We start from the raw sequence: 129829 nt of genomic DNA on the forward strand, positions 1-129829 counted from the left end.
TTACTTTAAAAAATATATGGGAGGTGGATGGGGCTAGCAGAACAATATAAAAATGCCATTTTCATATCATGGTTCTTCAAGTGGAAAAGTTTACCCATGACTTTATGCAAATGAGCATAAAGTTCCAAAGAAACCTTCAGAAGAATTGATTATTCTGCTTTTTTTTTTTTTTTTTTTTTTTTTGAGCCTAGGAAGCTGCTGGGGGCAGCATGACACCTGTGAAAACCAGACTAGATGTGTTTGAGACAACAGGAAGTAGTGACCAGCCAGAGCTTGCAGAGCTTGCCCTGACCTGGTTACAAATCTGGTTATAAAAGAAAGCAGCTGGAAAGAAATTTGCATGTCCAATAGGTTTCACTATTAAAGTTTACACAATGTGGAGTAGTCAGCCAAGCTGGCAGGCTACCCAGGTCACATGATTACGTAGAGACATGAAACTTGATTATGTGTTCGAGCAAGTTTTACTTCTCCCTGGTGCAAGGGTGTTTGCCAGCAGCCTGCACTCTCAGAAGTCAGACTCCAGTGACTGGGGCCCCTGAGATCAAACGTTTACCATGCTACTCTCTAAGAGGTCCAGAGGCTGCTGACGTTACCACTGGACGTGACCACTGGACGGTTATTTGTGGCTTTTATCATTAACAGAAAGAATGGACAAGCTTAACAAAATTACTGTCCCTGCCAGTCAAAAGTTGAGGTAAGATTTTCCCCATCCAATACTTCTTCTTTTCCTTCTCCTTCTTCTTCTGCTTTTTTTCCCTGATGATCTTACTGCATCTCAGAAAAACTGAAATCCTGGAATACTTTGCTGGTTTTAAGGCAGGAGTGGCGACTGCTTTAGTGAAGTGGATAGAATTTTTAAAGAAGTATGTAGGAACAAGCAGACTTATTCTAGCTGTGATTTTGCCAGTGATAAAATGTAAAGCTCTGGAGAGAAAATGAAAAGAAATGCCAGCGGTTTAGATTCTGCAAAAGGTCAGCCTTCAATCTGAATACAGCAAGCTTTTGCTGAGGAAAAGTCTAATCTAAGCCTCAACAATTTCATTGTGAATTGCTGTGCAATGTTAAGGATTGTTATAATCATTTGTATTCATTACATTGCTGCTACCTCCTACTTATTTTGTGGGCCTATTTTTGTGGGTTTGGGGGAGATTCAATCTGTTTTTCTTGTGTCCTCATGTCAGTGTAATAATTATCTATGAAAATTCACTTAGAAAGAATAAACCAGAAATGACCAAGGGCAAGAATCAAGAAACGTCTTTGATCTATGGGAAAGATAACTTCCTAAATTTTGATTTTGAAAGTCTTTTTTAAATTTCATTGTAAGAGCACCATGGGTTTTTTGGTGACAGAAACTTTTAAATGTTCAATGACTATTTTATTTATTTTAGAAAGAGAGGAAGAGAGAGAGAGAGAGACAGAGACAGAGATAGGAATTTCAATCTGTTCCTGTATGTGCCCTGACTGGGGATCAAACCAGCAACCTCTGTGCTTCCAGAGGATGCTCTAACCAACTGAGCCATTTGGCCAGGGCTCTCAATGACTATTTTATATTCCAACTACACCCTGAACTTCAATTTTTTACGGGTACGGTGACATGTGTAGCACGTATGTTATCACAAATACCAAGGAGCTAGAGAACTAGAGCTTTTGAGACCAAAGTTAAGAGAAGTTAGTCTGGGATTAACAGAAGGACAGCCCTTTACAGGTAGAATGTGAGTCTTCTACCTGGTCGGAGCTCGCTAAGTGACAGCTGGAAATGGACTGCTGATCTGGACACAGTAGGCAGCATTGCCCAAGGTCAGCCATTTTGAGAGCATGTTGTTGAGTGTTTCTGTGTGATCTGCACGGATGGGGGACAAGGAGGTACCTCAGTCTAACCCTTGGTCTCAAGTTTTCACACTCTCTTAGGAGGGGGGCAGGTAAAACAATGGAAGCAGTAAGTGACTAAATGAATATAAGAAAGGAATTAGAGCAACTGGAGAAGGTTTCAGGGAGAAGATGCAGGCTTCAAGAGTTAGGCTTTGAAAATATCTTCTATTCAGTTGGTTGCCTCTTTGTTGGCGGTCTCTTTGGCTGTGCAGAAGCTTTTTAGTTTGATACACAGATCACATATCATAGACTTGTATACACTTGAAACCTATATCAACAAATGTCACCCAGTAAATTTAATTTAAAAAATTTAAAAAGAAAATAAAAAGAGTGAGGCTTTGAGAGGTAAGTGAGATAAAAGTAGAGGAAAAGTATTGTGTGCTGGGAGGGAGGAAATACAGAAGCTGACACTTGGGGCTGGACTTGGGGCTGGTCCATTTGTGGGATGATGAGAGTTTTCTGTCCTGCAGAGACTACAGAGTAGGGCCTGTGGGACCAGAAGTTCCTGATAAAGTAGGATGCGTGGGCTGGGGCCAGATTACAAGGAACTGTGAAGGCTCCAACCACGGAGTTGGAGAATGCGCTACACTGTTAGAGATGTCACGTCAGCAAGCATATAGGAGGTTGTCAAGACGGACTGGAGGGGTAGGAAAACTGGAAGCAGGAATGCCCAATATGTGGGGGAAATTAAATAACCCACGCATCTAGCGTTATAGGCCTAGATCTGGGGCTCAGCAGTAAGAAGGAAAGGTGAAGGAGAGGTAGGAAGACATGCCAAAGAAACTAACAAGGAATGCAGAGCAGGGCTTCCCTCGTGTGAGCAGGAGGATTGTAAAGGTCCTGACTTTTCAGAGATATTCCATAACCTAAGCTACACTAGGTCTTAAAACCTCTTTCAGAAACTTCAGTTGGGAATTTAAATAAACAAAAAGAGTAGGACTTAAATCACTTGATGACCCCTCCCTCTGAAATAAAGTCCAGCTTGAGCACGGAGCAGTCGACAGGCAATATACAAACATAGATTATGGGGTAGAAAACCAAAATTACACTGTGGGTAATCATACACTACACTCATCTGCTTACGCAGAAATAACTTTTTTTTTTTCCACTTGGCTACTCAGTTGTCTTTACAGAATTGACCTGTTTTAGTAAAATGTGCACCGTCAACATGGAACTTTTCAAAGAAAGGACATTGTAAGCACAATGGACTTGAAGCACCATCTTAATTTTTTTTTTCTGTAGTTAAGTAGGATAGTGAGAAATAAGTAAATGAAATACTTGATCCCCATGGTTTATATCCTCTGTCCTGACTGGTTAACACCAATTCAAAAAGTTGCCTAACTGTGCAATTATTTGGCACCAGATGACAATATGAGTGAAGAGCTGTGTTACATTATTAAGTTTATCAAAGTTTATATGAGACTTTGTTTAAATTCTTAGCTACAAAAATAGAAAGATAGTGAGTGTCTATGAAGGATGGCTGAAAGGGATGCCCCTGATCTTGGGGGTATACTCCCAAAAACTAGAGGCAGAAGGATTAACAGGAAGGGAGGAAAAGCAGAATCAGCCAAGGAAAGGAAGGCAGGCAGGATTGGAAGGAAACAAGGGATTCTCAAAATGAAAGAGAAAAAGAAGCTCCCAGATGAACACCTTTGGAGAGAAATATTCACCCTGAGACTGCTGCTGCGGAAGGACTGAGGAAGGCAAGGTGGCTAAGTCACATATGACCCCAGAAATGCATAGACACAGGTTTTCTTAGTTTCTCCCACTGACACACTATGTAAAGTAGTTTTCTCGGTTAGTAGGAATTCAGAAACTCTCAGGATCTTTCAGTGAATTTTTATCAATGATTTTTCCTGAATTTTATAAGATAATTATATCATCAGAAACCCAGCGAAGACCTGGGTTCTCAATCTTTTCACCGTGAACATTCTCATGACCATAAAAAGGTTAAAATTCTAGATAAACATTTCAAAACTTCCAATCTTGATCACATTGACTATATTCTTTTCAAGTTAATGGAACTAACTTTAAAAGGAAATTTTATAGCCCTGGCTGGGTAGCTCAGTTGGCTGGAGTGTCATCCAGTCATGCTGAGGTTGTGGGTTCCAACCCCCCCATCAGGGCGCAGGCAAGAGTCAACCAGTGATAGCATGAATGGGTGGGACAAAGAATTGATATTTCATTCTTTGTCTGTCTCTCTCCCTCTCTCTCTCTAAATCAATAAAATTTTAAAGAGTTTTTAAGAAAAAGAAATTTTATATTTTTATATTTTTTATAACCTCTCAGAGACTCATCACCTATGCTTGCATATTTTTCTTTCTTGTAGCTCCCCAAAACACATATTCGCTTATTTTTACAAATGCAAAGGGTTTTTGACCTGAGTATGGTTAAGCCAAGTCTCCCCAATCTTTATTTTATTAATTAAAGAGTGTGGTATTTTTCAGTCACACTAACATATGTGTAACTTTAGGAACATTTATTTAATCTCCTTGGTCCTAGTTTCTGTTCTTCAGCTGGTAAGACAGAGAAAATAACAGTATCAATCTCATAGGGCTGTTGAAAGGATTAAATAAATTATTTTGTGAATACTGACACATACTGATCCTGGCACATAGTAATTATTGGATTTAAAAATGGGAGTTACTATTATCAATATTAGTATTCTTATTAATTCCATAAGTGTGCAATTGACTTTCTGAAAATAAACATGGGACTTTACATTGATCCTTGTTAAGTTTCATGTTAGTTTCAGTTCTTCCTTCTGGCTATTTTTGGTTATTTTACCTGTTGATTCTGACACCTGTGGCATTAATCTTTGCATGGACTGTAGATGTGACAAGCATCCTTTCTCTGCCTTAATCTAAGTAGATAATAAAACTGTTGATCATAACAGAGCCCTGTCGTAGGTATCTGGGTCTTAATGTTAGGACTTTCACTTGAAGATCTTATTTAACAGATTCTTGGGTATGATTTCTTGGGTTCTGGAATTCTCAATTGGAGTTTCCAGTTATTTGACTTAGCAATTTCAATTCTTCAGAAACAATTTCACCTTCTTTTCACCTTTCTGCCACTAGCGCTCTTTCTGGTCTTCCTTGTTTCTCTCAACAGGCTCATCATCAGTCCGAAGTCTGATTCATCCCTCCCTCTGCACCTCACTACCTACCACACCCTGTAATCTTTCTTTTACGATGTTTCCATATATATACTGTATGCCCTGTCTTTCCTCTTCTACCACAACTCCTGGATAGAATCTCATCTCCCCTATGTCCACCATCTAAGAAATGAGAAGTTTGGACAGACAATTCCTAAAGTTCCTCTCAACTCTGATGCTGAGTGATCCTCAAGGCAGGGAGACCATACTTAACCATATGTTAACACTATTATTTTATCCCATGACCCTCAGGAAATATTTTATGATTTAATTATCTATGTGTTTGAGGCAAAGTTTCCAAAATATTTTCAAACATTTTTCTTATTATTTTGAAAGCTGCTCATCTCTGAACACTTGGGTCAGAGAATGATTCTAGACAGAATCCAGATGACTTATCTAGAAGGTAGCTCTGATGTATCTACAAGGACAATGCAACTGGAGCTCAAAAGGGCTGGACTCCAATCGCCAGTTGCTAGCTATGGGTCCTGAGAAAGTGTCAGGTCTGAGTTCGGAGGCAAGGGACACAAGGCTGAGAGGGGCCAGGAGCTAAAGAAGATGCGAGGAGCCATAGATGATAAGACACGCTTTATTGAGTGGCAGCAACAACAGCAATACGGAGCAGCAGCAGCAGCAGCCATCCCAGGCAGCAAGCAGGCGCTGACCCCGCATTTAGGCTTTTATGGCTAATCAGACAATAGTGGCCCTTAGCCAATAACCGTGTCCTTGATTACACAAGATACTTACATTAAGTCAGTGCTCAAGGTCCTGTGTCTTTGGTTACATCAGGCGTTATGGCTACACAGCCAAAAAACAAGTGAGCATGCAAGCCTAACTATTTTCCCAACAGAAGGTCACTCAACTTCTCTATGCCTCAGTTTCTCCAACTGTCAAATAATAGTAGAGATGCTTTCCTCACAGGCTTGTTGTGAATACCAAGTAAGATAACATAGGTTGAAGTGCATTGAATAATATTTGTCCGTGGTCACTATAGCAAGTAAGTACAAAGTTAATAACACTACTTCAACCCACCCATCATGAGTAACTTCTTGCTGTCTTACTTCCTACTCTTGGTAATAGATCCAATGCCCTTTAAAAGTGGCAAGCAGAACAGGAAACTGTCCAGGGGATCATGGTGGATAGAGCAACTCTTGAATACACGTGTCTGGGGCATCTCTCCTCTAGTTCTTTCTAAGCTTCGGTTGCAGACCAGTGCTGATGTGGGAGGGTGTAAAGCAGGGGTCCTCAAACTTTTTATACAGGGGGCTAGTTCACTGTCCCTCAGACCGTTGGAGGGCCGGACTATAAAAAACAACTATGAACAAATCCCTATGCACACTGCACATATCTTATTTTAAAGTAAAAAAACAAAACAGGAACAAATCCAATATTTAAAATAAAGAACAAGTAAATTTAAATCAACAAACTGACCAGTATTTCAATGGGAACTATGCTCCTCTCACTGACCACCAATGAAAGAGGTGCCCCTTCCGGAAGTGCGGCGGGGGCCGGATAAATGGCCTCAGGGGGCCGCATGTGGCCCGCGGGCCATAGTTTGGGGACCCCTGGTGTAAAGGAAGCCCAGTATCTAATGGTAGAGATAAGATAGGCTTTCCAGGGAGTATGGCTTTCCATTCCCTTCATACTACATTGTCTGAGAATCTGCTCAGCTGGGCCATTTTGTGTCACATTGATGGATGGAATACTCAGGCAAAGCCTCTTTGCCCTTGTGGACAAACTACATGATTAGAAATTTGCTTAGTATGTGTGGATTTCAGGATCATCAGCCGAGAAAATTTAGAACACTCTTTCTCACCCACGGCTGCACCAGCAAAACCCTAAACCAGAGTCCACCTATTCATGGCACGCCCTCTCCTGAATCCAATGATCACCTAGGTGCCATGTCTGAACAACTTCTTCCTTTTCATGCAACCGGTCTCCTAATGGGCTATGACACAGTTCATTAAGTTTCCAAAAACTGAGCCACAATTACCTTCCAGCCCTGCCTCCTGGATCACTGGATTGGAGGAGACTGGGCCGGTACCAAGTGCTTCAGGCACACACTTACAGACAATCTCTTTCTTTTTCCCCCACAGGTGACTAACCTCTTCTGTTCTGTGCACAATTTATTAGTTTCGTTCATTTTCAAAGAGAATCTAGCTATTGCCCTTGTGCAATGACATCAAGGACTCTAGGCTTGTTAAAGAATATAGTTAAGAAAAATAAATGAGAGGAAAAAAATGACAGCTGTTATAGGGAAATCAAAACACTGGATGGCTTTCTTTGGCTTTTTAATAAACCCCAGAGAAATATCCTTCCCCTGCGGTCCCCGAAGACATAGCTGCATCATTTAGACCAGTGGTTCTCTACCAGGGACAATTTTGCCCTGGAGGGAACACTTGATTGATACAGTTGGGGGTGGGGTGTTATAGATGCCAGAGGTGCTTCTAAACATCCTACTTGTGCAAAGAAATCCTCACAGCAAAGGACTGTCTGGCCCAAAATGTCAATAGCGCTACTGTTGAAAAACTCAGATTCAGACCAAGAAGTACATATTCATTTATATGTGTTTATAGTGATAATATGTATTTAAAGTTTAGAATATAATATATATAACTTTATTTTTTTTAATTTTTTTTTACTTTTTTTATTAATTTTTAGAGAGGCGAGAGAATGAGAGAGAGAGAGAGAGAGAGAGAAGGGGAAGGGAGGAGCAGGAAGCATTAACTCCCATATGCGCCTTGACCAGGCAAGCCCAGGGTTTTGAACCGGCGACCTCAGCATTTCCAGGTTGACGCTTTATCCACTGCACCACTACAGGTCAGGCCTATATATAACTTTTTAAATGATGTGACCTTTACTCACTGGACTGGTTTTCCTCTGTCTGGGATGGTTTGAGTAAGGGGTTGCCAAGGGAAGGGGCTAAAATAGTACATTAGTCTGTATTTCAATGAGTTGTTTGTTTTTTTTGTGTGTGTGTCCAACAAAACTAGATTCCATAAACTACATACACCACTGAGATATGTTTCTCTCTCCTGGGTAGAGAAATGGGAGCAGAAAACTTTTCCAGACATAAAGTCATCTTGGAATAGTGTCTTTCTACCTCTGTAAGTGGACTTGGCGAACCTTAAGGGGAAACCTTTAAAGTTGGGATAAAAAAGCAAATTAAGTGATAACATAGCTATTAAGAAGTCCAAGGGCTGCCTGACCAGGCGGTGGTGCAGTGGATAGAGCTTCGGACTTGGGTGCAGAGGACCTAGGTTCGAGACCCCGAGGTCGCCAGCTTGAGCGCTGGCTCATCTGGTTTGAGCAAAGCTCACCAGCTTGAACCCAAGGTCGCTGGCTCGAGCAAGGGGTTACTCAGTCTGCTGAAGGCCTGCAGTCAAGGCACATATGAGAAAGCAATCAATGAACAACTAAAATGACGCAACAAAAAACTGATTGATGCTTCTCATCTCTCTTTGTTCCTGTCTGTCTGTCCCTATCTATCACTCTCTCTGATTCTCTGTCTCTGTAAAAAAAAAAAAAAAAGAAAAAGAAGAAGAAGTCCAAGAGTTTATGTATCTGACCCAATGGCCAAATTCTGGACAGAGGTGGATATGCTGTTCTTGTCCTGAAGCAGCTCGTGTTGCCCTGAGGTCCATGGGCAGACACCACCTAATAAAAGACAAATTAAAGGGTGGAGGCGAGATGACACGTGTTTGTCCATCCATTAATGTCTTCTTAGTCACATATAAAGATTCTGCGGCTCTGCTATGAAGCACGGATTTGGAATAACTCTTCCATCAGCTGGGATAGTGTCTGTTGCGGAATGCACGCTTTCTTGCCTTGACCAGTGATGTATATTTTGTGAAACTGATAGATGGGTTTTGAGGGTGCAACTTAAAAAAGAGCTTATCCCAGTTCTATTATAGAGCAATCTCCTCCCACATCACCCCCTATCCCCTCGCCCCATGACTTTTTAAATTGGTATTGATCTTATCCTGATGTCAGAAAACAGTTTGCCTGATCCTCCTTTGCCATTGGGAATGCTGAGAGGGTATATATGTGAGGGATCCAGGCTGGCACAGGCTGCTTTCTGACATAAGTCAGATGCTCAAGGCTCCTGGCTGATCCTAGATTCTGCCTCAAAGGTAAAGGGTCTGCAGTGCTCTTGCCAACTAGGAAAATGGCCTTGCCAAGGAAAATTTCAGGTCCATATATAGACAGCTGAAGCCTGTCTGCTCCCAAAGAGCTCCTCCCACAGACCCCTGCTCTCCTGGTCTGACCCACCTTCTCTTACCTGTCCTGCCTCACCTCCTACCTGTCCTGCCTCACCTCCTTTCTAAAAGGACCAGCTACACCTGCAGGCTTATTTGTAACTCGGATGTTACAACCCATTTTATGTTCTATGTCAGGGGTCGGGAAACTTTTTGGCTGAGAGAGCCATGAACGCCACATATTTTAAAATGTAATTCCATGAGAGCCATACAACGACCCGTGTACTTTACGCATTATCCAATAAAAATTGGTGTTGTCCCGGAGGACAGCTGTGATTGGCTCCAGCCACCTGCAACCGTGAACATAAGCAGTAGGAAATAAATGGATTGTAATACATGAGAATGTTTTATATTTTTAACGTTATTACTTTTTTCATTAAAGATTTGTTTGCGAACCAGATGCAGCCATCAAAAGAGCCACATCTGGCTCGCGAGCCATAGGTGCCCGACCCCTGTTCTATGTCCTCAAACAACATTTTCCCTCAGTCTAGCGTGGTTGTTTCAGTGCTCATTTCAAAAGCAAGGCAAGGAAGCCAGCTTCGGGGGCATGCTATGCCTCCTTGGTGTGTCATGCTTCCCCATTAGCTGCTTTCCTGAGAAGGGAACTTATAACCCCGGAGTATCCCTCCTCCCCCAGGCTAGCTGAGGCCCCAGCCCGATCCCATCAGGATCTCATCATTTCCCACAGCGTGGGAAACACACATAGAGGCCAGTGAGCATCCCAGGAGTGCGGCCAGGCACTCACACATGCCCCATGCTCCCAGAGCTCCACACTTGGTTGGATGCTCTGCTATCGCAGTCTTGAAATTCGGAATAATTTTCAACAAGGTCCCCTGCATTTTCATAGTATACTGGGCCCTAGAAATTATGTAGTCAAGGCTAGAACAGGTTCCACGAGCCACGTGGTTGAGTCTGATCCCCCTGCAATGTGTAGGGACACACACGTCAGTGGAGAAGCCCCACCCAGCTCATAGAGTTTTACCTGCTGAGGGCTGAGAGGTTATCTCTTCTCAGGTCAGAGAGCCAAGGTCCAGGCAGGTGAAGCTGCCTGTTCAAGCTCACACCAGCAGAAGCCGTTTTAGGACTGCACCTCAAAGTTTGCCTGCCAGGACGGGTAGGCCACGCCCTCTTTGGTTTTCCCCTTGGTTATTTACTGGCCAATAAGACATTCCAGCTTAGTCTGTGTTCTAAATTTTTCCTCAACTTTTCAATTAAAAGGCAATAAATGTACTAGTCAGAATCCCCAGCGAAGCCCTACAGGACCACGCTGTCCGTATTTCAGGCTTCTACATGTTTCCGAGCCCAAACTTGGACTCTCTGCTTATGCAGATGTGTTCTGTAGCCCACTGATACACATTTTTTTTTTCTTTTCCTTTTTTTTGTATTTTTTCTGAAGCTGGAAACGGGGAGAGACAGTCAGATAGACTCCTGCATGCGCCCGACCGGGATCCACCCGGCACGCCCACCAGGGGCGACGCTCTGCCCACCAGGGGGCGATGCTCTGCCCCTCCGGGGCGTCGCTCTGCCGCGACCAGAGCCACTCTAGCGCCTGGGGCAGAGGCCAAGGAGCCATCCCCAGCGCCCGGGCCATCTTTGCTCCAGTGGAGCCTTGGCTGCGGGGGGGGGGGTAGGGAAGAGAGACAGAGAGGAAGGAGGGGGGGGTGGAGAAGCAAATGGGCGCTTCTCCTATGTGCCCTGGCCGGGAATCGAACCCGGGTCCCCCGCATGCCAGGCCGACGCTCTACCGCTGAGCCAACCGGCCAGGGCCTGATACACATTTTTAAGGAATGGTCTCACTGATCAATACTAAATTTAAGCCTCTTCTAGGTACCTTATTATGTTGAGACTAAGCACCTCTGCGGTTGCCTTCTCTTTCTTACCTCTTCTTTCTAAAAACATTTTAAAATTGAACTTATTGGGGTGACACTGGTTCACAAGACTGTGCAGGTTTCCGGTGTCAACTCAGTAAAACGTCGTCTGCACACTGCACCGTGCATTCGTCGTCCCAAGGAAAGTCTCTTTTCGCCCCCATCTCACCCCCTTTGCCCACCTCCACCTGCCCTCTCCCCCCTTTCCTTCCGGATAACACCACACTGCTGTCTGTATCTATGTGTTACATATATATGTTGGGTTTTGTTTTTGTTTTTGTTTTTGCTTAATCCTTTCACCTTCTTTCATCCAGTCCCCACTCTGGTAGCTGTCTGATCAGTGATTCACTACTTCATTCATTCATCCCTCATTCCTTCCTTTCTTCAGTCAAGAGCCATTTACTGAGCATTTATTTGCTCTGGCACTGATCTGGCCACTGCCCTTGAGGAATGCAAGGTCCATCTGGGCTTGGATACTTGCCCTGCATTTACTAGCTTATGGTCTTTGAAAAGGTTTCTTAATCTTTTTTAGCCTCAGCTTTATCAACTGAAAAATGGGAATGGTAATATCCACCAGAATAAGGTGTTGTAATGGTCACCGTGGAGAGAAAGTGCTCAGTGAATATCCCCAGCTGCAAAGACATTTAATCAAGTCCCAATAAAGAATTTTTGGGAAAGCGATCTCATGAATGCAGTATTTCAAAATTGCACTAAGCTGCATAAGAATGGGCTTTAGGCCTGGAATACTTTCTTACCAAGAGATAGGGGGTACATACAGGCTGTGTCGGGCTTATCGCCTGGTTTGGGAATCTCCCAGTATCCAGAAGTCTTCCTGTTCCTTCATTCAGCTTAAGCATGTGTGCCAGTGACCCTCAAGCATATGACTACCTTTCAGGTCAGGATCCTGCTGGTGCAAGAAAGAGGGGCGCCTGCAGGCCGGGGAGCCGCAGACAGCGGGGCTGGGGTTAGCCACAGGGACCACTGCACACTGCCGAAGCTGATTCTGCTTCATCTGTTCTCTATGTGAGTAAGGCATTGTTCCATCCAAATAATAAAATAAAGAATGCTCCCACAACAGTTCATGTAATCTGAAGATGAATGACAATTATCAAGACCAGAGTCTCATGTGTAGACTGAGTGTGCAGGATCAATATGGTAGAATTTAAGAAGTGCTTCAGAGGTGTTTATCCTACACTGAAAGGAATATGAACTTTGGAATCAGGCAGACCTAAGTTTGGATACTTGCCCTGCCCTTACTAGCTCATGCTCTCTGAAAAGGTCACATAATCTTTTTTAGTCTCAGAATGATCAACTGGAAAAATGGAAATGATAACGAATACACACCGTAATAGAGTGTTGTAACAGTCACTGTGTTGACTAGAGAGAAAGAACTCAGTAAATGTCCCCCAAGACTCCAGGAGGAAATTTGCTGATGCCCCAAATTGTGTCATTAGAGAGGCGTCCACATGGGAGAAGGCAGTGTCTCCTGTTGATTCTTGGTTCAAAATTAAGCACTAACTGTAATATGCTCAGGCACTGAGTCACTATCTGTCACTAACACCCAGGCAGGAATCATTGATCTCAGCCAGCTCAGACCAGGGGACAGAGAGCTGTGCTCCTCTGTCTCCCACACACAGACGTGGCTCAATCAACAGCTGTTAGTTGAAAGAATGGAACATTGTTCAGGAAAGTGGTGATAAGAAAGAAGGAAAGGTCAGCAGAGGGAGCCACACCTAAGAAAAGGAATTCCCAGGGGAAGGTCATGACTAGGGGTGCCTGGACTAGAGGACCCCTGAATAGAGTTGAATTCAAAATTCGAAGAAATATCTTCCCATGTTTAATTCATTGTTGTTGTTTACTGATAACTTGACCTGATTCAAGTGCAAAAAAGTGGCAGAAGGGAGAATAATCTTTCAAGTATACAGCGTATTAATGTCCATATTCAATACTGAACAGGAAGGAAGCAGTCATTTTATTTTCGTGCAAATATACTGGAGAATCAAATACAAGCGTGAGGAATAATACACTTCCAAAAATGAAGATGGAAAATGTAATACTAAATCATTGGAAAACTGAACCTTCTACATATATGTGATCGTTTTGCTTTTTAAATGGTCTCTATAGCCTGTTTAGGGTCTAAGTTCTCTTTTTATAAAGAAAGACTTTTGATTTCATACCGTCTCCATGTTCAAAGATCAGCACATTTGCCAAATCAATCCCAGATGAATTTTGAAGACAACCTCTATTTTTAATATAAATTTATATTTATTGATTAATTTTAGAGTGTGCGAGAGAGATATTTGTTGTTACACTTATTTATGCATTCATTGGTTGATTCTTGTATGTGCCTAAACCCAGATTGAACCCACAACCTTGCTGTATTAGGATCACTCTCTAACCAACTACGTTATCCGGCCAAGGCTGAAGACAACCCCTTAACATAATTAAAACAAAAGATATTCACGTAAATACCTCAAAAGTTAACTGGAAAAAAATTTTGCTTCAAAATTGCTAAAGACTGGTTTATGTGTATGAGGGCTTCCTTGGGGTGAAGTGTCCTGTAACAGCACAGTGGCGTTGTGACTGCTAAATGCCCCCGAGTTGTACACTTTGAAATGGTGAATTTTATGTTATGTGCATTTTACCACAAAAAAAAAGATAATAAAATTATTTTCTATATTTACCGTAAAATAATATAGTTGGGGAACCCATGACCATATTCCTTTTTGACCAATTAGATATTGTTTAGAAGTTTTTATACATATATTATTGATGAACATTTCTGAACAGATTTTAAGAATTACAATGCTTCTCTCCACTTCAATCCCTAAAATCCTATTTCCCAATATCCTTTTACTCAGAGTCCAGTGAAAATGAGCTTAGTTGAGTCAATATTTTTCCTTTTATATTTTTCTTCTTTTCCAAGTGAGAGCAAGGGAGATAGACATACTCCCATGTGGGCCCGGACTGGAATCCACCCAGTGATCCCAGTCTGGGGATGCTGCTCTGCCCATTTGGGGCCAATGCTCATAACTAATTTTAGCACCTGAGGTAGAGGCTCCATGGAACCATCCTCAGTGCCTGGGGTCGATGTGCTTGAACCAATCGAGCCATGGAGGCAGGAGGAGAAGAGAAAAAGAGATGAGAGAGAGAGAAGGGGGAGGGAGAGAGGAAGAGAAGCAGATGGTCACTTCTCCTGTGTGCTCTGACTAGGAATCAAACTCAGGAATCCACACGCCATGCCTGCGCTCTACTACTGAACCAACCAGCCAGGGCAATGTTTTTCAACATATGGGAAATATAGTACCATTCCTCAAATAGCATTCCATACTCTACACTCCCTGAAAATACTTTAGCTGTGCAAATGGATGCCCAGATGAGTGGATGACAATTTTATAATATACCATGTAGAACCAGCTAAGACTCATTTTTCTTCCTTAGGGTTATTTTTTAAAGAACATGCTCAGTCTTAAAACACATTCGTTTTTAGAAGTACATAGGATTACATTTTCAGAATTTTCTGTTATTAGAATTATTTGTCACTTGTTATTACAAATTTGAGAATCATCAGTTTCATATGATAATGTGTCCCCTTTTCCCAAGCCCCTTCCTGCTGTGTGAGCGAGTAAGAGCAAGAACCAGAAAGGTTTTCTCAAAGGGAGGAGGAAAGAAAGTGCCCCAGCCCCTCAAGACCCAAGGCTCTTGACCATAAAATCAGGGATGGGTGAAGCCATGACAATTTCTGCCATGTCAAGTGGCTAATCTTCTAAGAAAATTTTAAAGTAAATATAGCATAGTTTCCTTGTCATCAGTCTCACAGTGGCATGTCCCAAGCCTAACTGCCTCTAATAAGGTAAAGTGTGCCATGAATTTTTTTTTTAAGGATTCAGGGTTTTAGTAGGATTATCCCTACTCATAATTGTGCCAAGTCAGCTCAGTTCCTGTCTACTTATAACCCAGATCAGCAGTTCTGACATGCCAAAGACTACCACAGAATATTTGCAAATCACAGTAGAGGGAAAGAAAGAAATGGTAGAATGTCTGGGAAAACCTGCAAACTACTTTCTCTAGTGAATAGGTGGTTAGTAAGACAACCCAGGCCGTGAGATGCTCACGTGTCAAGTGCACGACTTGCTGTCACTCCAGGATAGGTAGGTGGTCTTGGTGACTAGTGTGCCAAGAAAAGAAACACAGGGCCCTGGCCGGTTCGCTCAGCGGTAGAGCGTCGGCCTGGCGTGCGGGGGACCCTGGTTCGATTCCCGGCCGAGGCACATAGGAGAGGCGCCCATTTGCTTCTCCACACCCCCCCTCCTTCCTCTCTGTCTCTCTCTTCCCCTCCCGCAGCCAAGGCTCCATTGGAGCAAAGATGGCCTGGGCACTGGGGATGGCTCCTTGGCCTTTGCCTGGGGCGCTAGAGTGGCTCTGGTCGCGGCGGAGCGACGCCCCAGAGGGGCAGAGCATCGCCCCCTGGTGGGCAGAGCGTAGCCCCTGGTGGGCATGCCGGGTGGATCCCGGGCGCATGCGGGAGTCTGTCCTACTGTCTCTCCCCATTTCCAGCTTCAGAAAAAAAAAAAAAGAAAGAAAGAAAAGACACACAGGGCTTTGGTGCTCAGGTCTCCTGCCAGATGAGTTCAGCCACTCCATTTCTGAGCATGTCCTGGACGCCAGAGAGCCCATGCCACATTCCTATCTGCCACCTGCATGTCATAACTTCTCTCTCCCTTCTTTTGCCATCTGTCCTTTCTCTTCTTTCTCTGCCCCTCCCTAAAAATGACAACAGGCCTCTAAGATTCCATGCTTTCCTCCAGCAACAAACTTGACCTTGGGGACCAGGAGCAGGGCAGTGGTGGGGCATGTGTGTTTCCAGTAGAAACTACTTGGCCAGTTAAGGGTCTGGATACCTTCTGCAGGGTCAGAGAATAGGTGCCCGAAGAGGCACATGGTGAAGCTGGTCACCTGCCCTAGTGAGGGGCCAAGTTGAAACAAGTTAGCAGGTGACACCCAGGTGCGGCTGAGAGCACAGGTTCTGGGGTTAGAACGTACCGTTTTGCATCCCATCTCTGTTGTTTGCTAGCTGAAAGACTTGGGGAAAGTCAACTTCCCAGAGCAAAATTTTTTCATCGCCCTGGCTGGTTGGCTCAGCAGTAGAGCGTCGGCCTGGCATGCCGGGGACCTGGGTTCGATTCCCGGCCAGGGCACATAGGAGAAGCGCCCATTTGCTTCTCCACCCCACCCCCTCCTTCCTCTCTGTCTCTCTCTTCCCCTCCCACAGCCAAGGCTCCATTGGAGCAAAGATGGCCCGGGCGCTGGGGATGGCTCCTTGGCCTCTGCCCCAGGCACTAGAGTGGCTCTGGTTGCGGCAGAGCGACACCCCGGAGGGGCAGAGCATCGCCCCCTGGTGGGTGGAGCGTCGCCCCTGGTGGGCGTGCCGGGTGGATCCCGGTCGGGCGCATGCGGGAGTCTGTCTGACTGTCTCTCCCCGTTTCCAGCTTCAGAAAAATACAAAAAAAAAAAAATTTTTTTTTTCATCTATAGAACTGGGATAATCACAGCACTGTGAATACGCAGGGTGTATGTTGAATGAACACACTCCTGAACTGTAAAAATAGCTAAGACTATTTTTCTGAAGCTGGAAACGGGGAGACACACCCTTGCCATGGAAAAGCTGATCCCAGACTCCAGCCATGTGTGGAAAGGGAAAAAACAGGGTGTGATGGAAAAAGCTGGGGGAGTCCTCAGCTAGTTCATCTTGGGGCAGTGACAAAATTTCCCTGCAGTGTGATTTCCTTCTTCACAAAAGGAAGTTGACCCAGGATATTCCTTAAGTCTGTTGCACTGCTAAATTTCTCTGACTGCCTTAATGACAGGCAATATCAGGAGTCAGGATTTCAAAGAAGACAAGCACCTTGACCTCCGGGCTTCCGTACCTGCATCTGTGAATGGCATTGGGGGTGCTAACTCAGCTTTGGGAGGTTTTCTCTGGTTATCATACCATGGCAGGAGCTATCAAAACTTCTGTGCCAGCTCCCCTGTGGACGCACTGCTACTTAATCTGCACAACTAAATATAACATCAATAAAGCCACAAGGAGGCCATGCTGGAGGAAGTGGGGAATGAGGAAGCTGGACCAGAGCCAGAGGGGGCTATGACATGGGCCAAGGAGGAAAGCTGGTGAAGGGACAAGTTCTGCTGCATGCAACTAACAGCCTAGTCGCTAAAAAGTGGCATTCTTTTTCAAAATGACAGATAGTAGCTGTAGCATCCACCGGGTATGAGAACAAACGAAGGAGACTTTCAGGAGTTAAGATGTTACTTTATTGGCCAGTTTAACCTGCGCAGGGGCGAACTCCCAAGATGTTCGGAGACACCGTGCCCACAAGGAGCTGCAAATGGAAGCCGCACTTGGAGCTTACAGCCAGGCCCTTATATATCCTAAGTGAGCAAGTATAGTACAGAAGCAGATGTGGCAGTTTAGCTATTGGCTAGGGAGGTCACATGCAGCATAGCAACAGGGGCAGGCATAGCAACAGGGGCCGGTTTTAGCTTAGTGGCAAATTTCAAACCTAAACTTCTGATAAGGGTCTCTGACCTTCTTTGTTCCCAGCCTCACAGGAGCCATATCAGCACTTAACTGTTCCTTCAATAGTTACACTCTTTGCAGCACTCCCTGTTCCTTCAATAGTTACACTCTTTGGCAGCCCCAGTACTCCCTGAATCTAACAGTAGCCAGAGACTTCAGCTTTGGACAGAACTTAGCCAAAAGGAAACTATTTTGTGTGAAACACCCAGTCTCTGTCTATCTCTGTCCTCTGGTTCCACATAGGTCAGAAGGTTGCGTCATGCCACGTGGTGGCTAAGGGACCTCTTTCTTGCATTACCAGAGGGTGGATTTGCATTAAGGTTAGCTCTGGGTCCCACATGTGCCTTGCTCAGTGTGCTTTCATTGAATACCGAGGGAAGGAATAATGCAAATATATGTCCTGTGTAAAACAAATAATAACATTAGACTTTATGGGGGAGCCCCAAAATCAGTAAATCAAGATAAATAATAGAAAAAAAAAGAGATAAATAATATTTAGTATAATATTTTTAATCAAAATTAATACAAAAGAAATCCCTGATGAACAAAATATTGACATTTTAAATGAAGACAGGACCATTATTGCTACTATATTTTGCCCCAGATCCCAATATGGCGGGCACAGCACTGAGTCCCGGAAAGGTTCTCTTTAAGAGCTGTTGGCCTCGCAGCCATCAACTCTTCCTTCTGCCGAGACAAGTGCTGAGAAGACACCCGTAATATTATCCCAGTGCTTTTGGCATCCCACTGCCATGGCTTGGGCCCTTATACTGATCTCCCATCCAGCAGTGTCCCCGTGGCCAGGCCTCCCCCCTCCTCCATTCTGTCCCCTAACCAGGACACAACTCTGAACAAAGGTCTCTAAGGGCTTCGCCATTGCCGGCAAACCCTGTTTCCTGGGCCTGACACGGCCCTTGACTCCTCGCACCCCAAGCTTAATTTTTAACAATACCTCTCCCTCCAACACCCCCAATTTTTGCCACTCAGCTTCTCACTAGATCCCAACATCCCAGACAACTTCACCTCTGAGCCTTTGCACTGCTGTTCCGCTTCCAGGCTGCTGTTCCTCATGCTTTTGACTCATGAATTTCTATTTTGCATGAGGATTCAGCTCCCAAGTCTTTTCATCTTAAAAGCTTAAGTCTGTCACCCTCTTCTCAAGTCCTCCCAGCTCTCTGATCTTCCCCCTTCCCAGCAAAGAATTATGAGTAGTTTTCACTTGTTACCTCTCTATATCATGAATTTTTAAAAATTAGCTTGTATAACTTTCATAAACTAAATAAACAAGATGTTTTTAGCTGAGAACCCAGAAAACCAGTGTAAGATAGAAAACACAAAAAAATGTCGCTGAGTGACGATGGGACTTGCGCCGGGTGCGCAGCCAGGAAGCAGCAGAGATTGGAATCTGCGCTTCATTGCAGTGCCCTTTCCTGAGGGGACCCCCTTAGGAAATGATCAGGAAGGGGGAAGGAATGACATGAGCTGGGCCTCCGGCTGGGGAGACAGAATGGGAATAATTGAGGGTTTATAGCAGGGGGTTAGTTACGTCTCGCAGGGTCTTCAAACTTTTTATAAAAACCGCCCACTTTTGCAGTGCTGGTCAACCTGGTCCCTACCGCGCAACCAAACAGCGCTGTGATTGGCCCACCATGAAAGCTGGATCGCCCACTAGTGGGCGGTAGGGACCAGGTTGACCAGCACTGCAAAAGTGGGCGGTTTTTATAAAAAGTTTGACGACCCCTCTACAGTGTTTGATTGGGTCCAGATTGTGAGGGTCTTTGAATGTCATGCTAATGAGTTTGTAGTTTATCCTGCAAGAAACATCAAAGACTACTCACAAGCAGAATGACATAATGAAAGGGACGGTTTAAGAAAATAAATTTGGGGAAGGGGAGAGACTGAAGGTAGGGAGATAAAATGAGAGGCCACTGGCATAGTGAATTGTCCATGAGGCCACAATGGCTGCTGCTGAAGGAATGGACAGGAGGGGACAGAGACAAGGAAGATTCATATAAAGAGGAATTCACTAGTGGGAGATTAAAAGTCAAAGAAAGGCCCTGGCTGGTTGGCTCAGCGGTAGAGCGTCGGCCTGGCGTGCGGGGCACCCGGGTTCGATTCCCGGCCAGGGCACATAGGAGAAGCGCCCATTTGCTTCTCCACCTCCCCCCTTCCTCTCTGTCTCTCTCTTCCCCTCTGGCCCGGGCGCTGGGGATGGCTCCTTGGCCTCTGCCCCAGGCGCTAGAGTGGCTCTGGTCGCGGCAGAGCGACGCCCCGGATGGGCAGAGCATCGCCCCCTGGTGGGCAGAGCGTTGCCCCTGGTGGGCGTGCCGGGTGGATCCCGGTCAGGCGCATGCGGGAGTCTGTCTGACTGTCTCTCCCCGTTTCCAGCTTCAGAAAAATACAAAAATAAATAAATAAATAAAATAAATAAAAGTCAAAGAAAAATAAGAAATTCCAAGTCTGAAGATCCAAGACACCAGATTACAAGCTCCATTTTTTTTCCCTATCAGACATTTACATTTTTCTGTAACAGGAGGATGGTGGGACAGTGAACTCCACCTGGGCCGCAAGGTGCCGAGAAAACAGCTGCCCTTGGATATTTTTGGCCAACTCATCAAAAAACAATCCAAGCAGTATTTTATAATACCTTTCCAACATTTTTATTGAATACAGGAGATAATTTAAAAGATGGTGTCATCTGCAAGAAGTATAGTTTTAAAAGTTTAGTTAAATATTAAAATTTAATAACAAAAATAAAATGTACTATAAAAATGATGAGCAGCATCTTAAAAAGAAAGCTAGAGTCAATAGTATGAGGTCATGCAAACGTTCGAAAAAGGAGGAAGTCAGCTAAAGCATCAGCAGATCTAGTGATGATCAATACATTTTAAAAACCCATTCATAGCACATAGTACTTAAGAGACTAGATGTTTTCTTTGCCTCGATATACACTAAAGAAAATATTAGAGAGATTTCCACTCCAATTTGATCTTACAAACAGGTAAGTTGGAGATACCGAGCCTGTTGTGAGAAGATGTTCTAAGGGTACCAGCCACGCAGATGGAGACTCACAGGCAGTCACCGGTCAGTTCTAGCAGTTTAGGATGAAACCGACAAAAAGTCAGGCTTGATTTGGTAGACACTGGGGAGCTGCTGGCGGCTTTTAAAGAGGAAGTGCCCTACTGAAAACTAGGTTTTAAAGACATCAGCCGAAGAGGGCCCTGACAAACCTGCAGAGCGTGGACCAGAGAGGCACACGGCCAGGCACAGCGTTTTCCTGGTGTGAAGGGACAGGTGTTGCCTGAATCTTAGCAGCGAGAGGAGGGCCAACCCTACAGATACGAAAAGGATGAAACTCCCAAACTGGACCTGAGGTTGAGATGTGGGGATGAAAAAGAAGGAAGGAGATCTCTGCTCTTCTTGTTTGCAGAGTTGCTTTCATCCGAGACCTTCTTTAATCTATCCCTAAATCCTGATGAAACAGGGGTTTTCGTACTGTAATAACTGAGTATGGTGCCAGATGGGTGCTGGAACTCCCGGGAGAACGGTCTGTAAAGTGTGTGACTGTCTAACCACTCAGCTGTGCATCCGAAACTAATACAGAACAATACTGAATGGAAAAAGAAAAAAGAACTGTGCCCCAAATAATCATAACTTTAAGGCTTTTGTTTTAAATATAGAAACAAAAAATAAACAGGGATTTTTCTCTGATTAACATTAAAGACAGTGAGAAAAATATGCTAAACCGAGCTTTTTTTGCGGTCCTCTGTGAATTCCCTAAGGAGTTAAAAGGAAACAAGATGTTTTCTGATCTTTTTATCTTTTTTTTTTTTTTTACTAAACATTAAAAACTGTACTTCTTGCAGATGACACAACCTTTTAAATTATTTTCTGTGTTTAATGAAAATATTGGAAAGGTATATTACAAAATATTTCTTGGATTGTTCTTTGGCGATCTGGCCAAAAATATCCAAGTGCAGCTGCTTTCTCGGCACGTGGCGGCCCTGGCGGAGCTCAGCGTCCCACCATCCTCCCTCCTGGACCTGTCTGCCCGCTCCCGATCGCACACTTGGGGCTGTTCTCTGCCTACAGACCATCTTCTGAACGGCAGCCAGCACCTACGGGTTCCTATCCAACCTGGGTGCTCTTAGCCAGTGGGTCTTCCCTGGGGGATCTACAAAGAACTATTCTGATAACACTGCCAGTGGTTCTCAACCTTGGCCATACGCTGGAATCACCTGGAAGCCACTGATCTGGGAGGTGATGAGGCTATGAGGATTATTTAAAGCTCCTTGAGTGATTCTAATGTACGGCCAAAGTCAAGACCACTTCTCCAGCCCAACTTTTCTTCCAAAAAGGAAAAGTCACTGCCCACTGATGCAAGCTCTCAATTTCAATTCCAAAAATCCTCACGGGGGAAGGCTAGGCTCCCGAGGTCAGAGTCCCTGCAGTGTGCCAGGCCTAGGAACAGAAGGTTGGCAGACTAGATGTATCTCTGGGTCCGACTTGTATTGCTCTGTGCATAGGTGAAGGGAAAAGCTGGTCAGCACTCACAAATGATTCCTCTTGCTCTTTTTCCCTGTTGGAAGCAGACATCACACCATTGACTAAAACTCCTGTGTGTCAGGTGCACCTTTTCTGGGGACAGCGTCTGCCTAAGCCTTTGGCATCCAGAGGCGGATTTAACTGCAGGTGCACCGGGCACGTGCCCTGGACCCTGAATTCTGAAGGGCCCCACAAAACCTCAACTTTACACTTTTTTCTAATGTAAGGGGCCCAATATTTTCTTCTGTGTCCAGGGCTTCAACTGACCTTAATCTGCCTCTGTTGGCATCCCATTATGAAGTAAGGAATATGCTTTGCCACTAAAGATATTTCAGGCAATAAAAGGCAGGTGGGAAGATACTCTGGAGGTTGGCAAGCCGTCTCTTCTGCTCCTTGCCATCAAGCCTGGCTTAGAAGGAGATAAACCTGCCCCGATTCTTTTTAAAAAAAGGTTCTCAGCCTTCCGTGTGCATAAGCCACCAGTCCCCAGAAGTTTGTTAAAATGCAGATTGTGGGGCCCCATCTGGGATTTTTATTCCATTGATATGGTTTAGGGCCCAGCAATCAGAATTTTTTATTTTTAATTTAATTTTACATTTTGGCAAGCACATCATTTTTACTTGTATTAAACAAAGTGTTGATTACAATGCTCTCTTCTTACACTTGAATACAGATGACTACATGGAAGAATTTGTTAGTACTAATTCCTAGTGCACACTAAGAACCCAAAAACTATGTTTTATTTGCAAATGGCATTACTGTAGGTTAGTGGTCAAAATGCCACTCCATGTTGGGGCTCATAAATGCCCATAGTTTAATGCAGAACTGAAGTCAGTAGACCATTCCCACAGGTCGGTGCCAGTTAGCCATGCCAGGTTGGGGAGAGTTCTCAGCCAACTCTCCCCACCACCACCATCCCCCTCCAACCCCCCAAATCCAGTAACAACAACAACAAAACCACAACCAACCCCAACCCTTGGAGCATTTTCTGGCCTGGAGGGAATCCACCCAGGTGGCAATGTCTTCCCTCACGTCTCCAGCAGGCAGCGCTGATTTGCTTTTTGTTCCTGATCAGATCCAGTCCCCAGGGTCTTAGAAAGGCCATTAACTTGGACTGAGAATGCCAGCAGGGGCAGGCACTTTAAATCTATCACCTGTCATTTTCACACCAACCACTGTCTTTATTTTACAGATGGTGAAGGTAGTCTTCAGATCATACTGTAGAAAACAGTTTCAGAGGGTGGGCTGGGTGTGAAGGCCCAGGAGGGAGCCTGAGGTTGTCTGTCCTCTCCTGTCCCTCAGGCCAAACCCCCCTGACCCAAGGCTTCTAGAAGCGAGACATTCAGTTCTCATTCTCAGCACCATTTGCTTCTCCAGGTCTCCTCAGGTCTGACCTGGTCTCCTCTCTCCTCCCTCAAGCTCAGGGTCCTGACGGTCCAGCACTTTCTGTCATGCCCACCTGGATCAGGGGGTCAAAGGTCAAAGGTGTCTCAGTTGCAGATAGACCAGATGGCCATAAAATTGTAATAACATTGTGTGGTATCGAGTGGGTACCAGACTTATCAGAGTGGTCACATCACAAGGTTAATTAATCACTATGTTGCACACCTGAAACTAATATAATATTGTATATCGATTGTAACTGAAAACAAATCTTTAAAAAAATTTTAGGCCTGACCTGTGGTGGCGCAGTGGATGGGGTGTCGACCTGGAGATGCTGAGGTCGCAGGTTCGAAACCCTGGGCTTGCCTGGTCAAGGCACAGATGGGAGTTGATGCTTCCAGCTCCTCCCCCCTGTCTCTCTCTGTCTCTCCTCTCTAAAATGAATAAATAAAAATAAAAAAAATTTTTTTTTAATTTTAATTATGCCCACCTAAAAATAAAAGACCTTTCAAAATGAAAAAAAAAAGAAAGAAAAAGAAAGGACTAGTTGACTAATCAGACAAAGCCTAAGGGTGGTTGGTGCTCACTTATGAAAATGTTCAAGATGTAAGTGGAAAATGCAGATTACAAAATGTCAAGTATGAGCTTAAATGTGTGAAATCTATACATGTCATTCATGTGTAGTAAAAAATGGCAAGGTTTCAATTAAGTGGTGTAAAGCCAATGGCCAAGGCCACCATCACAGCAGCCCAGCCCATGCAGGTTCGCACTAGATTCGGACAGTCGGTAAAGAAACTATGGAGCCAAAAACTGATAGGCCATTTTCTTTAATTCTAGCTTGCACCCGGGGGGCAAGTAAAAACACAGACTGGGCTCCAAAACCCACTCACATTCAGTACTCACAAAGCCACTGACTTATCCGAGTTTCCTAGAATCAAAGGTTTCTAGCTCACCAGCCTTATTCTCCTCAGTTCCCCATCTCCTTCCTTCTCCCTGCATAAACTGCACACAAACTGGCATCTCACTCAGCACTCCGCCATCTTGGCTGCTTCTCCTGGCCACATGGCCTCTTTCTGCTGCTCTCTGCTCTGCTCCCTCTGCTCTCTCATGCTAATCATCCCAGGAACCAAGAGCAAGCTCTCATTCTGCCCCCATTTTATAGTGTAGATTCCAAACCTTTAATCTAATATACAAAATAGGGAAGTCTCTAATACAAAGACACTTCTCTGAGGCATGATTGGATTGTACCACCCCACATCAAAACGGGTAGGAAAGGCTTAATCCCAAAACCGAGCCCCAGGCTACAAGGATTCTCAACACACATTAATATCACCTGGGCAACGGCCTCACGTGGGCAGCGGCGTTTTTAACAAAGTGAGCATAATATATTTTATCTGCCCAACAAGTGGTAATGGGGGAGACTGATATCTTAACTATTATTTCTAAATTCTGATACAATGAACATCTCTTACATGTAGGCCCCATGACAGTATCATACAAAAACACTTCACTTATTCATCCCTCCCTCCTCCCTCCTCTGCCAAGCACTGTCTTTTTACTGTCTCCATAGCTTCCCTTTTTCCAGATTCTAGTTGGAATCATACAATATGTAGCCTCTTCATTTTGGGTCCTTTCACTTAGCATAAATTATATTTTAATCAGAAATAAAGTTATAAAATTTAAAACTGTACAGCCTATAGTACCAGCCACTACTTACTTGCCGCTCAAAAAATAAGAAAAGAAAGAAAAATGAAAAGAAAAAGGAAGAAAGCAAGAAAGAAAAGAACAAGAACAAGGAAAAGGTCACTGTCATCTTTTGCCGTTCAGATCACAGAACTCTATGCCACTTTTACAGATTTCTTGCCCTGGGATTTGGGGAATCCTGGGCTGCTCACATATCCCACAGCTTCACTCTGGCTCTCCACCACCTGAGAACTTAGTAGAAATGCAAATTCTTTGAGCCCCACACCTCTACCCAACCGGAAACTCTGGGGGGGGGGGGGGGTAATGAAACTCTGTTTCAAAAGCCCTCCCGGTGATTCGGATGCAGTTTAGTGTGAGAACCACTGACCTCTCAGATTCTAAAGGAAGCCACTTCTTTGCAGGCAAAAAACTGCTAGTAACTTTCAAATGATGATTTTTTTCCTCTCTAGGTACATAGTAGGATCTAAATTTGTTGAGATCCAGGCTTGACCAAGGTCACACTACTGTAGTATGCTGTTAAATAACTAAGCTTATTGACATTAATTGAAAAAAAATTTAAAGCAACAACCAGAGAGACAATATAAACTTGGATTTGGTTTAGACAAGTAATAACAATTATAATTACTTATAATGACCTGCCCACCATTTTTAAATACTGAAATGCTATACTGCTTAAAAATTATATATTAATATTATTTTAAAGCATTGGATAAGCTTTGTTCTTCATTTTATTTTGCTACATGAACATGGCGGTTTCTTCACAACTTAAAAAAATTAGAACATTATGATCCTATTATCTTTCTCCCAACCATTGAAGGCTATCTCTTAAAGAGCGAATCAAAGTGGAGCTGTTTTATGTCTAAACTATTTTCACACCATTTATCACAGTAAAACAACTGATGTTTAAATCTAGAGCAACCTCTCCCGGAACAGTCCAGTTACGTATTCCTTTGTTATTGCGTCTGGTAAGTTGTAACTGAGAACAAAGCCTCCAAAATGGAGCAGACACTACCGGGAGCAGGGGAGCTGTGCATCACCTCGTATATGGATGGCTGATCAAATCAGCCGAGAGCATCACCTCTTCTTGGTTTAGGGCAGTGGTCCCCAACCTTTTTTGGGCCACGGACCGGTTTAAATGTCAGAAAATATTTTCACGGACCGGCCTTTAAGGTGGGACAGATAAATGCACAAAATAAAATTATGCAACCGGCGTCAAAACTGTGGTATTTTTAAATATAATTGTCAAACTTACGAGACAAGCGTCAAGAGTGAGTCTTAGACGGATATAACAGAGGGAATCTGGTCATTTTTAAAAAATAAAACATCATTCAGACTTAAATTTAAATAAAACGGAAATAATGTAAGTTATTTATTCTTTCTCTGTGGACCGGTACCAAACGGCCCACGGACTGGTACCGGTCTGCGGCCCGGGGGTTGGGGACCACTGGTTGAGGGAACACTGCGTTTGACCAGGTAACAGGTTTGGCACCTATAAAGAGTAGTCATTGGACATCAGGATTTGTGTGAATGAGGTGCAGAAAGATGAGAAAAAATTTATACGTAAAACGTATAGTTGATAAAACACTTTAACAATTTACTATAATTATACTAAATGTAATAAGATAATAAAAATTAAAGCCAAGAAGCATCAAATACCAAGTTGAGCAAATGAAAAAATCACATCAAACTCACTGGTAACAATTTACATGTTTATCTACATCTACAGCAAAGTGTCTTATACAGATCAGCCTTTGTCCCATTCTGGACAGACTTGTGATAAAATCCTTCACCCTGGCTCATTCCTCCCCTCAACCTGGTTAAGCATTAACTTAGGCTAAAGACACTCCATTCCGTGACAGCTTACAAACACAGTTGCCCTCTGATCTCCATCTGAAATGATGAAATTTCCTCGCAATCAACCCATTTCAAATTCTCTCTCTCTCTCTCAATCTCTCTTTCTCTCCACTCCCAGACCTCCTGTTTTTAATTCATTCTTGTTGGGTAAATGAGTTTGTAAAATTTGTGTTTTTTGAGTTTGCTCACTTTTATTGTTAAAAATGGCTCTGGACAGCGCCAGGTATGTGACCTGTGAAATTACTAATTACTTTCCTGCTTGGGAAGGGCCATTGTCTTGCTAATGTATGCTGAAGAAGAGGTTTGGCACCAGAAAAGTTTTTAAAAGAGAGAAGGAGAAGGAGAAGAAGAAGGAAGCCATTTTGGCAGAGTGAGAGCAGAGAGAAGGAGATGGGGAATAGAGGTGACGGCTTTTGTGAGCTCCGCTGAGACTGGTGAGGCCTCTGATTCCAGGAAAACCTGGAGAAGATTCTCCTGGTTGTGGAACCGGAGAATGTGTCAGGGGCTTTGGGAGCCCTGTGTGTTTGTTTGCTCATCAGCCAATGCGAGACTTGAATAAAGGAATGGCTCACCACTTTTTTTTGCTACACTGTTTCTTTATCATCTGCCTGAGTCTAATGAGAACCTGCATGTGAATAGCCGCAGCAGCAATGGCGGCAACTATTGGCCATACAACCCTCATTCCTAGATCTCAGAGATTCATTATAGCAATTAAGGAAAAGGAGAAAGAGTTTGACACAGCATATATACGAACAAATTCTAGAATATTACAGGGTCCTGAGGCAACTGAAGGGTCCAGCATGGGGGACCCTCTGTGTGTCTCTGATGGGTGAGGTGGTCCCTTTTCTCTTGCTCCACCCTTTTCTCTGCTGTTGAGTCTGGTGTTTTGCTGAGTTCACACTTATAGAATCAGTTTGCTCACCCTCCCTGACTGGGGATGTAAAGTATGGTCATATTTCCTTAGTTGCCCAGATAACAACCTGTCACCAACCCCTCCCCACATGCCAAGTTAGGCCCCTCAATGGGTCCCCCAATTATGTAGACAATTCCCCAAGATGCAGCCTTAAAAATGTCCTGAAAGAAGTTTTTCTTTCTTTCTACTCTGCTCTCCAGCTTGTCCCTTCTCTGTGTTCCACTCCTTGTGGCCAATGGAATGCACCCTTCCACACAGCCCAGCTGAAGCCAGGCTGCAGCTACGGACAGGACACTACTGAAGATTCAGGGACAGTGAAGAGAAATGATCTCATTGAGAATGGCTTCTCAGAGCAGAGGCTCAGACCCAGCGTCAAGTTCAGGGCCATCACACCTCCTCCCTCCCGTTCCCCGTCTCCCCACCATTCCTCAGGTTTGGCTGTGCTTTTCAGGACTCTAGCTCCTAACAGTCATTTGACCTAGAAGGAGGAAGAGCTTCCTAAAGTCCCAAGTTCCCATTCCTTGTTTGAGACTCCCCCTCTTCCAAAATGATAAAGAGTAGGAATGTCTATCCCCTACGTCTCAGCCTATAGCCTCGGTGCTCAATGGCCCCCAGTGAGCAACTACTGCAGAACATCAGCACAGGTGGGTTATTTGGCCTTAAACTAACACTTAGTGGAGGATGCCAACAGGCCGGGCCAGGCAGAGTCTCTCTGACAAGCTGTCCTCTCCCGCTCTGAACTCCATCCACACCGAAAAGCTCTGTAACACATACGTTCTAAATCTTTACAGAGCTGAGAATATCCCTCCCCGATTCCCCCCCAGTTGACAGGAATTCACAGCGGAGCTTAGCACCACTATTCATATTACCTAACAGAAGGCCTAGCTTTCAGAATCAGAGAAATCTGCGCTCACAATTATGACCAATCAGTTTTCTCCAGGTACAATGGCTGTGTACAAGCTTCACGTTTGTTAAATCAAGGGCCCAAACAAATCATTTGCTCAGGACAAAAGAAGGGCTTGCCTGAGAAGTGAATTTAAATATCCTACTCTTTCAGGGCAGAATCATGTGAAAATATATGTGTGTGTGTGTGTGTGTGTGTGTGTGCAAATATATATCCCATATATATAGTCAGCAAATTATTAGGTAGAAAACAAAGCATGGCCCTATTTGCCAACCCTGTTAACATTTTCTCTATAGTCAGGGAGGGGCAAGAGTAGGTTTATAGTTGTTTATATGAAAAATACAATAATTAATAAATAATAATACAAGAATAAACTGTTTTTGTGTACTCACAACTGTAAACCTACTTTGCCCTACCTTGTATGTATGTAAAACAGATAATAAAAAGGGCATCCTAAGACATGTTATGAAGATTCAAATAATATAGAAAATTTTTCACTGTAAAATAAGTCTCTTTTTTATAAAGGAGAAGCTCGCTCCCTTCCCCCAAGCCACTGATCCCCACAAGGGTGCCTAGCTACAAGGACCAGTCGAGGCTGAAATCCAGTTGTCCTTTTGCCAAGCTGGGCACCCTGCTACCGAGCAGTGTCCACCCAGAAAAAAAGGGGGCACCTTTTTCTAATTTGTGCCAATGCACTCTGTTGGCTTGGAAAACATTTTAATGACTTCTTGAGTATCTTTCCAAAAAGTTAAGTACACACCAGCACATATGCATGTATATGTACTTCTCTCCCCACAAAAAGCTACACTATTCAAAGTTGCCCTTCCTTCTTTTTATAATATTCATTAACTCATTTTAGAGAGGGGGGAGAGAGAGTGAGAAAGACAGGGGAGAGAGGGAGAGAGAAAGAGAGGGAGAAGCAGGAAGCATCAACTCCCATATGTGCCTTGACCAGGCAAGCCCAGGGTTTCGAACCGGCGACTTCAGTGTTTCCAGGTCGACACTTGATCCACTGTGCCACCACAGGTCAGGCCTTCCTTATTTTTCTTTCTCCTACTTTTCTATTTTTGTTCAACTTAATAATATCTCTTGGGGCTTTTTTTTACATAAGCAATACAGATGTTTTTGGTTGTTTTTTTTTTTAAAGGGTCTGTGGTATTTCATTGTATAGCTTTATCAAAGTTTATTTAACTAGTTCCCTTTTTGTGATTGATGGGTGTTTAGGTTGTTTCCATGTTCTTAGCAGGGAGGAAGAAAAGCTTTGAGTTATTACATATAATACTTATATGTATATAATGTAGATATCTATATAATGGTATAGTTTTATGACCATGTTCATTAGGCAATTCCTAGCCGTGGAATTTCTGGCTCAAAAGGCATGGAGGTTTCAAATTTTGACAAATATCGATTGTAACAATTTATATTCCCAAGAATGTCTATATCCTCGTACCCTCATTAACCCTGGGTATTATCAAATGTGTTAAGTTTTACCTATTTCATTTGTTATTTAAGATTTTTTTAAGTATAAGTGATGTTAAATATCTTTTCATTGGTCTGCTGGCCACTTACATATTTTTCCTTTTAGCTATGTGTTCACATCCTTTGCTAATTTTCCTATTAAATTGCTAATCTTTTGTTCACTGAGTTGTAAGATCTCCCTCTCAACCAAAAATTGTTGTTGTTGTTGTTGTTATTATTTTTAATTAATTAAACTAAAATCAATACAATTATTATTATGTGTTGCAGATACATCCTCAGGCATGCTATTTATCTTTTGATTTTGTACATACTACTTTTTGTTCCTCAGAAGTTTCAAAATATCTGTGCTGTCCGATTCACTAGTCATTTTCTTTATGGATTCTCTGTACATGCAACTTTTAAATGACAGTTTTTCCAGATTCTACTTAGTCAAGTTAACAAAACGCATCTTGGGCCTGATTTCAGCCTACACTGTGTGTTTCAAGGTAGCCCCACCCCTGCAATATGTGTGCTCAAAGGACAGCACGTGCTGGACAGAGAGGTATCTGATAAGCTCAGAGGGCTTTGGCCTCACATGTCTCATCGGCACGGACAGCTATGGGAATCGGAATTCCTCTTCATAGACTCCCGAGACTGGCCCAGACGTCCAACAGATGGGGACATGGCCCAACGACTACACTCCTTGTAGAATCATAGAATCAGTCACCCTCTCCTTTTATTAAAGTAGCAGATGGTCACCGTGGCCGGTTGGCTCAGCGGTAGAGCGTCGGCCTAGCGTGCGGAGGACCCTGGTTCGATTCCCGGCCAGGGCACACAGGAGAAGCGCCCATTTGCTTCTCCATCCCTCCGCCGCGCTTTCCTCTCTGTCTCTCTCTTCCCCTCCCGCAGCCAAGGCTCCATTGGAGCAAAGATGGCCGGGCGCTGGGGATGGCTCTGTGGCCTCTGCCTCAGGCGCTAGAGTGGCTCTGGTCACAACATGGCGACACCCAGGATGGGCAGAGCATCGCCCCCTGGTGGGCAGAGCGTCGCCCCTGGTGGGCGTGCCGGGTGGATCCCAGTCGGGCGCATGCGGGAGTCTGTCTGACTGTCTCTCCCTGTTTCCAGCTTCAGAAAAATGAATGAAAAAAAAAAATGTAGCAGATGGTCAACTTAATTAAATGTAATTAATTCAACTAAAATCAATACAATTCATACTATTTGGGGGGGATTATTGTAGGGTTCTCTCTCTCTCTCTCTCTCCCTAGCTTCCTCTCTCTCTCTCCTTCTTTCTCTCCCCCTCCCCAGAATGATAGAAGACATTTTAAAAATTAAAAGCAACCTAGTTATTAATATTTTATGTTTAATTTTGTTTCTTACAGGCAACTTCAAAAGATGGTCCATGATATTAAGAACAATGAAGGTGGAATAATGAACAAAATAAAAAAGTAAGTTAGATTCCAATGCACTATGCGAGCACTCCCATGAATAGCTTCTTGTGCCAGCCAGCCTTTGCTGGGGGGAGGACACAGGGTTGTGCTACCCGAGTGAGGAGCTGCAGCCTCTCTAGCATGTAACCCTTTCTTAGCCGTGGCTAGAGCCCACGGTGCGCAGAGCCACACTCAGGAAACGTGGTGAGTGAATGGGGTGGTTCGCGGGGCACCCTGCTTTTCCCTCTCACTGTTCACAAGGTGAGCGATGCCATCGGAGGTGCTGAGCAAAGGCCAAAACGACGTTTACTGAAGCAGGAAAATCAGTTTCCGAAACCATTTAGCTCAGGGCACAGTTGGAGAAACCCGAAACAGATACAAGAACACATCCCCGGCTTCCCTAGGATGCCATACCTGATCCCATAGTTTACTTTTTGAATTATTACCTTAAATGGTGTTTTCAGTCGGCACTTGGAGAGGGAAAGCTAGAATTCTAAATCTTCCTGCACACCAAAAGCTCTTAAGCTTTTTTAAAAAGAGAACGAAAATTGTACATGAAATTGTCCATACTTGCATTTGACACTCAAAATCTAAATCAAGAGGAAAGGGGAAATGTTAGTCTGTTAAGTTTTCTTTTCTCCCACTGGGTGGATCCCAGTTGGGGCGCATGTGGGAGTCTGTCTTACTATCTCCCTCCCACCCCCCGCACTTAAATAAAAGTTATTATTGTTCTTTCAAAAAAGTAATACAGTTTCACCAGGGGAGAAAAATCAAAGAGTTCAGAGTTGTATGAAGTCAAAATCTCTCCCTTTTCATATCCTCACTTTAACCCACTCCCCAGAAATGGGCACTGTCATGTGCAGGCTTGGTATAGAAATCTATATGTATAAGTTTGTACCCACACACATACATATACTGACATAGATATAACATGCATACATTTTCATCATGAGTGGCATCATACTACATAAACCATTCTACCAACTTGCTATGTTTGGTAATTATACTTAATGCTCTATCATGGACATCTTCCATTATTGGTATGTGAAAAAAACCCATATTCCCTTTTAAACAGCTGATTAATAGTCTGTATAAATGTGTTATTGTTCATTTAACCAACTATATACTGTTGGACATTTTTAAAGGGAGCGGGGGGAGTTTAAACTGGCACAACATTTTTGGAGGGCAATTTGATAATATCAATTTAGATAAAATCAAAATTTTGTGTGCATTTCTTTCAGTTCAATTGTCACAAGTAATATTTCAGTAAATATCTTTTGGAGATTTTGAGTAATACAGAAAGCTAACTTCTTGAAATGAAATTTCTGGGTGGAAGGATTTGTATGTACCCTTAAAGTTTTTATTGATATTGCTTTCCAAAAAATTTGTACCACCAATAGTATGTGAAAGTACATTTCCTATGCCTTCAGAAGAGATACTCTTAAAAGTAAGCAATCACATTTTGTGGTCTTTCAGACTATAGAACATAAATGAGCCTCAATATGTATAAGTGATCCTCATCAAATAATTAAAATGATCTTCTGCTTATGGGGCAATAGTCATCTCATAGAGGAGGAGAATTCGTCTTCATATTCGGTCCTGTGACTGGGAGAGATGTGTGACTGTTTTCATTTATTATCTCAGAATTTCATCGAATGAGAGAATCCTGCTAGTCATTGTTTTAACCACTAACAATTCTAGATTATCCCACAGTTGCCAGTTTTACTACATACCAGTTTTCTTAATAGTAGGAAGCCTCTATATGAAATGTCTATTCCATGGTCAGTCATACTTACAGCAGCCATGAGGTTCAAATTTTTCCAGATGATTTCTATTGCATTATCCCCATTGTCTCCAAATACACTTTTACTTGACAAACCATGTTTCTGCTCAGCTTGGAAAATATGGCCGCCATTGTCATTCCCCTGGGTGAAGCCAATGGCCCTTTGGTTCTAAGTGACATGCAGTTCTTTGCTCTCACTGGTAGCCAGGCAACAGGTGCCACCTCGAAAGGAGGAAACACGGTTGAACACACTGGTTTCCTAACACAAGACTGACAGGGTGTCACTGATCCATGGCCGAATGAGAACATGAGGGCCTTAGAGTGGTGGGGGTTGTGTGCAGCTGCTGGCTGCTAAGTGAGGCCCACACCACGCCTTTTATTCCTGGTGAGTGTTCAGAGACCAGCAGTCCTTCCTGAGTCTGTCCCATATTCTAAGATGATGACCTTCATACAATTGGAGAGTATTAAAACACCCTTTCTTTTCTTTTATGCAATGATTATGAAAATAAGTAATAGTTGGTTTGTGCTGTTTGAAATTTTACTGGCCCATAGATAGACCTGGCACCAGATCCAGTTTTGTCTTCGTTTTTCTTCCCTACAACACGTTTGGTAGTCTCTCCCCAGACCTCATCTAGGTCTAACGATCACATCTTCCAGCACACCCTGCTGGCTTTCTATGAGAACTGAATGAAGTAGTAGATATGAGAGCCTTTAGGAAAACACAAAGCAGAATTTTCATGGAAATACAAATATTGTAATTTTTGCATTATTACAATTCCAATTTATAAGACTTGTTTTTTTATAATCAAACGTGAATTTATGAAATGCTTTTCCCCCCCAAGAATGAAATATATTCTGTATGTAATGATTACAGTATAAGCTACTTCTACAGGATGTGATATTTTAGTAAATAAAGTCTACTGGATATAGAGGTTTTATTTATACATTTAATTTTTTAATTAAATAAATGACTCTTTAAATACTATGGATAGTTTATTAAAAATAGTAATTTATATAAACCTTACCTATTTCATATAATGGAAAGGAAGGGGTTGCTAGTACTTATAAAAAGACTAAAAATTAGGATATGTTTTTAAAATGTAATTTTAATGTTTTCTTTTAATGAGTGGGGAAGGATTGTGAATATATGTATAAAAATACTATTGTAGTTTTGAAAGTGCTTGAAACAGGTCAACTTCTAAATAAGTGAAATATCACAACCCCAACTTAGAAAGACTCACTGCTCAGTTATTTGTTAGTGTTTTAATCGCACAAAAATAATTCAGCTCAACCTCCAGCTAAAGTGTTCACTATAACTAAGTTTTCCTAGTAAAACATTTATTAAATTACAGTACATCTTCCCTTACCTGCCTATCAACCAATCAACACTTATCTTCCTTAAACCTCTGGACTCAGTATTCACTACTACTCTGCCCTCTCAAAGTCCCTCCTCTGCTTGGCTTTGTCAAGTCACAGCTGCATTGTGCACTGGCGACACAGAGAGCGGTGAAAAACCTCTGATTAACAGCTTTGCTACATTTTCAATATGTTTAGTCTTTTAATGTGATGGGTCCAAAGAAGCCATTATTCTATGAGTTATCTATTATCTCTCTCTATCTGCTTATATTTATATTATGGGCCTTGACTACAGTTGTCCCACCCACTGACTGTTTGTCTAATGGTTGTTACCTACAGGCTGAAAGTCAAAGCACCTCCCAGTGTTCCTCGAAGGGACTATGCCTCCGGTAAGAGTATTTCTAAAATACTTGGATTCTTGACCAATGTAGTGGTTCTCTTTGTGTCTGAAAAGGGAACTGTGTTCTACTTACCTGAAAACAAAGAGTCTCTGTTTTAATTTTAAGAATGACTAAATTCCATCCATCCATCCGTCCGTCCATCCACCACTCATCTATTTATTAAATATTTATGAAGCACCGTCCATGTGCCAGGTACAGGGTCTTAGGTAGAAACACAGTGCTACACAAGACAGATAGAGCTCCACACTCACAGAATTTATAAAAGGGGAGATAGGTGATGTTAAAAGCAATTACAATTCAGTGTCATGGGGAAGCACAAAGTTCTACAGCAGCACAGGCCTTCCCCAAGTTACAAACGAGATGATAGGTTCTGTAGGTTTGAAAATGTTTAAGTATCGTATATTTATATGCAGAGAGAGGTAAAAATAAATACTGTGTTAAGACAAACATCTATCTAAGTTGCATTTACTAGGTAAGTGTACCTGTTCTAACTTACATATAAAGTCAACTTAAGAACAAACCTGCAGAGCCCATCTTGTTCACAACCTGGGGACTGCCTGTATCTAATCTAAGCAGAGGTGGCGGACGGGGGGGAGCTGGAGAAGGGAAGGCTTCCTGGATGAAGAACCGTGGATATTTGAAAGGAGGTGAATCGTGGGAGTAAATTATCGATGGCACATGGTCACTTAATCCTCTCCAAGTTTAGCCCTACAACCCCATTCCAACTAGAATCAACTTTGCCAGGGGAGAATAGTTAGTCTTGAAATAGGTCGTTTTTATGGCAGTGGTGAGCAAAGTAAATTAGCCAACATACTCTCCTTTTCTGGAAGGAATGAATGCCTTGGGAGGATAGGTTTAAAATGTTTCTAATGGCTTAAATGTAAATATTTCTCGGACACGGACAGATCTATACAGCCCTTAGTACAAATAAATAAACAAACAAACTCATTTTTCTTTCCAACTTCTAAAAAAGAAAAGAAATCAGAGCATGCTATACATGTTAAGTACCCAAAGGTTTGATGGGAAAATGATAAACTCATAGAGTGTCAGATTTAAAAGGAGCCCAAGAGGTTATATAGGCTGACATCCAATACAATGCTTACACCTACCCACCACCATGTACCACAGACAAGGCCCACTTTCTGCTCTGACATCTCCTGCGACGAGCTCCCACACCTGTCTGGTCCAGTCAGGCTCAGGCAGCCCCGGTGGGACGTAGATATGATCCATTTCCTTGTGGCTTCCATAGTCTGTCCTGATGGGCACACAGTACCGGTCTTTAAATATTAAAGAAAGTAGAACAGTTGTTCTGTGTAACTTCAGGGATAGAATTAAGAGTTAGGTCGTTTGAACATTTCCTCCTCTAGAATAAACATCTCCAGGTGCTTCAGCTGTTCTGCACATACTGAGATTCACTCAACCAACATTACGCGAACGTGTCCTCTGTGATCCTCACTGAGCTAGATGTGAAGAGGGGAACAAAATACAGTGTCTGACCTTAAGGTGCTCAATGTCTAGTGGGGAGTCAGGTAATAAACCGGAATGCCAACAGGTCATTATAAATTACCAAACATGCTCCCTGCTCCTGTTGTGAAGGGAAATGGCAGATGCCGTGACAGGAATTCACTATGGGGCAGGGGAACAATTAGGCAGCTGGGGAAGGTCTTACTAAGGAGACATTTCAAGTGAGTCCTGGGGGATGAGCAGAAACATTTGTCGTTTCTGTAGGTGAACCAACAGCATTGGAGATGCTGAACACAACTAGTAGAAGCTCAGGGGCAGTTCTTGGAAACCTGAGGAGACTGACACATGGACATCAGGACGGATGTTCCCTGATGATCCCCTCACACGCACTGTCTTCTCGCTCAGGCCCCTCCCTTTCCTGTGTCTTTTACTTGGGCAAAAGACAGGTAGCATTCATCGCTATTCATTCTTTTGCCTAACCCGCACACACCAGGGATGATGGTTGATTCCTCCTCTTCCTTCCCTCGCTACAAAAGTTAATCTCCAAAGCCTATTCATTCTAGCTTTTAAGTGTCTCTCAAGTGTTTGTCCCTCTCACTTCACATAGCTAGAGCTCAGACCCCTCTCGTCAGACTGCTTGTCCTCGTACAGAAACCCCTGGGCGGTCTCCTTAATTCCTGACTCTATGTGCTCCTCTCAACCTCCACCAGAGAGTTCTTCTTAAATACCTTTGCCTAAATATTCTCCTGGCTTTACATCATCAACAGGAGGAACCGCAAATGACTGAGCCCGCATACAAGGCCCTTCCGTGTCTAGCTGCATGGCTGTGGAACCCTGGGCAGCACACTCTTCTCCCCGTACCCGCCTCTCACAGGGGCTGAAACAGGGGCCGTCAGGTTCCTGCCCGTGCTAGGACTCCACACTCACAGAAACAAGGCTGCAGAGCTGGGCCCGGTGACAAAGCAAGCTTCTTCTAACCCAGGGGTCCCCAAACTTTTTACACAGGGGGCCAGTTCACTGTCCCTCAGACCATTGGAGGACTGGACTATAAAAAAAAACTATGAACAAATCCCTATGCACATTGCACATATCTTATTTTAAAGTAAAAAAACAAAACGGGAACAAATACAATATTTAAAATAAAGAACAAGTAAATTTAAATTAACAAACTGACCAGTATTTCAATGGGAACTATGCTTCTCTCACTGACCACCAATGAAAGAGGTGCCCCTTCCGGAAGTGCGGTGGGGGCCGGATAAATGGCCTCAGGGGGCCGCATGCGGCTTGCGGGGGCCGTAGTTTGGGGACCCCTGTTCTAACCTTCCCTGCTTTAGGAAGTTGCATCTTCCAGTTTGTACTTAATCTCTTGGGTCTCAGCTGGGTCTCCCAAGTCATTACTACTTAAAAGGCGACCCCTAGTGTGCAGTATCAACATTACCTGAGAGTTGTTAGAAATGCATGTAGAATCTCTACCCCACCCTAGAACTAAGGGATCAGAATTTGTCTCCTCCTCCTCCTCCTCCTCCTCCTCCTCCTCCTCCTCCTCCTCCTCCTCCTCCTCCTCCTCCTTCTCCTTCTCCTTCTCCTTCTCCTTCTCCTTCTTTTTGAGAGGGAGAGAGAGAGACAGGAACACTGAGCTGCTCCTGTATGTGCCCTGACCGGGCATCGAACAGGCAACCTCCGTACTCCAGAACGATGCTCCAGAGATAACCGTCCAGGGCTTAACTTTTACTGATTCTTAGAGAGACAGAGAGAGGAAGGAAGAGAGAGCTCTGGGAGAGAAAAAGGATTTGTTGTTCCACTCAGTCATGCATTTTCTGGGTTGCTTCCCGTGTGTGCCCTGACCGGGGATCGAGCCCACAACCTTGCTTTTTTGGGACAACGCTCTTAACCAACTGAGCTAACAGGCCAGGGCCAGAATTTGCAGAAGTAGAGCTGCAGGGGATTTGAGTGTATATTAAATTTGAGACACCCTGCTATAAACCACCAACTCTGCCCTTACTGCTGTTCCTGAACTGAGAGACAAACTCATTGCAGTTCCAGGATCTCAGAAATTCACCAAACCAATAGGGCTTTGCCTGCTCTCCTGTGCCCAGAAAAGGTCCTCCGGCAAAACCACATCACTGCCTGCAGTTAGTGCCTCCCTGCCACTCCCCTCCCCACCCCAACCCTTGTCCCAGAAGCATTTCCTTCCAGCTGCTTCCTCTGAGACTTGGGGACCCTGAGCAGTTGCAGGTCCAGTGCCTCAGAAACCAGACCGGACAGCTCCTCTTGAACCCAGGGAGTCTGAAAGGTCCTCAAAGGTGCCAGGGCCTGGAGACCTTAGCCCAGCAGACCTCCGGAGCCCCAGAGGCCAGTCAAGAGCCCCCCGGAGGCCTGTGCAGAACTGTCCACCCAAAAACTCCTGAAACAGCCCACCTGGCTCCCCCGGATGCTGGAATTCTGTCCTTTCCCAGTCACAGAAGCGAATAACCAAGCAAGCGTGTTGATCTTGGAGGTGTTGACCCACAGAAAGTGGAGGCTGGAAAGGACCAGCGCCCCGCAGCGGGCAGCAGAAGAGTCACCACAGTCCCGCCTCTCCTAGAGAGTAGAAGGACGAAGCTTGAATTATACCAGGAAGAGGGGCCTGGACCTCCTACAGACGCAGGTCAGGCCAGGGTGGAGCCTGCTGCTTTCAGTTCAGACTTGTCAATCGTGCTTTGTCTCCAAGGAGGGACCACTGCCTGCAGGGACCTCGTGGTTCACTGAGCAGAATGACTTACGCTGAAGCAGCTGGTATTCAGGAAGGGAAGATGTTCAAAATACGTTGTGTTTATTCTGTTCTGGGCATTAATCTAAGCTCTTTACAGACATTAGCTTATTTACTCTCCCATTCGCACCATTATATAGAAATGACTACCTGGGTTTCCCAGATGAAGAAAACACATCTCAGGAACACGAAGTACCGGGCCCACGGTTACCGCAGCCGCTGCAAGAAGCCCACGCCAGGCTTGCATTCCATTCTTCCTCCCTTTGACCCAAGCTGAGATGCTTATACTGCTCTGGGGAATTTCTCACTGTTCTGAAGGTCCAGAGTCTCTGACAGCGACACCAGAACCCGCTTTCCAGTTTGTGCACTTTCATAGTTGAACAGCCTCCTCTGTCTTTGAAGTCTGAGGTCTGGCTCCGGAGGAGAAGAGACCAGTCATGGTGACCGGAGTCTGCTGGGGTCATTGCAGAAGCTCCGCCGGTCACTGTAAACAGCCCTGAGAGGTCAGAACTCCTGGATGCCTGGGCTCTGGTCCCCAGGGGCCGGTGTGATGTCCCCAGGAGGCCCACCTTCCCCTCCCACCACTGATGTCCCCCAGGCAGGAGAGCAGAGCAGTGGTGGACAGAGGACGTTACCTGCACAGGGGTTCTTGGGTAAATGTCCACCACGGAAATATAAGAGGTGCATATGCATAACAGCCCTCTGTCCACAAAAGCAGTAAAGTATAACTCTGCTTTTGTCCACCGCCCCGTGTCCCTAGTGAAGCAGCATTCACTTTGCTCTCCATCCCATAAGTACTCTCACTGGCGGTACCAACAAAGCCCAGGTGGGGAGAGCTGGTTCCGCATCAGTCCTGCCTCATGAAACTGAGAACAAAAGAAGGCAACTTTGACTCAGAGGTCCTGAGAGCCGAGAAAGTCAAGCTATTCACGTTAGGGATAACAGGCACCAGAGAGGCCGAGTGATGAGCCAAGATCACACAGCCCGGTGATGGCTAAGCCAGGACTCTGTCCCCCACCTATGCACACCCACCCCCCTATTAATAGGGCACTGGGCAGGGATGAATAACTACACCGGAAGGGAATTTCTAAGGTATATTTCCCTTAGCCAGGCTGGAGCTGGGCCTTGGACTCGGTCCCCCACACTAAGTCCCATTCCTCTCGCTCCTCAGGGAACACCTAGTGAGACTGTCCACCCACGGCCTCCCCTGCAGCCTCTGGAGTTCTGCTTTCTGTCCCTCCCCTGAATCTGTCCCCACCACCGCAGCTGGTCCCCCTGACTTCCTTCTTTCCTCCCCGCATCCCACTGCGGTCTCCCCATTGGTCCCTCTCCCACCACCAGCCCTGAAGGAGGAGAAATGGGGGAGGGGGGGCAGGGTGGAAGCAGAGCCACCCCGAGGCGTGTCAGACACAGAGCTGTGGAGCGCACCCCTCGGAGCCCATGGCCGGATGCCGCCAGCACTGATGACCCAGACCGAAAGGGATTTCACTGCCTTGTCTTCACCCCTTCAGTCAGGATCACTTTGCAGAGCCCTCTGCTGTCCTGCCAGCCGTCCCCTCCGCTCCCCAGGACCCTTGATGGCAGCCTTGGCTGAGCTCCTCACACACCACCCTCGCCATGAGCTCCTCACACACCACCCTCACCATGAGCTCCTCACACACCACCCTCGCCATGAACTCCTCACACACCACCCTCACCATGAGCTCCTCACACACCACCCTCGCCATGAGCTCCTCACACACCACCCTCACCATGAGCTCCTCACACACCACCCTCGCCATGAGCTCCTCACACACCACCCTCACCATGAGCTCCTCACACACCACCCTCGCCATGAACTCCTCACACACCACCACCCTCACCATGAGCTCCTCACACACCACCCTCACCATGAGCTCCTCACACACCACCCTCACCATGAGCTCCTCACACACCACCCTCACCATGAGCTCCTCACACACCACCCTCACCATGAGCTCCTCACACACCACCCTCACCATGAGCTCCTCACACACCACCCTCGCCATGAGCTCCTCACACACCACCCTCGCCATGAGCTCCTCACACACCACCCTCGCCATGAGCTCCTCACACACCACCCTCGCCATGAGCTCCTCACACACCACCCTCGCCATGAGCTCCTCACACACCACCACCCTCGCCATGAGCTCCTCACACACCACCCTCGCCATGAGCTCCTCACACACCACCCTCGCCATGAACTCCTCACACACCACCCTCGCCATGAGCTCCTCACACACCACCCTCGCCATGAGCTCCTCACACACCACCCTCGCCATGAGCTCCTCACACACCACCCTCGCCATGAGCTCCTCACACACCACCCTCGCCATGAGCTCCTCACACACCACCACCCTCGCCATGAGCTCCTCACACACCACCCTCGCCATGAGCTCCTCACACACCACCCTCACCATGAACTCCTCACACACCACCCTCACCATGAGCTCCTCACACACCACCCTCGCCATGAGCTCCTCACACACCACCCTCGCCATGAGCTCCTCACACACCACCCTCACCATGAGCTCCTCACACACCACCCTCGCCATGAGCTCCTCACACACCACCCTCACCATGAGCTCCTCACACACCACCCTCACCATGAGCTCCTCACACACCACCCTCACCATGAGCTCCTCACACACCACCCTCACCATGAGCTCCTCACACACCACCCTCGCCAGCCTCTCCGTCTCCAGCTTGTCCCTGGGACCACAGTGTCCACTGCAGCTGGAACATCTCCTCGGCTGGCGATGACCCAGCTTTGTTTTCCCTTTGGGCATATCCTGTGACTCTCTGACACGTCTGCGCCTTCTGCCTGCCCCCTCCCATCCCTCAGCTGAGCCCTGCTCCGCGGCTGACACCGCCTGTCTTACAGCCCGGAGGGCACACCCTCCTTCATCTTCACTCGCTTGCCCAAGTCCCACTGGACCTTCGGGGACCAGTTCGACTCCATCTTTGACATTAAGCCTCATGCAACCTCTCTGCCCTCACCGAACGCACCCTTCTCGAACGCTCCCAGCACCAGGCCGTGATTCCAGGTGCTGGAGAACTTATCAAGGACTTTTACATCGCCCTGCTGTCTGATACACAATTGTTCTCCTAGACACGAGGTCTTTTATTACCGTTGTTCAGGGTGGCTTGGTCAGGAGACCTTGAAATTTGGGGTTCTTTTGGCCTGAGATGGGATCCTGGTTTTTTCCCTTAAGCACTGTGTGAACCAGGACAGGTCTGTAACTTCCCCAAGCCCCAGATAAGATTACCCATCCTTCACGTTATTGTGAGAATTAAGGAGAAAGTCAGTTAATAGTAATAACTATCACTCGCTGGGCCCTTACTCTGTCAGGTACTCTTCTAAGCACTTGCTATCTGTTTTCATTTTCATTCTCTCAAAACGCTATGATACGGGTACTATTATTAGTGTCCATTTTAACGATGAGAAACCTGAGGCCCAGAGGTTAAGCAATTTGCCAAAGGTCACTCTGCTAGCAAATGGCAGGATCAGGATTTTAAGCAAAACAACCTGACCCTGCATGTCTTGGCCTGGAGCAGACGCTGAGATGGGGGCCACCGTCATGTGTGGCCATTGTCATGTGTCTCACCATGTCGGGTGCTGCAGCCTCAGGCTTGGGAGGGGCATGCGAATTGCAAAGGCTGGGCCAAGCAAGGGGAGGAGTCCCTCTACTGTGTGGCATGAAATTATGACACAGTCAGTTGAGCATATGACCCAAACCAGGTACCTGACACACAGTAGAAAAAGCTTCCTCCAACAAGGAGGCCCAACCAGCATCTCAGCTTCCTGACAGGAGCATTAAATCCCACACCCAAAATTAAACCAGCTGGTCCGTATTAAACTAGAATTTACCCTCCTGAGAATTTCAACCACTACAAGAGGCTTTCTTGGATTCATGTCATGGTTGCCATTAGAGTGACATAGAATCGGTATTGTTTCTGTGGGTTTGAGAATTGTCAATGCCCCAGAGATCACTAAGTAACATTAATACAGCATTTACTGCTTATCAGGCTTCGCAAAGCACTGCACAGGTACAATGTCACCTGACTCTCATAAAAACATAAGGCAGGCACTATTCTTATCCTTGTTTTACAGGTGAGGAAATTGAGCTTTAAACCCAATGATTATAGGCCCGATAATCTTCCTACAAGGTCAGGGTGCCTAACTCTTGTACAACAGCATGAACTTTCTGATGAACCAGCACCGGTCCACGGACCGATGGTTGAAAACCACTGCTTTCAATAATTAAAGCGCTGGTCTACCGCCAAGTAGGTAGCAAAAACCAGAGCCGGGATCAGAACCCAGGGAGTCTGGTTCTACACCCATGACCTGCACACTGTCAGAGGCTCCCTGAGAGACTGGAAAACCACCCACTACTTTCGACCTAGGGCTCTGTCTTGTCACGCTTTTCAGTGCGGACTACGGGCTGCAAGGTTGTGACTGTCAGTCTGGTTGCTCATGGAGCCAGAAGGTGGTTGTAGCTGCGGGAGGGTGGGGCATCATCAAATAACCTCTACCACATGATGCTTTTGTCTCTCTACTGTCCCCATGTGCCATGATGCCTGGATCGGGCCATTCCTGTTTCTCCCAGGTTTCGCCTGAATGCTCAGTGGAGGGCCAGGTGGCTCACACGAGATTTCAGCGGCAGGAGCCGACAGACAGCCAGACCTCCAATCTAGCCCCCACATTAGCTAGTCATGTGCCTTCAGACAGATTTTGCAACTTCTCTTAGCCTCCGTTTCCTCAACTGTGAAACAGAAATCATAATGGCACCTACCACATAGTACTATGTTGATGATAAATGAAGAAATACATTTCTAACACTTAGCCTAGCACCCAGCACATAAGAAGTGTTCACTAAATAGCATCTACTATTATAATCCTGAGTTTAATTCATTCAAACTCATTTATTGGTTCAGACCTTTATTAGTGCGTAGATTACAAATGCAAAATGCCATCCAGATGCAAAGATAAATTAAACAGGTCCTGCTTTTCAGTACAGAGTGACACAAAGTAATTGTAGCACAGGGCGGAAGGAAGCACACGTGCCTGCGAGGTGTCAGCAGCACTGAGAGGGTCTGGAGGGAAGAGTGACGGGCTGTGAGCAGAGGGACTGGGGGGACTTCCTGGAGGAGGAGGTGAGATGGGGGTTTCCACGGAAGGGGGAAGATGAGCTGAGGGAACAGCATGAGCAGAGCACAGAGCTATCCAAAGTGCAACACGGGAGGAACACACCGTCAGTATTGCTGGAGGTGAACACGGAAGACCGCTGCAAGAGAATTCAATGGAGGGACGGGAAGGGGGGCCCTGGAATGTGCTGATAGAGTCTTGACTCTATTCCGTAGAGAGTCCCTGATGATTCTTGAGGAGAGGAAAGGCATGATCCAAGCTTGAAGAAAATAACTAGAAACAGTAGGAAGGATGATTGGAGAGGAAAGGTAACGGAGACAGGAAAACTAGTTAGATGGCTACTGTGAGTGCTTTCACCAATTACTGATCATAAAGTGACTCACTGAGAAGAGGCTCAGCAAATAGAGTTGACAAAGGTAGGGCAGTGTGTTTTATAAAGGCATTTTATAGAGGTTTCTATTTTAAAGGTTGAAACAAAAACATCTTGTCACCTTAAGTATTGATTTTTAATTTTCCCCAAACTGAAGTGCCAGGTATTGGCATAATGGGAAGAGGACTTATTCACCTATTCTGGTATAGTTTCTGGGAAAATCCCAATGGTTGCAATACATTACAATTTTTTATAAGTCAACCCAAAAAATAATAAGAATTATTTTTTTGTTGCTGTCCAAGTTTGGCCCATTATTTGGCTTGTAAAAAGGAAGTTCCTTCTTAGTGCTTACCACGTTTTTGCCAAGACAGGGCGCCATTGTTTTAAATTTGGTGACTTTGGTCCAAAGACCTTCCCGCCCCCATTTCACCTTTGTAATTCCTTTCCTTGTTCCTCTGTGGAACCCAGTGGTCCGCTGTGGCAGGGGGTAGAAATGGCTATAAATGGTTCTGTTGAGGTTCTGCGGGATCAGGGACCACCCATGGGGCCCTCTAGCAGTGGCTGCTCAGCATGACGGGAGGGCAGCTGGGACTCTATGGTGCAGTCACTGGAGCCACTCTACCATCGGGACCTGTGTCTGGTTGATCACCTACATAGAAGAGTAAATTGCATTTAACCTCTAAAGTCAGTTTATGTTCTCATACTCTAAATGTGTTTAGGTGAACAGGGGGTCAAATATTCTCTTCGGTTGTCATCATCCAGACCTATTTTATCCTTAAAGAGCAAAAACTTTGTAAGACCTGTCACATCCATTTTTATACCCCTTCAGAGCCTAAGATGGTGCCTGCCCCCTGGAGCTCAAAGACAGCAAGGCAGCGTGGCATTGGGGTTCAGAGCATGCACTTGGAAGTCCGCCTGCAGGGTTCAACTCCTGGCTCTACCGTTTATTATCTGACCTTGAGCAGATAAGAGGAATAATAAGTCAGATAAGGGTCTGACTTATTTCTCTAGGACTCAGTTTCCTCCTAAGGTTTTTAAGAGCTAATGAGTACAGATCTCTAATAACATTGCCACATTGCCCGGCATGTAAGAAAGCACTGGATACAAATTTCTTAATAGAAAGTCAAAGTGAGAACCAGAGAGAATTTTAGAAGTTATCTCCTTATTTTACAAACCTGGGAACTGAGGCCCAGAGTAGTCTGTTCTTGCCCATTCTCCAACTGGTTAGGAAGCGAGCCTGGATTAGAATTTGCGTCGGTCTGACTTTGTGTCCACTGCTCTTCCTGCTACACCATCCACATATTGATTCAAAGAAATCCTTAGAAGCAACACAGTATGGATCGCAGGTTCCTGCTGGGTTACTCTAAGGTCTCTAAAATGTCCCTTGACAAAGACAGACATGGGTCAGATGCACCAGTTCTCTGCCCCAGTGAGAACTCTCTTAATGCTTTGAGAAATGACATTAACAACAACAATAAAAAAAGGATTCAAAAACGAATGCACGTCAGATGACTGTAATAACTGTTCAAGGTCAAGTAAAGGGGCCTAGGAAGGCCAAGGGCAGGAAGGCAGCCGCAAGGTGGTACGGGCAAGGGGAGCCGGTCCGCTGAGATTGATACCTGTGCGTTCTGCTTCCTACACGCCATTGCAGAGAACCCGGCTGACGAAGAGGAGCAGTGGTCGGATGACTTTGTAAGTATTTGCTCCTGGGGCTAGCGGGGTACCATTTCTACCAGGGCCTGCGGGAGGCTGTTGTAAGGGTTTGTTTCTGAATTACACCCTGGTGGTCAGCTCCACATCCCAGAGGGGAGATGGCCCAGCTAGAAGGGCTACCTACAGACAAGGCAGCAATAACCTCAAAATGGGATTTGAATTAGCACCATGCCAGGCTGAGAGCTTTATATGCATTAGCCCACCTACTCTCCACTACAGCCCTCTGGGTAGACATTCTCATCCCCACGTTTGGCTGGTATTCAGAGTACTCACCAGCACAGCTGGAGCAGATATTAAAGGCGCTCCTCTCTGGGAGCACGACCACACCTTTCCCATCCTCCTTCTCTTCACCCCACGGAGGTGCATCTCCTAAACTCTTATAACCAGGGCACTTGCAACTAGGGGAGCAGTGGGCAGCGCCAGCTCATCCCGGGCTAACCCCCTGAACCTGATCCCCAGGGCCCTTTTCTCTGAGTCTCCAGTGAGCTGACAGCAACCCCGCCTAGGCTCGCTTCTTTCCCATACCGTTTCCAAGCCGAAGCAGCCCCAGCTCGTCTCTCTCCTGCTGCTTCACCTGTCCAAGGTCCTTCCTTGTTTCACTGTCCCCAACTTTAATAAACATACTCTCAAAAACAAAAAAAACAAAAAAAAACACAACCAGATGTTAACATGTTTAAACAGCTCCATGTCTGTCTCTGTGCTGAAGTCCCCAGTGCCTGTCACCTCCTGGCCCCCGCACAGGAGCTTTAAACAAAACAACCACCAGAGAGCAAGTCCTGGCACAGCGGGGAGCCTTGGGACAGTCCTTAGGGCCATAGGCAGTGTCTGGGCCTTAGTGTTAAACATTTTTAATATCAGCCCTGCCCATTTTACAGATAAAGAAACCAAGACACGGAGAGTTTAACTTGCAGTTCCGAAATTCACACTCAGAATTCGTGACTGCATAAAAAAAGCCTGACTCAGACCCAGGCTTTGACACTCCAAGGTACTTGCTGGGACTGAGAAGACGTTAGCGGAGCATCCGAGGCCACAGAAAGACAGAGGGTGGCCTGGTCACAATGACGCCGGGGGGTGGGAGGGTCAGAATGAACTATAAACTTCTTCGAGGTGTCTTTACAACTCACTACACCCCAGCTGCCAGTTTTCTCTTAGGCTGAGTCTTACCTTCACAATAATTATTCCTCATGTAGCAAATTCATGGAGAACATTAGCCTGCTCCAATCTATGAATTTTATATCTGGAAAGGATCCAAGAGGGTCTCCACACAACAGCATGCCAAATAAGGAAACCAAAGCCAAGAGAATGACAATGACTTGCCCGCTGTCACTCAGTTACTCAGGGGCTCACAATGAGAACCCAAGACTCTTATGCAGTGCCCAAGAACTGAGCCTGAACTCCATGCTGTGTAGAGAGAGCACAAGTTTACTCTGAGTATCAGGAGACAGGAGTTCCTCCCATTTCAACCGCAGAGAAATGATTTTTTAAAAGAGAAGACCAAATGGTCTCTGTATACAGGTGACTGGGCGGTGGAGGTATTTCCCGGAGCCCAGCCCCCACTGAGCCCTCTGAAGTACCGCAACTGCGCCCCCTGCTGGCCTCACGCACGGAGGCACGTCTTAAATCAAGTTAAGCTGGTCCACATAAATGAGGGAAGCCAAGGAAATTTAGCTTACTTGCTAGATAAAAAGAGCACACATTTAGGACTTAGAAAACACAAAATAAAGTCACCCTGGAGAGGAGGAAATAACTGTGTCTCAAAGTTAACCAACCAAAATCAAGGTACCAGCTCTAATAAGGATTGAGAAAACTTTCACTCACAACTATTTTTACCTTATTGGTTTCCATTGCACATAGAATGAAACCCAGAGGCGTTGCTAACACCTCCCGGCCTGGTGAAATCTGGCCCCTGTGGACTCGTCCAGCCTACCCCCCCCCCCCCAACCCCTTTCAGCAGGGCCTTGCCTACCACACAGCCCAGGTGCACAGACCTGCCTGCAGTTCCTACAGCATGCCAAGGTCCTGTCTACCTCAGCGATTTCACACTCATGGTCCTTGGGCCATGAGAAAGAAGACGGCAAAAGAGGAGAAAACAAAGAGCCATTCTTCCATTCTCCCTCGCTTGGCCAGGGGCTCCTTGTCCTTCAGGCTTGGTTTAAATGTCTGCTCAGAAAGGCCTCCCCATCCAAGGTAGAATCACCCCTCCCACTGCGGACTCGGGACCCTGCTTATTCCCTTAGGTGCGTCTATCACTAGTGATCAGTAATAGCTGTTTAATCCATTTGATCATCCACTTATTACTCATTACTCACTACTTGTGGGCCATTGGGTTCCCTTGCTAGAATACAATTGCTATGAGAGCAGACGGCGTGCTCGGAGTCAAGCATGCTGCCTGACACGTAGCGGGTATTCAATAATTGATCATTGGTTAAATGAATAAATTACACAATTTGAAATCTTATTATACAGTCCCTTCTTCAAAGTTCCCATCAGATTGTCTAACACATTGCACTTGTTAAGTATTAAATAAATGATTAAATTTTGTTTGCCAGAATTTTAGAATAATTTGAGGGATTTCTTTTTAAATCTCACAAGTTTGAACACATTTCTTTTTTATTCTCTTGATAAAAAGGCATTCAGTGCATTCCAATGTATTTGAAGCAGGAAGGGCTCACCGTATGTTTCCCACAGTACATTTTCCAAGTGAAGGGCCAGCGCAGCACTTCTGCTGACAGCCCATCCCCTGGTCCTCCGTCCTTTCGGAGCCAGGGCAGCAGCTCAATTCATTCATTCGTTCCGCAGCTGTGCTGTGAGCACCTCCAATCTCAGGTCCTGTGCTGGTCCCAGATACACAGTCTCAGTCCTGCTCTCACAGGGGTTACCATCTGGCAGGCAGCCCGTGTCAGAGGGGCAGCTGACACGGAGTCACTCCTCCTCTACCTCTCTGCCACCTCTGCCACTGTGGCACTCCCATTCAGGTTGTTGAGCCTGAGAGACTGCAAGGATCCCAGCGTTCTCCCCAGGAGACACACCGCTCCTTAGCCCTGGGGCAGTTAAGTCTCAGATGTCCCATCCCTGCTCCATAAAAACGGAAACAAAGTGAGATGCCCAAACCATCTCCCCCTCAGGCACATGTCTGGGTGCCTGCGGGTTCTTCCACTTTCCAGATGTGATTAAAGCAACAAAGTCTCAGCGCTGTCCTGATGTCCCCCGGAGAGGCTGCCGCAGCAGTGCCTGGATGCAGCGGGCTCCACCCACATTACGCTGGACGAGGCCCGGCTCTTGCTTGGTTAAGCCCCCATCCCCACCCCCCGCTGCCCCTGTCACTCTCACTTCGCCTCCTGCTCCTCCACCTGAGAAGAGTCACTGATTTCTCCAGAACACAGTTGCAGACTCAAATTACTCAATTTTTCTGTGCCTCAGTTTCCTCAACTATAAAATGGGATTAAAAAAACTATCTCATGATTGTGGGGAGCAGTAACTGAGGTATAGGTGCATAGAAATGTCAGTTATAAGAATAATATTAGTGGCCCTGGCCGGTTGGCTCAGTGGTAGAGCGTCGGCCTGGCGTGCAGAAGTCCCGGGTTCGATTCCCGGCCAGGGCACACAGGAGAAGCGCCCATCTGCTTCTCCACCCCTCCCCCTCTCCTTCCTCTCTGTCTCTCTCTTCCCCTCCCGCAGCCGAGGCTCCATTGGAGCAAAGATGGCCCGGGCGCTGGGGATGGCTCCTTGGCCTCTGCCCCAGGTGCTAGAGTGGCTCTGGTCTGGGCAGGGCGACGCCCTGGAGGGGCAGAGCATCGCCCCCTGGTGGGCGTGCCGGGTGGATCCCGGTTGGGCGCATGCGGGAGTCTGACTGTCTCTCCCCGTTTCCAGCTTCAGAAAAATACAAAAAAAAAGAAAAAAAGAATAATATTAGTACTAACATTATTCTACTCAGCCTAAGTTCATGGTCATGTTCAGGAAGAATTATGGAGCCCCTCATCACCATTGCTGAGATTAGGGAATGGGAAAATCCCCCTACAGGAATTTTCTTATCTCACCCCGTCCATCTTCCCTCCTGCTCTAGGACAGCACCCACCTGGGGCTCCTGCCTCTTTTTATTCTCTCTCCCGGTACTCCTCCAGCCACCTCAGGGGACATTCTCCCTCTGCCTCTTTCCTCATTCCTTATCCCACTCTTCACCCTATTCCTCTTCTCTCGCCATCTTCCTACAGACTGAGGAGAAATCATAGACCTCACTTATGTATTCATTCATTCATTCATCCATTCCAAACATACTGAGCTCCTCTCATGTGCCAGCCCTGTTACAGACCCTGAGTATAGAGCCGTGAAGGATACATTGCACCTGTATCACGTACAATGGCATCAGTGTTATGTGATTCCAAGTAAAAGAGACAGGCCCAAGGGCAGATGCGTCATCCATTCATTGGAAAATCACGCATGGATCACACCTTGTGTCAGGCAGCGTGAGGGAGTAGGGGCAATGGACACAGGTCAGAGGACCTCTTCGCTCCTGAACCAAATATTCTGTCCATATGAATAGGTGCATGCATAAACTATCTCTGAATAAAATGCTCAAGAAGCCAGTGATTCTGTTTGCCTCTGGGGAAAGGAACTGAGTGGCCGGGAAGGAAACTTCATTACATCCTTCTGAACTGTTTGAACTTTAGAACATGTCAATGTATTTTTCAATATTAACTTGAATAAAATTTATATTTAATAAAAGAAAAAGTGTGGACTCTGAGTCCATTTGAAGCCTAGCCACTCTGGTTTAACAGCTCAATTTTTTGTTTGTTTGTTTTAATTTTAACTTTATCTCCTCAAAGGTATTTATGTGTTCCTTTGTGTTCCCTTCCCCTCTCTTGATTAAACTTAACTTTTCCTCAACTGTAAACATTCACGATAAATAAAACCTATCGGTTATTCTCTTGTTCTGTCTTCTTCAAATATATAAGGTCTACCGGAAAGTTCTGTCCGTTTCTATCACAAGTTTCGACACGTAAGCACGTGTTTATTTGGCGCATGGGTGCCTCTCTATTTTTATCACTTCATGTATACATACTGACGTAGCAAATTAACTAAAACAAAGTTGATTCACATTAGTCTTATGTGTGAAGCGATAGCGTACCCATGGCTACTGATAAAGTTCATTTACGCCACTGTAATTTTTATGAATTTCAACAAGAAACATGTCTGTCACATCCACCATATTCCCCGGACTTAGCACCCTCCAAATATCACTTGTTTTTGTCCTTACAAAATTTTTTGAAGGGCAAAAAATTCAAAAATGAAGAAGTTATCAAACAAGCACTGGTTCAATTTTTCGCATCAAAAGATAAAACAGTTTTCAAAAATGGGATATACAAATTGCCCTCATGCTGGCAAGAAATCATTAATAATAATGGCAATTATATTATTTAATAAAGTTTACTGATGGTAAGAAAATTTGTATTTTGTTTTATTCCAAAAACGGACAGAACTTTCCGGTAGACCTTTTTCCTCTCCGACTGTCCTTTGCCCACATATATTATAGTTTCAGCCACCCTACGGGTTAAATGGCCCCCCACAGCGTCACCACTGAGCTGCCTAACCTTGGTGAGCCAGTCTGTCCAAGCCTGGCTTCCTCGTCCGGACACTGGGGGGAAGCTCCGGCCCTCAAGCCGGACACTGAGCACGCTGTTTACACTTTCAGGACAGCGACTATGAAAACCCAGATGAGCACTCTGACTCAGAGATGTATGTGCTGCCGGCCGAGGAGACGGGGGATGACAGTTATGAGCCACCGCCCGTCGAGCAGGAGACGAGGACAGTTCACCCAGCCCTGCCCTTCACGAGGGGTGAATACATAGGTGAGGATGGCCCCAGACCCTGGGTGTTCAGCGGAGAGGTGGGGACAGGCTGAGGTTGGCAGGGAACCTCCCATTCGCACCATCTCTAACTGGGTCATCTGGTCACTAGAAGGTACTAGAGCCCAGCTGGCAAACTTGCCCATTTTGGGGGAGGGGGTTGTTCTTAAATCAGGAATATTGGAAACAGGCAAAAGTTAAATGAGCACGTCCTGGTGGCTGCTCCCAACTCCCGAGAGTCTGAGAAATCAACCCTGAGATTAGTCCTTACTTCCATTCCGGCTTCCTGTGCACAAGGTTCTGAATTTCTGGAGATGTCTACACAGACAGAACAAGAATGACCGTCAAGGTTCCCGGTTTCTGCTAATACCCCCTCCTTCTTCCACGCCCACCCCCATACCGGCAAGTCTAGATGGTGGACTTTCAACTGGGGGTGGGATTGCGGAGCTTTAAGCCTGGAATTAGCCTATAGGTTAAATGGACATGGCTCAAATCTGTTCTCCAGACCCAAGTATGGCTTTTAATGTTCCCCAAGAAGAAGCTGGTGTTCCAGTCTTAGGAGGGGTGTCTGTCAGTGATAATCACCACACTCTCCTATTTCTACAGTGTCCTTACCTGTGAAGGGTTCTTTCTCCATTATCACTGCCATTAACTGCCTCCTAAGTGCCCCCAGGCACTGCTGTTTCATCCACAATCTGAAGCACCCACTATGTGCTGGAACAGGGCTGAGCACTGAGCATCAGCAGCAAGCAAGACAGACTTACTCTCAGACTTCTTTTTTTTTTTTTTTACAGAGGCAGAGATAGACAGGGACAGACAGACAGGAACGGAGAGAGATGAGAAGCATCAATCATTAGTTTCTCGTTGCGCGTTGCGACACCTTAGTTGTTCATTGATTGCTTTCTCATATGTGCCTTGACCGTGGGCCTTCAGCAGACCGAGTAACCCCTTGCTGGAGCCAGCGACCTTGGGCCCAAGCCGGTGAGCTTTTTGCTCAAACCAGATGAGCCCGTGCTCAAGCTGGCGACCTTGGGGTCTCGAACCTGGATCCTTCCGCATCCCAGTCTGATGCTCTATCCACTGCGCCACCGCCTGGTCAGGCACTCTCAGACTTCTTAGTTTATAATCCAGTGCTTTCCAGCTGTGGCCCACTTCGCCCTCTCAATCTTACGAAGGAAGCATTCATCCCCACCTTACAAATGAAGAAAGTGAAGCTCAGAGGCATGAACTAATGGGCCCAGGTTTACACATGGTAGTGGAGCTGGGACGCAAGCCACGGGCCACTCTGCTTCCAAAGCCCACACTCTTCACTGCTCTGTTCTGCACACCACCTACCATATTTTTAAGTGACTATTCATTAACCACAACTCTGGTCGGGAAGGGACCATGCTAGGCCCATTTTATAGACCAGAAAACCTCAATTCAGGGTGGTTAACTGGCTCATTCAAGGCACACTCTTCAAAGCCTGTCCTCTGTGTTTCGCTATTTCTGATGGGCTTAAATCTTACATTAAGAAGTCTAAGTAGACTCCAAGAGCTGCAGATAAAACTACAAACACTGACAGAGGACAGAGTAACAGGCACAGCAAAAACAGATGCCCTATAGCCCTGGCCGGTTGGCTCAGCGGTAGAGCGTCGGCCTGGCGTGCGGGGGGACCCGGGTTCGATTCACGGCCAGGGCACATAGGAGAAGCGCCCATTTGCTTCTCCACCCCTCCCCCCCTCCTTCCTCTCTGTCTCTCTCTTCCCCTCCCGCAGCCAAGACTCCATTGGAGCAAAGATGGCCTGGGCGCTGGGGATGGCTCCTTGGCCTCTGCCCCAGGCGCTAGAGTGGCTCTGGTCGCGGCAGAGCGACACCCCAGAGGGGCAGAGCATCGCCCCCTGGTGGGCAGAGCTTCGCCCCTGGTGGGCGTGCTGGGTGGATCCCGGTCGGGCGCATGCGGGAGTCTGTCTGTTTCTCCCTGTTTCCAGCTTCAGAAAAATACAAAAAACAAACAAACAAACAAAAAAAACAGATGCCCTACAGGCTGAGCACAGCTGCACCATGCAGAAAGAGGCTTCCGAAGAGGCATCGAATGTGAAGTTAACCACATACCTTCAGCAGAAACATGGGCTGAGGGCAGGAATGGGACCCAGGAGGAGAGCAGAGGTTGGGGCATGACAGGCAGGGCAGCGCATTAAGCTGGGGGTGGGCTGTGGCAGGAGGAAGCCACAGGAAGTCAGTGTAAGTGCCTGTGCTCTTCCCAGGATGGGGACTCCTATGCTAAGATTTTCCTGCCAAGTATCAGTCGGAATCCGCACTCACAGAATTGGCCAGGTGAACGCCATGTTGCCTAAACCCTCAACCACCTTATGTGGGCAGTATTAGTTCTCTCTGTTAGCTGAGGGCAGACAGACACACTGGTCCCCCGGCTTTCGCTGCACCCTTCCTGATCCCTGCACTATCTCTCTGAGCTGGAGGTGATGATTTTCATTTTAAAAATGAGAAAAGTGAGTCCCAGAGACGTTGAATAATGAATAACTATCCCAAAGGAGTGCAGCCAGTGGGTAGCAGAGCAGGGGACTGAACTCAGGGTCATTTGGCTTCAGAACCTGGACTCGTACCCTGATACCCGCTGAGGACAGTCCTAGGCAGGGGAACTCAGGGGTTCTCCATGATTTGATGGAACTCACTGAGGGGAGGAACGTGTAGGTTCATTCTCCCAAGAGCAGTCACAACTCTGGATATACCTTAGAATAACCTGGGGAACCTTTAAAATCTATAATACTAGGTCCTTCCCTACAAGTTCAAACTAGTTGTATCTAGGGAGGGGCCTGGGCCGTGGCATTTTTTAATCTCCCAGGTGGTTCTTATGTGTGAGTAGGATTGAGAATTTCTGCCCTTAAGGGTTCCTAGAACCAGTGTGCCTATGGAGGGGCACCGGCTCTGAGCCCTCCACGCTGCCAAGGTCGTCACCCATTCTGCTGGGCAGACTGCTAGGCTGTCAGCCTTCCTGAGCCCGTCAGGCTCCATCACTCTCCTGGGAAGCTACTTCTGCTGAGAACCTTCTTCTAATTTTTATAATGCAAGTCAATGGGCCATTGAGACTTTTTACCTAACATGTCTTTTTATGCTTAATGTCCTGGCTAATCCTTTGTGGCTACTTAGGTGCTGGAGGTTCTATAGTCTCTAGATCTCACTGGTTTCCCCCAGAGAATGACCCAGAACCCCTTTCATCTTATACTTTATTGTTGTTGCTCGTTCCTTTCAAGACAATCGATCCAGCCAGAGGCAGTCCCCGCCCTTCAGCAAGACGCTTCCCAGTAAGCCCAGCTGGCCTTCGGCGAAGACGAAGGGGGCCTCCACGCTGCCCGCCACTCTGCAGAAACCTCAGGTCCCCCCCAAACCCAAGGATCTTGAGGATGAGGTAAAGTAAACCTGTCCTGATGGCTTCCCAGACCAAGTGGAAGGCAGGATGTTGGGGGGTGGGGTACGGTCAGCACTAACCGCTTTCTCCTTCACCGCCCGCTCTGACTCTCCAACGTTATGCTGAGAGGGTATTTCTTCTCTCTCAAAACGGCATAGACGACTTTATTGTAAGCATTTGCAATCACTAAAGGCACATAGTGTAATATCAGTACTGGCTCTGTACCCCCCCCCCCATAAACAGCTCCCTGTCTACTTTGCTTCTCTGTGCTGCCCACTGAGCTTCCTTACTCCACCTTTTCTCTCTGCGCCTCCACTGTCCTCTAAAACGCAGGGCGGTGATATGAATAAAAGAAACCCCTAGTCTAAAGGAAGAGCTGATAGCAGTACCCCCCTTGTTAAGTTGTTATAACAATTAAATGCTACCACACATGTAAAGTTCTCAGATGAACAGCTGGCAGTAAGCACTATAACTGTGATGTGGTTTCTCTCAAAGCCATCTTCACGACCCTCCAAGGCAAGGTCTATGATCACTTTTGAGATCTGATTACTTCATTTGCCTCAGATCAATATAAAAATCCCTCCCTCCCTATAGTTACAATCAGTTGCTTATTAACAAAGGGGCCAAGACTATTCAGTGGGAAAAGAATAGTTTTTTCCACAAAACTGTGCTAGGGAAACTGTACAGCCACAAGCAAGAGAATGAGAGTGGACCTCTGTCTCACACCACATACAAACATTAACTAAAAATGGATGTTAGATCCAATGCAAGAGCTAAAACTATAAAACTCTTACAAGAAAACATAGGTATAAATCTCTAACACCCTGGGTAATGGTTTCTTAGATACAACACCAAAAGCATCAGCAACAAAAGAAAAATAGATAAAATGAACTTTAAAATTTAAAACTTTTTTTTGCAAATGATACCACCAAGAGAGTAAAAAGACAACCTATAGAATAGAAGAAAAAATTTGCAAATTATTATATATATCTAATAAGAGACTTATATTTAGAATATTTAAAGAACTCTTGCAAACCATAATAAAAAGACAACACAATTCAAAATGGGCAAAGGAGTTAAATATATTTTTATCTAAAAAAGACATGCAGATGGCCAATAATCACACAAAAAGATGCTCAATGTTATTAACCATCAGGGAAATGCATATCAAAACCATAATTAGATTCCACTTCACACCCATGATGATAGTTATAATAAAAAAAACAGACAACAACAAGTATTGGTGAGCATGTGGGGAAATTAGAGCCCTCACGTATGGCTGCTGGGAATAGAAAATAGTGTAGTCACTTTAGGGAACAGTTTGGTAGCTCCTCAAACTATTAAACATAAAGATACAACATAAACCAGCAATTCTATCACTAGGCATGTTCCCAAGAGAAATGTACATCTACACAAAAAATTTGTACATGAATGTTCTTAGCAACATTATTCATAACAGTCAAAAAGCAAAAACAACCCAAATATCCATCAACTGATGAATAGATAAACAAAATATGGTATATTCATCCACTGGAAGATTATTTGGCCATAAAAGGGAATAAAGTAGTGATATATATTACAACATAGCTGAACCTTGACATTATTATGCTAAGTGAAAGAAGTCACAAAGGACTACATATTGTATGATTCCATTTGCACACAATGTCTAGAATAGGCAACTATTCAAGACAGAAAATAGATTATTGATTGACTAGGCCATGGGAAGGGGTAGATGGGAAGTTACAATATTCTTTTTTTTTTTTTTTTTTTTCTGAAGTTGGAAACGGGAAGGCAGTCAGAGAGACTTCTGCATGCGCCCAACCGGGATCTACTTGGCATGCCCAACAGGGGGCAATGCTCTGCCCATCTGAGGCGTTGCTCTGTTGCAACCAGAACCATTCTAGCGCCTGAGGCAGAGGCCATGGAGCCATCCCCAGAGCCCAGACCAACTTTGCTCCAGTGGAGCCTTGGCTGCGGGAGGGGAAGAGAGAGACAGAGAGGAAGGAGAGGGGGAGGGGTGGAGAAGCAGATGGGCACTTCTCCTGTGTGCCCTGGCCGGGAATCGAACCCGGGACTCCTCCTGCATGCCAGGCCGATGCTCTACCACTGAGCAAACCGGCCAGGGCCAATATTCTTTTTTAGAGTTTTAAAATTAGATTACAGTGATGGCTTCACACTCTGTAAGTATACTAAAAGCCAGTAAGTTGTGCACTTTACATAAGGAAATGTAATGGCATATTAATTATATCTTAGTAAATTTTTTTTAAAGAATGAGTCCTCCCTATACAATAACCTATGAATGAACAACATTCTTTTCATTCATTTCTGCCTTTCTTTTAGGCTGATTACGTGGTCCCTGTAGAAGATGAAGATGAAAATTACATTCATCCCACAGAAGGCAGTTCTCTCCCAGATGAAAAAGGCAAGTGGTAGTAGTCTTAGGCACCTGCAGATTTCTGCCAGTGATGGGGGCATGCAGGACTAGTTGGTAGCGAGCACTAAGGGGCTCAGAGTGAGGGTGCCTGGGCCTCTCTCCCCTGTGGCCGCAGCATTTGTCTCCTTTGACAGGCTGAGCAGAGGTATCAGTGAGTGAGCCATCTCGGTGTTTCATAGCCTTCTCCCTCTGCCCTCTTCCATGATTAATTTTCTATCTTAAACTATAAAAGCACCTAGGCGCTTATCATTAGCTGTCCTCACCTAGAATGGATTTTTCATAAAACCGAATACTCACAAAGTCGCAAACTGCCACGATGGCCTTACAAATACTGCCCCTGGAACGATTTCTACAAAGGACTGAAAAAAATGGAAGAATAAATTATGTCCTGTGCCCTGATTCTTTAAACATAGTGCTATTTCAGAAACATTTAGTTTGTAAATCCTTCAGTGAATAACAAATGCGATTACAAACAAATTATCTTCAAGTGCCTGTGCCACGTACCCTCAGTGGAATAGTGCCCGTTCACTCTAGGCATAGTCACTATGAAGAAAATAATCCTGTGTAAGTGATACCTCTTCAAATACCATTACTCACCTAATAAACTGGACTCTGAAGTATCAGTACTCAGTTTTTACACTGCCATTATGTTGCAACTTTCTCCTACATTCCCTAAATAACAATAATGTCTTCAAGACCAGCCTGAATTCCTGAGCCACCCATCACCATGAAAATAAATACATATTAAGCATCCCTTCCCAAACAAACCCTGCAAAATACAAAATAAATGGTATGTGTTGTATGTGGCAGGGAGGGTGGGGCTATTAATTTGGCCCCTTCACTATTAACTTCAATACAATTCTCTTTATTAAAAAAAAAAACACCAAACAACTCTCATCTCCTAGACCTCCAGTTTGGCAAAGGAAATTCCAAGCTAGTACTCACTTTAACAAAATCCCTATCATAAAATAATTTGATTATTCCTTTAATCATTAATATATTCATTCTAAACGTATTTCTTCTGAGAAGACATTTTTAAATGGCTTATATGTTTAATAAGTATTTTTTGCAAATTCTCTGGTCTGAGCTGTCCTTTCCATAGTGCATTTCCCCATAAATGTGAATCCCCTTCAGTAGACTATCTATAATCATTACGTATCTATTTGTGTGTTTAAGCTCCCATGGTGAATAGATCAACCAAGCCGAATAACTCCTCCAGGCCAGCCCCTCCTCCAGCGACAGCTTCAGGTAAAGTATACATGTGATTTGGTGTTTATTTATTTATTTATTTATTTATTGTATTTTTCTGAAGCTGGAAACGGGGAGAGACAGTCAGACAGACTCCCGCATGCGCCCGACCAGGATCCACCCGGCACGCCCACCAGGGGCGACGCTCTGCCCACCAGGGGGCGATGCTCTGCCCCTCTGGGGCGTCACTCTGCCGCGACCAGAGCCACTCTAGCGCCTGGGGCAGAGGCCAAGGAGCCATCCCCAGCGCCCGAGCCATCTTTGCTCCAATGGAGCCTTGGCTGCGGGAGGGGAAGAGAGAGACAGAGAGGAAGGAGGGGGGGGGGGGTGGAGAAGCAAATGGGTGCTTCTCCTATGTGCCCTGGCCGGGAATCGAACCCGGGTCCCCCGCACGCCAGGCCGACGCTCTACCGCTGAGCCAACCGGCCAGGGCTGGTGTTTATTTTAAATTGTGGATTTGAGGTTTGGTTTCTAATCTATTCCAAATACGAAAAACAGTTGAGATAAAATATTAAGAAATAATCATTTGTATTTTCAAATTTTTCAATAAATAGTAACAGAAGATCTCATCTTCATCCACTGTCTGGTGGCGCCAATGTTGAAGGAACCCTCCCTGACCCCATGCCCCTGGACATGGACTAGTAGAGCCCTAGTTTTCATCCTCCCTTGCTGGCTTCTCCTCCTCTCCCTGCTGAGGACGTCTGCACCACTTAGCCCTCAGCCCTTTGCTCTTCTTTCAGGACATCATGGTGGTCAAGGGCTTGGGTTTTGAGCCAAACAGACCTGGGTTGAACTCCCAGTTCCAGCTAGACACTTTGAGCCTGCATTCACCTCTGCAGGCATCTTATTTTCTCATCTGTAAATGGGGAAAGTGCACAGAGACAGGAGAATTCTGCAGTTGTGAATGCAAAACTCTTAATGCAGGGTCTGGCACACAGTAGGTCTGCAGGCATCTCATTTTCTCATCTGTAAATGGGGAAAGTGCACAGAGACAGGAGAATTCTGCAGTTGTGAATGCAAAACTCTTAATGCAGGGTCTGGCACACAGTAGGTCTGCAGGCACCTCATTTTCTCATCTGTAAATGGGGAAAGTGCACAGAGACAGGAGAATTCTGAAATTGTGAATGCAAAACTCTTAATGCAGGGTCTGGCACACAGTAGGTGCTCAGGAAAGAGTATTATCTTTCACTTCCTTAGGGCTCATCCATTCTGCTGGCTTCACTTCCCTCGTCTATGGTGATAACTCTCTAGTGTCCAACCCTGACCTGCTTTCCCTCTGAACCCCTTGACAGTCCCCACTGCATCCGTCACCTCCCTCGCCTTTGGGCATCCCTATTCCTCTTTGCGTGTCAGCCTCCAAGCCACGCATCTCTGAGTGTCTTTCTCAAAGTGTTTTTTCAAGCAAAGGCTGCTATTTCCTGAATTTTCTCTCCTCTTTTAGTTGCCATCTAGTCCAAGCTTTCTTCACTTCATCACCTCACAACTCCTGTCTGGGAGTGTCCCTAGCCATGCCCTTGCCTCTAAGCTCTCTTCTTGTAGTGACTATGTCTGGACTGAACTTCTAAATGCTTCCATGTGTGGCCACTTTTACCCCATCACAAAGTTTTTATCCCATCACTGCTACCAAAACCATGAGCTCCCAATGGCTCCTGTAGGGTCTGGCAACTCCCAAACGGAGCCCCACAAAGCCGCCTGGCACCCCACCCTATTACAGCACAGAGGGCTCAGGGGCCTCTCTCCAGGCCCCCTACCCCTTTCTCCCTCTCCCCTCTTCCCATCTCTCTCAGTCAATCTCTCTCTCCCCCAGAGCGGAAGGCTGAAAACAAGAGATTGGGAGATCCTTGGGGAAAAATAAAAGAAGAGTTGTGGGGTTTTTTTTTACCTTTTCCTAAATTCATGTCTTGTGTAACAATCACCCTATTGACAAGTCTTGGTCTTATTTATCCTCTCCCTCGGAATCTGCAGGCTCTTTGTATCTGGGGAACCTTTTTTTTTTTTTTTTTTTTTTTTTTGTATTTTTCTGAAGCTGGAAACGGGGAGAGACAGTCAGACAGACTCCCGCATGCGCCCCACCGGGATCCACCCGGCACGCCCACCAGGGGGCAACGCTCTGCCTACCAGGAGGCGTCACCTGGGGCAGAGGCCAAGGAGCCATCCCCAGCGCCCAGGCCATCTTTGCTCCAATGGAGCCTCGGCTGCGGGAGGAGAAGAGAGAGACAGAGAGGAAGGAGAGGGGGAGGGGTGGAGAAGCAGATGGGCGCTTCTCCTGTGTACCCTGGCCGGGAATCGAACCCAGGACTTCTGCATGCCAGGCCGACGCACTACCACTGAGCCAACCGGCCAGGGCTGTATCTGGGGAATCTTATCTGACTCATTTAACTCCTGGGAACAAACGCCAGCATATCAACCTAATAATGCACCGTGACTGCTTCTGTCCCAGCTCCAATGGAGACTCCTGACTCCTAATTCAGGAGAAGGGCTGTTATTACTGGAACAGAAAATCTTTCATTCAAATAGATAAATGAAAGCCTAAACCCTCCTTTAGAAGAACAGTGTAATAATCTCTGGTGTTTGCATCTTAAAATGCTCTTATCAAACAAGGATTTTTTCTTCCTAAAACATACCCAATACTCCAATCATTCTGTATTTCATTGGTCCTACCTTTTGGTCTTTGTGTTCTCCCTTTTATGACATTGAATCCTACCTATCTTTCAAGGCCCATGTTGAGGTTTCCCCCTCCAGGAAGCCTCCTATGGTTTCTGGGTCCCTGAGAATTCCACTTACACTTACTTATACCTGCTCTCTAATTACTTTGTGTCTCAGTCATCTCCACAACTACACTGCAAGCTCCTTGAAGACATTGCCTTCAATGTCACTTGCTCAAGAGGCCTTTCTTGACCCCATTTTGGGCCAGATCCCCGTGGTGTGCATGCACTCCTGTAGTTTCCCGTACTCCCTTTATCCCCTGGTCCCTCCTGAGTTTGCTCTCTCTCCTCTAAGGCTCTTGGTGTCATATCTTGCTCACAGCTTTGTTTCCAGGGCTTAGACAGGACTGGCTCAGAGTAGGTGCTAAAATGGTGGGTGGGTCAGTTGGCTCAGAGAATGGCTGAGTCCCCAGCAATAGCTGTATTTAAAGAAATCACATGGTACTATCAAGAGGGCATTAGCCCCCTGGATTTACTATTCATTCATTTTCTATTAACCTAGTATAGCAATATTATTTTTTTTTTTGTATTTTTCTGAAGCTGGAAAGGGGGAGAGACAATCAGACAGACTCCCGCATGCGCCCGACCGGGATCCACCCGGCACGCCCACCAGGGGGGGATGCTCTGCCCCTCCGGGGCGTCGCTCTGCCGCGACCAGAGCCACTCTAGCGCCTGGGGCAGAGGCCAAGAAGCCATCCCCAGCACCTTGGCCATCTTTGCTCCAATGGAGCCTTGGCTGCGGGAGGGGAAGAGAGAGACAGAGAGGAAGGAGGAGGGAGTGGAGAAACAAATGGGCGCTTCTCCTATGTGCCTTGGCCGGGAATCGAACCCGGGACCCCGCACGCCAGGCTGACGCTCTACCGCTGAGCCAACCAGCCAGGGCCAATATTTTAATACTAGAGGCATCAGATGAAGAAACCAAATCTGAACAAGATAATAATATCCTGCTTATATGATTGTTGGCTACAGACAGGAGAAAGTACAAGAGGGAGGAAGTGAGATAATTTGAAAGATTAGACTACTTGCATGTGTCTTTGAATAACTTGTTATCCTTTAAAAGCGTCAGATAGTGCCCTGATAGACATCATGAAGGGGCTACAGTTTCAGGCTGGTGTTTCTGTCCAAGTACCACACCGTGTCATTATCCAGGGGGATAATGTTGCTTTTGGCCCTTTGGTGACTACTAAGGTGCTTGCTGCCGATACGTAGAGAATTAGGTGCAGGGGCAGGCTCTCCCTCCTCTTTGTGACCCAGGCTGAGAAGCCCTGTAGCAGGACTTAGCACAGACTCAAAGCCAGAGAGCTCAGGTCCTGGCTCTGACATGTGCAGGTTACCTGACATCCAACAGCTAAGTATTGTAATCTCCCCATTTTTTAGTGTTTTCCTCTAAACATGGGAGGAGAAAATGCCACTTACACCTAGAGGTAGTGTGAGAACTAAATGAGTAAATGCCTATGAATCCCACTCCTACAATGATAGTTCTTTGTTACTTATTATTGTTATTGCTCAGAATCCCTGGTTTAACCGGCCTAACTTCATGAACAGTCTGGCAGAGTATCCTGTACACATCTCGGCAAACTATTGTGTTTCTTCCTTTTCATATAACGTTTTACTCTGAATCAGGGTTTCTCAGTCTCAGCACTATTGGCATTTGGGTCAGTGTATGGCCAGTAGCCACGGCCACCATCACAGCTGCCTGGCCCATGCAGGTTCGCATAGGATTCGGACAGACGGTAATGAAACAACGGAGCCAAGAACTGGTGGGCCATCATCTTTATCCTAGCTTGCACCTGGTGGGCAAGTAAAAACACACACTGGACTCCAAAACCCACTCATTCAGTGCTCACAAAACTACTGACTTATATGAGTTTTCCTAAGATCAAAAGTTTCTAGCTCACCAGACTTATTCACCTCTGTTCCCCATCCTTCTCTCTGCACAAACTGGCTTCTCCCTCAGCACTCCACCATCTTGGATGCTTCTCCTAGCCTCCTCCACGTGGCCTTTTTCTGCCCTGCTTTCTCTGCTCTTCACTCTAATGCTAATCTCAGGAACCGAGAGAGCGAGCAAGCTCCCGGTCTGCCCCACTTTATAGTGTAGAAATCCAAACCTTTAATCCAATATACAAACAAGGAAGTCTCTGATACAAAGTCACTTATCTGAGGCATGATGGGATTCCTTATGGGAGTGCACCACCCCACATCATGCAACCGTCAAGGGTGTGGGGGAAAGCTTAGTCTTAAAACTAAGTCTCAGGCTATAACGAGCCTGCCTGCTTACAGCCTGTCCCCCAAACCCAATGCAAACTAAGAGCGAGCAAACATGTATATCATATTTACAAACTTATTTGACCAACAGTCAGATCAGTCTTTGTTGTGGGGGCTGGCTGTCCCTTGCATTGTTGGATGTGTAGCAGCACCCCTGGCCTCTGCCCACTAGATGCCAGTAGCCGCTTCATGTCTTCAGACATTGTCAAATGTCCGTGGGGGCACCGTCACTCTCAGTTAAGAACCACTGCTCTAAACAAACTGAAAGCCCTCAAGTCCACTGTGCTTTGTCTCTACAGGAGCATTCAGAAGAAGGTGATTCAACTTCTGGCTGACTTGTAGCTTTTGTCAGAAGAGGGTAGACAGGGCTTGTATTTCTGAAATCCCTCTAAGTAAATAGCATTTAAAAAGCATGCTATATTCTTATGTCCTAAAATAGGGGAGAAGTTTTGGAATTTACAATTCTCCGCTAATATGCAAGTTGAATTTTACCTATGGCACAATTGTTCTGAAGTTATCGAATTAAATCTCTTTATTGTGTAAGATTTCATGCAGTGTCTGGTGTGCAAGCCCTTAATGATAAGAGGGTTTCTATAACAGCTAAAAGACAGTTAGATCTCAAGGGCTTACAATGCCAACATTGAAATCATTAAGAATTAAGGAAACTGCCCTGGCCGGTTGGCTCAGCGGTAGAGCGTCGGCCTGGCATGCGGGGGACCTGGGTTCGATTCCCGGCCAGGGCACATAGGAGAAGCGCCCATTTGCTTCTCCACCCCCCCCTTCCTCTCTGTCTCTCTCTTCCCCTCCCGCAGCCAAGGCTGCATTGGAGCAAGGATGGCCCAGGCGCTGGGGATGGCTCCTTGGCCTCTGCCCCAGGCGCTAGAGTGGCTCTGGTCGCAGCAGAGCGACCCCCCCCCCAGGAGGGGCAGAGCATCGCTCCCTGGTGGGCAGAGTGTCGCCCCTGGTGGGCGTGCCGGGTGGATCCCAGTCGGGCGCATGCAGGAGTCTGTCTGACTGTCTCTCCCCGTTTCCAGCTTCAGAAAAATACAAAAAAAAAAAAAAAAAAGAATTAAGGACACTTACCAATGTTGTATGTAAAACTGAAGAGAGTGATGCATAAAACATATATGGTAGAAGGAAAAACTAAAGGCAAATTGTTTTCCTAGTTGAGAAACTTTGGTTGCAAAGCCTGCATTAACATAATTTGCTCAATCCAATTAAAACAGCTTATTTTCACTTTTATCATTATGCTTTTGGACATGTCTCCCTTTGTCACATTCCCTATTTCTCTCGGAGTATTCCAACCGAGAACTTGGCTTTATAAGAAAGCAGGAATCCTGGCAGTGAGAAGGGTACCAGGATGTCCTAGCCAGCCATGGCCCTGGGCCTGACTTCAGGGGCACAGAGCAACAGATAGGGTCACTGGCCCGTGAAAAACATGAGTCACGCTCCATCCTCCCATGAGCATCCATAAGAGCACACCTCTGTTTCACTCATCTTTCCCCAAATAAGGGAGAAGCAGCAAGTGAATGTGCATGAAATCAGGCCCCAGAGTGACATTATGAGGGACTTCTGGAGAGGAGAGTGCCTGCCTGGGCTTTAAAGTCAGATGGCCTTGGTGTTCACCCCACCTACCCTCTCTAGACTGGGTTTGCTGCCGTTGATGTTGAATAGGCTTAGAGATAGCACATTTCTAGCACCTGGTATGTACAGTGCTCAGGGACTGTGGTGGTTGATAACAAGATGCTAAAACAAAACTTCAATAATCATATTTACTGAGTTTATCAGTTATAATTTTCACTAATTTTTCATGTATAATTCAATGATTTTTATAAATCATTACATTTACAGAGTTTTGTAACCATCACTGCAATCCAGTTTTAGAAAATTTCCATGCCCACCTCAGTTCTAAAAGATCCCGTATGCCCATTTGTGTCCAATGCTCTTCCCACCCCCAGCCCCAGGCAACCACCAATCCGCGCTCTGTTGCTATAGCTCTGCCGTTTCCGGGCGTTCCCTAGAGACGGAGTTACACAATGTGTAGTCTTTTCCATCTGGCTTCTTTTACTTAGCTTAAACCTCAAACACTTTTAATCCCTTTCCAACAATATTACATTATATTTGGCTGATTTTTTTTTACATTTTAAAATGTGTCTTAGTATCTTACCACAGTAATTGAGTTACATAAGGTTGGTGGTGGTGTCCCCATTTCACAGAAGGGGAAACTGAGATACAGTGGCTTGTAGGAAGCCACCCAGCCAGGTTTCTGGCAGAGAAATAAATAGAACGCTGTCTCCCTGATGCAAGATCCTACGTTTTCCACCAGCTCTGTCCTGCCCCCACCAGAGAATGGACATGCCCTCTGATCTGATGGCAGGAGTTATTTATAAGGGCGGAAGGGGAAGGAAGACGTTGGCAGGCTGGAGATATGAAGGGAAGGGAAGTGCAGCAGAAAAGCCAGGAAGTAGATGTGACGACGATAATGATCCCAGGCCAAACGAACGCAGGGCATTGAAGAAGAAGGAACACCCCCTGGGAGGAAATTCTGCCCAAGGCCTTCATTACACTTCCTTATTTTTCAGATGGGGTTTTCTGTTCCTTTTTCCTGAAATTTTTATGAAAATCTATGAGTAGTCAAGTGTATTTTTAAGGGTCAAACTCAGGTATGAAGGACTTGAAGAACAGTATCAATTTGATACAGTAGCTAACAACACATAACGGGACTCGTAATACATATTCAGATGACATTTCAGTTTATTGTGACATGAAATGTTACAAATTCTAAATGTAGTCTCTTTTTCAAAATGTTTTTGAAAATCACATCTAGGTCAGGTGACGTGTAAGTAGGGGTGTCCTGGGAGGAGGATTCCCCCATGGGGTGCTGGCGAAGGTGGCTCCTGGAGTCAATCCCGCCCACTGTGTGCCGCTGAGTGTTCTGGAAATGGGCCCCACATAGAATTGTGTGTAGCGCCCTGGCCGGTTGGCTCAGCGGTAGAGCGTCGGCCTGGCGTGTGGGGGACCCGGGTTTGATTCCCGGCCAGGGCACACAGGAGAAGCGCCCATTTGCTTCTCCACCCCCCTCCCCTCCTTCCTCTCTGTCTCTCTCTTCCCCTCCAGCAGCCAAGGCTCCATTGGCCTCTGCCCCAGGCACTAGAGTGGCTCTGGTCGCGGCAGAGCGACGCCCTGGAGGGGCAGAGCATCGCCCCCTGGTGGGCAGAGCATCGCCCCTGGTGGGCAGAGCATCGCCCCTGGTGGGCGTGCCGGGTGGATCCCGGTCGGGCGCATGCGGGAGTCTGACTGTCTCTCCCCGTTTCCAGCTTCAGAAAAATACAAAAAAAAAAAAAAAGAATTGTGTGTAGAAGGGATTGGGAGGTACAGGTTGGTGGCTGCAGGACGGCCGCGGAGATGTAGATCACTGCATAGAAAATATGGCCAAGAACGTCGTAATGGCGGGGTATGGGGCCAGTTGGGGGCTTGAAGTATCGAGGGGACCAGTTTGGAGAGTGTGTGATCGTCTGGCCACTGTGCTGTGCGTCTGAAACTAATACAGAATAATATTGAATGTAAATTGTAACAGAAAAAAAAAAGAACCAGAAAAGAACCATGTGTAGAAAAAGAGCAGATGGACTCGGAGGGAAAGCGCGAAGACCTCTCTGGTAAAGCACAAGCGAATAAACTTTCAGATCTCTATTTTTAATACTTCTTGAGGCCTTTTCTTTTCTGTGTTTGGAATAGGTGGTCCTGTCAGATGAGGTGGCATGCGGTACACATTCGATTCCGTTACAGATTCTGAAAGGACAGGGGCCTGGTTTTCCTCCTTCTCTCTCCAGCCCTCTAACAGAGTGCCCTCATGTGCTTTACATGTCCCAGGTCCTCAGTAATTCCTGGTGACTGATAACCGCACCAGTGTTTCTGTATGGGTGCTTTATCTCACACACTAAAGTAATATCTACTGAGGGCAAGTCCAACCTGCGTTTACAGACTATCCTCTCTAAATCCTTTAGGAATGTGGACTTACAAATACACGTTCTTTTTTTGTTTGTTTGTTTCTTAAGTGAGAAGCAGGGAGGCAGACAGACAGACTCCTGCATGTACCCTGATCGGGATCCACCTGGCAAGCCCCCTACCAGGTGATGCTCTGCCCATCTGAGGCGTTACTCTGTTGCTCAGCAACCAAGCTATTTTAGCACCTGAGGCAAGGCCATGGAGCCATCCTCAGCACCCCGTGCCAACTTGCTCCAACTGAGCCATGGCTGCGGGAGGGGTAAAGAAAGATAAAAAAAAAAAAAAAAGAAGGGAGAGGGGGAGGGGTGGAGAAACAGATGGTCACTTCTCCTGTGTGCCCTGACTGGGAATTGAACCTGGGACATCCACATGCCAAGCTGACGCTCTATCACTGAGCCCACCAGCCAAGGCAATGTGGGTTCTTAAAAAAATATTTATTCAAGGCCCTGACCGGTTGGCTCAGCGGTAGAGCGTCGGCCTAGCGCGCGGAGGACCCGGGTTCAATTCCCGGCCAGGGCACACAGGAGAAGCGCCCATTTGCTTCTCCACCCCTCCGCCGCGCTTTCCTCTCTGTCTCTCTCTTCCCCTCCTGCAGCCAAGGCTCCATTGGAGCAAAGATGGCCCGGGCGCTGGGGATGGCTCTGTGGCCTCTGCCTCAGGCACTAGAGTGGCTCTGGTCGCAACATGGCAACGCCCAGGATGGGCAGAGCATCGCCCCCTGGTGGGCAGAGCGTCGCCCCTGGTGGGCGTGCCGGGTGGATCCCGGTCGGGCGCATGCGGGAGTCTGTCTGACTGTCTCTCCCTGTTTCCAGCTTCAGAAAAATGAAAAAAAAAAAATATTTATTCAGTTCAATTTAATTCAATAAATAGGTTTGTCTCACTGAGCAGTAATGTCCAGGCAGGTGAGCACTAGCTTAAGATCAGACAGCCAGGATAGACTGAACACAGCTGGCTTAGCCACTGGCCTCCCACCCTCCAGGCCTGCTCCTTACCCCAGTGGGGAGGCTGTGCTTCTCTCTCATCTTCCTCCCTCATAGTGATTGTCTGGCTTCTATCTTCAGGGAGGAAGAGAGGAAATTAGGTGCAGTGGGCAAGGCCTTCTGGATCTCTTCTGTGACCTCAGAAATGAGGTCAGGGCAGTAGCTTGCCACTTGTCTCAATCTGTCTGTTTGAGCAGTGGGCAAAGGCCCTGAGAATGCAGAGATGAATGAATGAGCATCCGCGAAAGTGAGGTTAGTAGGTACCAGTGCTTCGTGATTATGAGTGAGCAATGTCAATAGGTGTGCACCAGGGGTGGTGGGTCTGTGCCCCTGTCTCCAGGCGCCTCTGGTGTGTACCTGCGTGCAAGCGTGCGCTCCTGCTCCCTCCCCCAGGAGTCCCCGAGTGGCTCTCACTGAGCTCACAGAGTCTGTGTTTGTCCCATGAGGGAAACAAGAAGGTCACTTGGAAATATTATTGACTATATTCCCTATACTGTGCCTTACATCCCCATGACTATTTTGTAACTATCCATTTGTACATCTCATTCCCTTCACCTTTTTCACCCAGTCCCCCAACTCCGCTCCGTTCTGGCAACCCTCAGTCTGTTCTCTGTATCTATTATGAAGTCCCTAATTCACATCCTAGTTCTGAGACAAATAATGGACATTTAAAAATAATGTTTCATCACCTTTGCTTACAGGTTTTCCCCAACAGCTTCAAGGTAACTACCTATATACGCTTAACTAAAAGTAATAGCAACAAATGTGCATGTATTTCTGAGTCTGTCTAAAAAGGCCAGCCTACCTGTGACTGTCACCCCAGATTCAGAAGTTGGAGACTGACCCGTGTACATGTTTGTGCAGGTCGCAGCAGCGGGGCCTGGGACTATAAGTCATCTCCTTTACCTGCTGTGCCGTCCCCACTACCCAGGACCGGGTGAGTACCTGTCGCAGAGAAGCAGCTCTGTGTGACTGGAGGGGATGTTCCCACCGCTGCTGTGAGCAGGTTGTGCCTGGAATCCCAAGAGAGTCCTGCCCGAGAACCGAGGGGGGGGGGGTGCTCTTCTGCTGTTTCTATCTGGAAGCGCACACCTGCCAAGCTCAGATACAGTACATTACATTACAATAGGTGTTCTCCCGAAGAGGGTGGAAACGAAATCCTACCGCCCTGTTCTCCTCCACACACGCCCCCCATGCTTCAAGTTGTTCTAGGGATGCCTCTGCTGAAATAGAAAACCATTAGGCTTTCCTCCCATAAACGTCTAGTTAAATTTTGAGCCTTTTACCCTACAATGCTCCACAAAACAGATGCCCCAGCACCCAGAGGCGGATTTTATGGCGGGCGCACCAGGCGTGCCCTGGGCCCCAACTTCTGAAGGGCCCCGTGAAACCCCAACTTTATACTTTTTTCTAATGTAAGGGGCCCAATATTTTCTTCTGCACCCAGGGCCTCAACCAACCTTAATTTTCCTCTGCCAGCACCTGAATAATTTTAAAGCCAGTGAGGAGGTTTAATCGTTACTTTCTATTCGTCTTCTAAGCAGTTAACAATCTCTAAACTAACAAGTGGTTCATGCAGCACACACTGGGCTGTTCAATCAGAGCAACACTGCCAAGGTTCCTTCCAAAGGTGAGATGAGAGAAACACTCTTTCAAAGGGCTTTGTAAACTGTCAGGTGAGGGTTGTAATGCACTAATATTCCAGCGACCCCACAATTTTTTTTTTCCTTTTTTTGTCCGAGCTGGAAACAGGGAGGCAGACAGACTCCCGCATGCGCCCGACCGGGATCCACCCGGCATGCCCACCAGGGAGCGATGCTTTGCCCCTCTGGGGCGTCGCTCTGTTGCGTCCAGAGCCATTCTAGCGCCTGAGGAAGAGGCCACAGAGCCATCCCCAGTGCCCGGGCCATCTTTGCTCCAATGGAGCCTCGCTGCGGGAGGGGAAGAGAGAGACAGAGAGGAAGGAGAGGGGGAGGGGTGGAGAAGCAGATGGGCGCTTCTCCTGTGTGCCCTGGCCGGGAATCGAACCCGGGACTCCTGCACGCCAGGCCGACGCTCTACCGCTGAGCCAACCGGCCAGGGCCTCGACCCCACAATTTTATAGTGGCTCAATAGATTGTTGTAAAAGCATGTTTAAATGTGTCTCAGCTGGCCTGCATTTTGCCCCTGTGTAAAGCAAAGTTCTTAATTTCAGGGATGTTTATTAAGCAAAACTCCCCTCTGGGGCTCAGCTTTATCACTTTGGGCAAGTTAGTGAATCTCTTTGAGCTCCTGTCCTAATCTCTAAAATGTAGTAATAATATCCATTTTAAGAAGGTTGTTGTGAAGCTTAAACAACATGTGAGGAGCCTAACCCAGTGCCAGGTATTTAAGAGGCATTTGGGAATGGTTAGTACTCTTCCTCCACCCTTCCAGCACTCAGCCAAAAACAAAGCAAAAGAGACAGTCAGACAGACAGACAGACAGTGATAAAATAAGCACAGAAGAGAAGCTTTAAACCTTAGCAATACGATTCCAATCTCTATAAATCCAACCAGAATGTTAGCTTAGGTAAGCACCTTCACGACTATAAATCACAGCGATTTTCAAACTTGGGTTGGTCTTGGATTTCTCTGTCCAGAGTGAAATCCCAGGCAGAGGTCCAGTAGAAAATAGTCCCCTAGAAGCAGGCAGAAGTTGGCACGAGGAGGTGCCAGCTGCAGCCTCACCTGCATAGCCAGCCTCATATCCCGTCTCCATCCCCAGGTAGTGGCCCAGGGTGCGGCTGGAGAAGGAGGGCTCTGTGTACACATGGAAAACACTGATCCTGGTCCTCATTGTACAGATGAGGAAACTATATCTCCAACTGTTCTCACTGGCAGAGAAAGAGGCTGGAGATTCCAGTCATTAATAGCAGAACTGGAACAAGAGCTCAGTTATGCTGACTCCCTGGCGACTGGTGCTCCTGTTTATCCCCAATCAACCCCTCTGCCATCTGCCGGTGGACCCTCTCTGAGGTGGGGGAGAGGGTCCTGCTTCCTCGGTCTCCACTGTTCAGGACAGTCTTCCTACACACTCGTATTACTTCCACTGCTCTAATTTATATTTGAGAATAGAATGACAAGCAGATGGTTCCACTTCATCTTTCTGTGTTTTAACAAAGCCAATCTTTTTTTTATCCTCCAGGAGAAAGCCAGCTACACCACTGAAGACAGTAAGTTAATTTTGCTGTTAAACACATTTCATCTTTCCCACAATGTTTATTCTTACCCACTTATTTAAAGTTGACTGTTTCCAGCGAAGGGGAACACAGCAGTCTTAGCAAGGGCAGGTGTTGCTTGGGCAGTCGGGGAAAACTTGGCATCTTCAGTTAGCCTGGGAAGACGATGCCTGCGGGGAGTTCGTCCTCATTTGACCCTGGCGGCCTCACTCAGTGGCAGTAGCAGTGGCAGAGCAGCCAGGCTCTCTGCCTCCCATGACATCTGTCTTCCCCTTGGGGATCCCCTGTGTCTACTTCCCACCCCTCTGGCCAGAGACCTGACAGTTGTGTATCAGGCACAACATAAACCTGACTAACCTCAGATTCTGGTCAGAACAAAGGGAACCTGGACCAGCCCACTATTCAAGGAAGCTCACCTCGACCTGGTATCTATTCTGTAACCTGACATTTATAATCACTCAGCAAATGCTGAGACGGTGGGGTCCTGAGACGAAAGCCAGGTGCCCATCCCCACTGCACAGGCGCTACTGCCAGACACCTGCTAGGGGTATGGTATCCATCAACCCTCCTGACAGAGCAGGGAGGTCCCAACACCACACGACATTGCTCCTTCCATGAGACACCTCCAGTTAGTTGTTACTTAATGCAAAGGGTAGACTGGAGACTGTGTGATTTTTGTTGTTGTTTTAGTTTATTTTTATTTTTAAATTTTATTTAAAGAATTAACTTTAACATGGTGACATTGATCAATTAGAATACACAGGTTTCAGGTAAACATTTCTATAGCATTTGAACTGTTGATTATGTTGTATACCCATCACCCCAAAGTCAAATCATTTCCTATCACCTTATATTTGTCCCCCTTTACATTCTTTCCCCCAACACCCCCTTCCCCTTGGTAACCACTTCACTTTTATCTATGTCCAGGAAACTCAGTTTTATATCCCACTTATGTATGAAGTCAAACAGTTCTTAGCTTTTTCTGATTTACTTATTTCACTCAGTATAACGTTCTCAAGGTCCATCTGTATTGTAGTAAATATCACAATGTCATTTCTCATGGTTGAGAAGTAGTCCATTGTATATATGTACCACATCTTCTTTATCCAATCCTTTATCAAGGGACACTTTGGTTGTTTCCATGTCTTGGCTACTGTGAATAATGCTGCAATAAACATGGGGGTGAATGTATCTTTATACACCAGTGTTTTCAAGTTTTGGGGGTAGATACCCTGTAGAGGGATTGCTGGGTCATATAGTAGTTCTATTCTTAATTTTTTGAGGAACCATTATACTTTCTTCCATAATGGTTGTACTAATTTGCATTCCCACCAGCAGTGAATGAGGGTTTCTTTTTATCCACAGCCTCTCCAACTTGCTATTACCTGTCTTGTTAATAATAGCCAATCACACAGATGGGAAGTGGTATCTCATTGTAATTTTGATTTGCATTTCTTGAATAGCTAGTGAAGATGAGCATCTTTTCATACATCTGTTGGCCATTTGTATGTCCTCTTGGGAGAAGTGTCTGTTCAGGTCCTCTCCTCATATTTTAATTGGATTACTTGCTTGTTTGTTGCTGAGCTTTGTCAGTTCTTTATATATTTTGGATATTTACTCCTTATCAGAGCTGTTGTTTTCAAATATCATTTCCCACTTTAGTTGGCTGCCTATTTGTTCTGTTGTCAGTTTCTTTTGCTGTGCAGAAGCTTCTTAGTTTGATATAGTCCCATTCATTTATTTTTGCCTTCACTTCCCTTGCCTTTGGTTCAAATTCATAAATTGTTCTCTATGGCCAAGGTCCATGAGTTTAGTACCTATGTTTTCTTCTATGTAATTTATTGTTTCAGATCTTATATTTAGATCTTATATGTTTGATCCATTTTGAATTAAATTTTGTTCAGGGGAACAAACTGTAGTCAGGTTTCATTCTTTTGCATGTGGCTTTCCAATTTTGCCAGCACCATTTATTGAAGAGGCTTTCTTTTCTCCATTGTGTGTTTTTGGTTCCCTTGTTGAAGATGATATGTCCATATATATGTGGTTTTATTTCTGGGCTCTCAATTCTGTTCCATTGGTCTGTATGTCGGTTTTTCTGCCAATACCATGCTGTTTTGATTATCGTGGCTCTGTAGTATAATTGAAGTAAGGTAGTGTGATATCCCCAGCTTTATTCTTTTTCTTCAGGATTGCTTTAGCTATTCAGGGTTTTTATGGTTCCATACAAACCTGGTAATTTTTTGTTCCATTTCTCTAAAAAATAAAATTGGAATTTTGATGGAGATTGCACTAAATTTGTTTATTGCTTTAGGAAATATGGTCATTTTAACTATGTTGATTCTTCCAATCCATGAACATGGAATATTTTTCCATTTCCTTGTGTCTTTTTCAATATCTTTTAATAATGTTTTGTAGTTTTCAGTACATAGGTCCTTCACATCCTTTGTTAAATTTATTCCTAGATATTTTATTTTTTGTTGTTGCAGTTGTAAACAGAATTTTTTTTTAGTTCACTTTCTGATGTTTCATTGTTGGTGTATAGGAAAGCAGTGGAATTTTATATATTGATTTTATATCCTGTGACTTTACTATATTGGTTTATTGTTTCTAATAGTTTTTTGATGGAGTCTTTGGGGGTTTCTATATACATGTCACCTGAAGAAAGTGATAACTTAACTTCTTCTTTCCTGATACGAAGGCTTTCTTTTTCTTTCTCTTGCCTGATCACTCAGGCAATAACTTCCAGAACTATGTTGAATAAGAGTGCAGAGAGGGGGCAGCCTTGTTTTGCTTCTGATTTTAGAGGAAAAGCTATCCTTTTTTCATAATTTCATATGATATTAGCTAATGGTTTATCATGTTTGGCCTTTATTATGTTGAGGCATTTTCTTTCTATTCCAATTTTATTGAGTGTTTTAAATATAAAGGGATGTTATATCTTATCAAATGCCTTTCCTGCATTTATTGATAGGGTCATATGATTTTGTTCTTTCTTTTATTGAGGTGGTATATTATGTTAATCATTTCCCTATGTTGAACCATCCTTATGCTCCTGGAATGAATCCCACTTGATCGTGGTATATTTTTTTTAATTTTTTAAAAATTATTTATTTATTTATTCATTTTTAGAGAGGACAGAGAGAGGGAGAGAGACAGAGAGAGAGAGAAGGGGGGAGGAGCTGGAAGCATCAACTCCCATATGTGCCTTGACCAGGCAAGCCCAGGGTTTCGAACCGGCAACCTCAGCATTTCCAGGTCGACGTTTTATCCACTGCGCCACCACAGGTCAGGCACCGTGGTGTATTTTTTAATATGTTGTTGTATTCAATTTGCTAGTATTTTGTTTAGGATTTTTTGCATCTGTATTCATTAGGGATATTGGTCTGTAGTTTTCTTTTTGTGTATGTGTTGTCCTTGCCAGGTTTTAGTTTGAGGGTTATGTTGGCTTCATAAAATGTGTTGGAGAGTATTGCTTCTATTTTTCTGCAAGACTTTGAGAAGAATTAATATCAACTCTTCTTTGAATATTTGGTAGAATTCACCAGTGTAGCCATCTGGTCCTGGACTTTTATTTTGGAGGAGGTTTCTGATAGTTTCTATTTCCTCCTTGCTTATAGGTCTATTTAGGTTTTCCACTTTTTTGTGACTCAGTCTAGCAAGATTGTATAGTTCTAGGAACTTATCCATTTCCTCTAGGTTGTTGAATTTGATGGCATATAATCTTTCATAATGTTCTACTATGATCCTTTGTCTATCTATGATGTCTGTGGTAATTTCTCCTCTTTCATTTTGGATTATATTTATATGAGTCCTTCCTCTTTTTTCCTTAGCGAGTCTAGCCAGTGTTTTGTTGATTTTATTGATCTTTTAAAAAACCCAGCTCTTTGTTGTATTAATTTTTTCTATCTTTTTTTTTTTTGGTTCTCTATTTTATTTAGTTCTGCTCTAATTTTTATTATTTCCTTTCTTCTGCTGACTTTGGGTTGGTTTCCTTCTTCTTCTTCTAGTCCCTTGAGGTGTGGTGTTAGGTTAGCGATCTCTCTTGTTTCTTGATATAAACCTGTAATGAGATAAACTTCCCTCTTATTACTGCTTTCACTGCAACTCAGAAATCTTGTTATGTCATGTTGTCATTTTCATTTGTCTGTATATGTCTTTTGATCTCTGCTTTTATTTCTTCTTTGAACCAGTCATTTTTTTAGAAGTATGTTGTTTAATGTCCTTGTTTTTGTGGGTTTCTTCACTTCCTTTTTACAGCTGAACTCTAATTTCAAAGCCTTTTGATTAGAAAATATGCTTGGTATAATTTTAATCTTCCTGAATTTGTTGGTGTTAGTTTTGTGGCCCAACATATGGTCTATCCTTGAGAATGTTCCATGCACACTGGAGAATAATGTATAATCTGACATTTTGGGATGAAATGTCCTATAAATGTCCATTTGGTCCAAAGTATTGTTTAAGGCTGATACTTCTTTATTAATTTTATGTTTGGATGATCTCTCTAAAAAGCTGTCAATGGTGTGCTGAAATCTCCAAGTATGACTGTGTTTTTGTCTGCTTTTACTTTTAGATCTGTTAGTAGATGTCTTATATATTTTGGTGCTCCCTCATTTGTTGCATATATGTACATTAAGAAGTGTTATGTCTTCTTGATACAATGTCCCCTTTATCATTATGAAATGTCCATTTTTTTCTCTGGTTAACTTTGTTGTCTTGAAGTCAGCATTGTCAGATGTGAGTATGGCTACCCTTGCTTTTCTTTGGATATTATTTGCTTGGAGAATCATTTTTCTAGCCTTTTGCTTTGAATCTCCTTGTGTCCTTGCAGCTTAGATGTGTCTCTCTTTTTTTAAGATTTTATTTCTTAATTTTAGAAAGGGGAGAGAGAAAGAGAGTGAGAGAGAGAGAGAAAGGGGGAGGAGCAAGAAGCATCAACTTCCATATTTGCCTTGACCAGGCAAGAACCAGCAACCTCAGCATTCCAGGTCGACACTTTATCCACTGCACCACCACAGGTAGGCTAGATGTGTCTGTTGAAGGCAGCATTGGTTGGGTTTTCTTTTAGATCCAATCTGCTACTCTGTGCCTCTTTATTGGAGAGTTCAGTCCATTTACATTTAGGGTAATTATTGACACTTGACGATTTCTTATAACCATTTTATTTTTTGTTTTCTGGTAGCTCTGTCTTGTTTGGTTCTTCTCTTTTTTGTTTATGTCAGTTGTTTTTGTTTGATGGTATTCTGTACTGTTTTCCCCTGTTTCTTCTTTTTTTAGCTGTGTGTTTCCATTGTGGCTTTTTTTTGTGGGTGGTTACCACTAGGTGATTAAGAGAAAAATGTTTCTATGCACAAAAGTCCTTTGTCTTATGAGTGCTTCTGCACTCCATCCTCCTTTGCTACTGCAGATTTTTATCCTCTCCTCTTTTATGTTATTGTTGTCACAGATTATCCTTGTTTTTATTGTGACTTTGTTGGAGCTTTTACTTGTAGTTTTGATTTTTTTTTCTTTGTATCTGGTTGAATAACCTCGTTGAGTATTTCCTGCAGTGGGGGTTTTCTGGTGATATATTTTCTCAGCTTCTGTATGTCTGTTAAAGTTTTTATTTCTCCTTTATATTTGAAGCATAACTTTAATGGATATAGTATTCTTGGCTGGTAAATCCTTTCTTTCAGTACTTTGAATGTGTAGGTCCACTCTCTTCTGGTTTGTAGAGTTTCTGCTGAGAAGTCTGGTGGTAACCTAATGGGCTTTCCTTTATATTGTTATGTTCTTTTTTTCCCTAGTTGTCTTGAGGATTCTTTCTCCCTCACTGATTTTTGAAAATTTTATTATGATGTGCTTTGGAGTATATCTGTTTGGGTTGTGGTAACTCGGAGTTCTGTTTGCTTCTTGGATTCAAGGCTCTAGCTCTTTCCACAGGCTTGGAAAATTTCTTTCTCCCTTTCTTCTTCTTCTGATATACGCATTATCCTTATACTGTTCTTTCTGATGGAATCAGACAACTCCTGTAGAGCTCTCTGTTTTTTTTTTAATTTGTGAGTATCTCTCTTCTCTGTAGCATCTCTAGTTGCTTCTCTTTGACATCACTGATTCTTTATTCTATCTGGTTTGTTCTATTAGCTAAATTTAATTCCTCAGTTTTCAATTCATGTATTGAGTTCTTCATCTCTGTTTTTAAAGTTTCAGTCTCCTTGGTGAGGTATTCATTTTGTTCATTAGTTTGTTTTCTGAGCTCATTAATTTGCCTGTTGGTGTTTTCTCACATCTCGTTGAGTACTTTCAGAACTTCAGTTTTGAATTCTCTATCACTTAATTCCAAGGTTTCTATGTGATTGAGATTTTTTTTCTGGAGATTTTTCATTTTCTTTTTGAACTATGTCTCCGTCTTGTGTAGCCATGGTATTAAATTTCTTCTTCATTGATGGCATTTGAAAGTTGTATTGTTAAGAACTCTAACAAAAGAAAAATTAAAAATACGAGATTAAAATAAAAAATACAATAAAAATATAAAAAAATTTAAAATTATGACAAGAAAAACCACAGAAAAAAGATCAAAGGCAAACAAAAAATAAAAAACAAAACACCACAAAAAATAAGAATAAAAAATATAAAATCTAAATAAGATAAAATTCAAAAGAAAGAAAAAGAATAAGAAGAAAAAAAGGAAAAGTAAATTTCAGTTTTGAGAGGTTTTATTCCAGTAGGTGTTGCTGTATTACAACTTTTAGTTCTGTGAAGTTCCTGGGCTGTCCACCACTGAGATGTTGCTGTGGCAATGATGTAGGTGGGGCTGCAGTCACTTTGGTGGGTGGGGTGTGTTGTGAAGGCTTTATGGCTTCAGCTGTACAGCTTTGGCTTTAGGGCTTCAGCTTTATGGCTCTAGCAATGGTGATCTCAGGTTTCCACATGCTCCATCCCACAACTCAACAGACCTGGGGACCTGATGTGGAGCACCTCTGTTCTTCAGGGGATAGAGCAGCTCTGGAGAGCTAGCTGTGGGGTTTGTCTCTGCTACTCTCGGTACTGCAAGGTGAGAGAGGTGGGATCTGGGAGGCTGTGGGCCTCACTTTAGCTTTCTCTGTCTCTGCTGATTGTGAGCTGCAGGCAGACCATGAGAACACTGGCCATGACCCTGTGCTTTAGCTGCTTTGGTTTCTCTCTTCCTCTGCCTCTTTGTCTCGCTTCTGTTCCAGGAAGGAGACCCAGTCACTCTGAGTTCCCCTCTTTGTACCCCTTAGACAAAATCCAGAGAGCCTAAGCTTCGCTCCTCCCCATAGTCCAGCAGAAAAAAAAACAACAGTCCCTTGATGTTTGTCTCCTCTCCTCTCCAAAGCTCAGTGCGATTGTGCTTTATCTTCTGCCCCCTTTTTCACCCCATTCCACCTTCAGTCCATTCAGTGCTTGGATCTTTCAGGCATACCTGTGAGCCCAGCTGGGGTTCCTCCACTGAATTATAGTTGTTCAATTTGTTGAAATTTCAAGGGAGATATCAGGAGTATCTCTTATACCACCATTACTCTTGGAAATCAAGATTGTATGTTTTTAATTGTTGTTCTTGTGATTGAGAGAATAGCTATCAGTCAGAGAAATGTTGTTCCCAAATATTTGCTTTAATAATATTGCTTTGACTTTTATTTCCATATTCAACTGTATTGAATATCTTTGCTTTTTTTTTAATAGACTCTACTTGCTTCTCAACAGAATGCCTCAAATGTTTGTGAAGGTAAATCTACATTATTTTAAGGGAGGAGTATGTCTTATAAAAGTTATTTTAATTAAGAATTTGTATATAAATGTCTTTCTAAATTCTTTATTTATAAGGTAGTTATAACTACAAAACTCAATTTTCTAAACAAAATGGCCTTTCCATTGTAATGAGTAGTGAATGGCAAAGCTGGTCAGGACCTGAGATTGCTTGGGCAGCATCTTTGGTGTGGGTTACAGTCTGCACACCCCACATCTGTCTCTCTGCAGACAGGTATGCCTTGCCAGAAACAGAGCCATAGCTTTCCATTACTGTGAAGACTAATGTAGAGCCATTCATGTATCTTAGACTGTTTAGTTAAGAAATGCAACTTTTAAAAAACCTGTTTATTTGAACTAGCTCTTTTGCTAAGTTTTCAAAATAATGTTTTCAGAGTTCAAATGTCTGTCTTAGTACATCTTTAAATGCTTTCTTTCTTTGTTTTATCATAACCCTAAAAACTTACATATACCTTTTATTAAAATATTCTCATTTTTAAAATATTTGTATTTGAAAAGTCCTGGGGGAAAACAGTAAGAATTAGCCATAATCTCAATGCTTAAAATACTATAACAAAATAAATTTTCTGCACCCATCTGATTCCACACTTGAAGATACCTAATGTTTAAAGTTTAATAAGTGTTCTCACCATTTCCTGAGTTAATATGGGCAGATATACATAAGATATTCTGGTTTCTATGATGATGAATGGTGGACATTTTCTGAATGTCCATTACAATTCACCTGTCTGTCTGTTTTAATTACTCCAATAATTAATTTCTTTAATAGATTTTTTTCTTCTGTTCCCATATCTTTTCCCCCCAGGGCAATTTCTGAATATCACTCGCTTTCTGCTGCCTTGCTTTTGCCTGCCTCTCCTTTGATGCTTTTGCCTTGCTGCCCTACCATTGCTGTCTTCTGTGCCTGCTGAGCAGGGAGCTTGGAGTGATAGCAGAACCATAGGGCAGGCCTCTACAGGAAGTTAGTACAACCCTGTGCAAATTTCATGGCTTCAGGAACCCCTGAACACCAGCAAAGGAGGGGCTCGTGACATGTTCTATGCAGTTCAAATGTCCTCATTCCCAAAGGGCTGCCAGTGCAGGAGCTCTTTTGTGACTTATTTCAAGAATATGGTAATGGCCATCCATACCCCAAAACAGCCTCTTCTCCCATAGGGAGGAAGCCTCCAGGATGGCAGGACCAAGTAAGTGTGGTCAACGCTAATTAGCTGTGGGGACCTATGTGTTCATTGTTCCTCCTTCTGAACCTACTGAATTGTTAAGCTGTGAACAAAACTTCTCCCATGGAAGCTCAAAGTAACTGCCACAAACTTGAAACACAATCTTCAGTAGTTCAAGGCTCCTGAATTTCAGTGCAACACAAAAAATCCCTGAAGTCTATCTTACCATATATTTACATCCTTGAGTTCTTACTACTTTTATTCTTTATGGATTCCTATAACAGGAGACCAATAAATTTCAACCTTTCTTCCATTCAGGAGACACATTATGGACACACTCAGATTATAACACAACCTACACCAAGTCTGAGGAAGGATACAGCACTAAATAATTTAAAATCACATCTATTAATGGTTCAGCAGTGAAGTTCACGATGACCTTCAACATAAGTTTCTTATATTTGGGGTTGTGCTTGGTTCCCTGTGTACTAGTTATAACTCTTCCCCTTCCTCTCCCCCTCAGGAAAACACAGTGAAATGCAAGAGAGATTAACATTGTTGTAGAGTTAACCTTGAATTTGCTCAATTAATTTTTCAAAAAGAGTAGATAATTCACAAAATATCATATTTTACCACTTATCAGTATGAAATTTCTTATAGTCACATCTTATGATTAATGAAGACACACTCAGGGTGTGGGAACCTCTGTGTGGAGCCCAGATAGAAAGCAGGCGGTGGGTGACTAAAACTTGCTCACCTTCTGGCTCCCACCTGCACTCACACACTTAAAGGTCCAGATCCCACAGGTTCCATCCCCAGGTACCTTGCCAGGGGATGAAATCAGAGGCAGTAGGGTATATCTGTAACACTGGGGTGGAAGTCCTGGTCCTAATAGCACAAATACATCACCAGACTGACAGGTGCATAATCAGATGACATACTGGTGAAAAGTATGTTCATACAAAGACATCTGACCAAATCCTGTGCTTCTCGGTTGATATTGCGAAGTTTTGACATGGGGACAGAAATTTTATTCTGATTCTAATATAAGAATTTTCTTGATACAGAAAAACCTATACCGGCTGAACGCCACCGAGGGTCTAGTCACAGACAAGAATCTGCGCAGTCACCAGTGTTTCCATCTGCCCAGAAGTAAGAATCCTTGCCTTTAAAAACAAGTTTCCTCTGTTGCTGCAGCCATTGACGCTTGCATTGTTATACCACACAGTGGCACTGGCTTGTATGCTTTGTAAAGGTCAGATCTTTCATTGCTTTGCAATTAAATTTTAAAGGATTTTAAGTTTTTAAATAGGTAACAACTTTAAAAGAACTGCTTAGACTCTCAGAGACCTAACATTTGGGTTAACTATTGGACTTCACTGAAATGTAGCATTAGTCAAGGTGCCTCCTTTTCCAAAAGTGAAGGGAACAATTTTTCTTACCTTGAAGGTTTTGGTGCCTTTTCTACCATTAGATCTGGCCCACTGGCCATTCCTGTTGACTCCTTTGTGAGTCACAGGTTCACAGAGTCTTCACTGTAAACAAAAAGTCAAACTTATTCATCTTGTGCTTTGCCCTTTAATTAATCTGAAATTCTTCTTTTCAGGCAAGTCCATCAAAAACCCATACCTCTGCCAAGTAAGTACAATGATGTCCTGAAGAGTAATATCAGGTAGTGGTGAAGGCTGGATCTTCTTGTCTGAGTCACCTGGTCTAACACAACACTGCCACCTCCAGTTGGGGGCTCTCTAGCTTGTTTCATCGGTAAAATGGGGCCAAGAATAATTTTCATAGAGTTGTTTTTAAAAGTAGATAGATTTGAGATCATTTTTACTTTTTCACTTCTACTGTTGATTGAATATTTTACTGGTCATATCGCTCATATTTTCTTTATTTTATTTTTTACAAAACCAATACAACTGTTTTTAAGAAGAGATTAAGTATAACAACATATGGAAAGTATCTGGTACATATTCTAGAAGGCCTTCAATAGATAATAGCTATTTTAATTAAATCTAAAATACATTTTAATAATCATAAAATAGACCTACAAAAGGTACCCTGAAAAGATTTGGAAAATGTCTAGATAATTTTCCCAAGGCAAACTTTGCATCATCCTAAAAATACATGAATCAGCTAAGTTAGGCTTGCAGAACGTAACTATCCAAACCTTGACTTGCTTTTTATCTAATGTAGAAAAAATAAATAAAAAAAATAAAACAAAACAAAGCCTTCCTTATATGGGTAATTTGGAAAATATTCCAGAATAATCAAGATTCAATAAATTTAAATACAGAGAATAATTGTTCTACACCAAAAAATGTTGTGCATTTCTACTGAGCGAAAATCAGATTGTTAGGTTTTATTTGACTTTTCATTCATCTTACATAAATAAAACTTACACTAAACACACTATTTGTTTTAAAAAATTCTGAAAAAAAAATTGTGAACACAAAGTGGAAATGGTTTGGCTATAGAAATTTATGTTTCACTATGTAAAGCTTTATTATACCTTTTATTGTTTTCAATCCAAAGTCATTCTTTTGATTGATAAATATTTATTGACCATCTGCCATGTGCCAGGCACTATTCTAGACACAGGGAATGACAGCAGTGAATAAAATAGAGTCCCTGTTCTTATGGAGCTTCTGTTCTACTGGAGGAGACAAACAGAAAGAATAAACAACCAGATAAATTTTATAATATCAAGTAAACGCTAAATGCTATAAAGAAAAACAAAGCAAGGTAGCAGAGGATGGGGTCACAGAGGGTAATGGTGGCAATGAGAGCCACTGGTCTAGATGGGCAGTCAAGGAAGGTCTCATCTGTAAAATGGTGTGGGGTCTTGCTGAAGGCCCACGGTCAAGGCACATATGAGAAAGCAATCAATGAACAACTAAGGTGTCGCCACGTGCAACGAAAAACTAATGATTGATGCTTCTCATCTCTCCATTCCTGTCTGTCTGTCCCTATCTATCCCTCTCTCTGACTCTCTCTCTGTGTCTCTGTAAAATAAAAATAAAAAATAAAAAATAAATAAATAAATAAAAAATAAATAGAAATTGTGCCACGTGGGATGGTGGCACAAAATAACATAAAATGGTGTGGGGTCTAATAGCTCATTCCACAAAGGGCTGAGGTGAGGACAAAGTGAGCTAAGATGTGGAAAACACAACAGGAATGGCATACATTCATAGCTCAGAAAATGTCAGCTTTGACATCACTTGCTTTCTTCAAACATATTCCAGCTATTACCTCAAAACGTACCTAGAATCCAACAACTCTCATTAATTCCACGATGCCATTTGTTCCAAACCACTATCATCTCCTGCCGGGCTTTTAAGAGCACTGAACTGGCCTTCTGGTTCCTTCATTACCTCCCGTCTGACTTGATCTCTTATTGCTCTCTCCTTTCCTCACAGTGGCCTCCTCTCTAGTCCTCAAATATGCCAGGCCTTGTATTCACTGCTCCTTTCACCTGGAACATTCTTTCCTGGGATATCACATGCCTCTTCCCTCTTCATTTGCAGATCTTACCCAAGTGTCGCCTCAATGAGATTTTCCTTCTCCGACCAGAGTGTTTAAATGTACTACTTGTCTGAGGCTATCTCCAACCCCCTTTCCTGCTTATTTTTTTCCATGGCACTTATGACTCTGTAATAATAATATATATATTTCCTTATATCTTTATTGCCTATCTCACTCCATTAAAAGTTAAGCTCCCCTGCCCTGGCTGGTTAGCTCAGTGGTAGAGTGTCAGCCTGGTGCGTGGAAGCCCCGGGTTCAATTCCCAGGCAGGGCACACAGGAGAAGTGCCCATCTGCTTCTCCACCCTTCCTGCTCTCCTTCCTGTCACTCTCTTCCTCTCCCACAGCCAAGGCTCCATTTGAGCAAAGTTGGCCCGGGTGCTGAGGATGGCTCCATGGTCTCTGCCTCAGGCACCAGAATGGCTCCAGTTGCAATGAAGCAACGCCCTGGATGGGCAGAGCATCGCCCCCTGGTGGGCATGCCGGGTGGATCCTGGTCGGGCGCATACAGGAGTCTGTCTCTCTGCCACCCTGCTTCTCACTTCAGAAAAATATTGTACAAAACAAAAAAAAAGTTAGACTCCAAGAGGGCAGGGCATTTTGCTGTTTTTTTTTTACTTGTATATTCCTAGTGACTTGACCCATGATAGGCATTTCATGAATGAATGAAAGAATGAATGAACAAATGAATGTAGCTAAGTATTATATCTATTTCATGTGTCTTCACTCCTAGATTGAGTTTATACCTTAAGGGAACAATTCTTAAACATTTTGGTTTTAGGACCATTTAACACTCTTAAGATCAGACCACAAAACTTTGGTTTCTATCTTTCTATTGATATTAAATGTATTCATTAAAACAGACATTTAAAACATACTAATTAACCCATTAATATATTAAGCTCATTACATGTTGACATAAATATTTTATTAAAAAATAATATCTTCCAAACAAAAACAATTGGTAGGAAGAGTGGCATCGTTTTACATTTTTAATAACTCCCAGAATAACAGAGATGACTGGATACTCCTATCTGCCTCTATATTCAATCTGTTGCAATATATTTTTATGTTTGAGAAATATAAAGAAAACTGGGCTTCACCGTTTTGGAAAAGACATTGCAGACCCCCTGAAGGATCTGGGGGATTCCCGACATTCTCAGGCCATGTTTTGAGAACCGTTACTCCTAAGGATTTTTGTTTGTGTGTGTGTCCCCTGCAGTGCCCACCACAGCGCTGAGGAATAGTACAGGAATAGTAACTGTGCAAGGAATAATGAAGATCCATTGATTTTTCAAATCCCTTTCAGGATTCCCAGAAGGGGGCAGCCCAACTGTGGATGGCCCATCACCCAGCTTTTCATCTAATTCCAATGTGTCAGAACAGGTATGATACGAACTCTCATTATTACCAGTAACTGCAGGAAAAGGCATGTCTTCTTATAAAAGAGAGTTTAGAGTGGTGCTTGAGAACAGACCACATTTTAAGTTGTCATTTACTGATTGGTACAAAATACATTTTTTTCAGTTATTAAGACCTTGTTCCATTTGTTCCAATTTGTATTCTAGATGCCCTAAATAACAATTTATGGTTCTTGAAAACTAGGAAAAAAGTGTGTTGCTTTTTATTGTTCTTTTTTTTTTTCACATAGCTTCTATTAAAACTGTGATTTTCTCAGAATAGATCTGTGGAGGCATGTGATATTAAAACACATAAAACAGCACAATCTATAAGAGAATAAGGACTATCTGTGCCCTTGGGCAAGTCTCTTTAGGCTTTCTCAAATGTAAAATGCCTTCAAAGTAATTACAAGAATCAAACAAGATAACATTTGTAAAAAAACAGTTTGGAAAATATAAAGCATTTCAAACAAAGCAAAAACAATAAGATCACATGGGCAAAAGAGATTATATTTTATTTAGGAGAAAGGAATAAATGGTTTAGGAATCTAGCAGGATTTAGTTCTTATGTTCAATTACTAAGGTTAGCAACTAAAGCCAAATGGAGAAAAGCCAATTATATAACCCTGTAATTGATCAAAGGAAGCATAAACTCATTACAGATTACTGGTCCACATGCAGTTACGCCTGTCTTGATAATGCAAAATGGGACTCTGTTTTTCATGCATAGAAGGTATGGTGCCACTGAAGGACCATATCATCCTTAACAATTCCCTCAATTTCACAGGAGACTGACATCCACTGTAAGCCGTGGTACGCTGGTGACTGCGATCGAAAGTCTGCTGAAGATGCATTATACAGATCAAACAAGGTTTGGCCATTTTTAAATCTCATCCTGCCCTTAGCCTATAACAGGCACAGTTGCTATCCAACTGAAATGATTATGGATGCAGGGATCTTTTTCTTTACTTAATCTAAAAGAATTGCCATTCCTCCTCTCTTCCAAGTATCTCCCTCTTTGTTTCTCCATCTCATCTCTACTTGTCCTTTCATCTCAACGAGGATCCATAGGTTCCTCTGCTCTCCAGACACTGGGAGAGAAGAAGGCTTCCGGGGGAGATCTCTGAAAGGCTTGTGCTACCTGAGATCCATCCAGGAGTGCAAAGTAACAGGCTACTTTGGATCAGCGCATGGGATAAACTGTTGAGGTCAGGATGGCACAGAGTACTTGGAAAGAAATTTTTGGATTATCCAAACCTAACCATGTGGGAACACTAAGGACAGTTTGGACAATCCAAGATTAAAGTACCATTTTTCCCTTTCTTTCTCCTTTCTCCTCCCATTTTTTTTTTACTTGCACCCTACATTGTCAAATTATATCATATTTACATACTATTTTTTGCCACCATTGTTTTAGTCCTAACTCTACAATTAAATATATTAAATGTTTTTCATCATTCCCTTTGCTGGATTCCCTGGTAGTCTCTTTTTGTTTGATGAAGCTCATCTTGTACTAGATTCTTAAGAAGAACTGTGTTTACATTATTCCTTGAGTTCTTGCATATTTAAACTGTTTCATAAGCCTGACACCTGAAGGAAATCTTGGCTGGATATAAAATCCTTGGCTTGAGTGTTGCTCCAGTGAATTATGTTGTTCTACCTGATGCTAATGTTTTTTTCTTGCCCTTATATGTAATTTGATATTTTAGTCTAAAACTCTGAAGACCTTTTATAATTTTTATTTTGTTTTACCAGAATATGTCTCTGAGTTGATTTCCAGGTCAATTTTTTTCCAGGTGGATAGAAGCCTTTTCAATAAATAAATTTAAGTGTTCTCTTATTTCTAATACATTTTCTTAAATTATACTCCTAAAGAGTAGTTTTGTTTCTCTTCTTCAAGGACTCAAATTACATGCAGTTTGGACGTTCTTTATCTTTCTTTCAATTCAACCACTCTGACCCTGTTGTTGTACTTCTTCTTTTAAGTCTCCGCACACCTGTCTTGGTGGTTTCCTTGCCTTCCATCATGTATTTATTAACTCTTCATTTGAGACTATAGTTCCTTGGACATCTTGTAATTTCTTCTTCATTTCTGAGAGAGGTTTGTATTTCTCTTTTATTTTCTTTGCAGTTTTATCAACTGTTGTTGCATTTTTCTTCTTTCTCTTTTGTCCATTTTTTTGTTCATAATTTTTGAATTAATGATTCTAGAATACTTTATAAAGTATTTAACTAAATGTTAAAAATTATAGTACAGTTTTATATGCTTCAATATAAATTTATAAGAAGAGAATTTTCATTACCTGAAATATTTTTTCCCCAATTTCTACTTTCTTCTTACAAGTACTTTTGAATAAAATTTGTTTGATAACATTTTTTTTTATTCACAGGCAACTTGTGGATATGGTTTCTAATTCAAAAGTGGCTTCTAGATTTGACTTTAATGTGTCCCTTCACACATTTCTAAATCCTATTAACATAATATCTTATTTAGAGCATCAAAAAGTGCATTGACCTCACTCAGGATTTTTATAAGTATATATAAACATATGTAAATATAAAATATGTTTAAATTTTCTATAAGTATATAGTTTACTGAAGTATTTTCTTACAAAATAATAAAACAAATTTATGAATAATAAAAATTATGTAGCTAAATAACTATATTTTGAATATAATATAGATAATTTTCATAAACTGATTTCTAAACTGTAGAAATATAAGTAATAATGATGCTTTTTATTTAATAAACAGGATGGATCATTTCTTATTCGGAAAAGCTCTGGCCATGATTCCAAACAGCCATATACATTAGTTGTATTTTTTAACAAGCGAGTCTATAATATCCCTGTGCGATTTATTGAAGCAACAAAACAGTATGCGTTGGGCAGGAAAAAAAACGGTGAAGAGGTCAGTAACTTCTCTTTTAATCCAACTTTATAACTATGTATAACACAGTGGCATCATACTGTATTAGATGCTAAAGATGAGGAGAAGGATACAAGAGTACTTGGTCTAAGGCTTACACACATGTTATAACCAGCTAAAGTACTATGTTTAGGCAGTATATCTTATGAGAGAACACAAAGGAGAAAAGTCTGATATAGGATCAATCTGATTCAGTATTTTAGTACAGGGGAACATAAAAATCAAGATTGAAATGTTAAGTAGAATTAATGTTGTAAAAATCAAGTTCAGGCCCTGGCCAGCTGGCTCAGTGGTAGAGCGTCAGCAGGTATGTGAAAGTCCCGGTTCATTCCGGGTCAGGGCACAAAGGAGAAGCAATCATCTGCTTCTCCACTACTCCCCCCTTTTATCTCTCTTTCTCTTTCTCTCTCTCCCCCCTCCTGAAGCCAGGGCTCGAATGGTTTGAGCGAGTTGGCCCTGGGTGCTGAGGATGGCTCCATGGCCTCACCTCAGTTGCTAAAATAGCTTGGTTGCTGAGCAGCAGAGCTGTGGCCCCAGATGGGCAGAGGATCACCTGGTAGGGGGCTTGCCAGGTGGCATATGTGGGAGTCTGTCTGCCTCCCTGCCTCTCACTTAAATTTAAAAAAAGAAAAACATTCAAGGTCAGTGTCTAGAGCTCCTAAGTCAAGAACAAGAATCTCAACTCAAATACCAAGGTGAATTACCAGGGAAGGGTCCAAAGAGGTGCAGTAACCTGAGTTGAAACATTAGATTATATCTCTAGGCCAGAATAAGCTTTTTGGCCCACAGCAAGAAAAAAGCATTACATTAGGTTTTGAGTAATAGCCAAACATGAACTTCAACTTCTTTTTAATCTGAACCAAACTCAATGCTTACTATATCTCCATTTAGTCAGCTTGTTTCTGTAAGTGGGCCCTGAAATATGGGCCAGAGTAACCCATGAATGGTTAGAAAGGGGGTGATACTTGAATGATGAGTTGAAGTTGAAAAGTAGAGTGAAAGTTGGAATGGATGAGAAGTGGAATAAACAATCTAAGCAGAGAAAATAGCATGTTAAAAGTTCAAAAATATTTATTTTCAGTATTCCTTCAGAAAGAACTATACCCATCCCAAACCCAGCACTTGTTAGATCATGAATTGCTAGAAAGTGTCATGATTTCTGAAGTGTCTGTCTTCTCCCTAGATGAAGCCAGGGACTAGACTATGTCTTGTTCATCTCTATATTTCTAGAACCATCGTACAAGGGCTGGCTTCAGTGGATACTTGATAAATACAGTGGTACCTTGAGATACGAGTTTAATTTGTTCTGTAACCGAGTTTGTAAGTCAGTCAATTTGTATATCAAACAAATTTTTCCCATTTAAAATATAGTGGTACCTTGAGATACAAATTTAATTTATTCTGTAACCAAGCTTGTAAGTCAGTCAACTCATATATCAAACTGCAGTTACTGGACCTATGCACTAACGCGCCAACTAGTGGCAGCTTCCCAAATCACGACTCGTATCTCAGAATTTCGCTCGGATCTCAAACAAAAATATGGACTGAGTTGCAGCTTCTATCTTAAAAAATTTGTATGTTGGTCTGTTCATATCTCAAGGTACCACTGTAACTGAAATAGATTTAATTCGTTCCAGCCCTGTGAAACATCCCCAAACCATCCTAAATTATGAAAAAAGATATGGTTGGGTTTTTTTTTAAGACATGGTTTTAATTAAGAAATACACATGTATACTTTATCAATGCATAACAAAATATATGAAATAAAAGAAAAAATGTTATTTAGTACTGTATTCTTCTTACGTTGGAGACAGACGAGTGTGGCTAACGGAGGTGAATGGTGGAGGAGGAGGAAGGAAGGGATGCAGGCATGCAGACACGTAAACTAAAACTGCACTTTCTTAACACTAAATGTAAACAAAAACTGCATTTTCTTTACTTTAAACAAAACTAGAACTGCACTTTCTTTACTTAAAATGAAACCACAAAAACTTAATTGTAAAAAAACACACTTTTTTAACTTTAAACTTAACCTAAGCTTAACATTACATATTTTTCATTTAATCATCATGTTTCTGCCTTTTTGGCTGCACTTTTGGCACTTTCACTTGCAGGATTTTTGAATAAAAATCTATCCAAAGAGGTTTGCTTTTGCCTGTCTTTTAAAATGTTATGGAAATGTGACAAACAAGTGTCATTAAAAAGTGCTGAAGCACCAGTTGATTCCAAATTGTATTTCGGAATTTCACTTGGATCTTGAACAAAAATACAAACCGAGTCACAGCTCATATCTTAAAAAATTCGTATATTGGTCTGCTCATAGCTATAGGTACCACTGTACTTATTAAATGAATGAACTGATTTGTTGATTGAGTGATCACAGGTAGAAGAATAGTGCTTTTTTTTCTTTTTTGCTTTTTTTTTTTGTATTTTTCTGAAGCTGGAAATGGGGAGAGACAGTCAGACAGACTCCTGCATGCGCCCGACTGGGATCCACCCAGCTCGCCCACCAGGGGGCAATGCTATGCCCACCAGGGGGCGATGCTCTGCCCCTCTGGGGCGTCGCTCTGCCACGACCAGAGCCACTCTAGCGCCTGGGGCAGAGGCCAAGGAGCCATCCCCAGCGCCCGGGCCATCCTTGCTCCAATGGAGCCTCGCTGCGGGAGGGGAAGAGAGAGACAGAGAGGAAAGAGAGGGGGAGGGGTGGAGAGGCAAATGGGCACCTCTCCTGTGTGCCCTGGCCGGGAATCAAACCTGGGACCTCTGCACGCCAGGCCGACGCTTTACCACTGAACCAACTGGCCAGAGCAGAAGAATAGCTTTTGTAAAATAAATGAATAAGGTCTTATGCCAATTAGTGCATTCTTTTTTAAATTAATTTTAATGGGGTGACATTAATAAATCAGGGTTCATATGTTCAGAAAAAAATCTCCAGGTTATTTTGACATTTAATTATGTTGCATACGCATCACCCAAAGTCAAATTGTCTTCCGTCACCTTCTGTCTGGTTTTCTTTGTGCCCCTCCCCTTCCCCCCTCCCTCCTTCTCTTTCCTCCCCTGAACGCCCCCCGTAACCACTACACTCTTGTCCATGTCTCTTAGTCTCGTTTTTAGTTCCCACCTATGTATGAAATCATGCAGTTCTTAGTTTTTTCTGATTTACTTATTTCACTCTGTATAATGTTATCAAGATCCATCCATGTTGTTGTAAATGATCTGATGTCATCATTTCTTATGGCTGAGTAGTATTCCATAGTATATGTGTACCACATCTTCTTAATCCAGTCATCTATTGAAGGGCTTTTTGGTTGTTTCCATGTCTTGGCCACTGTGAACAATGCTGCAATGAACATGGGGCTGCATGTGTCTTTATGTACCATGAACAGACACTTCTCCCAGGAAGAAATATAAATGGCCAACAGATATATGAAAAGATGCTCATCTTCATTAGTTATTAGAGAAATGCAAATCAAAACTACAATGAGATATCACCTCACACCTGTTAGAATAGCTATTATCAACAAGACAGGTAATAATAGCAAGTGTTGGAGAGGCTGTGGAGAAAAAGGAACCCTCATTCACTGTTGGTGGGAATGTAAAGTAATACAACTATTATGGAAGAAAGTATGGTGGTTCCTCAAAAAACTAAAAACAGAACTACCATATGACTCAGCAATCTCTCTACTGGGTATATATCCCTAAAACTCAAAAACATTGGTACGTATAGTGTAGTCTTTATTTTGCTTCTTTTTAAATGTGGAAAACACACATATAAGAAAACTTACCATATTAACCATTTAAAGTGTACAGCCTAGTAGTGTTAAGTGTATTGACAGTGTTGTGAAACAGATCTCCAGAACTTTTTATCCTGCATATCTGAAACTCTATATGCATTGAACAACTCCTCTTTATCACTCCCCACAGTCCTTGGCAACTACCATTTTACTTTTTATTTATGTGGAATTTGACTACTTTAGATACCTCATACAATGTTTGTTCTTTTGTGACTGTCTTATTTCATATAGCGTAATTTCCTTAGAGTTTACTTATGTTGTAGCATGTGACAGGATTTCATTCCTTTTTGAGGTTACATTGTATTCAGTCATATGTATATACCACATTCTGTTTATCCATTCATCTGTGATGGACATTTGAGTTGCTGCTACCTCTTAGCGATTGTAAATAGTGCTGCTATAAACACGGGTATGCAGATATCTCTTCAAGACTCTGCTTTAAATTCTTCTGGACATATATAGGTATCCAGAAGTGGTTTTGCTGGATTACATGGTCGTTCTACTTCTAATTTCAGGGGGAACTGCCATGTTGTTTCTCATTGAGATCAAATCATTTTATAATCCTACCAACCGTACACAGGGGATCAAACTTTTCCACATCCCTGTCAACACTTGTTATTTTGAGAGTTTTTAATTTTTAAATAGTAGCTATCCTAATGGGTGCTATTTCACTGTGGTTTTGATTTGCATTTCTCTGATGGTTAGTGATGTTGAGCATCTTTTCATGTTTGTTGGCCATATCAACTTTGAAGAAATGTCTATTCAAGTCCTTTTCCAATTTTTAAATCAGGTTATTTGATCTGTTGCTGTTGAGTTGTAGGAGTTCTTCATTATTCTGGATATTAACCCCTTATCAGATAGACTATTTGAAAATATTTTCCCCCACTCCATAAATTACTTTTCACTCTATTGATTGTGACACTTGATGAATAGTTTTTGTTTGATATATTTCTATTTATCCCTTTTTGTTTTTGTTGCCTTTTTTTTTAGTGTCATGTTCAAGAAATCATTGCCAAATACAATCTCATGAAGATTTTCTCCTATGTTTCCTTTTAAGAGTTTTTAGTTTAGTGTTTTATTATGCTTTTAATAAAGTCTCAGATAGGCCGTGGCCTGTTGGCTCAACGGAAGAGCATCGGCCTAGCGTGCGGAGGACCCGGGTTCAATTCCCGGCCAGGGCACACAGGAGAAGCGCCCATTTGCTTCTCCACCCCTCTGCCGCGCTTTCCTCTCTGTCTCTCTCTTCCCCTCCCGCAGCCAAGCCTCCATTGGAGCAAAGATGGCCCGGGCGCTGGGGATGGCTCCTTGGCCTCTGCCCCAGGCGCTAGAGTGGCTCTGGTCGCAACATGGCAACGCCCAGGATGGGCAGAGCATCGCCCCCTGGTGGGCAGAGCGTGGCCCCATGGTGGGCGTGCCGGGTGGATCCCGGTCGGGCACATGCGGGAGTCTGTCTGACTGTCTCTCCCTGTTTCCAGCTTCAGAAAAATGCAAAAAAATAAATAAATAATAATAATAAAAAAGTCTCAGATACTTTGGAAATGCAAAACTCTTAAATCTGAAAACACAAACTCTGATCAAGATTAAACTTAGGCTTTAAAACATAGATTGTGTTATCCTTTAATGCCAGTTAAACATGAACAGAACTATCTGCTTTTCTCTACTCACAAAAACCTTCATTCTCTCTGCAACATTTATTTGCAAATATTCTAAGGTCGTTTAAGGTCATTAAAGACAAATCTTTTAAATAAATGCTCCTAATAGTTGTAATCAGTGATCGTGGTGATCTTAGCAGGGCAGAGTAACTTTAAATGAGTGCTTTCATTCTAAACCCGCCCCAGGTGTCCAGTACTTCTATAAGAGGCATAAGGGTTGGTGAGGAGCTGTCCTCTTCAGAGGTTCTGAAAATCTCTCATATAAATTCTTACTGAGCTCTAAGAGGGGCTCTATATTTCCTTTTCCTGCTAAGAAACTCTGGTAAACAGGGATTCCCAGTGGCCTAAAGAACACACCAAATTAGTCTAGACAGAAACAACAACAACAAAAAAACACACAAAAAAATAACAAAAGAGCACTGAGGGGAAACGCAACTAACTTATGCTCAATTCTTCATGCAATCAAAATTTAAAATATGCCAAGAGGACTCCCTACTTTAAACATTTTAACTCAACATCCTTCTTCAAACATTAAATCCCCAAGCAATATTCAAATATATTCGAAGTAGGAAAGAATGAGGTGTTTGTGTGAGTATAGCAACTCTCTGTTTCCTGGGTTCAGAATACACTTTTCCTTGAAATACACTTCAAAGAAATTGTGCTTTTTCATTTTCTGGTTATTTAGTCTATAAATTGAACTTACAGTTCTCTCAGCTTAACAACGTGCTGAGCCAAGTAAACAGAATGAATGTCTTTATATTATTGGCAATTGCAAAAGAACTGAATGATTGAAGAGAAAGTAAGAAAGATTGAAGATACTCAAAGGTCCCCATCTCTCACCTCTCCACCCTAATTTAATATTTAGATAGCCAGTTTTCTAAACAACAACTGGCATTTCATTTGAAAAAGTTGACCAGTATTCTGAATACCACATTTTATTCAATATATAGATATTTGAAAACTATCCAATATGTATACATTTGGAATAAAGAATCATTTTTATTCCAGATGTTTGTCTTTATCTAAAAAAAATTAAAAGACAATAAAATCAATTGGTGATCATTACTAAATTTATAGCACTGTTGCAAAACAATTTCCATTTTTTAAAAGGTGACTTTAAATGCATTCATTTGATGATTGTGAGCTTGTAGCACTTTAACATAATCAATGGCATTATATTTCATGATCCATGTTACATTTGTCGTACCTTTCATTTAAAACACTGATCATTTTTCAGAAACAAATATGATAAGCTTAAAATTTAGAGAATAGGCCCTGGCCAGTTGGCTCAGTGGTAGAGCATTGGCCTGGCGTGCAGAAGTCCCAGGTTCGATTCCCGGCCAGGGCACACAGGAGAAGCGCCCATCTGCTTCTCCACCCCTCCCCCTCTCCTTCCTCTCTGTCTCTCTCTTCCTCTCCTGCAGCGAGCTCCATTGGAGCAAAGATGGCCCGGAAGCTGGGGATGGCTCCTTGGCCTCTGCCCCAGGCGCTAGAGTGGCTCTGGTCGCAACAGAGCGACGCCCCGGAGGGGCAGAGCATCACCCCCTGGTGGACAGAGTGTCGCCCCCTGGTGGGAGTGCCGGGTGGATCCCGGTCAGGCGCATGCGAGAGTCTGTCTGACTGTCTCTCCCCATTTCCAGCTTCAGAAAAATACAAAAAATAAAAAAAAAATAAAAAAATAAATTAGAGAATAGGAATTAATATATGAAAAAATAAAAACATATGGTAAAAGCCTAGCATGAAGTTCCATTATCAACTAGGCATTACTGTAATTTAGTTCTAAACTTACTGGGTGCTAAAGCAAAAAATGGAAATATAAGGATTTACAAAGATTTCCTTATTTATTCAAAAAAGAAAACAAACAAAAAACACACACAGCCCTCGCCAAGTATCTCGGTTAAAGTATTGTCCCAATATGCCAAAGTTGCAGGTTTGATCCCTGGTCAGGGCACATACAAGAATCAAAAATCTGTGACTCTCTCTTTATTCCTCTCTCTCTAAACCAATAAATTAAAAAAATTAAAGAAAAACATGAATTAATCTGAGAAATTACTCTTTCCTGACACTAAATTCTAAGGTTAATATATTACAGCAATCTTGTATCTAAGACTGTAAATAACAACTTAACAGTCAATAATGCAGAGAAAATCACTATGTGGCAGTTTTACACTTGATACTAAACAAGAAAACTATTAACATATTATATCATAAGTCAATTAACTAATTTATCTAAGTATTTACACTAATAAAGCTGTCAGTTGTGTTGGGTTTTTTTCTTTAGTCTTAAATACAGTAAAGGCCAAGATCTGCCACCTTGAAGTTTACCGTCTTTGTTGAATTAGACAGTTTTTGGTAGAACGGTAGCTGGAACCTAATAACTTTGACTAAATTGAGAAAATTGAAGAAGATGGGGGGTTGGAGTGAAGCTCAAAGTTAACATGAATGCCAATGAGTAATTCATCTGTGTTTTCTTGCTCTAGTACTTTGGAAGTGTTGCTGAAATGATCAAGAATCATCAAAATAGTCCCCTCGTTCTTATCGACAGTCAAACTAACACAAAGTATTCTACAAGACTGAAATATGCAGTTAAAGTTTCATAATTTTTTTTTTTAAAAAAGGAGGTCAAGATCATTGCTTCAGACATTTGCTCTACTTCTGTTTTTAAGACAAAGTCCTCAAGCTTCCTATTTTGGATTATGAATCATCCCATAATAAAATAGAAGAAGATGGAGGCACTATTGAGGTGGTGATCCAATTCCTTATAAGAAGCTCACATGGACATGTTCTACTGCCTGACCTGACAAACTGTTACTATCTGGTGAGGTTGAGTTTCCATGCTATTAGTATTCTCCAAATAAATGTTTTTATTTAAAAGAAACAGGTGTAAAGTATTTTCAGTCATTTAAGAAAATAACACTCTGTTTTCAAAATAAGAAAAGAATAATCTTGAATAAAACAAAGCTGCTGGAAATTTAGGCCACTACACTGTTCATTGGTGCACTAATGTAACTAAGATGTCTACTCTCAATGCTGGACAGTTATGTCTTTTTTTTATTTGTATACAATTTTTATTTGTAGAAAATAAAATATAATGTATGATAGTTATAAGTATAGATAAGAGAGGTGTAATGGTTCCTTTTGTGAGATATGACCTTTCTAGAAGTTTTGTCCATGATTATGTTGCTAGCTTTGCTTGTTAAAATGATTATACCCTTGGCCCTGGCTGGTTGGCTCAGTGGTAGAGCGTCGGCCTGGCATACAAGGGTCCCGGGTACGATTCCCGGCTAGGGCACACAGGGGAAGCGCCCATCTGCTTCTCCACCCCTCCCCCTCTCCTTCCTCTCTGTCTCTCTCTTCCCCTCCCGCAGCCGAGGCTCCACTGGAGCAAGGATGGCCCGGGCGCTGGGAATGGCTCCTTGGCCTCTGCCCTAGGTGCTGGAGTGGCTCTGGTCGCAGCAGAGCAACGCCCCGGAGGGGCAGAGCGTCGCCCCCTGGTGGGCGTGCCGGGTGGATCCCGGTCGGGCGCATGCGGGAGTCTGTCGGACTGTCTCTCCCCGTTTCCAGCTTCAGAAAAATACAAAAAAAAAAAAAAATGATTATACCCTCTTTTATATGCATGTCCAATAAATGGACCCTAAACTTGATAGGAGATTCAAAGTAAGATGAGAACAAAACTAGACTAAAACCCTAGTGACACATTCCACAGAACAAGGGCAGGAAAGCAGACTGATGAACATTAAGAGAAAAAAGAGATACCTCCCTGACCTGTGATGGTGCAGTGAAGGAAGCATTGACCTGGAACACTGATGTTGCTGATTCAAAGCCCCAGGCTTGCCTGGTCAAGACACATACAAGAAGCAACTATGAGTTGATGCTTTCCACTCCTCCCCCTTGCTCCCCACCCTGGCTTCTCTCTAAAATAAATAAATAAAATCTTTTAAAAAATTAAATTAAAATTAAGAGATACCATTGTGAGTAGCCATATCCAAGGTCTTAGCTTTTGTACTTTTCTACTTGTACTTTAGACTGCAGTAAAATGATCAACTAATTAAGATAAATCTAATAATTAAATAATGAATTTACTTAATTACTGAATAAGACTCTGAAAGGATTCTGAAAGGCTAGAAGATAATGATTTCAGACTTACCTGTAAAAGTAATTGTATTTTTGAATGTCATATATCATCATGATTGCTATTTAAGAGTTGAATTGCATTCCCCTCAAAAAAGGCATGTTGAAGTCCTGACACCCAGTACCTCAGAATGTGACCTTATGGGGTCTTTACAGATGTAGTCAAATTAGGATGGGTAATTAGGGTGGACAATTAGGGTGGGCCCTAATCCAATATAATTGGTTATTATAAAAGGTGGGATTCGGATACAGAGAAAAGATAAAGTGAGAGATACCCATGGAGGATACCATGTGAAGAAGGGGATTAGAGTGATGTGTTTACAAGCCTAGGAGTGCTGAAGATTGCCAGTATACCACCAGGAGCTAAGAGGCAAGGAAGGCTTCCCCTGAAAGGTTTCAGAGGGAATATGGTCCTGCTGACACCTTGACTTCAGATTTCTAACCTCCAGAACTAGAAGATAATAAATCTCTGGGGGGTTTAGTCACCCCACTTGTAGAACTTTATTATGGTAGCACAAGGAAACTAATATAATCCATATACATTTAAAAAAATTTTTTTATTTAGACAATGAAATTTAACAGGGCAACATTGGTCAACCAGAGTACATAGATTTAGAGAAAACATCACATCATTTGAACAGTCGATTATGCTGTATACCCATCACCCAAAGTCAAATCAGCCTCTGTCACCCTATATTTTTTTCTCTTTAAGCCCCTCTTCTTTCCCCCAGCCCCTTTTCTGTCCTCCTTTCCCCTCCCCCCGGTAACCACTGCACTCTTATCTATGTCCATGTGTCTCAATTTTGTGCCCCAACTATATATGGAATCATACAGTTCTGAGCTTTTTCTGATTTACTTATTTCACTCATTATAATGTTATCAAGGTCCATCCATGTTGTCATAAATGATACTATGTCATCATTTCTTATGGCTGAGTAGTATTCCACTGTATATATGTACAACTTCTTCTTAATCCAATTCTCTACTGAAGGGCATTTCGACTGTTCCCATGTCTTGGCCACCGTGAACAATGCTGTGACGAACATGCGTGCATGTATCTTTACATACCCATGTTTTCAAGTTTTGGGAGTATATACCCAGTAGAGGGATTGCTGGGTCATATAGTTCTATTCTTAACTTTTTGAGGAACCACCATACTTTCTTCCATAATGGTTGTACTACTTTACATTCCCACCAACAGTGAATGAGGGTTCCTTTTTCTCCACAGCCTCTCCAGCACTTATTATTACCTGTCTGTTGATAATAACTAATCTAACAGGTGTGAGGTAGTATCTCATTGTAGTTTTGAGTTGCATTTCTCTAATAGCTAGTGAAGATGAGCATTTTTTCATATATCTGTTGGCCATTTGTATTTCTTCTTGGGAGAAGTATCTGTTCATGTCCTCTTCCCATTTTTTTATTGGAATGTTTGGTTGTTACTGACTTTTATGAGTTCTTTATATATTTTGGATATTAGCCTTTTATCTGAGCTATTGTTTGAAAATATCATCTCCCATTTAGTTAGCTGTCTCTTTGTTTTGTTGACAATTTATTTTGCTGTGCAGAAGCCCCTTAGTCTGATGTAGTCCCATTCATTTATCTTTGCCTTTACTTCCCTTGCCTTTGGAGTCAAATTCATAAAATGTCCTCTACTGCCAAGGTCGATGAGTTTAGTACCTATATTTTCTTCTATGTAATTTATTGTTTCAGATTTATATTTAGATCTTTGATCCATTTTGAATTAATTTTTGTGCATGGAGACAAACTGTAGTCAAGTTTCATTCTTTTGCATGTGGCTTTCCAGTTTTTCCAGCATCATTTTTTGAAGAAGCTTTTTTTTCTCTATTGTGTTTTTGGCTCCTTTATCAAAGATGATTTGACCATATACATGTGGTTTTATTTCTGGGCTCTCTATTCTGTTCCACTGGTCTGTGTGTCTATTTTTCTGCCAGCACCATGCTGTTATGATTATTGTGGCTCTGTAGTATAGTTTGAAGTCAGGTATTATAATGCCTCCAGCTTCATTTATTTTCCCTAGGATTACTTTGGTTATTTGAGATTTTTTTATGGTTTCATATAAACCTGATGATTTTTTGTTCCATTTCTTTAAAAAATGACATGGGGCCCTGGCCAGTTGGCTCAGCGGTAGAGCGTCGGCCTGGCGTGCGTGGGACCCGGGTTCGATTCCCGGCCAGGGCACATAGGAGAAGCGCCCATTTGCTTCTCCACCCCTCCCCCCTTCCTCTCTGTCTCTCTCTTCCCCTCCCGCAGCCAAGGCTCCATTGGAGCAAAGATGGCCTGGGTGCTGGGGATGGCTCCTTGGCCTCTGCCCCGGGCGCTAGAGTGGCTCTGGTCTCGGCAGAGCGACGTCCCGAAGGGGCAGAGCATCGCCCCCTGGTGGGCAGAGTGTCGCCCCTGGTGGGTGTGCCGGGTGGATCCCAGTCGGGCGCATGCAGGAGTCTATCTGACTGTCTTTCCCCGTTTCCAGCTTCAGAAAAATACAAAAAAAAAAAAAAAATGACATGGAATTTTGATGGGAATTGCATTAAATTTGTATATTGTTTGGGTAATAAGACCATTTTAACTATATTTATTCTTCCTATCCATGAACAAGGGATATTTTTCCATTTCATTTTTTTTCAATTTCCTTTAATAATGCTTAGTAGTTTTCAGTATAGAGGTCCTTTACATTCTTTGTTATGGTTATTCCTAGGTATTGTATTTTGTTTTTTTGTTGTTGCAACTTTAAAAGGGATTTTTTTTTTAGTTCTTTTTCTTAAGTTTAATTGTTGGCATATAAGAAAGCAATAGACTTCTGTATATTAATTTTGTATCCCGCGACCTTACTGTATTGGTTTATTGTTTCTAATAGCCTTTCTGTGGCGTCTTCGGGGTTTTCTATATACAGGATTATATCATCTGCAAAAAGTGAAACCATTACTTCTTCTTTCCCAATATGAATGCCTTTCATTTCTTTCTCTAGTCTGATTGCTCTGGCTAGAACTTCCAGCACTATGTCAAATAGTGGAGAGAGGAGGCAGCCTTGTCTTGTTCCTGATTTTAGAGGAAAAATTTTCAGTTTTTTACCATTTAGTATGACGTTAGCTGATGGTTTGTTGTAAATGGCTTTTATTATGTTGAGGTATTTTCCCTCTATACTCATTTTGTTGAGTGTTTTAAACATAAAAAGAATGTTGTATTTTATCAAATGCCTTTTCTGCATCTATTGATAGGATCATATGGGTTTTTTTCTTTGTTTTGTTGATATGGTGTATTACATTAATCGTTTTATGTATGTTGGACCATCCTTGTGTTTCTGGAATGAATCCCACTTGATCATGATGAATTATTTTTTTAATGTGTTGTTGTATTCGATTTGCTAGTATTTTGTTTAGGATTTCTGCATCTGTATTCATTAGAGATATTGGTTTGTAGTTTCCTTTTTTCATGTTGTCCTTGACAGGTTTTGGTATGAGGGTTACGTTGGAAGCAATACTTCCAAACACATAAAATGTGTTTGGAAGTATTGCTTCTTCTTCAAGTTTTTGGTAGACTTTGAGAAGGATAGGAACTAAATCTTCTTTGAATGTTTGGTAGAATTCACTAGTATAGCCATCTGGTCCTGGACTTTTGATTTTGGGGAGGTTTTTGATAGTTGTTTCTATTTCCTCCCTGCTTATTGGTCTATTTATTTAGGCTTTCAACTTCTTTGTGATTCAATCTAGGAAGATTGTATTGTTCTAGTTTATCCATTTCTTCTAGATTGCTAAATTTGGTGACATATAGTTTTTCATAGTATTCTGTAATAACCGTTTGTATATCTATAATATCTGTGGTAATTTCTCCTCTTTCATTTTGGATTTTGTTTATGAGTCCTTTCTCTTTCTTGCTTAGTGAGTCTTGCCAGGGGTTTGTCAATTTTGTTGATCTCTTCAAGAAACTAGGTCTTTGTTGTATTAACTTTTTCTATAGTTTTTTTGTTCTCTATTTCATTTATTTTTGCTCTAATTTTTATTATTTCCTTTCTTCTGCTGGTTTTGGGTTGCCTCTCCTCTTTCTAGTTCCTTAAGATGTGATGCTAGATTGTTTACTGGGGCTCTCCCTTGTTTTTTCATATAAGCCTGTAATGATATGAACTTCCTTCTTATTCCTGCTTTCACTGCATCCCAGAGATTCTGATATGCCGTGTTGTCATTTTCATTTGTCTGAATATATCTTTTGATCTCTTCTTTTGTTTCTTCTTTGACCCAGTCACTTTTTAGAAATATGTTGTTTAATTTCCACATTTTTTGTGAGTCTGTTTACTTTTTTGCAGTCGAATTCTAGTTTCAAAGCCTATGGTCAGAGAATATGCTTGGTATAATTTCAATCTTTCTGAATTTGTTGATGTTAGTTTTGTGGCCCAGCATATGGTCTATTCTTGAGAATGTTCCATGTACACTGGAGAGAAATGTATACTCTGATGTTTTGGGATGAAATGTCCTGTAGATGTCTATTATATCCGTTTGTTCTAGTGTTTTATTTAAGGCTGATATTTCTTTATTTATTTTCTGTTTGGATGAACAATCTAAAGCCATCAATGGTGTATTGAGGTCTCCAGGTATGAGTATATGTTTTTCGGTTTGTACTTTTAGATCAGTTAGTAGATGTCTTATGTATTTTGGTGCTCCCTGGTTTGATGCATATCTATTAAGAAGTGTTATGTCTTCTTGATACAATGTCCCCTTTATCATTATGAAATGTTCATCTTTGTCTCTGGTTACCTTTGTTGTCTTGTAGTCAGCACTGTCAGATATGAGTATGGCTACACCTGCTTTTCTTTGGATATTGTTTGCTTGGAGAATCGTTTTCCAACTGTTCATTTTGAATCTATTTTTATCCTTGTAGCTTAGATGCATCTCTTAAAGGCAGCATACTGTTGGGTTTTGCTTCTTGAACCAACCTGCTACTCTGTGCCTCTTTATTGATGAGTTCAATTCACTTATATTTAGTGTAATTATTGACACTTGAGGATTTCCTATTGCCATTTTATATACTGCTCTCTGATAACTTTCTGTCTAGTTTGGTTTTTCTTGTTTTTCTGTCATTTGTTTTTTGTTTGGTGGTATTCCATACTTCTACCTTCTATTTCTTCTTTTTTTAAGCTATATGTTTCAGTAGTGGCATTTTCAGGGGTGGTTATGATTAGATTAAAAGAAAAATTATCATATTTATTAAAGTCCATTATTTCATGAGTGCTTCTGCACTCCATCTTCCTTTGCTACTGCTGACCTTTATCTTTCCCCTTTTATGTTATTGTTGTCACAGATTATCCTTGTTTTTATTGTAGTTTTGTTAAAAAAATTTTTACTTGTGATTTTGTTTAGTTCTTTGTATCTGGTCTGATAACCCCTGTTAGTATTTCTTGTAGTGGGAGTTTTCTGGTGATAAATTCCTTCAACTTCTGTATATGTATAAATGTTTTCATTTCCCCTTCATATTTAAAGGAAATCTTTGATGGATATAGTATTCTTCGCTGGTAGTTCCTCTCTTTCAGTACTTTAAATGTTGGAGTCTACTCTCTTCTGGCTTGTAGAGATTCTGCTGAGAAATCTGATGATAGCCTAATGTGCCTTCCTTTATGTGTTATATTCTTCTTCTCCCTAGTTGCCTTGAGGATTCTTTCTTTGTCATTGATTTGTGATCATTTCATTACAATGTGCCTTGGAGTAGGTCTGTTTGGGCTGTCAGCATTCTGTTTCCTTCTTGGACTAATGGCTCTCTTTCCACAGGCTTGGGAAGTTCTTGATTATTTGTTTCAACATGTTCTCCATTCCCTTTTCCCTCTCTTCTTCTTCTAATATACCCATTATTCTTATATTGCTCTTCCTGATGGAGTCAGACAATTCTTGTAGGGCTTTCTCATCTTTTTTTTTTTTTTTTTTAATTTGTGAGTCTCTCTCTTCTCTCTGTAGTATCTCTAGTTGCCTGCCTTCAATGTCACTGATTATCTTCTCTATCTGGCCTGTTCTATTGGCTAAGCTTGTTACCTCATTTTTAAGTTCATGTATTGAGTATTTCATCTCTGTTTGGTTCTTTTTTAGTTTCAATTTTCTTGGTACTCTTTTTGCTCCTAAGTTGTTTTCTGAGCTCACTAAATTGTCTTTCAGTGTTTTCTTGTATCTTATTGAGCAATTTTTGAACTTCAATTCTGAATTTTCTGTAATTAAGCTCCAAATCTCATGTAATTGATTTTTTTCCTGGAGATTTTTCATCATCTATCTGAGCTATGTCTCTGTCTTGTATATCCATATTTAATTTTTTTCCTTGATTGCATTTGCTAGTGGTATTGTTAATAACCCCAACAAGAGATAATTATTCCTTTTTCTGGTAGGAGGCACTGTAGTACAAGATTTGCCTCTGTGAGATTCTTGGGTGTTCTGCTGAGGCTTTGCTGTCATAATGATACAGGCAGGGCCATTGCATTGGTAGGAGGGGCTTGTTGTTACGGCTTTGCAATTTTATGGCTTTAACAATAGCCAACCAGGGGTACTCTGGGAACCTCCCCCAGGTCCCAACAGAGCAGAGTACAAAGTGTCCAGGCACTCCTGCCTCTCACAGAAGAAAGCAGCCTGGTGACCCAATTGAGGGAGGTCTGCCACCGCTACAGTTCGCACAGCAAGGGAAGCAATGCGGGACCAGGAGGCTGGGGTGACACAGTCCAGTTCCGCCTCCAATACCACTCTAAGCACTCAAAGTGCAGCCCTGGGCAGGGCAGGAGCTGTGCACCACAAGCCAGTGTCCAAACTTTAGGAGCAGTTGTGGCAGAGATTGTAGATCAGAGGTGTCCTGCCTACACATGCTAAATTCTGCCCGGCAAGCCAGTGCCCGAGCTTCAGACCAGGTGGAGCACAGATCCCAGATCAAGAGTGTCTGGTGTCACAAGGCTAAACTCTGCCGCAGATCAAGCACATCCCAGTGCCCTGTGGGCCAATCTCCACAAGCTATTCACACACAGTTCTTGGGAACGCGCCACAGGTTTTGTGTGTGCCCAGTACCTGCAATCGCACAGCATCTGCAATCATGGGTGTGGCAGATACCAGGAAATGACCCTGCTTCCCATTCTTGGCTGTCGCCCCTATCTCACTTCCTTCTCCCAGACTCTCCTCTTCTCTCAGCTCCAGCTCCAAGACAAAGCCTGTACCAACAGTGCCTCCCTCCCTCACGTCCTTGAAGAAAAAGACTCAGTCCTCTGGCACTTTTTTTCTTCTGTGAGCAGATTCTATCTTTGGCCTGCCTTCTTGCACAATCATACCTTTGTCTATCTGGTGTGTTTATATTTCAGGTCCATCTGGGTTTTTTTCTCTGTACAGTTGTAGAATTTGTTGAAATTTCAAGAGGAGAGATCGGGAGTATCTCTCACGCTGCCATTTCTCTGATGTCACTCTGATCCTTTTCCATATACATTTTTGTCAATGAAGTCAAATGGGTTCTAGAAATTTTGTTTGGAAAGTTCTTTCTTTTCCTTCTAGGAAAAACAATGGAATCATTTGGAATGTACTAGAAGCACTAATTCAGTATTTAAGGGAAACTAGATTTATATTTTGTAAAGCAAAGCATCTATTTGTAGTGTGATATATGACCTTTCTAGTACATCAGTTTTCCTCAATGTTACATGAAATTATTTTCTACTTAAGTAGGTCCTTGGTGATTCCTTTTGCTATTACAGTGATCCTGGCTCTACAACAACCTCATTGTCCTATCCCCACTCGCCTCCTCCAAGTGGCCTATTCCCCCAGCTAGGTGGATGACCAAAGCCATCAGATTATATTAATCCACAGTCGGTTGTTATTCAGCACTTATGGGGGGGGGGTTTCTTGGAGTAGAGACTTTGAGAATTCTGGGAGAAGTCTCTGCTGAGGGTTCCACTCCACCACAAAACTGGGAGAAACACCCAATCCAGGACAGCAGTTTCCACCACCCTGACCTCATACAAGAAGTCCATGGGAAAATGCATACACACAAATCACATCAAATTTCAAGAGATACATGGGACCCTAGGGCTTATCCATGGACCTCAGGCTCAAAAATCCAAGGCTAAGGAGGACCCTTTGTCCTACATCATCTTAAACCTCAAAGCATCAAGACAAACATACTACTAAAGACCTGAATGACCCAAAATGTAACTCTTCTATTAGCTGTAAAGGAGATTACTACTGTGGTTTTGTGCTAGGACTTTAGAGTGAAATGCCTCAAAGTCTGTTTCTAATCCAAGGTCTACCAATAAGAGATTGTTTGAACTTATGCAAGTTAGTTATCTTAGTTTCCTCATTTGTAAAATACATAATGATAATGCAACCTACCTTACAGGGTTCTTCAATGACTACATTAAATATTATAAAATTTCAAGCTGTTGATTATTCTTCCTTCATTCAACCAGCCAACATATATAGAGCTTTCCATATGTATGTCAGGCAAATAAAATGAACAAATAATTCTAAGTCTTTGAAGATATCCAAATGGTCATTCAAATATCTTTTAAACTCACTTATCATTTTATAAAAATATCAAACAGAAATTTTATCCAGGATGATAATTGTACTTGAAGTATGGCATACAATTAGAATAACCCTTGTTAAAAAAATTGTAAAGAGAATAAAAGTCCCTACCTGTTATCTCAAGTGCAATGCCTATTTCCCCCTAGAAAAATGTAGAACCTTTTTGTAGGTAAAGAAACAGATATAAAAGGAGGTGGCAAGGCCTGACTTGTGGTGGTGCACTGGATAAAGCATCGACCTGGAAATGCTGAGGTTGCCGGTTCAAAAACCTGGGCTTGCCTGGTCAAGGCACATATGGGAGTTGATGCTTCCAGCTCCTCCCCCTTCTCTCCCTCTGTCTCTCCCTCTCCTCTCTAAAATGAGTAAATAAATAAAAATAAAGGAGGTGGCAAGATGGCAATGGAGTAGGCAGATGTATCAATTTTCACCTCCAAGAACCAAAGTGGATTACAACTTAATTTTAAGAACCATCCTCTGGAAAAACCAACTTTGGACTAAACTAAGAGGACTCTTTAACCAAGAAACACTGAAGAAGCCACACTGAGACTGGTAGGAAAAGCAGAAAGGCAGAGAGGGCTGCCCAGCTCCCGGGAGCAAATGGCAGCCTAGAGAAACTCGCGTGGTGGGAAGTGAGTTTAGTGGAGAGGGGAGAGTCCTGGGCCCTGGGAACAAAGCCCCAGCCTGCAGCCCCAGAGCCTAGAAGCAGCATGTGGACAGTATTTAGCTGCAAAACAAGTCAGGATACTGTTTGTGAAAAAGAGACATATTTCTTAGACCCAGGATTCTTCTTAAAGAGACTGAGCAGAAAACCTCTTTCACAACCACTCACCCAGGGATCTGGGGGATGGGGAGAGAGGAGAGGACTGGTTGAGCAGGAAGACAGTGTAATCTAGCAGGCACAGGCAGAAACACTTTGAAGGACAGCCACCCTAACTCCTGGGCTGAGTCACTCCCCAAATCAGAAGTGAATATTTCCCCTGGAACCAGCAATACCAGCAAAGGGAAGCAGGACACCAGCCAAACAAGCTCTTCCACAGCACTTACAGCATAGTTGCTTAGAAGAAGGGAACCTTAAGGAATACAGCATTGAGTGCTAGAGCAGGAGCTACAGCACCTTCACCCACACTGCTGAGGGCTCACCGGAGGGCAAGCAGCAGCAGGACATGGAAGCACGGTCCCATCAGCAGGAATGGAAGCCCAGCCCGCCATAACCGAGGCCTGGCGTGAGCTCTGTCTTGCCCTGCAGGGGCATAAGGCGAGCAGGAAAGCGGTCCAACCCAGCTGCAGGCCCATCTGCAATCCCACCTGCAGGGGAAAGGTGAAAGCCTGGGAACTGCAGACACCCACACTGAGCATGGGCATGCAGCCTTACCTGGCCCACAGATTAGGGGCTTGTGGCCAGATGCACGAGCGTGGCTCTGCCCATGGGGGTGGACAAAAGTTTGGGAATAGGCAGAGACCAGCAGCTAAGCAAAGGTGCTCACCTCTGACTACAGAGCCTGGGCTTGTGGCCTGAAGTGCTCCACAGCTCCACCCACAGAGGTGGGGCAAAAGACTGGGAATAGGCAGAGACCAGTGGCTGAGCAAAGGTGTTCACTTCTGCCCGCAGTGCTGAGGCTTGCAGCCCCACCCTCATGGGAGAAAGGCAAAGGCCGAGGCTTGTATACCCAGGCACGTGAACACAGCCCCTCCTGTAGAGGAGAGGCAGAAACTGCAGCAACAGCCACAGCCGGCTGGCACCAGCAACGCTCATACACGAACGCCTGAGGCAGCAGCAGAAGGGGTGGCGGGCCTACAGACAAACCAGACCTAGGGAACACAAAGGCCACATCCATGGGTCTCCAGTGGCCACACCCTTCTTATACATAGACAAAATGGGAAGGCAGAGAAATGCAACCTAATTGAATCAAGAGAAATCCCCCAAAAAGGACTTGAATGAGTCAAATATAACCAAATTAACAGATGCAGTTTAAAATAATAATTGTTAGGATGCTCAAAGATCTTAGAATAACAATAGATGGTCATAATGAACAACTAAATAAAGAGATAGCAAATATACAAAAGAACATTGAAATAATAAAAAAAGAATCAGTCAGAAATGACAAATACAATATCAGAAATGAAGACCACAATGGAAGGAATTAAAAACAGGATGGATAAAGCTGAGGATTGAATCAGCGAGTTAGAGGACAAGATAAATGAAGGCACGGAAGCAGAGCAGCAAAAAGAAAAGAGACTCAAAAAGTCTGAGGAAACTCTAAGAGAGCTCTGTGACAACATCAAGAGAAATAACATCCACATCATAGGGGCTACTAAAGAAGAAGAGAAAGAACAAGGAATAGAGATTTTATTCAATCAAATCATAGCTGGAAACTTCCCTAAATTGATGCAGGAAAAAGTCACACAAGTTCAAGAAGCACAGAGAACTCCATTAACGAAATCTATACCAACACATCATAACTAAAATACCAAAGCTAAGTGATAAAGAGAAAATATTAAAAGTGCTAGAAAAAAAAGGCTATTGCCTACAAAGGAGCCTCCATAAGGATGACATCCGACTTCTCAACAGAAACACTTGAGGCCAGAAGGGAATGGCAAGAAATATTCAAAGTAATGCAGAACAAGAGCCTACAACCAACACTACTTTATCCAGCAAGGCTTTCATTTAAAATTGATGGAGAAATAAAAAGCTTCCCAGTCAAAAAAAAAAACAACACAAAAAAACCTCAAGGAATTCATTACAACCAAACCAATGCTGCAAGAAATCTTAAGGGGCCTGTTGTAATAGATCAAAGGGGAAAAATAATATAGCAAAAGAGGAATACAGCTTTTAAAAATAAAATGGCAATAAACAACTAAATATCAATAATAATCTTAAATGTAAATGGATTAAATGATCCAATCAAAAGACATAGGGTAAGAAAACAGAACCCATCCATATGCTGTCTACAAGAGACACACCTTAAAACAAAAGATGCACATAGACTGAAGGTAAAAGGATGGAAAAAATATTTCATGCAATTGGAAATGAAAAAAAAGCTGGGGTACCAATACTTATATCAGACAAAATGGACTTTAAAACAAAGGCTATACAGTGGTACCTTGAGATATGAACAGACCAAAATACGAATTTTTTAAGATATGAGCTGCAATTCAGTCCATATTATTGTTTGAGATCCGAGTGAAATTTTGAGATTCCAGTCATGATTCGGGATGCTGCCGCTAGTTGACATGTTGGTGCACGGGTCCAGTCTTGGCAGTTTGATATACGATTGACTGACTTACGAGCTTGATAATAGAATGAATTAAATTTGTATCTCAAGGTACCACTGTAGTAAGAGATAAAGATGGTCACTACATAATGATAAAGGGAGCAATCCAACAGGAGGATATAACCATTATAAATATCTAGGCACCTAATATAGAAGCACCTAAATATATAAAGCAGACTTTGATGGATATAAAGAGCAAGATCAACAGCAATACTGTAATAGTAGGGGATTTCAATACTCCACTAACATCACTAGATAGATCTTCAAGAAAAAAATGAACAAAGAAACAGCAGACTTAAAGGACACACTAGATCAACTGGATTTAATACATATCTTCAGAACCTTTCACCCTAAAGCAGCAGAATATACATTCTTTTCAAGTGCTCATGGTACATTCTCTAGGACAGACCACAAAAGCAGTCTCAACAAATTTAAGAAGATTGAAATCATATCAAGCATTTTCTCTGATCACAATGGCATGAAACTAGAAATCAACTACAGCAGAAAAACTGAAAAATATTCAAACACTTGGAAACTAAATATCATGTTACTAAATAATGAATGGGTTAACAATGAGATCAAAGAAGAAATAAATTCCTAGAAACAGATGATAATGAGCATACAACAACTCAAAATTTTGGGACACTGCAAAAGCAGTAGTGAGAGGGAAGTTCATAGCATTACAGGCATATCTTAAGAAGCTAGAAAAAGCTGAAATAAAAAACTTAACCCAGCATCTAAAAGAATTAGAAAAATAACAGCAAGTAAATCCCAGATGTACTAAAAGGAAGAAAATAATAAAGATCAGAGCGGAAATAAATGACATAGAGGCTAAAGAAACAATACAGAGGATCAATAAAACAAGGAGCTGGTTCTTTGAAAAGGTAAACAAGATCGATAAACCTTTAACCAGACTCACCAAGAAAAAAAGAGAGAGGACTCAAATAAATAAAATTAGAAATGAGAGTGGAGAAACAACAACTGACACAACAAAGATACAAAGGATTGTAAGAAAATACTATGAAGAACTGTGTGCCAAAAATTAGACAACCAAGATGAAATGGACAAATTCCTTAAAACATATATTTTAAAAATCAATCTGGAAGAATCAGAAAATCTAAACAGACCAATTACAATAAATGAGATAGAAAACAGTTATCAAAAAACTCCCAACAAACAAAAATCCTGGGCCTGATGGCTTCATAAGTGAATTCTACCAAATATTCAAGAAGAACTAACTCCTATCCTTCTCAAGCTATTTCAAAAAATTCAAGAGGAAAGAAGACTTCCAAACTCCTTTTGGGAGGTGAGCATAATTCTGATTCCAAAACCAGGCAAAGACAACACAAAAAAAGAAAATTATACGCCAATATCCCTGATGAATTTAGATGCTAAAATCCTCAACAAAATATTAGCAAACCGGATCCAACAATATATGGAAAAAATCATACACCATGATCAAGTGGGATTTATTCTGAGGAGGCAAGGCTGGTACATTATTCATAAATCAATCAATGTGATTCATCACATAAACAAAAAGAAGGAGAAAAACCATATGATAATTTCAATAGATGCAGAAAAAGCATTTGATAAAATTCAGCACCCATTCATGATCAAAACTCTCAGCAAAGTGGGAATACAGGGAACATACCTCAACATGATAAAGGCCATCTATGACAGACCCACAGCCAATATCACACTCAATGGGCAAAAATTAAAAGCAATCCCCTTAAGATCAGGAACAAGGCAGGGGTGCCCTCTGTCACCACTCTTATTCAACATAGTCCTGGAAATCCTAGCCACAGCAATCAGACAAGAAGAAGAAATAAAAGGCATCCAAATTGGAAAAAAAAAAGTAAAATTATCATTATTTGAAGATGATACAATATTGTATATAGAAAACCCTAAAGTCTCAGTCAAAATACTACTGGACCTGATAAATGAATTCAGCAAGGTGCCAGGATACAAAATTAATACTCAGAAATCAAGAGGCATTTTTATGCACCAACAATGAACTGTCAGAAAGAGAAATTAAGGAAACAATCCCCTTCACTATTACAACCAAAAAAAAAAAAAGTATGTAGGATTAAATTTAACCAAGAAGATTAAAGACTTGTATTTGGAAAATTATAAAACACTGATAAAAGAAATCAAGGAAGATACAAACAAGTGGAAGCATATACCATGTTCGTGGTTAGGAAGAATAAACATCATTAAAATGTCTATATTACCCAAAGCAATCTATAAATTCAATGCAATACCAATGACATATTTCAAAGATATAGAACACATATTCCAAAAATTTATATGGTACCAAATAAGAACACGAATAGCCTCAGCAATCTTGAAAAGGAAGAATAAAGCAGGAGGTATCACACTTCCTGATATCAAGTTATACTACAAGGCCACTATACTCAAAACAGCTTGGTACTGGCATAAGAACAAGCATATAGATCAATGGAACAGAACAGAGAACCCAGAAATAAACCCACACCTTTATGTACAATTGATATTTAACAAAGGAGGTAAGAGCATACAATAGACTAAAGACAGCCTCTTCAACAAATGGTGTTGGGAAAATTGGACAGATACTTGCAAAAAAATGAAACTAGACCACCAACTTACACCTTTCACAAAAATAAACTCAAAATGGATAAAAGACTTAAATGTAAATTGTGAAACCATAAGCATATTAGAAGAAAATATAGGCAGTAATCTCTCTGACATCTCTCACAGCAATATATTTGCTGATTTATCTCCACAGGCAAGGGAAATAAAAAAAAAGGATTAACAAATGGGACTATATCAAACTAAAAAGCTTTTGCACAGCTAAAGACAATAAGAACAGAATAAAAAGACAAACTAAACTACACAATGAGAGAACATATTCGACAATACATCTGATAAAAGGTTAATAACCACAATTTATAAAGAACTTGTAAAACTCAACACCAGGAAGATAAACAATCCAATGCAAAAATGGGCAAAAGAAATGAATAGACACTTCTCCAAAGAAGACATACAGACGGCCAATAGGCATATGAAAAAATGCTCAGCATCACTAATAATTAGAGAAATGCAAATTAAAACCACAATGTGATATCACCTCACACCTGTCAGAATGGCGCTCATTTACAAAACAACACAGAATAAGTGCTGGTGAGGATGTGGAAAAAAGGGAACTTCCCTGCACAGCTGGTGAGAATGCAGACTGGTATGGAGATTCCTCAAAAAATTAAAAATCAAACTGCCTTTTGACCCAGCTATCCCACTTTTAGGAATATAACCTAAGAACAACATAGAACTGTTCCAAAAGGAGAAATGCACCCCCATGTTTATGGCAGCATTGTTCACAATAGTGAAGATCTGGAAACAGCCCAAGTGTCCGTCAGTGGATGAGTGGATTAAAAAGCTTTGGTACATATATACTATGGAATACTACTCAGCCATAAGAAATGATGACATCGGATCATTTACAATAACATGGATGGACCTTGATAACATTATACTGAGTGAAATAAGTAAATCAGATAAAACTAAGAACTATATGATTCCATACATAGATGGGGCATAAAAATAAGACTCAGAGACATAGACAAGAATGTGATCGTAACCAGGGGAAGAGGGGGAAGAAAGGAGAGGGAGGGGGCTGGGGGGAGGGAGCAGCACAAAGAAAACCAGATAGAAGGTAACGGAAGACAATTTGACTTTGGGTGAGGGGTATGCAACATAATCAAATGTCAAAATAATCGGGAGATGTTTTCTCTGAACATATGTACCCTGATTTATCAATGTCACCCCATTAAAATAAAAAAAATCAAACTGCCTTTTGACCCAGCTATCCCACTTTTAGGAATATACCCCAAGAACACCATAGCACTGTTTCAAAAGAAGAAATGCACCCCCATGTTTATGGCAGCTTTGTTCACAATAGCAAAGACCTGGAAACAGCCCATGTGTCCGTCAGTGGACGAGTGGAATAAAAAGCTGTTGTACATATATACAATGGAATACTGTGGGGCCATTAAAAAGAAGGAAATCTTACCTTTTGTGCCAACATGGATGGACATGGAAACTATTATGTTAAATGAAATAAACCAGGCAGAAAAAGAAAAATACTATATGACCTCACTCATTTGAGGAATCCAATGAACAATGTGAATTGAGGAACAAAATTGAGACAGAGTAGAGATCAAAGGGACCAGAGGAAAAGAGAACAGAGGGAAAGGGGATGATAGGATGGGATAAACCAGAAGGGAAAGGGGGAGGGCACTATGGGGAGGGAGGAAAGGAAGATGTTGACGGGAATACTGGGGAGGGGGGGATGCATTTGAGGCAACACTAGAATCTATGTAAACACAATAAATTAAAATCAATAAAATATGTAAAAAGAAAAGAAACAAATATAAGGGAAATGTCTAAGGATTAACACAGGAAAGCTAACTGATTACATATTGGTGATAGAGGAGAAATATTAGTCCATACTGACCACTGTTTCAAGCCATGAGAACTAGAAGAATGAAAGTGACTACTTGAGTTTCAAGTTGCTTCTTGGATCTTAGGATTTATAGTTTTCATAAAATTTAGAAAACAAAACTTCAATCATTTTTTCTTCAAATGTTTTTTTCTTTCCTCCTTCTCCTCCTCATCCGGGACTCCAGTGACATGAATGTCGTACTATTGATATTATCCCACAGTGTGACAATCATGGAGGTGCACTGTTTGTGTCTCCCATCAAGAAAAACGACATTCAGCTCTGAGGAGTGTTATTAGCTGACAGCATTTAGCTCTTAGTGTCTTCAGAATCTGCCTTGAGTTTTGAGCCAAGTCTTTGCTCTTCCTAGGCAGTCCTCAGTCTGGCCATTTCTGCCCAGCATGAAACCCTTCTAATAGTCTTTAATCTGAAACACCCATTGGGTTGGCTGACTTTATCAGTGATGCATGCAGTCTGCAGCTCTCTATACCCAAACCTGCTTCCACTCACCAACGTTTTTCTTTTACCAGTATCAGATCTGCATTATGATCTGAAGGCTTTTCTTACTCAGTCTTACTCTCTCCCTTTCATCTTTCCAAGCCATTACTGCCCAATAAACCTATTGCACTCCAAACTCCATGTCGGCATCTTCTCTCCAGAAAACCCAACTGATAAAGAGTACCAGGAGAGTAGGCAGTAAGATGGGGTCTTTGGACCAGATTATTCATCACCTAGCTAGCAATGAGGACCCCACAATGGGGGTATTTGAGGTACAAAGTGGAGACTCAGTTGCTAATCTCCTGCAGTGGGGGAAAATAAAAAGCCAAAGACCAAACTTGGGATTTAACACAGTTGCAGAGCTGCAAAGATAATATAATGCTAAACCAAGACAGATCTGTTATGCCAAGGTCAGAATCCTAGTTCAGAAAACCTGGAGCCCTGATAGATGGGATAAGTATATCTGGTAACAAATGGTGCTGAATCCATCATTGGTGGTGAATGCCACCGATTATTTGGCTTCCATATTCTTCTGAACCCTCCGAGTCCACAGAGATAGAGCAGAACTACCTCTCATTAAGAACTAGCACTCTGCCTGTGTGGAAAGGTACTGCAGAGGCCTCTCCCCTACAAGGCAGCAGAAATTCCCCTCAGGATATGCCTCACCTCCCATTCTGGCTGCCAGGCCAATATTAAATTGCAACATAAACCAGCTAGAATGTGCTAGGCCCGCTGAGGCAGGAAAAGAATAAATTGTGAAGGAGATGGAAGAATTGGGCACCATGAACTGATAGAAGCTGAGGGAGTATCATGAAACTGGATTTTGAGCAGGGGTCTCCAAACTTTTTACACAGGGGGCCAGTTCACTGTCCCTCAGACCATTGGAGGGCTGCCAAATACAGTGGTCCTCTCACTGACCATCAATGAAAGAGGTTCTCCTTCCAGAAGTGCAGTGGGGGCTGGATAAATGGCCTCAGGGGGCCGCATTGCAGCCCGCGGGCCGTAGTTTGGGGACACCTGATTTTGAGAATGCTTCAGCAAAGGAGCCAGTGTTAAGGACAGTTCTCAGGGTACAGGATTAAACACCCTAGCAAAAACCCTAAGAGATTTGCAAATGCATTGGGTGGTTCCTGGAAGACTAAAGAAAGTTATGACTTTTATTGATTTAAGGCTGAAATGCCTTAATTACTACGGCAGATAGTGGAGTCAAGATTTAAAAATTCAGGGAAGAGGGCATGGTAGAGTAGTTATGGTACATAAAGGCACAAGACCCACCAGAGAATTACATTCCAGAGGACAAGGGTGTTCACCAAGGCCATCAGAAATACACTGGTAAGAGAATAAGCATCACTAAGGAATTAACTGGCGGTCCAGCTCTGTGGGACACAGCTAATAGCTGGTAGGGCTAATTTTCATAAACACACAATGACAGCAGCATTTACTTATCAGAAGCCTAGGGTCTCGATTAGCATAACAATTGACAAAAGCTGGGTGCTAGTCAAGGAGGGTTAACTCAGAGTTGTAGATAAGGTTAACAGAGCATGGCAACCACTGAGGCAGAATATAGGTAGCCAATAAGGGTGCTGTTTAATATATATATATTCCTACCCAATTCCAGTGTTTTCATCCTATCAGCGGATTAGGGAAGCCCTATCACAATCACTATCCAGGGAGTTCCTCAGCCACCTAGTAGATCATTTTCAGACCAGTTCTGGCCTGTGGCAGTCCCCCTGAGCTTTTCTGCCATCCTCCAGGCCACTTTCTGCTAAATGGCTATAGCCCATCAGTGCTCACTGATGCATTTCTTTCAGCAACCCAGTAGGCTCCAGCTTGGCCATACCCACCAGTGAGTTTCTCTGACACTCTGGGGCAACTCCCTGTGGACCAGCTCAAGGTGCCGCAACTTCCAATGAGTCTCTTTAACACTCAGCAGGCTGTTTACAGCAGACCAGCTCTAGCTGACCAATGTCCTTCAATGAGTTTCACAGCCACTGAATTGACTACTCCTACAGACCAGCTCAGGTCACACCCTCTGGCGAATTTTTTCACTGTCCATAGACTAAATGTACCCATGGCTGCTGCAACCTCTTTAATAAGGTCTGATTCTCAGACTACTGGGTAGATATACCTGGTCTAAGTGCTTAGTTTCTTTCTTGTTTATTCTCTCTCAATCCAATAAATAGTAGGTAATTCCTGATTTCGCCATTTATGCATTCTTTAGCATCCAGTTTTCCCCTTCTAATAGTTAAACCAACTTTTACTAGTTGATAATTTTAATGGCATTATTGAGATATATATCACATACTATAAAATTTACCCACTTACAACTATGTAAGTCAGGGGGTTTTATTATATTCAGAATTGTGCAACCATCACAATTTAGAAAATCCACACCTCAAAAAAGAAAAATTCCACATCATAACCAAAACTTCATTCTCTACCAATGTCCATCATCGTCAACCACTAATTTTTTCTATCTATAGACTTGCGTTCATATGAATAAACTGATAGAATGTGGTCCTTTGTGACTGGCTTCTTTCATTTAGCATAGTATTTTTAAAGTTCACCCATGGTTTGGCAGATATCAGTACTGCATTTCTTTTTATTGGCTACTATGGATAATACTTGTGAACAAGTTTTCAAGATGTTTTTCATTTCTTTGGGGGGATATATAAATATATACATATGTATAAACGGGATTGCTGTCATATAGTAAAATTATCTGAGGAATGCCCAACTGTTTCCCAAAGTGAAGGCACCATTTTACATTCTGAGCTATAATGTTCCAGCTTCTCCACATTTGCCAGCACTTGTCTTTTTAATTATACCCATCTTAAAGGATGTGAAATATTTCACTGTGATTTTCACTTGCTTTTTCTTTTTTTTTTTTTAAGATTTTATTTATCCATTTTTATTGGGGGAGGGGGAGAGAGAGAGAGAGAGAGAGAGAGAGAGAGAGAGAAAAGAGAACAAGGGGAGGAGCAGGAAGCATCAACTCCCCTATGTGCCTTGGCCAGGTAAGCCCAGGGTTTTGAACCGGCAACCTCAGCATTCCAGGTCGACACTTTATCCACTGCACCACCACAGGTCAGGCCTTGCATTTTCTAATAACTAAAGATATTAAGAATCATTTCATGTGGTTATTAGCTATTTGCGAAGCTTCTTTGGAGAAATGTATATTAAAATCCTTTGATCATTTTTAACTTAGTTGTCTTTTTACTTTGTAATTGTAATCATTTTTATACATTCTGGGTACAATTCTCATATTAGATGATTTGAAAATATTTTCTCCTGTTCTGTAGGCTGTCTTTTCCCTTTCTTGAGTTCTTTATAAGTTTTTCATTTCAATAAATTTCAGGCCTGAGCTGTGGTGGCGCAGTGGATAAAGTGTCAACCTGGAACACTGAGGTCGCCAGTTTCAAACAGTTGGCTGGCTTGCCTGGTTAAGGCACATATGGGAGTTGATGCTTCCTGCTCCTCCCCCCCTTCTCTCTCTAAAAATGATTAAAATCTATAAATAAATAAGTTTCAATGTACTTACCTTTTCTTTGTGTTCTTGGTGTCTTATTTAAGAAATTGTTCTCTGATTCAAGGCCACAAAGATTTACACCAGTGTTTCTAATGTTTCTATATTTCTGTCTCTAACAGGTATTTGATCCAGAGTTAATTTTCATACATGGCGTGAAGTAGATGTCCACATGTATTCTTTTGTATGTGGATATCCAGTTATCCTAGCAACATTTACTAAAAGACTATACTTTCCATATTGAATTGTCTCGGTTATCTGGTCAAAAACCAACTAATCATAATTAAATGGGTTTATTTCTGGATTCTTATTTCTATTCCACTGATCTATATATCTATTCTTATGTCAGTACTACAGGGTCTTGATTATAGAATTGTGGTGTTTTAAAATGGAGAGTTATTAGTATTTCAACTTTATTTTTCTTTTCAAAATTGTTTGGCTAATGGATCCCTTGCATTTTCACATAAATTTTAGAATCATCTTGTCAATCTTTACAAAATAAAATGTAGCTAGAAATTTGACTGGAATTGCACTGAATCTATTAATCAATTTGGGGAGTACTGCTGTCTTGACAAAATTATGTCTTCTGAACCATGAACATTGGATGTCTCTACATTTATTTAAGTCTTAATTTCTTACAATTTACAGTTTCTGGGTAAAGGCTTGCATTTCTTTTGTCCAATTTGTTTATAAATATTTTATTTCTTTAGGACCATTATAAATGGAATTTTTTCTTAATTTCATTTTAGGGTTTATCACTGTAATATATATAAGTGCAATTGATTTTTCTGTTGATCTTGTATTCTGCACCCTTTATGATTTCATTTATATAGTTGAGGTTCTTTTAGCGGATTCTGTAGGGTTTTCTATATACAAGATCATGTCATCTAAAAAGATACTTTTAGTTCTTCCTTTCCCATCTAAATACCTTTTCTTTCTTTTATTTGCCTAACTGCCCTGAGTAGAATCACCAATACAATGTTTAATATAAACAATGAAAGTTGACATCTTTCCTTGTTCCTGAATTTATCCACTGCGCCACCACAGGTCATCCTTGTTCCTGAATTTAAAGGAAAAGTTTTAGTCTCTCACCTATTAGTTTGATGTTAGCCATAGCCCTGAAAATAAAAGCCTCCATTCCTGGTAAGAGAGGAAACAGATCTCGTTCACAAACACTTGTAACTATCTGTTCTGACCAGTCTGGTAACTCTCCAGAAGACTGGCTTTTGCCTGACTTGAAGCTGGCCCAGAGCTAAAGCTGCTACCTGGAGAACATTCTGAAAACATGAACCGGCAGATGTTTTAATTGCTGCTGCCTGAAGTGATAGAAAACATCTGAGGCAAACAACAGACTAATCAAAAAGCTAGGGAGGAAAGGCTGGGGAATAAGATGTCCAAAAGGGCTTTGTGAAGCTCCAAGATATTCCTTGGAATCTAGAAGCCACATGCATGCTAAGGCCATCTGTTTGCTAAGGAAACACCTGAGAAAGCCCTGAGCTGTCATTCCTCTGACCTGGAACCTGTGCCTAAGTATGAAGTGAAGGTTAAGGCAGAGTTGTAAAGTGCCTGTTGATGATGTACCACAAAAGTACACACAGAGTCCCTTGGCAAACACTGGGAGATTTTTTTCATTTGGGATGTTAAAGGAATCTCAATCTAATTATTAGCTGACTAGTAAGCTAAGATAATAAGACTTTGGTGGCTACACATAACAAAGAACAGAGACTTCAAAAAATTAACTCAGGGCCCTAGCTGTTCGGCTCAGCAGTAGTGTCAGCTTGGCGTTTGGAAGTCCCAGGTTCAATTCCTAGTCAGGGCACACAGGAGAAGTGACCATCTGCTTCTCCCCCCACCACTCCTCTTTCTATCTCTCTCTCTCTTCTCCCACAGCCATGGATTGAATGGTTCAAGCAAAGTTGACCCTGGGCACTGAGGATGGCTCCATGGCCTGCCTCAGGTGCTAAAATGGCTTGGTTGATGAGCAACAGAGCAGCAGCCCACAAAGAACATTGCCTGGTAAGAGGCTTGCCAGATGGATCTCATAGTCGGAGTGCATGCGAAGTCTGTCTCTGCCTCCCTGCCTCTCACTTAATAAAAAATAAATAACTCAGAAAGATTACTAATGAACAAACAACAACTACAATAAGCAACAACAACAAACTCTGGGGTAGGGAAAGAGGGAGACAAAGAATCTGACTTCCAGAGTTGCCACTTTATATTTTAAATGTCCTGTTTCAAGAATAACAAATTACAAGGCATGAAAAGAAAGAAGAAAGTACTGCCTATACATGGGAAAGGCAATCAATAGAAATCCTGAGAACGCCCAAGCATTGTACTTTCTAACAAAGACTTTGATTTAGCTATTTTAAATATAGTCAAAGAACTAAAGAAAAAACCAAGGTTAAAACCAAAAGAAAAGTAACAGAATGATGTCTCAACCAAATAGAGAATATAAATAAATAGAAGTTATGAAAAAACACAAAACCTCAAGTATAGAACTGTCTATAGAGTTAAGAAGTACAATAACTGGCCTGACCAGGCGGTGGCGCAGTGGATAGAGCGTCAAACTGGGATGCAGAGGACCCAGGTTCGAGACCCCGAGGTCGCCAGCTTGAGCGCGGGCTCATCTGGTTTGAGCAAAAAGCCTACCAGCTTGAATCCAAGGTCGCTGGCTCCAGCAAGGGGTTACTCGGTCTGCTGAAGGCCCGCAGTCAAGGCACATACGAGAAAGCAATCAACGAACTAAGGTGTTGCAACACGCAATGAAAAACTAATGATTGATGCTTCTCATCTCTCTCTGTTCCTGTCTGTCTGTCCGGGTCTATCCCTCTCTCTGACTCACTCTCTGTAAAAAATAAATAAATAAATAAAAGAAGAAAAAAAAAAAAGAACTACAATAACTGAAATGAAAAATTCCCTAGAAGGGTTCAGCAACAGACTTGATCAAGTCAGGCAGAAGACAGAATCCTCGAACTTAAAAATAGGTAATTAACACTGTCCAGTTTGAAGAACAGAAGGAACAAAAGTGAAATGGACAGAACCATAGAGACCTGTGGGACACCATCAAGGATAAAAGCATATACATAATGTTAGTCTCAGAGAGAAGAAAAAGAAAGCATCAGAAAGAACATGTGAAGAAATAATAACCAAAAACTCCAAATTTAATGAAAAACATTCATCTACCAACCCATGAAACCCCAGGAGCTCCATCTAGGATCAACTCAGAGAGAAGCACACCAGAAATATCATAATCAAACTGTTGAAAGAGAATCCTGAAAGCAACTAGAAGTGATTCATCACATAGCAGGGGACCTTAATAATATAAACAACTGATTTCTCATCAGAAACCATAAACAAGAAGGCAGTAACAATGAGAGTGCTAAATGAAAAAAAAAACACAATTCCAACCAAGATATATTCAGCACAAGTATCCTTCAAAAATGAAGAAAAAAATTAACATTCCCAGGTAATTCCCATTGCTAGCTGACCTGTTCTAAAAAAACAAAACAAAACAAAACAAAACAAAAGCTACAGGCAGTCCCTCAGGATGAAAGGATACTAGATAGCAAATCAAACCTACATGAAGAATACAGACCTAACAAAGGTTAAATATAAACACCAGCAAAGATAAACATAAAAGAGTAAATGTATTTTTTATTTGTAACTTCCTCCTCTTAAAATACATAAAGCACATAATTTATAAAGATATTTGTGTAGCCTCACCTGTGGTGGCTCAGTGGATAAAGCATCAAGCTGGAATGCTGAGATCGCCAGTTCAAAACCCTGGGCTTACCTGGTCAAGGCACATATGGGAGTTGATGCTTCTAGCTCCTCCTACTACTCTTCTCTCCACCTCTCTCCCCCTCTCTCCCCCACCTCTCTAAGATGAATAAATAAAATATAAAAAAACAAAAAAAAAAAAACAAAAAAAAAACAAAAAAACAAACAAAAAAAAGGTATTTGTGCCAATAACGGGGGGGGGGGGGAGGGAAATAAAGGTATATAGGGCCAAGTTTTACTATTAAGTTTATATTAATCCAAACTAGATTAAATAGATCAGCTCCACAATCTCTTTTAATAAAAACTCGAGTAGCTTTTCATTGTTTTAAATTTTTTTCATTTGTGAATTTGGTGTCCTATCTAAGTCTTTGTCTAAAGAAAGATTGCAACAATTTGCTTCTATATTTTCTCCTGCAAACTTTAGTTTTTCCTTGTAGTTTGCTTTATGATCTATTTTGAGTTAACTTCTGTGTATGTAGTGGGAAGAAGACCTTTTCATTCTTTTTTCTGTCTGTGCTTTAGGTTTCGTATTCTCTACCAATCTATCTTCAGGTTTACTGATTCCTCTACCAGCTGCCACCATCCACTTAATATAAATAAGCCTTCTGTGGGACACAGGTGTGGCAAGTGAGATCTACCAAAGTGGTCTATTTTATCTTAAACCCAGAAACACCATATCATGTTAGGTTTCTGGGACTTTTTTTGGCAGCTTCACACTTTTACTATAAATGGGTCTTATTTTATTGTTTCGTGAATGATTCTTAAGTGTTCAGGAAAACTCATTTTCAGTGTACTCCTTTAAATTTTCAAAATACTTAAATCAAGTAATTTGATCTCCAAGTTTTTCATTTTGCTCTTATCCTTTTATATTAGCACAAAGTAATTGATGATAGCAGGTATCCATGTTTCACTCTGTAATTAAATTAAGCAATTTGAGTTGCAACCTGAACATAACCTCAATTTTGGTTGAAGGACTCTATAAAGTATTAAGAAAGAATTCTAGCCTGACCAGGCAGTGGATACAGCGTCAACCTGGGACACTGAGGATCCAGGTTCAAAACCCCGAGGTCGGCCCTGGCCAGTTGGCTCAGTGGTAGAGCGTCGGCCTGGCGTGCAGGAGTCCCGGGTTCGATTCCCGGCCAGGGCACACAGGAGAAGCGCCCATCTGCTTCTCCACCCATCCCCTCTCCTTCCTCTCTGTCTCTCTCTTCCCCTCCTGCAGCCAGGGCTCCATTGGAGCAGGGATGGCCTGGGCGCTGGGGATGGCTCCATGGCCTCTGCCTCAGATGCTAGACTGGCTCTGGTCGTGGCAGAGCGATGCCCCGGATGGGCAGAGCATCGCCCCTGGTGGGTGTGCCAGGTGGATCCTGGTTGGGCAGAGTCTGACTGCCTCCCCGTTTCCAGCTTCAGAAAAAAAAAATACAAAAAAAAAAACAAAAAACCCCAGAGGTCACTCACTGGCTTAAGCATGGGATCATAAACATGACCCCATGGTCACTGGCTTGGAGTCCCAAGGTCACTAGTTTGAGTAAGGGAGAGGGGTCACTGGGTTAGCTGGAGCCCTCTGGTCAAGGCATATATGAAAAAGCAATCAATGAACTAAGGTGCCACAATTATGGGTTGATGCTTCTCATCTCTCTCTCCCTTCGTATCTATCCCTATCTGTCCTTCTCGCTAAATAAATAAATAAATAAATAAATAAATAAATAAATAAATAATAACCGTCTTCTCTAGGAATATTTCTTTTGTATGTACATTTCTGGTATTGACCAAAATCATAATCTTAAAAATTGAGATACATTATATTAACACTCTTCCTACACTATTCACTCAAAAGTGTACACAATTCACTCAAAAATGTACATAAAAGTGTATATAAAAGATGGCAGCGGAGTAGGCGGACGCACAGACGCCCAGCTCTCACCACCAAACTGGAATACAAATCAATTTAGGAAAAGTCAGCATGAAAAATCAACTCTGAACTGCAAGAACAGCTCTCAAAAACCAAGGAGCAAAGAAGAAGCCACAACAATCCGGCGCCTGAATCTCCTCTGCTTACAGGAACGGAGGGGGGGGGGGTGAGCCTGAGAGCCCAGAGGGGATCTCACAGAGGAAAAAGAGCAGAAACTACTGCTCACAGCCACTTGCCTGGCGACCAGGGAGCGAGGTGTGTTGAAAAGACCAGCTTATCTCCCAAGTGGAAAGGACAGGGAGAGGGACAGACTGTGAGGGGCTAAGGAATGCAGGAAACGAACTAAAAAAGCTGAATCATCCATGCTGGAGGCGGCCATAGGTGGGGGAGGGACTGAACCTTTCACAAAACAGAGCTGAAGTGCTCCCGGATCAGAGATATCCGGACATCTCTCCAGCTCCAATCAGCGCAACAAGACACAGCTGAAAACAAGAAGTGGGGAGGAGGGGCAGTAACTCAGGTCTCCATGGAGATCTGAGATATACCTCCCCCTATTGAAGCTGAGAAAACACCCTGTCCCCAGTGAGATTAGCTGGCTAAAGAGGCCTTCAGAGTCTCAGGTTACACCCATTGCATTCCTGGATACAGTTTCAAGGAAGTCCCCTGCTGAGATCAGTAAACAAGACTATCACCTGTTAAGAAAACAAACAAATCAAGACTTCAAAGCTGCCCAAAGCCAAAAGTGGATTACAGATAACAGCTGATACCAACCCAAGAAGACCTAGAAAGAACACAACTGAAAATTGGAGGCAGACAACACCAAGCCTACTCAACCAACTCTACAAATAAAACACCCCAAAACAGATGATAAGACAAAGAAGTGCAATCCAAATGAAACCACAAGAGACACCTTCAAGAGATGAATTGAGTGATATGGATTTAAATAATCAAACTTCCAGATGCGGAGTTCAAAATAATGATTGTAAAGATGCTTAGGGATCTTAGAACAACAATGGATGGTCATTATGAACACCTAAATAAAGAAATAGCAAGTATAAAAAAGAATCAGTTGGAGATGACAAATACAATATCAGAAAAAAAGACCACAATGGAAGGAATTAAAAACAGGATAGATAGAGCAGAGGATCGAATCAGCGAGTTAGAGGACTACTGGAATGAAGGCGTGAAAGCAGAGAAGAAAAAAGAGACTCAAAAAGTCAGAGGAAACTCTTAGAGAGCTCTGTGACAACATGAAGAGAAATAACATCCGCATCATAGGGATTCCTGAAGAAGAAGAAAAAGAACAAGGGATAGAGACTTTGTTCAATCATATCATAGCTGAAAACTTCCCTAAATTAATGCAAGAGAAACTCTCACAAGTCCAAGAAGCACAGAGGACTCCATTAAAGAGAAACCCGAAGAAAGCTATACCAAAACACATCATAATTAAAATACCAAAGCTAAGCGATAAAGAGAAAATATTAAAAGCTGCAAGAGAAAAAAAAGTTATCACCTACGAAGGAGCCCCTATAATGATGACATCCGACTTCTCAACAGAAACACTTGAGGCCAGAAGGGAATGGCAAGAAACATTCAAAGTAATGCAGATCAAGAACCTACAACCTAGACTACTTTATCCAGCAAGGCTATCGTTTAAAATTGAAGGAGAAATAAAAAGCTTCCTAGACAAAAAACAACTCAAGAAATTCATTACAACCAAACCAATGCTGCAGGAAATGTTAAGGGGCCTGTTGTAAACAGATCAAAGTGGGAAAAGAATATAGCAAAAAAGGAATACACCTTTAAAGAAGAAAATGGCAATAAACAACTACATATCAATAAAAACCTTAAATGTAAATGGATTAAATGATCCAATCAAAAGACATAGGGTAGCTGCGTGGATAAGAAAACAGGAACCATACATATGTTGTCTATAAGAGACACACCTTAGAACAAAAGACACACATAGACTGAAGGTAAAAGGTTGGAAAAAAAATTTCATGCAAACAGAAATGAAAAAAAAAGCTGGGGTAGCAATACTTATATCAGACAAATTGGACTTTAAAACAAACGATATAGTAAGAGATAAAGAAGGCCACTACATAATGATAAAGGGAGTAATCCAACAGGAAGATATAACTATTATAAATATCTATGCACCTAATATAGGAGCACCCAAATATATAAAGCAGACTTTGATGGATTTAAAGGGCAAGATCAACAGCAATACTATAATTGTAGGGGATTTCAATACCCCACTAACATCACTAGATAGATCCTCAAGAAAGAAAATTAACAAAGAAACAGCAGACTTATTGGAAACACTAGATCAACTCGATTTAATAGATATCTTCAGAACCTTTCACCCTAAAGCAGCAGAATATACATTCTTGTCAAGTGCTCATGGTACATTCTCTAGGATAGACCACATGTTAGGGCACAAAAGTGCTCTCAACAAATTTAAGAAGACTGAAATCATATCAAGCACTTTCTCCGATCACTACGGCATGAAACTAGAAATGAATCACAACAGAAAAGCTCAAAAATTCTCAAACACATGGAAACTAAATAGCAGGTTGTTAAATAATGAATGGATTAAGAATGAGATCAAAGAAGAAATAAAAAAATTCCTAGAAACGAATGACAATGAGCATACAACTCAAAATTTATGGGACACAGCAAAAGCACTGCTGAGAGGGAAGTTCATAGCATTACAGGCACACTTTCAGAAGCTAGAAAAAGCTCAAATAAACAACTTAACCCTGCATCTAAAAGAATTAGAAAAAGAACAGCAAGTAAAGCCCAAATGTAGTAGAAGGAAGGAAATAATAAAAATCAGAGCAGAAATAAATGACATAGAAGCTAAAGAAACAATACAGAGGATCAATGAAACTAGGAGCTGGTTCTTTGAAAAGGTAAACAAGATTGATGAACCTTTAACTAGACTCACCAAGAAAAAGAGAGAGAGGACTCAAATCAATAAAATTAGAAATGAGAGAGGAGAAATAACAACTGACACAACAGAAATACAAAATATTGTAAGAAAATACTATGAAAAACTGTATGCCAAAAAACTAGACAACCCAGATGAAATGGACAAATTCCTTGAAACATACAATCTTCCAAAAATCAATCTGGAAGAATCAGAAAACCTAAACAGACCGATTACAACAAATGAGATCGAAACAGTTATCAAAAAACTCCCAACAAAGAAAAGTCCGGGGCCCGATGGCTTCACAACGGAATTCTACCAAATATTCAAAGAAGAACTAATTCCTATCCTCAAACTATTTCAAAAAATTCAAGAGGAAGGAAGACTTCCAAGCTCCTTTTATGAGGCGAGCATAATTCTGATTCCAAAACCAGGCAAAGACAACACAAAGACAGAAAATTATAGGCCAATATCTCTCATGAATATAGATGCTAAAATCCTCAACAAAATATTAGCAAACCGGATCCAACAATATATGGAAAAAATCATACACCAGATCAAGTGGGATTTATTCTGAGGAGGCAAGGCTGGTACAATATTCGTAAATCAATCAATGTGATTCATCACATAAAAAAAAAGGAGAAAAACCATATGATAATTTCAATAGATGCAGAAAAAGCATTTGATAAAATCCAGCACCCATTCGTGATCAAAACTCTCAGCAAAGTGTGAATACAGGGAACATACCTCAACATGATAAAAGCTATCTATGAGAAACCCACAGCCAACATCATACTCAATGGGCAAAAATTAAAAGCAATCCCCTTAAGATCAGGAAAAAGTCAGGGGTGCCCCCTTTCACCACTCTTATTTAACATGGTCCTGGAAGTCCTAGCCACAGCAATCAGACAAGAAGAAGAAGTAAAAGGCATCCAAATTGGAAAAGAAGAAGTAAAACTATCATTATTTGCAGATGATATGATATTGTATATAGAAAACCCTAAAGTCTCAGTCAAAAAGCTACTGGACCTGATAAATGAATTCAGCAAAGTGGCAGGATATAAAATCAATACTCAGAAATCAGAGGCATTTTTATACACCAACAATGAACAGTCAGAAAGAGAAATTAAGGAAACAATCCCCTTCACAATTACAACCAAAAAAATAAAGTACCTAGGAATAAACTTAACCAAGGAGACTAAAGACTTGTACTCGGAAAATTACAAAGTATTGATAAAAGAAATCAAGGAAGATACAAACAAGTGGAAGCATATACCGTGCTCATGGTTAGGAAGAATAAACATCATTAAAATGTCTGTATTACCCAAAGCAATCTATAAATTCAATGCAATACCAATTAAAATACCAATGACATACTTCAAAGATATAGAACACATATTCCAAAAATTTATATGGAACCAAAAGAGAACACGAATAGCCTCAGCAATCTTAAAAAAGAAGAATAAAGTGGGAGGTATCACACTTCCTGATATCAAGTTATACTACAAGGCCATTGTACTCAAAACAGCCTGGTACTGG

At 42.6% G+C, this 129829-nt stretch overlaps 1 protein-coding gene across 1 annotated transcript; it reads left to right on the top strand.

Annotated features, from left to right (window-relative positions):
• Nucleotides 1-440: 440 nt before the first annotated feature.
• BLNK (B cell linker) lies at nt 441-98195 on the top strand. The gene is made up of 17 exons (XM_066354935.1): nt 441-694; nt 31868-31933; nt 35394-35443; nt 46857-46897; nt 52608-52764; nt 56013-56167; nt 58508-58589; nt 59778-59849; nt 70669-70741; nt 72970-72997; nt 80684-80726; nt 82995-83079; nt 83534-83565; nt 86764-86840; nt 87642-87725; nt 89609-89764; nt 97709-98195. The coding sequence occupies exons 1-17, from the start codon at nt 648-650 to the stop codon at nt 97826-97828; spliced, it is 1368 nt and encodes a 455-aa protein (XP_066211032.1). The 5' UTR covers nt 441-647; the 3' UTR covers nt 97829-98195.
• The last annotated feature ends 31634 nt before the right edge of the window (nt 98196-129829 follow it).

This window comes from Saccopteryx leptura, chromosome 13 (genome assembly GCF_036850995.1).
Source record: "Saccopteryx leptura isolate mSacLep1 chromosome 13, mSacLep1_pri_phased_curated, whole genome shotgun sequence".
NCBI lineage: Eukaryota > Metazoa > Chordata > Mammalia > Chiroptera > Emballonuridae > Saccopteryx > Saccopteryx leptura.

What these genes read in the sequence shown, in the direction of transcription:
- BLNK (XM_066354935.1), top strand. Translation starts at nt 648, where the DNA reads ATGGACAAGCTTAACAAAATTACTGTCCCTGCCAGTCAAAAGTTGAG. An exon ending in TCGAAGGGACTATGCCTCCG is followed by an intron (nt 35,444 to 46,856) that starts GTAAGAGTATTT and finishes ACGCCATTGCAG; the next exon opens with AGAACCCGGCTGACGAAGAG. An exon ending in TCCCCACTACCCAGGACCGG is followed by an intron (nt 70,742 to 72,969) that starts GTGAGTACCTGT and finishes TTTATCCTCCAG; the next exon opens with GAGAAAGCCAGCTACACCAC.